The 144179-nt window shown below is 38.7% G+C and overlaps 4 protein-coding genes across 8 annotated transcripts in view; 2 read left to right on the top strand and 2 right to left on the bottom strand.

Annotated features, from left to right (window-relative positions):
* adam10a (ADAM metallopeptidase domain 10a) overlaps positions 1–54209 on the top strand; it is an 82685-nt gene extending 28476 nt beyond the window's left edge. The window contains exons 12-19 of one of the 3 annotated variants that reach the window (XM_057831403.1): positions 1–32; positions 122–233; positions 947–1167; positions 1255–1381; positions 2615–5594; positions 29662–29806; positions 50114–50162; positions 54137–54209. The exon at positions 1–32 is cut by the window's left edge and continues 152 nt beyond it. In XM_057831403.1, coding sequence (XP_057687386.1) covers positions 1–32; positions 122–233; positions 947–1167; positions 1255–1381; positions 2615–2715 — 593 coding nt within the window. In that variant the 3' untranslated portion in view covers positions 2716–5594; positions 29662–29806; positions 50114–50162; positions 54137–54209. Of the gene's footprint in view, positions 33–121; positions 234–946; positions 1168–1254; positions 1382–2614; positions 5595–29661; positions 29807–38684; positions 39006–41679; positions 41792–50113; positions 50163–54136 lie in introns of those variants that run through there. The other 2 variants (XM_057831409.1, XM_057831396.1) reach the window with 2 other exon arrangements.
* On the bottom strand, positions 2750–26291 carry lipca (lipase, hepatic a). Of its 2 annotated transcripts, XM_057831418.1 has the most exons (9): positions 24373–26291; positions 18609–18802; positions 16610–16789; positions 16369–16486; positions 16074–16301; positions 13919–14164; positions 9066–9180; positions 8753–8971; positions 2750–5026 (listed from the first exon to the last, which is right to left on the bottom strand). In XM_057831418.1, the coding sequence occupies exons 1-9, from the start codon at positions 24452–24454 to the stop codon at positions 4906–4908; spliced, it is 1503 nt and encodes a 500-aa protein (XP_057687401.1). In that variant the 5' UTR covers positions 24455–26291; the 3' UTR covers positions 2750–4905. The 2 variants fall into 2 exon arrangements, with proteins under 2 accessions (XP_057687401.1, XP_057687410.1); XM_057831427.1 differs by lacking the exon at positions 24373–26291 and having other exon boundaries at positions 18479–18622.
* aqp9b (aquaporin 9b) lies at positions 26284–55651 on the bottom strand. 2 transcript variants are annotated; one of them, XM_057831442.1, is made up of 10 exons: positions 55430–55651; positions 55250–55332; positions 55017–55090; positions 53781–54184; positions 52751–52877; positions 52146–52272; positions 40557–40694; positions 40279–40397; positions 38660–38877; positions 26284–29265 (listed from the first exon to the last, which is right to left on the bottom strand). In XM_057831442.1, the coding sequence occupies exons 5-10, from the start codon at positions 52850–52852 to the stop codon at positions 29103–29105; spliced, it is 867 nt and encodes a 288-aa protein (XP_057687425.1). In that variant the 5' UTR covers positions 52853–52877; positions 53781–54184; positions 55017–55090; positions 55250–55332; positions 55430–55651; the 3' UTR covers positions 26284–29102. The 2 variants fall into 2 exon arrangements, with proteins under 2 accessions (XP_057687425.1, XP_057687417.1); XM_057831434.1 differs by lacking the exons at positions 53781–54184; positions 55017–55090; positions 55250–55332; positions 55430–55651 and having other exon boundaries at positions 52751–53236.
* Positions 55652–67602: 11951 nt separating this feature from the next.
* aldh1a2 (aldehyde dehydrogenase 1 family, member A2) lies at positions 67603–142885 on the top strand. Its single transcript, XM_057833108.1, has 13 exons — positions 67603–67821; positions 96013–96117; positions 96218–96358; positions 96736–96865; positions 106032–106093; positions 111745–111873; positions 112196–112309; positions 119555–119657; positions 125650–125834; positions 125915–126079; positions 129438–129595; positions 135986–136060; positions 141940–142885. The coding sequence occupies exons 1-13, from the start codon at positions 67705–67707 to the stop codon at positions 142010–142012; spliced, it is 1557 nt and encodes a 518-aa protein (XP_057689091.1). The 5' UTR covers positions 67603–67704; the 3' UTR covers positions 142013–142885.
* Positions 142886–144179: the final 1294 nt, after the last annotated feature.

Genomic DNA, 144179 nt, shown 5'->3' with positions numbered 1-144179 from the left:
GCCACGAGGACACACAAGTCTGTATCAAAGGGGTACGTGACCGTCACTTTTCACTTTTTGTAATTGATGTAAAAAATTCGCTCTTCTGATGAGTTGACTTCTTTCTACTTATTGAGTGCAGGTCTGTTCAGGTTCCATTTGCGAGAAGTACAGTCTAGAAGAATGTACTTGTGCTAGTGAGAACGAAAAAGATGATGTGGCTGAACTCTGTCATGTGTGCTGCATGGAAAAAAGTGAGTTGATTAATTGTTTTTGTATATTTTAGTACCATTGACTGTGACACATGTCCAATCAATTTAGACGGTGATGGGTTGGGGGTTGATGGGTTAGCATTGCCAATCAAAATGTCTTCACCTAAAAAAAAAAAAAAAATGTCTTCACCTAATAAAAGTCCAAATCTTGTAGGGTGCGAGCAGCAGTTCGACACTAATTTCAGCAACCTCCACCACATCTCTCTCATTGTCACTTGAACAAATTTCCTTTGGAGAGTTAGATTTATTGCAAGAAATATCCACTGACTCACAATGCCGCTTTGGAGATTGCTATGGTGTTAAGATCAACTGCTCGGTTTTTTTTTTCACCTCGAGTGACCTCAGATTTCATATTTTTTTCCACCACATCATCATAAAAGTTAACTTTTTTACAGAATGTACTAAAGCCAGTGCATCCAGCTTGATGTACAGTGGGGAGAATAAGTATTTGACATTGGCAGTGTATCAAATACTTGTTCTCCCAACTGTGCTGTTATTCAGATGTATAGCAGTTGATTTGGGTAAAAATAAACAATAAAAACGGTCCGGAGGAACACTTTAAATCACTTACACAATGCACTCAAGTGTAAATATACATATGTGAGCTATTATGTTATGAAGGCAGGTTTTTTAAATGTTTTACACATAAACTCTCGTCTTAGGAACAATTAATTTCAAGGTTTCTGTGCCCTCAGTGAACCCTAGCACCTGCAGCAGCACTGGTTCGGAGAAATGGGCCCAGTACTTCAACGGAAGAGTCATTAATCTGCAGCCAGGCTCACCATGCAATGATTTCAAGGGCTACTGCGACGTGTTCAAGAGGTGTCGTCTGGTGGATGCCGATGGGCCTCTTTCAAGGCTAAAGAAAGCCATATTCAATTCAGAAATCTATGAGACCATAGCTGAGTGGATCGTGGTGAGTGTCAAGGATAGAGGAATATTATGTTTCTATTTTTGACGCCAGGGCGTCAAATGGTTTTGCTGATGTGTGTCTACCGGCCAGGATCACTGGTGGGCAGTGCTTTTGATGGGCCTCGCTCTTATTTTGTTAATGGCTGGTTTCATCAAGATCTGCAGCGTCCACACTCCCAGCAGCAACCCAAAACTGCCTCCTCCAAAGCCGCTGCCAGGTACCGCACACAATCGTGATAATAGTGACACCAAATACGCTTATAGTGATTATTATAAACGCTGGAATGACCCTTCTGTTTTTTTTCCAATGAACAAAAAATTACTTCTGAGTGAGCTGTAAGCATTTGGCAACTAGACTTTTCGCCACTGGATGGCGGCAGTAAACTTCATGACATTTGGTCATCATTAGTTCACGTCATTATCCGTATATACATGTGGGGGAGAATAAGATAAGTTGTGCCAGTGTAAAGTGTCTAAAGAGGATGGCAGTAATGCCTGTATGTCTCTCAAGCCATATGTTTCCCTTCGTTGCACTAGGAATGAAATGACTTTCCCTCCCAAAAATGTGCTATTCTGGATAACTGGTTGCACTACCCAACTTGCCCCACTTTCCCCTACAGATATTTTGTGTTCACATTTTTCAATGCATTTCAGTTATTTAAATTTTTTTTATCATCAGTCCCGTGAAGAAAAAGTAGATTTCCTTTGAATTAGAGCTCAAAATTCTAGAAATAAATGAGCAATGTGTATTTAGTACCTTTGTAATTTATATTATGAAGCAGAGCTGCCACAAATTATTGTTTTAAAAGTCGACTGATCACCAATTAATTTTTGATAAGTGGACTAATCAGCTCATTAATAAATCCTGTTGTGTACTGTCATCCATAGCAACCTCTCAGTGAAGACTGCAGAAATCAGAATATATATTTTTTTTAAATAATTAAAAAAAAAAAATTACTATCACTATTTGAGTTTTTGTCTGAGTATAATAAAAAATATGTAAATAAAAATGTTTTTGAAAAATTGAGAGAAAATTTACTATTAACCCATTGGCTGACATGAACGGCAATAGACGTCAATCCATTTGAACTGGGAGAGCTGACAGTGATCATTCATATTTACCGCTGTCAATGGCAGAGAATGAGCCCAGCTCTCATAAAGGAGTATTTAACATTGTTTCTAAACATTAAACATCTAAACATTGTCTCCAGTATCCGAATAATTTTCGAAGAATGTGATTATCGATTACTTTTCAGTTATTCATTGAATCGTGGCAGCCCAACTAAAAATAAAAAGCCAAGAGAGATTGTCTATGAAAAGGATCCTCTGAAAGTGAAAATTGAGATTTATTCTCTCCCTTATACTGTATATAAATGGAAGTAAGGTTGACTTTGCAGCTACTGGCCAACTCAGAAGGACTCCAGTTGAACTTTTGTGCTGTTACCTTGTAGGCACCTTGAGAAAAAGGCAGCAGCGGTACGCCGCAGCGAACGCGCCGAGGCAATATCGCCACCGCAGAGACGACTACCAAATGGGTGAAATGGGCCTCTGAGATCTTGGCTCTCAGCCCTTTATCTTCCCAAATGTGCCTACAGTGGAAGCACTCGACAAGTCTTGGTGCAACACAAGCCACATCACTGAAGTGATACGAGGCTAAAGGAGTGCTGTTATAACCTGCCTATCGAAATCTTTCTATGGGCACCAGACTTTCACTCACCTGCTCTGTGCTCTTAACATTCATTTTTTTCACCAGAGACCGCAGCAGGATTGCAAGTGAAATTTGACAATTTATTACCAATCAACACTGATACGACTTGTGGCTGCCAAACACTTGGCATACTCTGAGATGACGAACGAAAAGGAACCGTTGATTTAACTTTTTTCTGTTTCATATTATTGCTGTTTTTTTTTACACAGTGAGGCCGATTTCACTGCTTTCGCTGTAAGACCAAAAATTTGGATAGTTATAATAGACTCCTCCAGTGCCATAGACGTGCGTTTACGTCTTTTGCCGGTGCTTTTTTTTTCTTACAGAGGTAGGTGTAGGAATGCTGTGCAAGTCTTGAGGATGATTGTTTTTATTTTTTTTTATTCATATTTTCAGGGTTAAAAATTAACTAATTGGCTCATAACCTATGCAAACATCGGTAATATTGAATTAAATGAAAATGTCAATGACATAGACAGCATTTGACGTCCAATCCATTTTGACTGGAAGGGGTGATTGTTGCCAGCCGCTCCCAGTCAAAATGGATTGGCTGTCAATGGAGTTTGGCTTTAAATGTATCTCATGCTGGAGTTAATGCACTCATGTGGCAAAATTTAGTATTCTACAGTACTTATTTTGAATTAGGATTAAGCGTTGTGTGTGTTTGTTTCTACACTGAAGTTTAAGGTATAAAAATTCAAAATGGTTACAATTGCAGCACTACTAGGCTGATCTTAAAGTAATTTTTTTGTACTGGAATGTAAATGGTCTTAAATGTTTTTTTTTTCTTAGTTATTCCATTTGAACTACTTGAAATGCATTAACGGTCATGGTTCTGTGATGGACATTTGTGTCAACTTTCTTTTTGCTAAACATTTTAGCGGCGGTAATACAAAAGTACGAAAATGTATTAATGTGGGGATTTTTCTTTTAATGGAGCACATGAGAACTGCATTCTCAAAGTTTAATGGATAAAATGTCAAAAGTTTGAGTCAAATGGGTTCGGTTTTAGACCATTGTTGTAAATGTACCATAAGTACTATGTACTAAGATTTGGCCTTCATTTTTGGTCAAGTGGGAAATTTCTATCTAATAAATACATTTTCCAAAAGCCTATTTAACTCAAAATTGCATTTCACCTACCTACCAGTGCAAATTGACCAACGTTAAATTACAGTACAGTAGTGTAATAGGCCCAAAGTGTTCATTATTTAATACAGGTACGTGCCAAAAAAGTAGACTATTAAAGGAAAATCTATTCTGTATTTTGTTTCAAAAAGTTGGACATGGATATTATCATTTCACAAAGAGAATCAAAGCCTTGTTTCCTGATTAATGCAAAAAGACCAAAAAAAAAAAAAAAAGTGAGACATTACCATTTTAAAAAATACTTAAAAATGTTTAATTAATAAAAAGAAAATATATTGTACTAATTGGCTGCCATTGACAACGCTAGGTGTCCATCCATTTTCACTGGAAAACTGTCACTGCGAGATTGTCCCAGTCAAAATGATTTGGCCGTCTAGCACTGTCAATGGCAGGCGATGAGTTAAAATACGTTTGTAAAGTCGGACAGAATGTTAAAAAAGTTGGAAGAATTTGTTTCCTAACAAGTGAAAAGAAACTCATTAAATATTAAATGTGAATCTTTTGTAGCCTTGATGCAATCAATGTAGTGGATTAATGGGTTGCCTAATTCTATTTTACCACTAGAGGGAGCCGCGTACCCAATTTTTCGAACCACTAGTTTAGAGCATAGTCAAAAATAGTTTTAAAAAAAAGAGAAAAAAATCACTGCAATTGTTTGCAAAATACAACCGAACATCCGACCGGTTTTCTGCTAATATTTGAGACATTTGCAAGTGTTTACCAGTTTCACATCCCCAAAATGCTGAAATCATGGCCCAGGTTTAAAATACTATCTGCCCCAAAATAGCAAAATAATGTGTCCTGTTTCTGAGATAAGACCGTCCAGGCTGATTCGCTCGACTTCCGATGTGGAGCGGAGCCCAAGAAAATGTAAAGCTGCGAAGGTTAGGTGTGCTTTCTCCTCCTGTGCTGCTGCTTTCTTGGGTCTTGTTGACAGCGTACAAACACTTTTACTTTTGACATTTCCCAATGCTGGTGGTCATTTGTCATGGCGCAAAAATATGTCCTGGGAGGGGAAAAAACACATTGATATTGCATCAAAAAGAAATGTAAAATCCAATTGGGGTTCAAATCTAAACTCCGGTTTTATGCTAAAATATGGATGGATGACGTTAGATGAGGCGGACCAACCTGCCGCTCGATGGCGGTAAAATCCTACAAGAATCATGTGTAGTGTTTGTTTACCAAGTACAGTATTAATTTATTGGCGGTTTATCAAATCATTGGCTGCCTTTGACAGCAACAGACGCAGAAAATTCATAAGTGATTGATAATGTTTAAAATGTATTCGACCAGGGAGGGGTTGGCATTCCTCTCTAAGATAAAATCATGACTACCTTGTGGCGATTTTAAATTAAAATTTTACCCTTTAATTTATTGGCTTCTATTGACAGTGATGGACGATATTCTGCCTTTTGATAAATTTCACAGTTCTTTGCGCTGTCGTACAGCGCCCTCTCTTGGTCGCTTTGCGACATCGTGTGTTCTCGCAAATTCAATATGGCTGCACGTCTTGAGGCTCACACCTTAGTTGTGATGTGTTTCCAAACATTAATGATCCCTCGGCAAGATTTGTAAGTATAGTTGTTTGAAATAATCTACATAATCTGTTATTACAAGAAATGTTTTATTTTTTTTACATGAGACGTTTGTTTGTTTGTGTGTGGTTAGCGAACTTGGCGAGCTAACATTGTTGCCAATGCTACGTTCTTAAGAGGACGATGGCTTGAGGTCATTCTTGGAATAAATCCGAACAAAAAGGACAAAGTCTTGTTTATTAAAGCTTCGTTCACTTAGCTGTCTTATCTTGGAAGAAAAGTGGACGCTTCGAAGTGAGACAGCCTATCCACACTAAAAAATAAAACCTATAATTAAAACCTTCCTATAAGTCTTGTTAATTTAAGATTTTAAGAAGACCTAACATTCTTCCGTTTTCTTAAGTAATAAGCTGTTTGGATTTTTTTGGGAAAATCAATTTGAAATGTTGATTGAACTTGTCCTCTTCACCAATGCCCTCAAACATTGTGTTGGCAAGACTGTTTTGCTCAGTTGTCTGCAGTGTTGTTAATCTTACTTGAAGAAAGTAACTACAGTTACAAATTACTTCTCCCAAAAAGTATTTGAGTTAGTAACTCAGTTACCGGAATAAAAGAGTAATTAGTTACTTGGCAAAGTAACTGGTGTTACTTTTCAGGTTTTTTCGTTCCAAAAAAAAAACAAAAAAAAAAAAAAACACATCACACTAGGCCTGTCGCGATAAGAAATTTTAGTAGGCGATAATTTATCTCAAATTATTGCGATATGGGATATTACTGCACCCCCCCAAAAAAATTTTTTTAAACCAAATTACAATAACACAGAATACAGTATATATTAATAGATAAGTACACCCATTTCAACGCAATAAATATTACAGAAAAAAATAAAATTGCACTTAATTACGTAAGCATTTAGGCAAATGAAAACTTTTCTCCTCATAGCTTTTGCTATGGCGTTCCATGTATAATATTCTGATTGGATGTTTTCCAAGGCACCCTGAAGCGCACGCAACTGTGATATTGTTTTGTTCATGTGATGCGGCAGTGACACAGACACAGCGTGCCGAGAACCACAGGTTGAGAAAGTGTTGTAAAGCGCCGTGTGTTAATAAAAAACTTAAATTAAAGTTGTCAGCACGAAGATGCATTTTCGTTCCGGGTCCGGCACGGCTCTGTGTTGACTGGGTGCCCCCCAGTACGTCAAAAATAGGCAAAGTATACCGGCTGCGCACGGCTGCGGGGCTAAGTCCGTCCTGTCATAATGTGGCATTCAATACAAAGACAAACACATGAAGTCTGTACTCATCAGAGAAAGAGAGGCGGACTTGATTTGACTCAACATTTTTTCCCCGATTTTTTTTTTTTTTTTTTGCTATGACCATGAGTTCGCAACACTATTTAATCAGTTTTAAATTACATAACTTGAATAAAAACTCCCCGTCCCTCCTCATAGCTTCTGCTATGGCATTCCATGTGTAATATTCTGATTGGATGTTTTTCGAGGCACACTGAAGTGCATGCTACGGTGATGTTGTTTTGTTCATGTGATGTGGGAGTGAGAAAGAGACAGTCTACCGAGAGCCACAGATTGAGGAAGTGTTGTTAGCGCCGTGTGTCAATAAAAACAAAGTTGTCAGCACGTCGTGTGTGATATAATTGCCAGAAAAACACACATAATGAGATAACGTTGCCGCTTCCTTTTGAATGCTGTCATTATAATAATGATCTGCGGCATCATAAATCACTGTGACTTTCCGCCTTGCGCCCGTTGTATTTGAGCCCTGAGTCCTCATCGCAGCATATTGCATAGTTGGTAACAAGGAAGCCGAACTTTTGACAGCACTTCTGCTGCACGTCCGCCGCATGCGTGCGCGCAAGCACGAGCAGCGGAAAAATTACCGCCTTCATTTTTATTTACCGTGCGATAAATGGAATTATTGCATATCGCGACAGGCTTAGGTCACACTACGTGAAGTTCAAAGGGTTTTTGGCACAATAGGCTCTAGCCCAATTCTTTATCCTAAACTTAACTAGACACAGGGGTACTGCGGATATTGCGATAACTAGATAGTAACCTTTGCTATGTTTAAAGTCATTTAATGTTGTGGATCAACCGTTAAAGTTGTTAAAATTGCTCCCATTATTGCATTAGTTCCCTTCTGTCTACTTTCAACATGTGAAAGTTTTAAAACAGTTTCATAATTTAAAGATAGATTCAAGTCAAGATTTTGCTGATTTATGCGTATTTTAGGTAAAGAGTTACTTAGCTTCGCTAGGGAGGTTCTCTACAACAGAGCCTTCTTGAGAAGTGTACTGCTTTAAGATGGCGGCTGTTTATTAACGCCGGCGAGTATCATTTCGCATCTAGTTCTCTACACCTGTGATATCTATCTTAGCATCATGTGGGCTTAGTTTGTAGGCTATCTGCTAGAGTAAGGTATTATTGGAGCCACCTAGCATTGCGTTTTCTCCGGCGTCGCAACCTCCTTTCCTCCTCTCCGTGTCTCTCACTTTTTCTCACGTCATTCAACCAATGTAACGCACGCCTTTACATCCTCAGTAACAGTAACAACGTTGCTAAGATGAGAAAAGTAATTAGATTACCCTACTGAAAAAAATAACGTCGTTAGTAAAGCTGTTATAACACCATTATTAACAACACTGGTTGTCTGTGTGTTGTGTTTCGCTGTCATTGAATGAACCTAGGTTCATATCCCACTTTGTTTAATTTATTATACTTAACTGAAGCTCTGTTCATTCACAATTTTGAGTTTAGAGGACTAATTAACGGAAGACCAATCTATTGAAAATGTTTCGTTGATAGCGATAACTTTTAGGTTTTCCATCAGAACATTAAAATTGAAGTGAAATAGGTGGACTTGATATATCAACTTATGCCATCAATGGCCACCAATAAATTACTGTTGTATTGGAGTTGACTCATCTATGAGGAACATATTGAGTCAACCTTTTAAATCAAGGTCAAGTAATCCTCAATCCTGAATCCTATTAACTTTCAGAGACTCGTCAGGTACCATATTTAACTCATCTGCTGCCCACAGACATCCAAATCTATTGTGACTAGGATTATTTGCTGCCATTCCCTAACCAGCACAATAGATTGGACATCTATCAGCGTCAATAGCAGCCAATAAATTAATTTGAGCACTTTCACAAAAACAATTGGCCTATACCTTTGTTGCGTGTAGCCATCCTTGACGCTGATCCTGCCCACGGTCAGTCGTGGTTTGGTGTGCTGCCTGCCCCAAGGCATGATGGTCTGCACTCGCTTCCACATGCTTTTTAACAGATCCCATCCCTCCCAGTGGAACTTGAGCAGCATCAGATCCCCCAAATGTTTTTCCAGTGTGATCAGGAAGGTGTACGTCTTATTCCCCAAAACCTCCTCCGTGCTTGCATGGTTTGAAAATGAAACAATATGATGCCATGACATATTGAAAGGAACATTCACACATTAATGTTTTCTTCCCCTTGAATGGTACTTACAAAGCAATGGGAAGTGCCGCGCTCTCCTCATCTGTACCAGTGAGGGAGATGCTGAGCGGTGGCTTGGTGTTCTCAATGGACTGAACAAACTGGATTCTTAACTGGTAATGGTAAACTGCAGAGAAGGTAGATGGAAGCCTTTTTGAAACACCCTAAAATCAGCGTTTTTGCGGGGGAAAGTGGAATTCACAAATTTCATGACAATATGATACTGATACTTTCAATAACAATACAACATTTGCCAATATTAAAAAGTCTGCCCTGATTTGTTTCAAGTGCCTCCGATCGATTTAATACAATATGTCGACATTTAACATAAATTTCGCCTAACGCAATAGAAATACAAAATTTGATTGGATCTTTTGCCTAATCCCGACCCACCTCATCATTCTGTGTGACATGCAAAAAGCAAATCATGTGCGTCATGTTTCATGCTCAATTGCAGAGGTGGGTAATACCATGTTAGATTTACTCTGTCACATTTACTTGAGTATCTTTGAGAAAAATGTACTCTTAAGAGTTGTTTTACTAAGCTACAGTATACATTTTAACTTTACTTGAGTAGATTTGTGAAGAAACGTTACTCTTATTGTGCTACTTTGAGCTACACTAGTCAAATTTTTTTCTCTTTATTCTACATATTAGATTTTACTTTTTTTTTTTTTTTTTTATTGCCAGAAATGCCAATAGTGGGTCTACCAGTTTCGCCAGAGATGCCAACAGTGGGTTTACCAGTTTCGCCAATGAGATGTCGCAACAATAATGACATGACTCCATTATAAAAATAAAACTCAAGCTCGCCGTTCTATGATCACGCCGCTCTGTTCAATCACGTGGCGTCTTTAAAGAACCGTTAAAAGTTAAATAGTATTTGACATAGTGTTGCCATCAGCATGAAACGAAAGCGCAAATTTTAACTTCGTTCCCAGTTTTTATTTGGCCCCGATTGACGACGGAAAACTGGAGACATGATCCTTTTAATTTCATAATAGGAAATATGTTTTCTCTACTAGAGGGCACTCATGCTCTTTGGATGAATTATGCTTCATTTCTGTAGATTTTTTTCCCTTTGCAGGAATTCAATGATTTTTTAAAAATGTGTCTTTATGTGGTTATGTAATAGGTTTTATATATAGTACAGTATAATACCAGTTCATATAGATCAGGGGTGTCCAAATTTTTGCAAAGGGGGCCAGATTTGGTGTGGTAAAAATGTGGGGGGCCGACCTTGGTCTGACGTGCTTTACGTAGAATAATATATTTAAGCAAATTTTAGCAAGCCATTCTGTGTGTCACATTTGCTTTATTTTCTTTAATTAATAATTTCAACAATCTCGCAATTAGCCTTTGTGGCGTTCTCTTTCGGCTCTCGGGCTCTTGTGAAATACTGCTGCTGTGACATTAAACTAGCTTCAAGTTGCTTCAATTTCTCGCTGAGTATCTTTTCTGTAATCTTGTCGTGCATGTCAGCGTGTCTTGTTTGGTAATATCGCCTCACATTGAACTCTTTAAAAATCGCGACTGTCTCTTTGCAAATGAGGCAGACGCAGTTGTTGCGTATTTTAGTGAATAAATAGCCCAATTTCCACCTATCCTTGAAGCGTTGGCCGTCGCAGTCAACTTTCTTTTTTATGTTGATTGTCGCCATTTTAGAAAATTGGAAGTAAAGGGTTACACGGGGTAATTTTGCTTAGAGTGCTGCTGCCTTTTGGTGGGTAAATGAGGAGCAGCATTTAGTGTGTAAGCTACTTCATATGTTGGTAGCAGTACTGCTGACTGATTTATTAAGTCTGTGTGCGGGCCAGACGTTATTAATTTTATGACAGGGGCTGGGGGCCGGATGAAATTTGACCACGGGCCGCATTTGGCCCCCGGGCCGCATTTTGGACATGTCTGATATAGATAATTGTGGAGGGAAAAAAATACCATTGTTTGAAAAACGTTTTTTACTTGTACTTGAGTACATTTTTTGGATGACTACTTTTATGTTACATTAGTATTATTATTTTGAAGTAACGCTACTCTTACTTGATTAAAACCTTTGGCTATTGTACCCACCTCTATTCAATATCCAAAACTAGGGTTCCTCCAGCATTAATCCGGTGAAATTTAAGGCCACTTAGGACTGATATTAATGGCAAACTTGGGACTTTTTTATGGGATAACTTCACAAAAAAATAGGTAACTCTTAAGACTTTCTGGCAATGCAGCGCAATATAAAATTCAAGGACCGGAGATATACTAGATAAAATCCAATGTCTTTTTATATCTTTATATCAATATCTTTTATAAAGATTACTAATTTTTTGACCTGTTAGAATGGCAAAGTGTCACAATTAATAATTGTAATTCGATTTCAACACCAAGTATTATTCAATGCCCAAAAATCAATGGGAAGTAACCTGATCTCAGCAGGAAAAAAAACCAGAAAGGCCTCAAAATCAACAAGATGCGACCCTGAAATGTCTCAAAATCAACGGCAGGTAATCTGGGAATGCTGCAGAATCAAGTGACCCTGAAATGCCCTAAAATCTATGGGAAGTCACACGGAAATTCTCCAGTATTTCAGGCTATTATCCTTCCATCAATTCCAACGGGTACGTCAGACAATTCCAATGACTGATGTATCCATAAATTCCGATGGCAATTGGGAAAAAGTAACTGACCAGCAGAGCAAAGTGAATTTCTCCAGAAATTTTAGTGTGTAATTTGTTGTGTATGTAATAATTTGACGCAACCATACATGACGGCCCACAGAGGTACAGCAAATCATGAGTACAAAGTGGTCTGTAACAAAAAAAATGTTTGACACTCCTGGCTTAAGTGATCGATTGACTGATCCAAATATTATTATGATATGATACAATATGGATTCTTCACATTACGATAAGATGTATGCCATCCAAATGGTCTGTTGATTGATTTGTCGATCCAGATCAACATCATTACAACTAGGGGTGCAACGGTTCAGTTAGCCCACGGTTCGGTTTGAACCTCGGTTTTGGGATCATGGTTTCGGTTCGTTTTTTTTATTTTTATTTTTTTAAACTGCCTTTATTTTGCTTTTAAAAAAATTAAATAAACAGTTAAAATGTAAACATTTTAGACAGTTAAAATGCCTCTTAGCTCTTTGGCAAGTGTAGTGACTGACTACTGAAATACACACACAGTAGTAAAAAAGTTACTTGACAAAGTAACTGGTGATACCTTTCATGTTTTTTTTTCATAAAAAAAAAAACAACAAAAAAACATAGTAACCTTTGCTATGTTTGGAGGTCATTTAATGTTGTGAATCAACCGATGAAGTTGATGAAATTGCTCCCGTTTTTGCCTTAGTTCCCTTCCGTCTACTTTCGACATGTGAAAATTTTATAACTGTTTCATCCTTTAAAGATAGACTCAAGTCAAGATTTTGCCGATTTAGGAGTATTTTGGATAAAAAGTTGCTTAGGTTCGCTCGGAAGGTTTACTACAACAGAGCCTTTCTGAGAAGTATACTGCTCTATAATGGCGGCTGTTTACTAATGCTACCGAGTGTCATTTCGCTTGTAGTTCTATATGCATGAGATATCTAGGCGTAGATTGTATGATGTCGGCCACGGTCAGGAAATTGGAGCCACCTAGCCTAGCATCGCGTTTGCTACAGCGTCTCAACAAACACTCTTCCCTCTCCGTGTCTGACTTTTCTCGTGTCATTCAAGTATTAACGAACATTGGCTCCTTGAAGAAACGGTGACCAAATCCGAACGGATGAAAAAAAAACAAAAACGCAATGCACGAAAAACGTGCAGATTTTGAACGTAACGGACGGCGTACACATTTAAAAACCAGTGCTCACGTGTACAAATTACGACGAGACCGTACAACTTGACAGGTATGAATTATAGTGGACCGTCACAGTTAGGTAGTAGCACTCTGTAGCACGGGACGTCCAACTATCAGCAGTCAGGGCGAAACTATGTGCTTTCGTGAAATCATCTTCAATGGCTTTGCGTGCCATTTCTTAAATGTCGGGGATTATGTTGTGGGCGAAATATGTCCGCGAGGGAACAATATAACGCGGGTCAAGCGTTGCAATTAAATTAACGAAGCCCGCATCTTCAACCACGGAATATGGTTGCATGTCTTTTGCAATGCAAATCCCCACTGCGTGGGTTATTTTCTTGTGTTTTTCTGACCTGATATTGTAAGGCTTTTGGAACGCCTCTTCTATAGACCCATGTGTTTTCACTGGTGTCATCTTCGGGGTTGTCCTGCTCTGAGAAAACGATGTCTGTAGGTGATGCCGGCTGAAGTGCTGACTGCTGAGTCATGTTAGAAGTCTTGCCGTTAGCATAGGGAACAAGCGCTGAGCAATGCTTGCAAATTGTTTTTTGTTTTTTTTTCAATATTTTCTCTCCGTCTGCATTGTAGTCCACGGGGAAACCGAAATGTTGCCACACCGCAGATTTGAAAGAAGCCGGTGCTTCCTCAAAATTCGGTCTGTCGACTCCTCCGCTCGCCATAACTTTTTTTGTTTTCTTGTTTCACTTTCACCTCGCTCGTAAGCGAGAGAGGGCGTTACTCGGCTCCTATTACACAGGTGCTTGACAGCGATTGGACATTTACTCGTGGGGCGGGAATTTCTCCACAGCTGCGCTTCACGTCACACACAGGCACACAGAGTTTGACCAATTCATTCCACAAGCGTTCGGAATAAATTACTGTAATTGCAAAACCAAAAAGGCGCGGTTCATAAAGGCGTATTGAACCGAACAGGGCGAACCGTTCGGTTCGGTTTTGAACCGTGAACCGTTGCACTGCTAGTTACAACCCTAGTAACCTCAAAATGACATGCGGTTAGGCAGACGTACGCTTGTAGGGCGGCGCAGAGCGCGTTTTCAGGTACAGCCTGTTGTCACGTCGTCCCGTGCGCACCTTCTTGATGTCATAGCCGAGCGTGTTGCAGCGGTGCCCACGACAGTCCACACAGACACCTCTGTCAAAGGCCTGCTTGTCATTGCACCTGTAGGCCTGCATCGGCCGGTCCTTATTCAGCATAGAGTCGATGAACAGATGCACGGAGCGCTCATGGGCACATTTCACTGTTTGCCCAAAGCCTGCAATGAAAAAATTAACAGTGTCATAGTCATTAAAGTCACTTCAGAACTACGTAAGATGACACATTTTTACAGTGCTGCTTTGTGATGAGAGTCTGAATCCTCTATGATTAAATATGACTCTAAAGCATTTGTTTTAACATTAATAATTTTACCCCACTAAAATGGATTAGATATGTTGTTTTCCTGTTCCAATCTCCCAAAACAAAGCCATCAAAATGTTTGGTGTGTTCTTCAGGAATATATAGCACCCTACAATCTGGTACTATAAAATGAAATACATTAATGGCATTATTACAAAGAATTTAAGTTTAACAAATGAAATGTGTTTGCCAATATTTATGTTGTTTCTTCAATTCAATAGGCATTGTGCTGCTTGTTCTATTGTGCACACCTAAACAACCTGGGGGCAGTATAATACAGCCATATAAACCCCCCGACATATCTAAAAGATGACGATATTGTTAAAAACAATCAATGTATCAATCTAGATCGGTGTATATCACCAATTTTATGATGATATGATATGATATATTCTTTGGACTATACGATATGTTCCAGTATTACAAAGTCTGCCAGGATTCAATGAACTATACGATATGTTCCAGTATTACAAAGTCTGCCACGATTCAATGGACTATACGATATGTTCCAGTATTACAAAGTCTACCACGATTCAATTCCATACAAGGGCCTTCGATCAATGTGTCGAACCTAATGTACTTAATTATTCTATGCACACATGAATTAAAAACAAAACTAAATGTACATTAATTAATAAACAACAACAAAAATAAATATAATGAAAATTGACCAGCGGAAATCCAACATTGAAGAGTTACACTGTCCCTCCTGTGATACACGAAGGAGGCAATGCTAGTTGGTAGTAGCTAACAGTGACCACAGCTGGTCTATCCACCAATAAGCTGTGATAGGCTTTCATCACAACATCAAGACATTCGTAGATTGACGTGGTTATTATGTGAAGCTGACATGTCTCCCTGCACGTTGACGCTGTCACATCCCCTTTCAAAGTCCTCCCATTTCCTCTGTGAAGCCTTGCTTCTCAGACTGCGTAGCCTGGAGGCAGCTCGCCTCCCGCGGCCGGACCGAGCAGGAAGGAATGGAGCATGTTGCTAATTAACTCCCGAGATTGAAAAGACGCTTTAATGTGGCGCGGGCTGTCATTTAGTGCGGCTGCCGTCTTTGCTCGGAGAGGCACCAAAACACCAGGAATCCGCGAGCCACTCGCACTCAGCTGGATGGAATTAAATTCATCTGCTCCGACGCACATGAGGAGAAACTGTCAACGCTGGCAAAGATGAACGAGCTCAGCGCATCCAGGCTCAGCATCTCTGTTTTGAGGTGGCGGCACCAATTAAGAAAAAACAATGTTATGACAGAGCGGAGGAGGAGGATGCCACAAAGCGCTTCCGCTCTGACTGACATGTTTGCGTTTTCACAGAGCGTGAACATCTCTAATTGAAAACAAGAAAAGCCTTTAATGATAATAAATTAGTTTTATACTGTTTGTCATAGACTGTGCAGTTAATATAAAAGTCAGGACTGTGCACACCCATGTTCAATTGCCATTTTTGTGATATTAAAAAATGAGATAATTTCTACACTTCTACCATTTACTAATTGGATTGGATTGGCAGTGATCATTGGTTTTCGTAGTTGAAATGGCTTGGACATTTATCACTGTCAATGATTTAAAATGTGGCACTTACCCTGACTTGTCATACCCTAGTCTTCCCTGTCCTCACTTTTGGATGTCTATTGCCATCAATAGCAGTGAATTAGTTAAAATTTAACACTCTGCCCTGCCATGCCCTAGTCTTTCTTGTCCTCCCTCTTGGATGTCTATCCCCATCTACGTCATCCAATTAATTGAAATGTCCCTCACCAAGAAGGCCGTACTGTGAGATATGCTCATAGATGTTGTCGCATCCAGGTTGGAAGTCGCCGCCATTGGGGTAAAAGTCATAATGAGCCACGGCTCGCTTGATACCAACGCTGAGGCCCAGTCGCTCATGGGTGAACGTGTGAACAGCGTCCACAAACTCTGCGTCGTCGGGAGACAGTCTGTCGGCACGTGACGTGCCTTCAAACAACGGCCCGGCAGGATCCAGACCTGAGTCCACGGAAAACCTCATCAAAAACTGATATGTAGTGTTAACATATTTGCCATTTAAACCCACCAGTAATTCTTCCAATTTGTTCTGGCTCTCTAAGATAGCTTCCGGCAAAGCCAGAGATGTGAGCTCCCAGGCTATAACCGATCAAATGAACTTTCCGAAAGGAATATTCATACTGCTCCTGTGACAATGGACATACTATTACTATTGTCATTCTTGAGAAACTTATTACTATCCCCTTTTTCCATTAAAATGTCCTACTAATGTGCATGAATATGCCGTTTTGGACAAACAGATTTGGTACCTTGAGTGACATCAGCAGATGTGCGATGTCTTTTCCAACTGTACGTGTGCTGCGTGCCGCTTTGGGGTAGTTCTGGTGAGCCAGAGACAACCAATCGGTTATCACCACATTGACGTCTTTAAGATGAGCCTTGAGGATGGAGGCCAACCTGGTCACCCAATTTTCCATCGTGCCGTCCACCTGAACAAACGTATGAGACAAATTCATATTTATTCACATTCATTGATATTTATATTGTCACCAGAGTCAATTATTTCATTTTACAAAAGCATTTTAGACCGGCCAGATGGAAGGACAAAGGTCTTACTCGCTTTGTTCCTCTATTTGGTGAAAACACTTAAATTGCTTCTCCTGTTATTTGTGGACGGATCAGAAAAAAATTTAGTAAGTACATTCTAGTGGTGTATTGATCCTCATAGCCCAATTTTATTATTTTTTTGTCTTTGAGCTGATTAATTTGCTCCTCAGGTGTGCTTATCATGTCTCTGGACTGATAAAATGTTTAGGGAGCGAGCCGGATGGCCATAGTTCATTTGAACTTGTTATTCTTGGCTATTTATGACCTTTTGTTTTCATTTAAGATATATATCTACAGTGATACAACGATAGTTATTTTTGTGTGGCCCTAAGCTTCTTCGTCTTATTTTCTTAAAAATAGCATTATTGTGTTCTAAAACCTTTGAAAACATATTTGAGACGAACGGCTTTTCGCATTGAAAGAAAACAAACTGTATGTCTCTTTGATGAAAGAGAGATCAATTTTATTTTTTGAAATCTTACTTAAAGAAACAGTAATTTTTCTGTTTTGGTCAATTTTAGCTATGCTGGTGAACAAAAGTGGTAGTGTTTTGCCTTAATGAAGACTGCATTTCCCATGTCTAGCGCTTTGTTTCCCATGAGGACATTTCTGTTTCCAGCGGCTGTGTGAAGGATGAATAGTAACGGTAAATGGAGAGTACTTATATAAGAAGGTAATAAATCCAGTTGTGGTTAAACAATAGCATATGGCGGATAGCAACTGTGTGGCTTAGTTGGCTGTTGTGTGGCTTAGCTAAAATGTTTTGTCTCTTTTTGTTGTGCTGCCATCTTTGCAGTAGTCGCGCGTCTTTATAATGAATTGGGAAAGGGGGAAGTGACGTATGCTGGAAAGAAGTCAGCACATTTGTAGTTTTTTTTTTGTAGCAGTGTCGGTGAAAGCGATACATTCCCCTCAAGGTATAAAAGATGTCATTCAACTAGTTGTCAGTCGACATGATATCACAAATGTTATGAAAATATTTTATAAAGCTTGAAAAGTTACCTAGTGTTACTTTAAATATGGCTGCTTTGAAAATTATTACATTATATATATTATGTGGCCCAGTAAATTTTCCTACTTTCCTTTTCAATAATAATAAAAAAAAAAACAAAACAAGTTTGTTCTCCAAATATTACTAAATGAACTTTTAACTCAATGGTTGCCATTGACAGCGATGGATATCAAATCAATTTTAACTTGGGTGGTTGCTATTAAATTTTTATATTTCAGTGGTTTTGACGATGATAGATGTCCATTCCAATTTGACTTCAAGCCCTCCCAGTCAAAACGGATTGGACGTCAATTGCCGTCACTGGCAGCCAATTAGTTCATTTATGAAATAACTTGAAAGCCGTTAGAACAGTAGGGATGGAGTTTCAGTGTTGTAATTATCACATTGTAATAATAGTTAAGTTTCAGAGCAACTCTGGTTCATTTATCACTGTCAATGGCAGCGAATTAGTTAACGAAAATAAGACTTAAAAAAAAAATCAAAACAATACCAACTTCTGAGTATGAACGACAAAGACAATAACGACGTTGCCTGTTAAATGACTAATCCTGTGACTGACCGTGTCAGGCAAATGAATCACTGGAGCAGCTCGACGCTCATTAAGTAGCGCAGGTGTAGCCACGGCGGCGGTGCTGTGAGTACTTTCCCGTCATGCTCGAGAGCGAGCCCAGGCGGCGGAGTGACCTTACCGACCACCCGTGAGTGATGATGATGAGGGGATTAGTGGCGTTGAAACTGCACGACGAGAGGCCGTGCAGCTGCCTGGGCTTCAGGACGCAGGTGTCCTCCCCCGCCGTCGTCAAAAACAGCCGGAAGACCGTGCTGCTGACGTCCACGGGCAATGCTTTTTTTCCGGGAGGCCCCCACTGCTCTTCAGGGAGGGCTATGTCTCAGGAACAAAACATACACATGTATACGTGCTTATCTGTAAGTAACACCACAAACTGACGCACTCTTATGTTTGCTCTCTGGTAAATAGTTACATATTTGGTACCCTAGTGTACATATTTTGATGGAGTTGTATGTGCAACAATTGCATTTGGAAAGCTGAGTATTTATGGGCCTACTCGCTTGCAGCGTTGCCAGATCGGAAAGACCGTCTCCAGCCCAAATGGACCCTTCTCCAATCACACCGTAAAACCCACCCAGCTCAATAAAAACGAGCCCAAATAAGATATTTCTCTTAAAAACTCAGTCTATAGTTTGATTGGGTGACACATTGTGTAGGAATCATTTCTGTTATGCTGATAACCATCATTGAAGATGTAGTTCTTCATTAGTAAAGGTCAAAACTATTATTTACATTTCAATAAACACAGTCATTGACGGTATATTTATTCATTACTAAATGTCAAAACACATGTTTGTCAATAGAAATCACTGTCAGAGTACAACTTTGACAATATTTTCCAGAGCCGATTCCGAAGTGCATTTTGGTTATGTTTATATTGAACTTGGTGTCAAGAGCAGAAGCAAATCCACCTGTTACGAGGAATAGATTACAAACAAACCAGAATATGCTAAAAAAAAAAAAAAAATCCCTCAACCCCCCCCAGTGTATCTAATGCATGTTATTGTGTCAATTTTAGAATTATTTTAATCAGAAATTACATCTAGTTCATAGCTCCACAGTGGCCGAGACAGGTGGAGCCTCTCAGGGCAGCCGTTTCGTGAGTCTTGCTCTGCTGGAAGTGGCGACGATTTCGACAGGTGAGAAAGTAAGAAAAGTGAAACTGAACTGTGACTTAGGGTACCACGTGGTTCGCTTTTGTTGTTTAATTTTCCTCTACGCATTTTTTATATATTCTAGTTCCCTCGGAATTGAGTTGGGAGGGGCCACTCCTGCTACTGGTTGAGCGGAGACTTAACGTGCGAGACAAGCTCTGCACTAACGCCCATCTCCGCGCAATCCGTGACGGGATGACCACCAATAGGCACTGAATTGAAGCATATTATTGCGACGTACGTTAGGTGGTCCAAGAAAAATGTGTGAATGCACCATCAGCTCATCACAGCTCGTTCATGTCAAGTGAGCCGGTCTGTTTCACATTTAAAATTACGGGTTTGCGGAGAGCCAGATGTGCTCATCAAAAGAGCCAGATATGGCTCGCGAGACATAGGTTCCCAACCACTGAATTAGAGCAGAGAAGATGCTGCTCTAAGAAAGCAATGTAGCTGCATGAACTTCAAGGTGTAGACACACAAGTTAAACTGTTAAAACTAATCAAAACTCACTAATTCAAAATAATTCCTTCCAAAACTGCCAAATTTTGCCAAAAGTAGCCCAGATTTTATCAACCCCTCCAATGCATTTTTCTCCAACCCCGAGTCTTTGGGCAGGTTCCTGCTATTTTCAATCTGGCAACACTGCTAACTCGTCATTGACATCCAGCTAGCTTGAAGTGGCTCACGATAACAATTATCTCACAATATAGCCATAAAACAATTATCGATAAATGGGTCAGGAATTCAATATATTGGAAATAAATTGTAAAATAAATAAGGTTTATTACTTTTTAATTTTGTGTAAATAAAGAATACACTTTAAATTATTGCAACATTCTTGCAAACAAATGAGTTTCTTAACTCGACGCCTGCCATGGACAATGATAGACGTCCAATTTATTTAAACTGGGAGGACTGGCATTGAGTGCTGATGTATGAGTGCCACTGATTGCGCTAGACATCCAATTCATTTTGACTGAAAAATGAATTGGACGTTTAGCGCTGTCATTGGCAGCCAATAAGTTAACATAGACACTATTCTAGCAGATAATTTTGGTCTATTAGAAAATTTTGGTAGCTACCTGTTGGTTCCGGTCTTAAACAATGACATATTTTTGAAACTGTCGAGTCTTGGCAGGAGCGTATTGATTACGTATTAAGATACAAAGTATCCAGATATATCATTATAGTAATATTATTACACCCGTAATTGACAGCGATAGACATCAAATCAATTTCAGCCACTTCCTGGAAATACTGGCTTTTATTTTCATTTTCCCACACCGATACATATCAGAAAAATCTAATTCTGTTATTTCTATTCATCTAACAGATCCTTTCTGCTGGGATGCACATGATAAAAGTGTTTTTCCCTTTAAAATGTGTGACAGTGTGTTATTTTCTGTATAAAAAAGGGTTCACTTGTTTTTGCGATCATTTGCCATTACATTGACTCAAATAGCACAAGAATATAATTTATCATATCCAAACAATCACATATGTTGCATTATGTATACTTTGTGATTATAAGGCATCCTGTTATATGCAATTACTAATTTCGCGATGAAATGTGACACATCTTTCAAAGATGGCAGCCTCCGGTCTACGTAACTATGCATGTTCCTTGTTTACTGACTAAGGGGCCGTGTACATGGTGACACTCCGACAAAAACAACAAACACGACCCATTTCATGTTTGCATTTACATGATTCCGTCTCTGTTCGAACAATGTCGCATTTCTGTGTGAAGATGATATAGTATTCATGCCATTCATTCTAGGTAGCTGTGCAGTTTTACAAGGTGACAGCCAATGATGCAATTCCTTGACAGCAACCTCCTCAGATTGGAAGGCAACATACCCGCCCACAAGAAGAAATGGCATCCACGTGTTTTTTTAATTTTGCTCCAAAAGGCACAAAAATGCGAAAATAAAATATATCTAGATAAAAATATTATAAAAACAGTAAATTAAAGCCGACGTTTCACCACGTTTGCTTTTTTAAATAATGTTTAGTAGCAGCAACTGCACATAACCAAAGTGACGTGTACGAGTGCTGACGTCATCAGCGTGAGAATATGGTCATATCGGTTGCGGAGAAATCTGATCCCGCAATCGAATCAATCCACTTTGGAGGCAAGGATCAAAAGTTTTCGTCTTTGCCTTCTATTTTCGACGTCACCGGGTAAAGCTGTCGCGGCGTCAGCATGTAAACACCCCTAAAATGTCTCTTAATGACCTACTACCTTATTTTAATGGCCGATAACTGCAATAGGTGATAATTCAGCCTAAAGATAAAATAAATGTTCATTGTAGTGTCGTCGTCATTTTTGCGGACTGAAATTGCAAATTTAAAGACGAGGCTTGAAGACTAGAATTGAATAGCCTTCGCGTCGTAGGATGGAAAAGGCTGCCCCCCCCCCCCCCCCAAAAAAAAAATATATATCAGAAATAAACACAACCATGTAGATGAATGGTCTATATAAGTACTGTCCATTTACCATTCTATAAAGGGGATTTTCTAGCACACAAGGAGTGGCAAAAAATAGTTGCTGCAGTTCACGTGGATGTCCATTTACCTAGCTGTTGTATTTAAACACTAAATACAACTTAATAAATGTGCTGTACTCTGAAACGAAAATCGGCAGCTGGAGTGGAAAGAACTTTACTGATCAGTTATTCTACTAGTGCATCATAATTAAAAGTTAAATGAATGGCTTTCAAGTCACAGATATGTTCTTTGGCTTTTCTTAAAGTAATTTTTCAGTCACAAGTATTACAGATCCATGTCCAATAAAATGTTTTATCTGTTTGTGGTTGAGCCACATTTGCCTCTTTTATTTTGTTTTGAGTTGAACATTTTGAATGATGTTGATGCCAAAATGGTGCCGCACCCTCCCTGAATATTAATTCACTTTGTCCCACGTGGCCTTTAACTGGTTTGCTGCATTTGTTGCGAATAGACCGCTAATTCATTCAAACTGGTTAAAGTTTGCATAAGTTGGAGTTAAATATTCACCTCAATAAAACAGCAGTTTTCAAGCTCACTAAAAGACTATAATTCAAACAGGCTGCATTCGTTTAACAGGAACATGGTGATCAAATCCAAACAACATAAACAAATCAAGTGACTTATTGCTTGGAGCTGATCACAGCATTCATTTAATTTTCAAAACAGACATCGTAATGTGTGTTATATTAGTGGCTTGATTCACATTCAAATGCAAAATCAAAACAGAAACTAGCAGGATCCTGCTAATAAAACATTTCTGCAAACATGCAGGAGACATCAAGACTTGAATTTTTCAAATTCAATGGTAATACTTGAATGCTTTATATGAGTACAATTAGAGCCGGGCGGTTTACTGAAAATTTACCGTTATCGAGATGGTTCACGATGACCAATGTAATTCTGACCATGTCGGTAAATTCGTTTTTTTACGAACAAAATTTTCAGCCCACTTTGACTATCTTGCTCATTTCCTTTTAAGAAAGCAGCCAGTGTGCTTACATGTGAAGTCACGTGACTATCAGAAAAATCAAACAGAAGTCCGGTAAGCTAACACTAGTGGCTAACGCTACAAGTGAACGTGATAGGAGTTCGATAATAGGCATTTCAAGGGTAGCATTAATCAACGTCCATAGTGTGGTGTTGGTGCCAAGAAAGAACTCGATGTCGGATGTCTGGAAAATTTTTGGATTCGAGAAGAACGAAGTTGCCATTACAGTTGCCATCAGTTGCCATGTGACAGCGGCTCTAACCTTGTCGAAGCGGCTGAACTTAATGAGTGGATTGGGCACGGACTGCATCTAGCAATCAGTATGTTGTATTATTTTTGTATCTCTGTGTGTGTGTGATTTCTCTGATAACTTTTATGATGATACAGAATTCAGCATAAAGTATAATCCAGCATTGTAGCCTTTAAAATGACCGTTTAATGGCCACAACTATTTTTCTGTATGTGCTTGCTTTGTTCTGTGTCATTACTGGCATCATAAAATCTTAAATGTTTCATTGCCATAAGAGTTGGAACAGTATAGCTTAATGTGTTTGGGGGGGAGGGGGGTGCATGTGTGCATGCTTGCATTTCAGAAAATGCTCTGGGGAAAAAAAAAAAAAACCTGAAACCTTGAAGTAAACACTTGTGTTGAGTAATCAGGTCACAGCAGCCATTAACAATAAGTTGTCTGATACTCGGTCCTCTGTTTGAAGCGCACTGTTCAAGCCCCTCTTGCTGTAAGTCATTTGTGTTATGTTGACATTTGTGGACAGTGGCCATATTGATACTTGTAATGTACATTGTTCAAGTCATACAAGCTGTTATAAATGTTCATACTTGAATGCTTATTGTTTAAAAGATATTTTTTTATATACTTTTACACGTGTATAATTGTTAAACATGTTAAATTGAAAGCTGGTACATAAATCAACGAGAAACTGTTCATTTGTATTTCATGTATTGGTTCAGATTTTCAAAATATATAACAGTCCGCTTGGGCGAATTTATCGCCATTTATCGTTATCGAGGTAAATCTGCTCAATTTAACGTGATAAGTATTTAAGGCCATATCGCACCAACCCTAACGACAATACATTGAGAAAGATTACATTAGAAATGTCTTCTGAAAACATGGTGAATCATGAAAATTCTTTTGACTTGCAAACAAGGAGACACATTATAACTAGATTCATTGTTGTGTTTCCATACAAAGTCCTTGTTTCCCTCACCTGCTACGTTTGACTTTGACATCCTTCCGTCTGTGGCGTAACATATTAGCAGCAGACAGCGCAGGACTTTGAGTGCAGACATGGCGTTGCGCTCGCTCAATAATCTCTTCAGGTGGCACACTCGTCTGCCGATCAGATCTTTTCTCTTCTTTGTGTCATGGTCATGTCAAGCATGAGAGTGAGCGGTACAGAAGAGCGAGGCCAGCAGCTGGCTTCAGATGGATAAGGGGCATTGCGCCGACGCTGATTGGCCGGGCTCGGAGCGTGAGGATTGAAAATGTTGCGAAATGGCCGCAATATGAAGGCCGGGGTGGACGCCTGATGCAACGTGATCCATGAGCCAACTAGCAGTACTTGTGTACTTAGTATCAACAACTCAAATAGAAATGAAGATTCAAAGGCTTACTGGGACTGGTAAAATATTATAAATTCAATACAGTTATGCATTATTGAATGGACACAGAAATATTGCATTAGCAATTCAATGGACACTATCTGCCAAAAAATATTAGTATCTGTCTGGAACTCCATAAAAGCTATTTATATGTAAATTTCAAACGTACACACATACAAATGTACATACAAACAGTACTTACTACTTTCTCTGGCCAGCACGCAGTTATCATGCCCCGCAATGGTTTTCTCGCTTGGTTTTCAATTTCAGCCAAGAATGTGCATTTCTTGAATCTCTACAAAATACTGTATTTTTAAATTTTTTTTGAATAGCACAAATCTGTTAGTATATGAGGCTCACCTAAAAAGGCAATGTTAAGGATACTGGTAAAGGTTACCCTTTTGACTAAATGAAGTTCCTCACTTCACTTGGCATAAGCTATAATTATTAAAATTATCAAATTGATTTGTATGTTAGTTTCGCTTGTTGAATTCATTTACTAAGATCAATTCTATACTGCACCTGTATAAAGGCCACTTTAACAGTGTTTGATGTACTTTTCCCATTTATTTACTCTTCCACCTCTTTGCATTTGTCCTAAAATAGAGCACACAAAACACGTGAGCTCACATCGGCACATTTGTTCAAACATATATTTTTCTGTGCTTATCACTGTTGATTGCCTCAAATGATGCTTCAGTAACTCTACAGGGAAAGATTTATGTACTATAAAAATAGGAATGGTGGACGAAAAGCTCATACATACTTTAATAGCTGTTATAGTGTCAAGTTGTTGCTATTACATGAGCACTTTTGGGACTACTGAACCATATGTCAGTAGCAGAGGTGGGCAGAGTAGCCAGAATATTCACTCAAGTAAGAGTTGCGTTACTTCAAAATAATAGTAGTCAAGTAAAAGTAAAAGTAGTTGTCAAAAAAATGTACTCAAGTACAAGTAAAAAAGTATCCAGTGAAAAGAATACTCAAGTAATGAGTAAAATTATGAGTAACTGCTTAAGATTTCTTTATATCTTTCTTTTTTTTTGTAACAATGGTATTTTTTTTTTAGCACAAAGTTATCTAAATGGACTATTATTATAATGATACTGTACAATAACCCATTACATAACTCAATTAAGCCAAAGAAATGAAACAAAAAAAAAATTACTGAAGTCCGACGAGAGAATTTTTTTTTAGATGAAGCATTATTTGTCCAAACAGCATGACTGCCCTCTGGTGGAGAAAATAGTTCCAAGTTTGAATAGTGACGAGTTTCTTCATAATTACTATTTTGAAATTAAAGGGATCATATCTCCGGTTTTCCGTGGTCAGTTAGTGCCAAATAAAAACTGTGAGAGAGGTTAAAATCCGTGCTTTCGAGAAATGTTGAGGGCAGTGCTCTATATCAAATACTTAATTTTTAGTTAGCTTAGTAAAACTACTCTTAGGAGTACATTTTTCTCAAAAAGCTACTCAAGTAAATGTAACTGAGTACATGTAAAGCGTTACTACCCACTTCTGGTCAATAGTAGTATACAGCGGGGAGAACAAGTATTTGATACACTGCATATGGGTTTTCCCATTGGCAGTGTGTCAAATACTTGTTTTCCCCAATGTATAAGCCTTATGAACATTAAACTATCAGTACACTTGTTTGTTAACACATTGGCGCCAAAGTCAGTCAAGGCTTTTGTGACTCATTACAAATCATCTGTTAATATAGTCCTACTTCCTACTCAAGGGAGTTCCTCAGGGTTACTTCTCAGAGCCACTAACTGTTTAATGCATTGATTAATTCACCTGTGTAATGTAATTTGTCACGCAATACATGGGCAAATCTTAAAGAAACACATACTGGGTTAAGATTAGAGTAGGCCAATATTATCGGGAATGTGGTGACCCTTCATTATATGTTCATATTTCAAAAGTGGAACTAATGTGGGGTATGTTGTGTTCTCGTGGGAACTCTTTGTCGCATGCGTTTCTGGCAGAGACACAAGAGAGTTATAAGAGACACGAGCGGCCGAACACGGCAACGAACAACAACAAACTCAACTCACAAGCTACGAGACGCACTAACTTCATCCGCTACAGGTAGCCGATAAAAGCATTTCAGAATGATATCGGATGATATCGGTTTTTCATTGTTGGTTTGGGCTAATATGCATGTTGCTTTCAAAGTGAATGTAGAAGCCTTCTGCCTTTGTACAAGGGCTGGTCACAGCTTAGCACAGCAGTTATTGACCATTAGTGTCTCCATACTAAGAGTCCTGCTTCTGAAGATCAGGGCAGATTGATATTGAGTTTACAATAAAGTTATTGTACTTATTTTATTTGAAAAGTTATTGCCAGTTGGTTTTCATATGACAACCTTTGACCTCTTTCACTGTACTGAAGCTGTGTGCTTTTGTTGTTATTTTGAGCCAGGAGCACTGTGTGAGCCATACATGATATGGCAGTCCCTTATTGGCACTTTGCACTTGCATTTGGTTTCAAAACAAAACAAAACAAAAAAAAGGATGTTTGCACGATTTTGATCTGAACAGTAAGTACAGTGGTGCAATATAGGCACTTTTCCCATAACGTCAGTAGAAGTTGTTCTCTCATTTTTCACAGAATGTATATTTGGTAAACCTTGAAGTTGTTACATTAATCATTATTAAAACATCCAGTGGGCCATCACAATACAATAAGCCATAGTATGTTAAGTCCACGACTCCATTTATCAGTATCAGTTTGATATCGGTATCGGATATTTTGAGTTGGACAATATCGGGATATCGGTTAAACAGTCATTATCGGACAACTTTAGTTAAGATGTTTACTGCATATTAGATTTGACAAAGGAAATATTATTAAAGAATAAAGTTATTTTCTCTTAAAAAAAAGATATTAAGAATAAAGCAGATTTTTGAGATGCTATTATTATTTTTGTCGCTTTATGGTCGCCATCTGCATGTTGTACATGTAGCTTCAGAAGGTAAGAGACAGTGACGTATGTCAAATATTGAAAGTAGCGTTGGTAATTTTTTAAAATCGATTTGAAGAATTTTTTCCTCAAATTAGCTATAGGATATAGCTTTTTATTTATTATTTTATTATTTTAATATTGTTATTTTTGGATTTATTAATTCACTTGTAGCTGCATTTTTTAAATTTAATATTATATATTTAGCAATTTTTACTAATACTAATTATATGTACTCTTTTATTCCTCCAATGCATTATGTATATATTTAAATGTAAATTCAGGCATTAAGGGGTTGAAAAATTACCCTTTTTTGTTTAGGAAAAAAAATTATGGAAAAGCTAATTGGTGAGTGGTTGAAGCTGTTGCACTTAATATTGATTGAATGGTTACTAATGGTGCCAAAGAAGAGTGACTTTTCTTTAAAAAAAAAATCTCATAGCTTGAAAATCACTCAACATCAATTAACTCGATTAGGACATTATGACATTATCGACATAATATTTATTTTATTAATATTATATGACAGTGTATCTAGTGTGACAATCATTACATAATGGATTTGAAACTTGATTCTTTATTAAAATGTCCATTAAGTGCATATAGTTATAAATAACGCTGCCCTTCCACCATTGCTCCACATCACTTGTATTGTTCCAATCCATAATAGATTATTTTCTTTCTTTATTATTAGCCTCCATGAGTATTAACGCTAAATTGGTCTATATATATTTTTGATCATGCTTCCGTACCTGCGAATGAATGATTGAACACACAAAATGACCATACATATTAGATACATGCCAACCTGCTTCATAAAGTAGGAATAAATCACTTTGGGAATGCATCACAATCCATATACATGTGTTAAACTCATTTGCTGCCATGGATGGCGACCAATGTCCAATCCATTTTGACAAGGAGGCATGGCAGCCAATGAGTTTAAATTTCTCACTCACCCTTCCCTGTTATACCCTAGTCTTTCCGATTCTCCCTCTTGGACGTCGATTGGCTTCCATGGCACTGAATGAGTTAATATTGATTCGTGACACTACCATTTTCTACATGTAAACAAGTGTTACAAGCTTTTTAATAACACAGCAACAATATATCACAACATTTTGGTGCAAGTTTGACTCCTTAGCTTGAGAGTACAAATTAAATGACATGCATTTAATCATTTAAGGCGGAGTTTCAAAAAATAAATAAATAAATAAAAGTCATTCTATTTCCTGAAACAGCTTTTAAAACATACACGAAATAAAGTTAAGCAGGGAACAGATTGTGAGGCAGGTCTGCTGTTGCTTTTAGCAATATTATCTGTTGTAGTTTAACATCCTTATTTTCGTTATTGTGCAGCACAGTATTCTAAGTCAGAGTTACAATTTCATACTTTTGCTGGCCATTGTTTTCTTCCTGCTGTTTGGGTTCGGCATGGTGCAGCTCGATAAAGAGAAAGTAAATGGCAGCGCCCACTGCACCGCCAACCATGGGTCCAAAAACAGGGATCCACCACCAGCACCCTCCGGCTCTGCAAGAAGAACACAGAGTATAGAAACTCAACATTTTAAACTGCTAAACTCAACAATTTAATTAAACTGCACTTTAGTTTAATTATAGGCCACTCATGTAACTCATTGGATAAACTTCCAATCCTTTTTAACTGGGAGAGGCCGACAGCGAATGATCACTCTCAGGCCTCCGAGTAAAAATGGATTGACTGGGAGAGGCCTGCAGCAAATGATCACTCTCAAGCCTCTGACAAAAATGGATTGGACGTCTAGCGTTGTCAATGGCACAAAAACATGAACATTCACAGCCAGTCCCCCCAGTTTAAATGGATTGGATGTCTGTCATTGTCACTAACAGATAATGAGTTGAATACTCCATCAAGTCATCCATTTTCAACACAGCTTATCCTTGTCAGGGTCGCTAGAGCCCATCCCAGCTGTCTTCTGGCAGACTATACCCTAACCTGGCGCCACTCACAGACGGACAGACAACCATTCCTCTCTCGCCATCGCACCACCACTGAATGGGAATTGATCACGTGCTACCTGCGCTGAAGTCAGGTGAATATACCACTGCGGCATACAGTAAACAATAAACTACTACTACTACTACAAAAAAAATGTGTTAACCCAAACCTATAACAAGAGTTCATGTTTTTTTCGTTCATTTTAATTTCATTAATATTATTTTTTAAAAACATTTACTTAGTTATGATTGTATTGTAAATGATTGATTATATGAAAATAATGTGAAAAATACAATAATGATTAATAATATTATAATTCAGACTCGTAAGTAACTTATTATTTTGAGTGTTCCTAACTCATCAAGTTACAATCAGCAAGTGTGTTTAGCTCAGTTGTCTACCCTCTCTCCTACAGCTGTGGTGGCTGGGGTTCAATTCCAGCTATGTATACTTAACCCTTTGTAGGCTGAGTGACTATCTTTGTTAATTAACCCTTTGATGAGCACGCTGTTGGATGAATCACGTGATATCTGTGTAAAAAAAATTAACTATTTCACATAGATTGCTCCCTCCAACATTTTTCTAAAGTGTGGATTTTAAACTCTCCCCCATTTTTTTTTTTTTTTTGGGTGGTGATAGACACGGGAAAACAAAAATTTGATCTTTTTAATTTGATGGTAGAAAATATGTTTATCCATGCATCCATCCATTAGTGGGCCCACTTGCTCTTGGAATGGGATGGCTGATGCTTCATTGCTGTATAATTTTCCAGTAAGAAATTTTATGATTTTAGTCTATTCCTTGGCCTAATATTGTAGTGTAATAGGCTATAGAGGAACTTCTCAAATAGTGGGGCGCGCCCCCTGCAGAGAGATGCCGGGTGTTGCATATGTGATCTCGTGGAACATAGTTTTTTGTTGTACTAGAATAAAGTGTAATTGCACATCCACTAAGTTCGTGGCAGTGGCGCTCTCGGTTTCAGAGTGTGCAGTATAACCAAATAAGAGCACACAGCAAAGAGCATTGGAGATTTGAAGAGCTAAGACAAGGAAATATGATGTAGCGTTTGGCTTTTGGCTTGGACTTTCAGTACATTGGGATACAAGGAAAGATCAGTCTGTTTACTGTGTCTAAAAATGTTTGCAGCGGACAGCAGGAAGCCAAATCAATTAGGACGTCACTTAAAGACATTAGACCCCAATCACATCGATAAGCCGCTTAATTGTTTTTCAACGAAAACGTGCCAAATGGTGCCAACAATCGTACCGCTTTGTCAGTGTTACATCAGTAAACCAGCGAGCACTGTCAGCATGCTGAGTACCAGTGTTGTCTTTGTCAACGATGATAATGATAACGAAAATATTTTGTCAACGAACAATTTTTTTTCATGACGTCACGTATACATGCTAAAAACGTGTTTTCGGAGACTAAAACATAGCGAGATGGATGCCAGTTGTCGTCTGACGAGAGTGAAACAAAAATTCATTATTGTTTCCGTCATAAGGTCACAATGTGTGATACTTTATGTGTAGTTAGCACGCATTTTAGCAGTGTTTGGTCGTGTCACTTATGTTGCGTGCTGCGCCTCTCCAAATTGTTTGGCATATTCTCCTCATGAGTTAATGTTGCTAATCAATTTGAATTTATTATTATTTATTGATTCAGTTACATTTTATTTTTCAGTATCAAATGGTCAAAAAATGTACCTTGACTGTATTTTTACAGTTCGGATGCGACTTTTTTTTCCTTTTTTTAATTTGGGCAAATTGATGTGCTTTAAGTCTTTTTTGTTACAAACAAAACAATGTTAATAAAGTTATACTTTATTATAAGTTAATCTATATTACTTTTTTCCTTAAATATAAAAAAGGACACATGCAGAGGTGTACTGATAATAATAATACATTTATAGAAAAATGATACTATTTACAGTGGCGGCACAGAGTTGGGGTGGGGAGGGCATGAAACGTTAACATCTTTCTGGGGGGACGGGGGCGTACCAGAAAATAATTGAGGAACACTGGGTTATAGTGTGATAATAACAGTTCATATAGATGATGTGCTGAGAAAAAATATACCAAGCAAGATACTCAGAGCATGTTAAACATTTTTACGAAACAAAAAAGGTCTTTATGGGGTTAAGTTTTAGTTTGAATTACGTCTACTTAAAATCTTTAGTTAACACGACTAATAGGACGTTTTATTTTTTACACTGCATAAACAATTTCACATTGACTTTTGAAGATATGTATTTGGGTTCTCAAAACCCGACTAAATGAAGCTCTTTCCCCTATTTTCAATAGTTCCTTTGCAACAGGATGCCACGAGATGGCACCCGAACAATACTTTTCAGGCAAATCGCTTAAATTCTGACCTCGCTCAAGTCAATGTTCCTTATATATAACTTGAATGTTGATGTCAGTGTTGACTGGGGCAGGTAATCGCCCTGGCCTTATCCCTGATTAAAGTCAGGTCTTATAATAAGCAGCTCTGTGTGTCTGCTGCATGTGTCCTCATTGTCACTCTGGCTGACTCCTTAAGTGAGCGATTAGCCTCCCACTTTGTGGCACAGTAGGTGAAAGTGGGCACAGGTTTATTAAATAAAAAATTAAAAAAAAAAACTAAGGGGGGCAGGCTTGTCCCCCCTGGTGGCTCCCAGGGAGGAAATCCAACTCTGCAGGCAGGCGGCATGCCACTGGATTATCCACTTATGTGACGCCTCACTTAAGGTGATCTCACTTTGTCCCAGTGAGCACACAACCCACTAACATGGGATGAAGAAATCCTTTGTCCTGATCAGTTTAAATATACAGGGTGTCCGCAGTCTCTTTACAAGTGAAAAGATGTATTTAAAAATGCAGAGAGGTGGGCAGACTAGCCAAACATTGTACTCTAGTAAGACAAGCGTTACTTCAAAATTATATTACTAAAGTAAAGTAGTTATCCAAAAAATGTACTCAAGTACAAGTAAAGAAGTATTTAGTGAAAAGAATACATAAAGTAATGAGTAACATTGTGAGTAACTGCTTATGATGTTTGATTTTTTCACGGAGGACGGCAGCCATGTGGGCATTAGCGCCCAGCTTGAACTCTGCTTTTAAGCATAAAGCGGGCTTGACCACAGTCATAAAAAAATTAGTGCTGTCAAACGATTAAAATTTTTAATCGAGTTAATTACAGCTTAAAAATTAATTAATCGTAATTAATCACAATTAATCACAATTCAAACCATCTATAAAATATGCCATATTTTTCTGTAAATTATTGTTGGAATGGAAAGATAAGACACAAGACGGATATATACAGTCAACATACGGTACATAAGGACTGTATTTGTTTATTATAACAATAAATCAACAAGATGGCATTAACATTATTAACATTCTGTTAAAGCGATCCATGGATAGAGGGACTTGTAGTTCTTAAAAGAAAAATGTTAGTACAAGTTATATAAATTTTTTTAATTAAAATCCCTCTTAATGTTTTCGTTTTAATAAAATTTGTAAAATTTTCAATCAAAAAATAAACTCGTAGCCCGTCATTATTGATGTCAATAATTACTTACACAATGCTCATGGGTGCTGAAGCCTATAAAATCAGTCGCACCCGAGCGCCAGCAGAGGGCGGCAAAACTCCATAAAACACAACAAGAGAGCGTTTCACTGTACTGTCATTTAAATCTGTCTGAGCGGGGCATCTGCGTTAATTGCGTCAAATATTTTAACGTGATTAATTTTAAAAAATTAATCAACGCCCGTTAACGCGATAATTTTGACAGCCCTAAAAAAAATTAAAATGAAGAAAAGAATAAGCCTTACAATTTTCGGTTTTCATTCTGTGCGCCGAATGAGCAATATTTCATTATTGCACACATGGCCGAGTCGGCGCACACACGTCAAGGCTCCTGTGTGTGCGTGTATGCGCTCTGTCAGTCCATATAATCTTTGAATATAAGACTAAACGGGGATTATTAATGTCTGTTATTTGTGTCCTCTTTTTTGGAAATCAAAATATGATCACTCTGGAACAGAGGTTGCGCTAGACTTTTTCGTTGTCTGTCATTTTGACTGACAGGGTCATAAAAATCCGGTCATAATCTATTTTTACCCGTCACTTAATTTTTTTAAATGATAATAATGACATTGTGGTGACCCTTTGTTTAGCATAATTCACTTTCCGCACTTGTGTGTCCATTTGGCTGAGCGCGTTACCGGCTACGACACAGTCACAAGACAGAGACACTTAAGAGCCGCGCGCGTTCCGGCTTGAATAGAGAGTTCACAGAGAGCAGCAGAGTTACAGCGGCTGGACACAGCAATTCCAGCTAACAAGACTCTTAACATTGCATACCGCTTCGACATATTCAATAGTATTTAGTTTTCATTCATTTTAAATTAATATTCTGTCCGAACAAGCTTAACAGAGAATCCACACCGTGCCATCGCACATCAAGCAGATGAATAACTTTTTCTCCGCAGTGACAAAAACAGCTGACTGTGGCCCCAGTAGGTAGCCACCTTTTGTCCCTAATAGGAAATGAATGGAAATCGTGTACGAAGGAGATGTTTACAGAGCTAAACCTACCAATTCTCTCCGAAAATGATGTGCCTGGTGCCAAATTCACCGGCAAAGATGTGGAAGAACATAAAAATGTTCAGTTAAAGAGATGGCTTTAGTGTCGAAGGCTGAACAAGACGAAAAAAACGAGCCGACCTAAGCATAGCTTTAGCTTTTTTATCGACGCGACTGACAATGACATTCTCCTGTTTCAACAAGCTATCTTTTACCATCAGCCCTGTCTTTCTTATATATCCTCTGGTTGTCCTACGTCTCTTACCGTTCTTGGGGGTAATTTAGTTAGCTTTGTGTAGCGATCGCAAATGCTACTCAGTGACAGCCAACGAACACTTTTAATTTTTTCATTGATAACACATCTTAATCCTATAATTTATTTACACTTCCCCCTTATTAAAGTTGTTTTTTATATATATATATATATATATATATATATATATATATATATATAACAGAAACGGTAACAGCGGCAGTCAGATACCATTGTAATTATTTTCAGGTCATTCATTGTCAGACGGAAGCGGCACTGCACGTCACGCTAAAAAATAAGTTAAAAATATAAAAATGGCTTACCTCTTTGTCCTCTGAAAGACCATGCCAACCCAACATAATGTTTACTGCATATGAAACGTGAATGGATTCGCCGAGCTGGTGTTAAAGTCCGCGCAAGTTGATTCGGTCTTCACATTTATTCCTCTCGAGTTTTTGGTTTCCGGAAACGTATGAAGAAAACATCCTTCATGTGTCGTAATGTCTAGAGTCGTTTCTACAAGTTCCAAAAAAGCAATGTGTTATCGGCATGTTCATTACCGGAGAAAAGTAGCACTTTTTACGTTGGGTCTATGTGAGAGCGGGTCTATAATGTCCCACTTCGGCTTTACTTCCGCTTTACGATGCGACGTCATGGTCTAAAAATAGCCTGCGTGCGGTACGCCATTGCGTGCCCGCTTGTGCAGTCCCTCTTTTTTCACCTCTTTTATCAACACCATCGTCGTTTTGGGGCTTTTTGAAGAAACTTCGGCACTTAGTTGCCTTGACATTTTTCCGAGTAAGGCCAACGACGTCATGCATCAAGAGAGACAATAGCTAATTAATATGCTCACTCGCTACCCTGTGGTCTGGGGTGTGAATTGCAACCTGTCAAAATGACAGATGGACTTCAGTTTTATCCGTCACCGTTTTAAAAAATCGGTCAACGACGGAAAATATTCGGTTAACGCGACCCCTGCTCTGGAATGACATACAGCTAGCATGTGTAATTTGTTTTGATGCTTTTGCACATGCGGGTCTCTTTGCTTAGCGCAACTCGGGCTACGAAATAGTGCGCATGCGTGATAGTTGAACGGTCTCAATGGACAAAGGCAGTCTGAACGGGCACGCCAAAAAAACAGATATGCCAAAAAATCGGATTTGTGCATTAAGACCTGTAGTATGAACCTAGTCTAAATGTAATGCATCCAACCCACTTCAAAATATGACTCATGTAAAAGTAAGAGATACATTCAAATCAAACCTTAAGTTAGTCAGTGTAAAAATATAAACGTAAAAAAGCCAAGTACTGAGTGTGAAACGTATTTATTTTTAAATAAATAAATATAAATACTAGTATACTAAGCCGCTGACCCTGTGACCCAACCCGAATAAAAAGAAGAAAATGGATGGATTATAAATAGGATTAAATGTGTTGATGCTCAACAGGAACTAGAAGTAAAAGCTGATATGTGCATGTGTCAGTGTGTGCAGAATTTTGAAGCCCTGTAAGCCATATGGTGATTAACATAGAACGAGAGAGAGAGAAGTACACCCTGCGTCATGGATTCCAAAGTATCTGTCAATACTGTTTCAAAGTGTAATCCTGCTAAAGTCCCATGTGATTCAGGGACAATTTTCTGAAAACAATCCGTCGTGCACGTAGTATGCTGTAATTGTCTGAAAGTAGTTGCTGTAGTTTGCATTCAGATACGACTACCAGGTCAAGACGCTTTGGTATTAAAACATTGAATATTTCATATCACTTTGGAGGCAAATGTCCTTTTCGATACCACAGTACGGTTTCAAAGTGCACAAAATACACAAGTGCTCTTTGAAATATTCATAACAGAGAGAATCTGAACGCAAGAGAGGGATTCTTCTCTCCATGCGGGGATGTGCAATAATGCATTGTGAGAGTGTCACTGAGCAGTGATCCGCAGTTAAAACATTGCAGCACACACGTAACATTTTTAAACCCAAAATTTTAATATAATATTTTTAATATTTATATAAAAAAAAAATAGATTGGACGTCTATCGCCATCAATGTCAGCCAATGAGTTAATTGAAATTCAATTGTTTTAAATCAGAAAACGAGTTATGACACAAAATAAATCAACTTTAGAGCATTATTGGGGTATGTTTCTCACGCAAATGCTCTATAATCCACAGAAAGAAAACCAAAATAAACAGAAAGTGACACAAAAATGCCCCAAAATCAACAGGAATTGATCAGGAAATGAGCAGGAAGTGAATAATAAATGATAGTAAAAATAAATGTAAAGGCTATAATAATAATTAATCATATTAAACTGATGTTAAGGATATGCAATAATTAATCATGTTAAACTGAATTTAAAGGGGAAGTTCAGAATTTTTTACATTAGGCTTAATCTTTGAATTAGGAGGGGTTTAATTAGTCGGTGGAGTTGACTTCAACAAATTCTGTGCAGTTAGTCATTTATCAGTTTCAGGGCTCCGGAGTGGCTAAGCTAGCATGAGTCAATGAGGCTTTCCTAGCATGCCAATAAAAAAACAACATATGCACGCATGAAAATCACAGATTACCCATGCAATTAATAGTATTGGCTATGTAATCCGGTAGCTCTGTAGGTAACAGACTGCAGAGCGAAGTGATATTTTTTCCACCGGTGTCTTTATGTCGTAGCCAGCAGCAAGTATCTACAGTTTGTATTGCTCGTTGTTCTTCATGCTGCTGCTCAGCAGTGGGACTGGCCCTTCCTGACTCAATGCCGAGTGAACAGGAGTATATAAAAAAATGCATAGGGGAAAATGAAACCACAAAAGTGAACTGCATGGCACCCCAAATCACGTCGGTTTCGTTAAGTCAGTTTGACTTCTTCGCGTGTCAAATTGTCGCCACTTCCAAGAGAGCAAGACTCACGATCGGCTGCCCTGAGAGCCTTAACCTGTCTCAGCCACTGTTATGCACGTCTCCCTGGTTGTGGTTTCCACTTTCAGGAAATAACGCAATGCCACACCATGTTTCTATTTGTTATTTTCCAAGTGGTGAGTGTGCAATTGAGCAACGATTGTAACATCCCAGATAACGATGTTAAGCTTTCGTTGTTGTTCTCTCAATGTTTATTTAAATCACAACTGCTCTGCAACTGCTCGTAAAAGCTGAGCATGACCTCACTCTCGCTCCCACGTGAGGCGTTCAAATGCGTTCACAAAAAAAAAACAAAAAACAGCGCTTACAAAACAGACATATGCACACGTATGGCTCTCATGGAATCCCATTTTAAAATATGTTGGGTGTTGACCCTTGCTCTAAATGTACATTTCACTATGTTGCCATTCTTCAGTCAAGACTCCATAGACTGATGCTGCATTTGAGGAAGGTGGGAAATCAGAATTTTACAACCTCCGACAGGATTAATATCATTAGAACGCCACTCGAGCTGGGGGACCCTGGTTGCAAGGTCAGAAAAAAAGTACCCCGACTTTACGAGTTGCTTCAATCAGACGTCACTCGACAAAATGTGCTGCCCGTCAAAAAGCAGACTGTCAATAGTAAAACTAAAGAAGGCAGTTTACATTGTGGCCTATTTACCTTAGCCTTTGTTCTTCCTTCAACTATTTGATCGCTTTCGAGAAGTCATGTTTGCTGGAGGTCAACATGTCTTTTGATGGCCAAAATAAAAAAACGCTTGGAACGCTTTGAGGTCGCAACTGGTACCATCCGAGTGGGATAAGTCTGAGTTCCCACCTTCCTCGAATGCAGCATGAGCACGAGTGGCTAAAGCACTCCTCTCTATTGTGGTCGCATTACACATCTAAAAAAAATAGTCCCGCAGAATTAAATTAATTACGGTAGTTTGGTGTGACATTGTTTTGGCCGCATGGGAATTTTGAACAATAATCTGCATTTTGAATTCATTTGACTATGTTAAATCTGGTAATATCGTTTTTATTGGCAGGGTAGGGAGGGACCATTGACTCGCACTAGCTTAGCCACTCTGGAGCTCTGAAATTAACTGTACAAACTATACGTAATTTGTTGAAATCAACTCCAGCGACTAATTTAACCCCTGCTAACTCGAAGATTAAGCCAAATGTAAAACATTTTGAACTCCCGCCTTAAGGTATCTAATTACCTGAAGACATCCCCTCCCCATCCAGCAACGGCAGTGAAGAGTCGCGGGCTGAGGTCTCGCGCAGGATTGATGGGATAGCCACAGTTCAACCCCATGGACACGCCAATAGCGAGGATGATCACGCCGATGCACAAAGGCTCCATGCCTTTTGGGGCGCCAATATTCTGCGAGTCAGTTATGGCCAGGATGCACAGGATCAACGCAGCACTTCCTGCCACCTGACAAAACGGACAAATATGAAGTAATTAATGAAAAAACTCTCAACACAGCCTTACTAGTGAGAGGCTGCTCAGTACTGAAGCTCTTGTTTTCAATGAGCGGAGGAACAGTTTTTAGTGTGATGAAGCAGAGAAGCTACTTTATTTAAAAAAAAAAAAAAAAAAAGCCTTCAACATTGTCATGTTAAACATTTAAGTTCATATTTATCTTATTTTATGTTCTACGTTGTTGTCAGTACTAAATAAATATCATCCAATAAATATTTTTGTAACTCAAGTTTTAAGAATTAATTTTTTTTTAATATTCGGAATCATAATTTGCTAAATTGTGAGGGTTTTGTAAAAAATGATATGAATAAAGGGTTATAGCTTTCAGCCCCTTTTCACATATTTTTGGTGCCTCCCTTAAAAAATAACCCCCCCCCCCCAAAAAAAAAAAACAAAACAAAAAAACCCCAGCCTATATGCTCTTAAATGTTGCAATGCACACAAGCTTATCGCGGACACGTGATATCTATTTTCAGCATTGCAAGGAATTATTCACTCATCAGCAAACAAGTCACATTAACGTGAACATTTATGCCCATGAGGGCACAGAACGTACTGTGTGCTCGCGAGCATCTTGCATGCTCTAGTAGCTTCTATATACAGGACAGTGTGTTGCATAACATTGTATGCACTCTTTATCCTCAATAATTCCATATAAAACAAGAGTACTCGGAAACCATGGACCAAATTGGAAAAATGTATTTTGAGTAACACTGACTATATAGGTATATACTGTAGGTAACCCAAGTGACTTTGGCAGAGGTAAAATCAATAACAAGATGTAATTAACTTTATAGGGCAACTGACTATTTTTGGTAATTAAATTGTTATCATTATTATTTTAACCCCATCAAGACCTGGTCTCCACGTTCGTAGACATAGCATATTGGGTCATGCTGTCCACAATAATTGCATTTGGTGTACTATGTGACCCAAAATGTCTACATTGGTGGATGCCAGGTTTCAATTATAATTGCATACCTGTATACCTTTTAAAAACGATTACTCATTAGTTTTATACAAGTTTTATACAGTACATTTTCTTATGAATAAATAAAATGATAAATGAAAAAAACGTTAATATAAGCAAAATTATTGACATGAAAAGAATAAAAACAAAAACTTACTCTGGTTATGGGACCCAATAACACAAAAGTTTTTTTAAATTTCATTTTTTAACTTCACTGCTGTCCAATTCATTTAAACTGGGAGGGCTCGCTGTGAATTCTCATGCTTCAGTGTGATCATTCGCTGCTAGCCTTTCTCAGTCAAAATGTACCAGACGTCTAGTGTCATCAGTGGCAGACAATCAGTTAGATCAGTGCGAACAACAATTTGAAATTAAATTATTACCTGGTCGAGAAATCCATTGAGCGTGGAGAGGTGCTTTGCTGGATAAGAGGCAAATATGCCAGCTGTGGCATTTTCGCCGGTAACGATAAATTCTCCGTTGCTAAATTCCATTAAAGCGTCTGCGAGGACAAAGGCAGTAAAAACTGTTTACAACAATAAAATGAAATGCAAAAAGGAGTCTCTCGGTGAAAGTGAACATTTACTGTTTCCTGACATGTCGTAAAATCGTAGATTTGGAAAGGTCCCACTTGTGTTGCTAATAGGACATTTCCACTCACCATAATTCACCATATAGACACAGCAGGCCCCAGCAAAAGCCCCCAAAAACTGCGCGGCCACATACACGGGAAATTTCTTCCAGGATGTCTTGCCCAGCATCACCATTGCCAAGGTGACTGCAGGATTCACGTGGGCTCCTGAAGCAACATAACAACAAAAGACAAAAATCATTGCTTTACTCGTACCTGCTCGTGACTTTGAAAACTAGATGCGTGGGTATTTTTCTCTTTGACAAGTGTTTGGGCAAATGTAACCATTTAAATGAAGTCCTTTCGAATAAAAATGTGAATTATATTGTGACCAGCAAACAACTAAGCTGTTGGCTGAAATGGGGACATAACCCTAACCCTAAACCCTAACTCATTGCAAAATTGGAGGACATTTTATGTTCTAGCCTTCAAATGTTAAATAACCCACATACATAATACTAAAACGTAATTTTTTTGCAATATCAGCTAGCTAAATGGCTAACTAATACTCTTAAAATAAGCTAACATTAGTACATATTTGCAACCCTGTTATTGTGATTAGTTTTTGTTACCGATACGGCATTAAAATTGCGTCATCGGTATCGGGAAGTACTAAGAAATAACGTACTGATGCGGTGCAATATGTACTTTTCCAGATCTATTTTCCATCCACTGGTTGCCCTACTCAAGATGGCCGCCGCTGTAAAAAATTTGTGAATTTAGACATCTAGCGCTATAAATGGCAGACAATGAGTAAAGCAGTATCCGACCAAAACGTGATAGCAATTGCTTTACATTCAAGTGAGAATGCAGTAATTTAGTATTTAAAAAAACAAAAATTTGTTTTGTTTTTTTTTAAAAATGGTATCGGGATAGCATCGACCGATACCACAAAGTCTTGGAATTGGTAGCGGGAGCCAAAAAATGGTATTGTAAATATCTAATAAATAATGTATTAAAAATGATAATCAAAAGAAAGATAATCAGAAATGTGTCAAAGATAATCACGCCTCTGATGAATGAATGAATGAATGAATGAATGAATGAATGAATGAATGAATGAATGAATGAATGAATGGAATTTTATTGTCATCATCATCAGTATCATTGACAATCACTGACAATTACAAAATGTGATATGATTTGCCCGAAGGAACCGAAGAAGACGACAAAGGCGGACAAGATGAAGCATAGGCTTATCAGTTTCCCGTCCCCCATACAACTAAAGACGCACATTCAAGCATGGAACATACATCAAAACTGTAAGCGTCCAGTCAAGCAGCTCGATTAATTTCAGGGCGTACAAGGTTATGACTTTGTCATGTCCCTGACATTTTTGCATCTGTTTGCTGTGGAACATTTTGTTGTGGCTATGTGTGTGACATGTTATCACAGCTGGTGTGAGTAGCGACTCAAAATGCTTTTATTATAAGTCTCTTAAAAGGATACATTGCTGAGGTGTACATGGTGGCAACAATTGGCGCACACAAGATCACTGTAACAGTTTCATCAGACATGAATGTATGAGAAAACCAAACAACATGCTGTACATATTTTATCTCAAGATTAATGTCTCCACAACGAAAACATGCTTATTATTCGTTTTATACAGTATCTTTTTCATATACTCAGTAAACTAGACATTCGAATCAGGATCGTTTATTACTTATGCAGAATATTTCTCAGAAAATCAGTATAATTTTTCCTGAATCAAGAAACCAAAATGTCTCCCAATTCTGAAATGACACTTTTATCCCCCACCCAAAAAAAACAAAACTGCAGAGCGAACAACATTCCGTCCAAATGCTGTGGGCCAGCGCTGACAGTGTGGGCTCATTTATTTAACACTCTGGGATCTCCGTTTTGACCTCTCTGCGGCAACACCGCTGGGGGGTATCAAGCATGCGGTCATTGTTCGTCTCGCCGTCCTGTTCACAAACACCGGGCGCGACAAAGCGGCCCGAAGCGGCGGGCCCAATTGCATGTGACATAATCTGGTCCAAGCGGCTTAAGGCACACGTAGAGCGCGGGTCATTAGAGTGACCGGGATGTGTCACACTTGCGCTCTGCGGTCGTCCCGAACGGGGGACTACAAAGAGGAGACGATTGTGTTTTCTCGAGCGATGGGGGCCTCCCCGCTAGGGACTTCTTGAAAGGCGGGCTCGTCACACCTGACCCCCCCCCCCCACCCCTCCTACCTTCTTCTCTGGAGACCCCTGCCCCAGTAAAGCTCATTAGTCCAATACCTACGATCATCTTCAGACATGTCGTCCCACAGAAGCTTCACACTGTGCTGTGGACCCCGGGGTCCAATGGCCCAGTCATGCAGCAGAATCTCTCCATATATTAACCTCCGTGTCCTCTCAAGCCTTACCACTCTTACTCTCATTAACCACGGAGGGAGCAACTAAACTGCGCAAGAATCTTCCAGTTAAGTCAACGAAAGGCATTGGCTGCAGGGACCGCTTATGCTATCAGAATCCGAATTGGGATCTTAACTGGCCAAGTGCATCCAAACAAACAAGAAACTTGTTTCCCGTAGTTGGAGTTACTCTGTATTAAAAGTAGCAGGTATTTTTCATAGTTTGGCGAGACATGCATCTTATACTCAGTCGCAACTTTTTTATTGTTTTTGTTTTCACACTGGCGGCTGCGCAGTGTTGTTAATCTTTAAAAAAGTAATTAATTAAAGTTACAAATTACTTCTCCCAAAAAGTAATTGCGTTATTAACTCAGTTGGCAAAGTAACTGGTGATAATTTCCTTTTTTTTTTTTTTCCCTTAAAAAAAATAATACATAGGTCACACTCTGTGAAGTTCAAAAGGTTTTTGGAACAATTGGCCATAGCCCAATTTTTTACCCTAATTTACCCTTGACCCTGAGTCAACTGTTAAAAGTTGTTAAAATTGCTCCCATTATTGCATTAGTTCCGTTCTGTCTACTTTTGACATTCGGAAGTTTAAAACTGTTTCACCATTTAAAGTTAGATTCAAGTCAAGATTTTTGCCGATTTAGCAGTATTTTAGATAAAGAGTTACTTAGGTTCGCTGGGAAGGTTCTCTACAACAGAGCCTTCCTAAGAAGTCTACTGCTTTAAGATGGCGGCTGTTTACTAACGCATCTAGTTCCTATACTGTACATGTTGCTAACGCTGCCGTGTCTGTCATTTCGTATCTAGTTCTAAATATAAAATATGTTAAATATGTTGTGTCGTTTAAGCTATAGTTATCTGAATAACTTTTATAGGTCATGTACAGTGGGGCAAATAAGTATTTAGTCAACCTCTAATTGTGCAAGTTCTCCCACTTGAAAATATTAGAGAGGCCTGTAATTGTCAACATGGGTAAACCTCAACTGTGAGAGACAGAATGTCAAAAAAAAAAAAAACAACAGAAAATCACATTGTTTGATTTTTAAAGAATTTATTTGCAAATCATGTTGGAAAATAAGTATTTGGTCAATACCAAAAGTTCATCTCAATACTTTGTTATGTAGCCTTTGTTGGCAATAACGGAGGCCAAACGTTTTCTGTAACTCTTCACAAGCTTTTCACACACCGTTGCTGGTATTTTGGGCCATTCCTCCATGCAGATCTCCTCTAGAGCAGTGATGTTTTGGGGCTGTCGTTGGGCAACACGGACTTTCAACTCCCTCCACAGATTTTCTCTGGGGTTGAGATCTGGAGACTGGCTAGGCCACTCCAGGACCTTGAAATGCTACTTACGAAGCCACTCCTTTGTTGCCCTGGCTGTGTGTTTGGGATCATTGTCATGCTGAAAGACCCAGCCATGTCTCATCCTCAATGTCCTTGCTGATGGAAGGAGATTTTCACTCAAAATCTATCGATATATGGTCCCATTCATTCTTTCCTTTACACAGATCAGTCGTCCTGGTTCCTTTGCAGAAAAACAGCCCCAAAGCATGATGTTTCCACCCCCATGCTTCACAGTGGGTATGGTGTTCTTCGGATGCAATTCAGTATTCTTTCTCCTCCAAACACGAGAACCTGTGTTTCTACCGAAAAGTCGTATTTTGGTTTCATCTGACCATAACACATTCTCCCAGGCCTCTTCTGGATCATCCAAATGCTCTCTAGCGAATCGCAGAAGGGCCTGGATGTGTAATGGCTTCAGCAGAAGGACACGTCTGACAGTGCAGGATTTGAGTCCCTGGCAACGCATTGTGTTACTGATAGTAGCCTTTGTTACTGTGGTCCCAGCTCTCTGTAGGTCATTCACTAGGTCCCCCCGTGTGGTTCTGGGATTTTTGCTCACCGTTCTTGTATTCATTTTGATGCCACAGGGTGAGATCTTGCATGGAGCCCCAGATCGAGGGAGATTATCAGTGGTCTTGTATGTCTTCCACTTTCTAATAATTGCTCCCACAGTTGATTTCTTTACACCAAGCGTTTTACCTATTGCAGATTCAGTCTTCCCAGCCTGGTGCAGGTCTACAATTTTGTCTCTGGTGTCCTTCGACAGCTCTTTGGTCTTGGCCATTGTGGAGTTTGGAGTGTGACTGCCTGAGGTTGTGGACAGGTGTCTTTTATACCGATAATGAGTTAAAACAGGTGCCATTAATACAGGTAACGAGTGGAGCCTCGTTAGACCTCGTAAGAAGTTAAGGCCCAAGTACACCGCATGCGTGATCGTTGCGTTTCCGGTCCGACTCCGGTAAAAAATAGCGCCGGAGTCGATCCGTTCCCATTATATCCTATTGTTCAACGTATACCGGCCGCGTCAGTGCTCCGGCTTGACTGCGAACCACCTCCGGCGTGCCGCATGCCCGCCGGATGGTATAGGCTATTTTCTATTTTTGCCGGACACGCATCCGGCAAAATGGGCGGAGCTGGGCCTGGACGTAACAACCCAGGTGCCTAATCACGCTTTAAACACGAGCGAAGATGGATGATGAGTGCTTCATCATGGAGGTGGAAACCCACAAAATCATTTATGATGCAGCAGATCGTTACTATAAGGACACCATTAAAAGCGAAACTGCAAAGTGTCCTATTATGTGTGTTTTTCTGGCAATGATATCAAACACGACGTGCTAAGCAAAAAAAAAAAAAAAAAAAAAAAAAAAAAGAGCGTATCTGGAAGCGGTTCCACTGCAGAAATTCTCGTGCCCCTCGCACAAACAATCTCGGTTTGTATACAGAGTCGAGGGGGAAAAGTACGAAAGAGAAAAAAGAGACGAAAGAGAAAAATGAGACACCCACAAGTTTCGACCTGGTGGTCTATTCAAGACATTTCTCTTTCTTTCCTACATTTCACTTGACTCTTCATAGAAAAAACAACAGTTTGCGCTGGCCACATGAATCTGCAGTGTTGAGACACCAATTTCAAGTACGCTGTTTTTTAGTTCGTGTCGAATATAATTCGCTATCCATTTTATAAATATGACAGATTTTTTATCAGTTGTTTATAACAGCTCTATGAGATGTTATGTGCCATAAATTTTAAATGTGCACAAAGATATAAACGCACCGACACAACCAAGGGCATAATAGCCCCCCTTTCCTCCACACACGGAGCCCTGATCTCAACATGATGCAGTCAATCTGGAATTAAGAGACAGACACAACTAAAATTTTGTAGCGTCGCCGGGGCTGTCATCGGTGGGTTAATTTATTTACCAACGCGGGGCTGTCATTGGTGTGCTGGTGCACCAGCGCGACGCTCCGATTGGTGGACTAGATAGCGTCAGTGTACATACAGTGGGGAGAACAAGTATTTGATACACTGACAATGGGAAAACCCATTGGCAGTGTATCAAATACTTGTTCTCCCCACTGTAGTTGTTGTTTTTGCATTGGTGAGGTGGCGGGAAGTTAATAAAGAAAAAGAGGAAAAAGGCGTTGAAGCTCGTGTGTTGTTTTCGCGGCCAAACTTCCGCTTAGCAAACGTTACATTATCAATATGCAAGGAAAAAAATGTGCTCTCTCTCTGCTTCTCTGATGAGTACATACTACAGACTCCGTGTGTTTTTCGTTGATTTAAATGGCACATTATCGCGCGCGATCACGCGAGAGCTCACGAGGGGACGGAGTTGGCGGACCGCAGCCGTGCAGCAGCCGGTATGATTTGCCTGTTTTTGACGGACTGCGTGACACGCAGGCAACACTGAACCGGACCGGAACTGCAACGATCACGCATGCAGTGTACTTGGGCCTTTAGACCTCTTTGACAGCCAGAAATCTTGCCTGTTTGTAGGTGACCAAATACTTATTTTCCACTCTAATTTGGAAATAAATTCTTTAAAAATCAAACAATGGGATTTTCTGATTTTTTTCCCACATTCTGTCTCTCATGGTAGAGGTTTACCCATGTTGACAATTACAGGCCTCTCTAATCTTTTCAAGTAGGAGAACTTGCACAATTGGTGGTTGACTAAATACTTATTTGCCCCACTGTAACTATTTTTGGTACTAATAAAAAAAAAAAATCCAACTTCATAAAGACCTGGCATCCATATACATGGATCACATTTTGGGTCATGGAGGCCACATTATTAACATTTGGTATCACAAAATGTGACAGGTGTGACAAAATATCGAAATGGTGATATATCGTGATTCTTTGTATCCCAAAAAGTTATCGACATGCTCCTGCCAAGAATCGAGATATCGTTTTAAAAAGGTGTCAATGTCTAAAAAAATAAATAAACATGAACCAACAAGTTGCTACCAAAATCTTCCACCATTATAGTGTCTCAGTTAACTCTACGACTGCATTGACGGTGCTAAACGCCCAATCCATTTAGACTGGGAACGTTCGTTCATTCGAAACCAGAGCATTCACAGTCACTCTGTCCGATTTTCAGGGCATTTACAGGCCACTTGCTGTTTATTTTAGGGCATTTACAGGTGATTTTCTGTTGAGTTTGAGTCACTGCCTATTCATTTGGGTAATTCCCAGGTCACTTCTTGTTCTGTAACTCAAAATAAACAGGAAAAGACCCATAAAATACCCCAAAATCAACAGGAAATAACTGAAAATCAACAGGTAAATGACCTTAAATGGCCCAAAATTACCTCATTGCCTGGCATTGGCTGCCACTACCGGCCATAGATGTTCAATCCGTTTGAAGTGGGAGGGATGGCAGCGAATTAACGCATGTTCATTCGCTGCCACCCTCCCAGTTCAAATGGATTGGATGTCTGCAAGTGATAAACTCATTCCAATTTACAGCAGAAGCTTGTTTTTCTGTTTATTAGTTGTTTTAGAATATCCTATAATGATTTCCTGACCAATATATCGATAATCGTTGTATCGCCATACCGTCAGATCATCATCATGAGCCTTGCATCGCAAATCGTATCGTATCGTGAGGTACCATGAGGTTCCCACTCCTATTTCGTATACTACATTACCCAAAATATAATATCCACATACTAGTATCTCAATAATAGTGACATTTCAAAATAGGTTAGCAATATGAAGTGACAAATCGTGAGATAATAATGACTGTCTCCTCCTTACTTCAGGATCAGCTTTATTGCCTCTGCGGGAGGAAATGATGGGCATTCATCAAACCATCACTATAAAACCTTTTGCACTCACTTTGATTACAGTTTCAAATTTCATGACGTTCGTTATCGATCATTTGCGGAAAGGCCACAAAGAGCTCTGTTGTGTGTTTTGAAATCATAATGTTGTTTCCCTTTCAAGATCAAAATCCCAAAATGTTCATATCGTTTTATTGTCTAATAACATTATCAGTCCCCACACAAATGAGCTCCAATTTTAAGTAGACGTATAGAAACAAGATTTAACATAATAACGAGTATACCCTATTACTTGACCGCCCAGAGGGAGGTCTTAAAATCTCACTTTTCCTTATTCTTCTTGGAAGTTATTGTTATAAAAAATGTCGTAAAAAATACATACATATCCTATAGATTTGTTATTGTACAATGTAATTCTATGTGGAAATAAAACACTTGCTTATCTTGGTCCTCCTAAAATGCAAACAAAGTTATGATGACCAGGCCAAAAGGCCTTGATGCGAGTGGTGGCCGCCATTGCTGGGGTGTTAACACACCTCAGTAGCAGCCTAGCGTCAGTCAATGTAAACTGTAACGTTGCTGCTGCTAGGGTTGACAACTCCCTGAAAATCAAAATCAGGGACACCTCATTGGTAGAGCAGGCCGGCCTGATAATCGTCACCTTTTGAGTATATATATATATGTTTTTTTTTGTATTTCAAAACTGATTTCTTTTCCTTTTAATTACTAATACAGTAATTGTAATATAATAATTTTACTCAAAACTGAATTAGGTGCAATATTTATTGCCAATAATTATTGTTTTTCGATGTGCTTATATAACTCAATGTATTTTTAATAGTTTTTTAAAAGTGCAAACAAAAACCGAGGTGCGTTCAGTCCCTTCTGCAATAACAGTGTCAAAATAAAAACAAAATTGACAGAACACAAAAATATAATACAATTATTTGAAATAAAGTACACAGAGAAGAACAAAAAAACAAATTATCATCATTTTGAACATGCTTTTTACTCAAGCTTCACTCAAACTTTTTATCTCCCACACTCCATGTTGTCTTCCGGTATCATAAGACAACCCAAAGTACCTCGACCAATGAGATGAGCGGGATTGTCTTTGTTCTGTCAGCTCATTGGTCAGAAAACAGGAGCGGTGTGGGAATGCGTTCCTCAACATATTCTTGACAAGCACCATACAAGTATTTGTTCGTTCCACAAATAAAACACTATTTTCAATTTTCATGACGATACAAGACAGAGCCTGCTCCTTGTAAGCCTAATACGGGACGCGTACCTTTGTTTCTGAATACAGGACGATCTGGTTTTCAATGGATGGTTGGCAACTCTAGCATCTACTAGCTGTGTGTGCTGCAGGCGGTCATACTTCTGGTCGTTTTGCTCTGATTAGTCTATAGAGAAAATAGTGAGACGATTGCAAACCCCCTTTTCCATGGGACGATTCGGTGGACAGACCAAGGTCAGCTATCTCAGTAACATGTGGCGAAATGAAAGAGGGGCGCTTCTGTTTCTCTTGCTTGCCCCATAGGCCCTGAGTCTCCGAGCGGGTATCTTTGTGTGTGTTTTAATTGGTGAAACCTTACCAGAGAATAACAAACACTCATAGGTGAGTTTGGCACAATATTAATTTGGGTCACAGATGACAAATTTCAAAGAGTATAATCTAGGGATGCGTATGCATTGATCCTCGGAGCTCGTTTTTTTTATTTTTTTGGCTCGGAGCTAATTCTTTACCGTATGTTTGAAGTATAAGGAGCACCTGATTATAAAGGACATTAGTGCATCAATGTACTGCATTTGTTATCTATTCTCTATCTTTTAACATCGTAACTAATTATTGTCTCATTAATTTAGGTTTTGTTATATCATTTTATTTTTGGTTTTAACTGAATGTAAATCTTGATCACTTTACTAGAGCAGTATAACACAGTTATTCTCCAACCAATAGGTTTGAGGTCATTAACCTTAACCAGACCGGACTGCACTGTCAATTTTGGTGTAAAACAAAGGATTTTGAGTGTTTGTTATGGTCTGAAAAATATGGTATTTTATATAATTGCAGAATGAAATCTGCTACTCTGGTATTCGTGGACGGATCGGAATGAAATTTGGTAGGTATATTCTAGGTATGCATACGCATCAATCATCGGAGTGTATTTCTAAATTTTTTGACGCACGGCTGATTAATTACATTAATTAGTTGCAGAATAATTGTTGCTTGTAGGTTCTGAGGTAGCCAGTAGGTGAAGCTGGACGGTCTTAATTAATTTTAAACTTATTTTGTACGATAAATATAATTAAAAGAGTATAATTCACAGGCCCAGCCTGAAAGTGGACAGTCAATTGGATGGAATACTGTATAGGTTGCACTTCTGGAGGGAAGTGTATTTTATCAAACCGGAAAAAAATAAATCATATACATTTTAGTGATAATAATAAAAAGGAGATCAACAAGCCAACACAAAGCTAACTTGTTGACAAAACTCTCGCTCTCACTACAAATCATTATCAAATCCGTTAAAGTTTTCATCTTCAGTTTTACTTTTGAACAACTTTGCCAACTAATGGAAGTAGAGGGCCCGCCTAGAGTGCCGTTCTTACTCAGTGTGGGAAAAAAAAAACAGAGTACAGGTTATTGGCCAAGCCAAACTACAAAAAGAAAGTGTGTCTTAATGTCCGGAAAATATATTAAACATTTATACCTTGTTTGGAATTTAGTCAACTGTATCATTTTAGAGTTTGCTGAAGACAGCATTTGTATCACAGCACACCACCAAACTAAAATGTATGGGTGTTCCCAAAAAGTACATTACACTTCCTTTTCTTCAACTACAGACATAGTTGACATTGGCAACAATACTGTTAGTCGGCATCGTTCCTTGACAGCTTCAGCTTTTCAGTTTTTGTAAGCATATTGCAAATTTGCCACCAGTTTTTCCGTCTCCTGCGGTAGTTGAGTGGCAGTTTGCTGTAACAATGCTCTAGCGCAGAGTACAATGTACCCTATACATAGCAACTTTCTGTAAACTGTTCTCGACAAACCACGCAATTGAAACTGGATACTAACACCATTACTGATGGAAACAAAAACTTAGTTTTAAAGATTGGATTATTTATAGTAAAATAGCTTTTTAATTATTAAAATCATGCCAATTAACTCATTGGCTTCCATTGACAGCGATGGATGTCCAGTCCATTTGAACTGGGAGGGGCTGGGAGTGATCATCTAATAGTAATGGCAATAATTTAAAAATACAATAAAATAAAATAAATAATTTTATGTTAATTTTGACAATGTTTATTCATTAAAAAAGATAAATTTGAAAAAAAAAAAAAAACAAGGTACTCTTGTTGTTTATTTATATATTTTTAATTGATTTTAAAACAATATATATTACACATTTGTCTTTCTTTTGTACTTTCTAAATTTCAAAAAAAAATTTTAATTCCAAAAACAAAAAATATAAAGTGAATATGATGTTTTTGAATATTTAAAAAAAAAAAATGTAACTAAAATATTTTAAATAAAATAAAAATAAATATTTTATTATTCTTAATATTCCAACATTAAAAAAAATTAAACTGTTAAATATTTTATTTGCCTTTTAATAAAAAAAAAAACAAGTTTAAAAAAATCTTATATATGTACATATACTGTATATAATACATATTATTATTTAAATACAAAATTTGTTGTGGTTATATTTACATATTTTCAAATTTCAAATTAAGTTTTAAAAGCATTTTTTTAAAATTCTTTTTTTAATTTAATAAAAACATCTTGAATAAATTATGTATTCTCTCAATTTTTAATTTTTTTTTTTTTTTTTTTTTAAAAGCAAAAAACAAATGCAATACTGTTATCTGTAATTTGAACAGTAAATTGTTATTTATATATGAATTGATGAGTTGACTAATCGCAAAAATAGTTGCTGATTATTCTACTATCAAAATAATTGTTTGTGGCGGCCCTAAAGTGGGATACTCGTATCTCGAGGCAACTTTATCACCGTCAATAACAGTGAATGAGTTAATATCAGCCATATGAGTCTCTGAATAGCAAACTTTGTTTCCAGTTTTTTATTTATTTTTACCTGAAACCCCTCCTGCAATGTAGGCAGCCATCATAAGTCCCAGAGTGAAGCCAAGGTGGATGGTCAGGGGCTCCCCCAGGGTCCCCTTGCTTAGGACAGCCTGGGCCACTGAACCGCAACCAAAGAACTGCGAGAAACACAGGGACAAGAAGCTGCTCATTGTTTTGTTTTTTTCTTCCCTCTTCACCATTCCAATTATAGGCAGCCTTAACACTAGCCCCTTGTCTAACAACAGCCTCCAACTGCCAGTCGCAATTTGTCCCAGCAAAATAAAGAATCCCCCCACTTAGTTTGGACAAAACAAAGAGAGAGCAGTCATCCACACATAAAAAGGCAGCACTAATGGGTCACATTCATTGAACTTAGGTGGTGACAGGTGGAGGTGAAAAGAAGTGGGGAGGAAAATACAGAATGGAAGGACAGGCAAACTGTGATGCTGAAGATCTTACTCAACATCAAAGTGTGCTATGTGTCCTAATAGAGACATGGATGTGACAGACAGACAGACAGTAGAGTCCCAGGAGAAGCAGTCCGACACCTAATTAGCAGCCTTAAAGCGGCGCTTTAAGCTGAATGACAGGCAGGCAGACAGGACAGCTACTCACTATCAGGACAAATATCCCCAGAAACTCCGCCAGGAACTCCTTCAAGATGTCTCGCCTGAGGGCAAACCTCGCCTTCCACTTCCTTCGGCACTCACTCTCCATTTTCCCCTCACTCCTTTATGGGCTCCTTTCTCACAATAAACACATAACGAGAAGGAGAGACGAGGAGCGACGATGCTCGCTGCAGGTTGCCGCCTCCCACTCCATGCTGGAGCCCAACTGTCTTGCAGCTCCTTTTGCCGCCACTAGTAGGCTACTTCTTTGCCACTTCCAGCACTCAGCACTCCAAGTGGTGATATTGTGACCAATATTAAAACAGTAGCATGAGGGCCTTAGCCTTCATCCAATGCAAAGCTTTGTTTTGAATATAATATATATATAATACATCATCTAACATTATGCCAGACTGTGTGCTTAAATACATGAAATTTTTTTAAAAAATGTGTGTAAGCACATAAAATTGAATAAATACTTAATAAAAAATAAAAAATAAACAAGAAAATTCATGGATCTTATACAGTATTTTCATTCATCTCAAGGGGCTGCCATTTTGTGTAACACCGCCCTCTGCTGTCAACGGAAATAAAAGTCACGACGGCTTTAACGCGGAGAGCTGTATGTGAAGTGACCAAACCCGAAAACCGATTTTACTTTGTATCTGTGAGACTGCGACAAATAGCATAACTACATTGTAAAACAAAAAGTTGGCTGATCTCGAAATTTCAGCTCAACTAATTTCACTTGAATTTTTAAGAAATCTAAAAAAAAAGTTTCAGTTAAAATGACATTGAAAGTAAACTGCACTTCAGTTTAAGTCATTATACAATCATTTGCACCAGTTGGTGACTGAAACCAGGCCGCCTTGATGGCGGCACAGCGCGTAGACCAGGGGTCCCAATCCTTTTTCCAGACTGGTGTGATTTGGGTCTTTTTTTCACGGACCGGCAATGTGTGGCAGAAAAATACAGCAAATATAAAATACCACGACGGGGCTAAAACAAATGTTAAGTGCAGGGAAAATATAACTCACCCGCTGAATCAGTGGGAGGCCTGAGCTTGTTTCATTGAGACGAGATGGTCCCATCTAGGTGTGATGGGAGACAGTGAGACAGTGTTCTTTATGTCCAGTCTGCTCCGTAACATTGTCTTAGTTGCCGTAATTGCAGAGAAGCCCGCTTCACAAAAATACGATGTTGGAAACTGTAGCAAGGTTTTCAGTGCTCTCGTAGCGATGTCAGGATATTCCGGAATGACATCAATCCAGAACCTCGGTAGAGTTGTTGTCTCAAATGTACATTTAAGGTCACCGTCATTTGCGATCTCTACAAGCTGATCCTCCTGTTGCACAGACATGCTCGAATCATTCGGTTTATCACTCCTTCGCAGTTCATGGGCCACATATTATGCAGAGCGGACTTGGCCCCAGACAGTCACCTGTTGCGACAAACCCATATTTTAGGTAGGATTCTTGGTATTGTCTGTTAAAAGATTTTGTTTTCTTTGAGGTTGTAGGCTCATCTTCTGGCTTGTCAGGTGCCCTTTTCGCCATTAAAAAAATCTGTCTAAAGACGTGTGTTTTTCAGTTATTTTCGCTAGTGTGGGAGCTAATTATTTCCGGGAACAAATGTGATACGCCCGCCCTATGGCCTACGTCAGGGGTGCCCAATCCCGGTCCTCGAGAGCCCCTATCCAGCTTGTTTTCCGTGTCTCCCTCCTTTAACACACCTGAATCAACTAATCAGGATCGTTATCCAGCTGCTGCAGAGCTTGCTGATGAGCTGATCATTTGATTCAGGTGTGTTAAAGGAGGGAGACATGGAAAACAAGCTGGATAGGGGCTCTCGAGGACCGGGATTGGGCACCCCTGGCCTACGTCATATGTTATTATCGAGAACAAGTGCACATAGATACAAAAAACAAGATTTCTATGACGACGTTCTATCCAGTTGTCGTATTATATGTAGAGTAGACAGGGATATTGGTGTGTTAAGGCGCACAGGCCAAAGGTAATTTGACTAGAATGCAGTCGTTAATTAAATTATTTATTATTTCTGTGCGGCCCTGTAGCAAATGCGGCGGTTGGGGACACCTGGCGTAGTGCACGCTGACAAGGTGCTTAGCTTAGTTGTCTAAGCTAAGCACCCTGCCAGCGTGCCCTTTTAAAAGCACTGCAAGTGAGAGCTAAGACTTAGCTATGTTCTGTTTACGCAATAATTTACTTGTTAATACTGCATAATAATATGGCAAGTTAATTCAACTCATTTACCTTAGCAACCAGTGACGTGCCATGCTGCCAGCTGCTACCTGATGACGTCAATTCCTGAAGACCTCGCCACCACTCTAATATGAAAGTATAACACCACGCTATCCTCGCCATATATTGCAAACATTTTCTGGGTTTAACTCACGAGATTCGTCATATTTTGCTATTACTAATAATATCACAGAATGACTGGGGAAAGCAAGGTTCCGAGAGAAATCACGACGCTCGATGCCTACCACTCTTCCTTTCGTGAAGTGTCGAGCTGCCAACCGGCGTCATCACTAACGTCTGCTGTGCCGAGTAAATCGTCATCTGACGCCTCAGGTTCAAACATGTACGGATTAATTGGAGACAATGTTTCCTGGGAGCCTTTGCCATCGTTGGAGTCACAAGAGCAATTCTGAATGGTTACTTACAGTATTTCACTGATATCGTTGCTGTTGCTATGCCCTCTGTGGATAGTCTTCTGTGTGTTCAGGAATTTACGTCACGCTTCTTAAATATTTAATATAACTTAAATATCTGAGTTCAGTCTACCTAAAATCTTAAAAAGCTACAAAGTCGTTTTCTAATAGTTTGAGCTGCTTCATGCATGAGATACAGTAATGTGTTATCTGTGTAATTTTTTTTATTTGATTGCAATCGCGTTTACAAGTGTATTTGGTAGGCTTTGAAATTGGTCATGGTGTGATGTCACACTTTGCCTTATGATGCAAGTACCCGCCTCATCATTCTTCCTTCTAATATCAGGAGCGCTGAGCACCGAGAAGAGCCGTCTTGAGGTTGCCACTTACTGGTTCTAAAATGTGCTGCATTAAGCACACAGCATAACAGGGGTCTCCAAACCGGTCCTCAAGGGGTGCTGTGGGTCCTGGTTTTGGTTCTAACTGATCCAGCACAGACAGTTGAACCAATGAGGTGTTTGCGATAACAGCAGCTCCTAACCGCGATGAACTGATTACACTTGTAAAACACCAGATTGGTGAGAAGGTGCTGCCTTGTTTGGTTGAAATGAACTTCTGCACCCACTTCCTACGTGGAATAGTTTGGAGACCGCTGCCGTATACACATTAAATAAATCATTGTTTGAATTGATAAACTAGTACAGTGGGGCACATAAGTATTTAGTCAACCACTAATTGTGCAAGTTCTCCCACTTGAAAATATTAGAGAGGCCTGTAATTGTCAACATGGGTAAACCTCAACCATGAGAGACAGAATGTGGAAGAAACCCCAGAAAATCACATTGTTTGATTTTTAAAGAATTTTTTTGCAAATCATGATGGAAAATAAGTATTTGGTCAAAACCAAAAGTTCATCTCAATACTTTGTTATGTACCCTTTGTTGGCAATAACGGAGGCCAACATTTTCTTTAACTCTTCACAAGCTTTTCACACACCGTTGCTGGCATTTTGGCCCATTCCTCCATGCAGATCTCCTCTAGAGCAGTGATGTTTGGGGGTGTCGTTGGGCAACACGGACTTTCAACTCCCTCCACAGATTTTCTATGGGGTTGAGATCTGGAGACTGGCTAGGCCACTCCAGAACCTTGAAATGCTTCTCACGAAGCCACTCCTTTGTTACCCTGGCTGTGTGTTTGGGATCATTGTCATGCTGAAAGACCCAGCCACGTCTCATCTTCAATGCCCTTGCTGATGGAAGGAGATTTTCACTCAAAATCTCTCGATACATGGCCCCATTCATTCTTTCCTTTACACAGATCAGTTGTCCTGGTCCCTTTGCAGAAAAACAGCCCCAAAGCATGATTTTTCCACCCCCATGCTTCACAATCGGTATGGTGTTCTTCGAATGCAATTCAGTATTCTTTCTTCTCCAAACACGAGAACCTGTGTTTCTACCAAAAAGTTCTATTTTGGTTTCATCTGACCATAACACATTCTCCCAGTCCTCTTCTGGATCATCCAAATGCTCTCTAGCCAATCGCATACGGGCCTGGACATGTACTGGCTTCAGCAGGGGGACACGTCTGGCAGTGCAGGATTTGAGTCTCTGGCGGTGCATGTGTTACTGATCGTAGCCTTTGTTACTGTGGTCCCAGCTCTCTGTAGGTCATTTACTAGGTCCCCCCGTGAGGTTCTGGGATTTTTGCTCACCGTTCTTGTTATCATTTTGACGCCACGGGGTGAGATCTTGCATGGAGCCCCAGATCGAGGGACATTATCAGTGGTCTTGTATGTCTTCCATTTTCTAATAATTGTTCCCACAGTTGATTTCTTTACACCAAGCGCTTTACCTATTGCAGATTCAGTCTTCCCAGCCTGGTGCAGGTCTACAATTTTGTCTCTGGTGTCCTTCGACAGCTCTTTGGTCTTGGCCATAGTGGAGTTTGGAGTGTGACTGACTGAGGTTTTGAACAGGTGTCTTTTATACCGATAATGAGCTAAAACAGGTGCCATTAATACAGGTAACGAGTGGAGCCTCGTTAGACCTCGTTAAAAGAAGTTAGACCTCTTTGACAGCCAAAAATCTTGCTTGTTTGTAGTTGACCAAATACCTATTTTTCACTATAATTTGGAAATAAATTCTTAAAAAAATCAAACAATGTGATTTTCTGTTTGTTTTTTCCACATTCTGTCTCTAATGGTTGAGGTTTACCCATGTTGACAATTACAGGCCTCTCTAATCTTTTCAAGTAGGAGAACTTGCACAATTGGTGGTTGACTAAATACTCATTTGCCCCACTGTATGTGCATGTGCTGTTGTTTAGTACAATACGTTTGTCGCACCATTTACTGTCTTTGTCACTTTTTTTTTTCTTCGACCTCCAAAGCCTCGCTGTCCAGTCGGCTAAGAGGCACTTTTCTCAGTTTTCTCCCCAGCCTCACCCAGACTCACCGCTGTCTGGCGACCGTTCGGTGGATCAAATTCCCAGGGCAGAGCAAGCGACAGCAAACAGACAGCAGAGTGGACCAATCAGCGACGGGTGGACGTGACGTTGGTAAAGCGACAAGAAACTAGCGTGAGTGGAGAAGGGAGAAGTTTATTCAACATGGCTAGCGTGAGACACACTGTTGTCAGTGACTTGTGTCGATGTGTTTTTGGTAGGGGTGTAACGGTTCGGTACGTACCTCGCTTTTGAGGTCACAATTCGGTTCATTTTCGGTACAGGAAAAAAACAAAATGCAAAATATGAATGTGCTAGTTGTTTATTACACACTTTTGTGCTTTCAACAATAGGAACATTAGCCTATACAAAGCTAGAATTCTGCTCAAAAAGTAGTGGGTATTTAAAGATAATCCAACAACAATTTGCCTTTCAGACCCAGCGTATTGGTCAGCTTTCTTTCTGAAAGAAAGAAGAAGTCGTGCTAAAGAGAAAAGCAATCCCAATGACAAAGATTTTAACATGTATTTTACAAATGAAATGCCTCAATGAAACATTTTTTTCTTCTTATTAACAGTTTTCAAAAGCTTTATTGGTGGATTTTCTCAAGTTAAAGCGCCACACAGAAATTAATAAATTTAATTGTGTAAGCAGGATGTGTGTATTATTCTTATTATTTAATTACAGGTGCTTTATTCATTTCAATTTATTTTATTTAAATGGGCTATTATTTATTTTATTATGTGTTTATGTTTTACAAATGTGATGTATTCATTTATATTGTATATTTTATGTTGTATAACTTTAGTTCCTATGTGAATATTAGTTCCTACTTGTTTTGTTGTGGTAGGAGGGTTTTGTATAGAACACAGGGCCGTGTTGGTTGTTATTATAGCAGAGAAGACGGCAGTTAATCAACAAAGACAAGTCAACTGTGCCCCGAACTACCACTCAAGAGATCTGATGTACTCAAAAAGTAGGTTACGATTGCATATTAGTTTGAAAATCGACCGGATCCACCGTATTATTACACGAGTGACTTCCGGCCCGATCCTAGCTAGTAGTATTGACGCAGGAGGGCCGCGTCTCGCGTCAAATAATAAACTCTGCCGTTCTTTTCGCGTGCATCGTGTTGAGCCGCTTCTGGGACGCATCTAACACGCGGTCGCATTGCGACTGGTGTGCATTGGCTGATTGACTCTTAACGCCCGCGTTTCTCTGCGTTCTCGCGGCGGCCACGTTGACGCGCTGTTGACGTGTCTGGACTGTCCTACCGTGTTGGTCCTCATTATAGTAGAGAGGACGGAGTAAATATAATCTACACAAAGAAACTGTTACCCGATCGACTCACAGCCTCGAAAAGTAAGGGTTATATTACGTCAGAAACTCGTTCGGTACGCGTCCGTTCCGAACCGACTACCACGTACCGAAACGGTTCAATACTATTACATGTACCGTTACACCCTTAGTTTTTGGTAATTTAAAACTGATTTTACTGCGGATTGGAACATATTCTCAGCTCTCCCGTTCGCCATCTGTGTTGTATAGACGACTTCCGATGCGCAAGAGTGACGATGCTCGTTAAGAACACGTCACGCAAATATTCGAATCTGATTGGACGGATGATTTCATTTGCCTCGAGAGGCCATTAAGGGGCATGGTCCCAGACTATTCCCACACTGTTTGAAAAATACAGGGTGAACAGTCTGGCCATGCCAGGCAACCAGCCTCCTCGCCCTAGTTCTTGTTTGACACTCCCACCCCCTTGCTATTGCATGTGTGTTGCCTCCGGACACTGGCAATATAACACCTAAGCATGAAGTGTGAGTGTTGGCGTTGGGTGAAGGTCTTATTTAAGTAGCAATAAGCAATATGTATTTTGGAGCCAGGACGCCATAGCAAAAGCTTGCTTCCTGATGGAAATACTCTTCTGTCAAGCGTCAAGTGAGTAATGTTTTATTTTTGTAGTTGTGAAATAGCAAAACTTTGTGTCATTGAAGAATGATTGTAGTCCGGGTCTCCACTAGGGATATACGCGACTAGTCTTTTAATCGTTTAACCGCCTACTCATAATAAAGCGTTTCGTATTTTACTAGTTGGTTAAACACAACATCATGAGCCCCTTTTAGACATACGCTGAACTCTGGTAACCCTTATGTTTGAAAGCAATTTCCCGGGTCGACTGACACCAAGATAACACGGACATTAACCGGGTGCCGCCCTAGTATAATGTCCGGGACTTCACCGGGCCAAGCAGCCGGTAAATTCCCCGGTCACAACGTGAAGGCTGATGACGTAAATATCATGGTCATTTCTTCGCAATTAGACGGAAAGTGATTAACAAAAATCGCAATTATCAACATGGCAAACTGAAAACATAGTAAAATTAAACTACAAACTTCACAAAATTAATTTGCTACTGAGTCTTAGAACCAAGGAAGAGACAGCAATTGTCCATCTTTGGATATGTGTGGTTTATTTTGTTGCCGATGCCGACCAAAAATGACGTCATGTCTGGGTTATAAAACCCCATCCCTCGGCCTCCACGCACTGAGAGTACCGAGTCGCCAACACAGGATGAGTCTGAAAGAAATCCCCATACACACATACACATAGGAGGGGGCAGTGACACAAATCTGGGGAAGTTTTGGCAAACGTATCAGCAATCAGGAATGATCCCTAGTCTCCACGATAGGTCAAAGTCTAACACACACAAGCTTCCCTCCAATACTCCCTACTCCACCGAAAACCAATCAGAGCAAAGAATTGAAATTGAAATATTGAAGGTTCAAATTGCATCCAGTCAACTGCATATTAATAAGAATTAAACATTTGCAGAAATTCAAGCCAAATGGGCTTGAAAGATGACATTTTTGGCACTTTCAATTTATTTTGCAAACATGGTAAAATGGCACTGAAGGTTATGAAAAATAATGTTAAAAAAAAAAAAAAAACAGTAACACAATAGTGTCACTTTAACTTAGCGTGACTAATAGGTTTTTTTTTTTTTTTTTTTTTTACAGTAGGGGGTTCATAGCATGACGGTTTGAACAAAATTAGCCTGTTTTGTTTTCCAACCATCACGTCATCAACCAGTAGTTACCAAATCCTCGACAACCGTGTGAATTCGTTTCCGAGGTTGGTTACCTGACGTTGGCACGCATGCATGGGAACTGTGATGGCAATCATTTCACTGGACAACCGGGGCACACTTGGACAAAATGGCGGCCCCCTGTGATGGGAGAAAAGTGAAGTGTTTACCCTCTCATGCAGTGCATCAGTTTTCCAGGTTGGTTACCTGACATTGGCACACATACATGCAGACTTTAATGGTTTTCATTTCAGTCGACAGCACAGGACGCATTTGGAAAAAATTATGGCCCCCTACTTATCCAGGATAGATGAGATTTTTTGAAAAAAAAAAAAAGAATTGTGCGTTAACTATTTAGTGATTTGTCGACCATTCTCAGAATTTTGAAATCGATTCAATAGCTGACCGGGACTCAGTATAAAGAAGATGTAATTGAAGTAAATTTGGGTTCATACGTTTACCAATTTGTAAAAAAAAAAAAAAAAAAATTAGTTTGCCACTTGGAGACGTCCAAACCATTTGAATTGGGGAAGTGGCTGCGAATGAACATGCAACTGGATAGGACATCTTTCGCCGTCAATGGCAGCTGTCCAATCCATGTTAGACGTGCATTCACTGTCAGACCTCCCACTTCAAATGGATAGGACATCTATCGCCGTCAATGGGGAGTAGAGCATTCAGCCGCTCTGCTCCCCGGCTTTGGAATTCCCTTCCACCCGATCTCAGTGTCAGTGCCCACCCATGGACACGCTCTGCCCACCCAAATAAAACCGGATGTAGTACTAACGGCAGTCTGGGCATCACGTATGGTATCCCATTCATATAGTACTGATGTGTTCTAAGTTTTAACCTTTGCGTTGTTACCTCCTCTTTCATCTTAAAAAAAAAAATTACATTAAATTAAAAAAAATGAAATGTTGTTTTTGTTCCTGGGGGCGCTACACACATTTATGCATATTTAAAAAAAATTTTTGTTTTTACATTTTATCAGTTTTCACCAGTGTTCACCGGGCTGTTGAGTTTGGTGAGTTGAAGCATTCTGAGGGGGTCAAAGTAGGGATGACTGCTACGGGGGCGCTACATAGTGTATTTGGAATTTGTCTTTACACGGTATCAAAGATACCGTGTATTGACCTGTCTTGACCTAGCCTGGTACTCCAAACTCACCGCTGTTCCAGCTATTGAGTCTGGCCACCATTAAGCGGATAAAATTTCCTGGGCGGAGCAAGCCACAGCAAACAGACAACGGAGTGGACCAATCAGCGACGGGCGGGACGTGGGACTTGCGCGCGGAAGTAAACATAAGAGGAGAGCGGAGTTTATTCAACATGGCTAGCGCGAGACAGACTGTTGTCAATGACTTGTGTCGATGTGTTTTTGGTCATTTAAAATTGATTTTACCGTGGATTGGAACATATTCTCGGCTCTCCTGTTCGCCATCTGTGTTGTTGTGGAGACGACTTCCGACGCGGAAGAGTGACATTGCTCGTTAAGAACACGTCACGCAAATAAACGAATCTGATTTGTCGCTGATTTGTCGATTGATTTTGTACTTGCTCAAGAGGCCGTTAATGGGCTGGGTCCCAGACTATTCTCACAGTGTTTGAAAAACACAGGGAGAACAGTCTGGCCGTGCCAGGCAAGTCTTGACCTGCCTGCCGATTTTGGTGCATTTTGAAGCATTCTGAGGGGGTCAAATTGAGCTCAAAGGGGCTGCGGAACAAAGAATAACTATAATAATAATAATAATAAAACCGAGGAACCACAATAGGTTACCTAAAAAAACATTGTCACCTGCATGTCCACACTGTTCAGTTATGGATGTGTTCTAAGTCAAATAAAATCAAATTAACTTTTATTTGTTTAGACCAAATCACAACAACAGTTATCTCAAGGAAAAATCAAAACATGTTTTAAGATGCAGTAGCCCTACGCTGGATTTCGACCTACTTGAGCATTGTAGCTTGTTTTTTTTTTTTTTTTTTTTTTTTTTTTTTTGTTTGAACTGGAAGACTGGCTGCTGACCCTCCCACTTCAAATGGATTGAACATCCACTGTCATGAGTGGCAGCCAATTAGTTAATTTTATGGTTTTTTTTTTTAAATAATTTAAATCATTTCACATGTATTCTTGTCAAAATTGTTTTGAAGGTGTTAGCAACCATTGGCATCCCCTTGGTAGTCCTTGTGGGGATTAAAAATAAATAAAAAAGGGTGCTGTCCTATGGTCGGGGTCCGTATGCATCCAACAGAGGGAGCTCCATGAATACGTTTAAGTCGTGGCCGGCTGAGTGGTGGTCCGCCTGCCCGCCGTCTTATCTTCTGTTCACTCGGCCTTGTGAAGCGCTTTGGCGACAAGCTGGTGGATGCTCGTGTTTGCTATGCATTCATCATTGTCACGCATTGGATGCGTACTCCTTTTGAAGTGCGCGCACACACAAACACACACCTGAGTGGTGTGAAAAAGAAGGGGGAAAAAAGGTTCGAATGTGCTGATGGACAGCAAGCATCCTTTGGGACATTTCCTCATAATCAGACTTGAGTCATTAGTTAAAAGTCCTTAAAGATATTTTAGGTTGTACTGGTAGAATAGTGGTAGCAGCATTGGTGTTTGCAGTAAAATCACTGACCAAAATTCTTCTACATCGGTAGTCGTAGTTTCAGGAGTAGTACAAATACAGCAGAATTAGTCAAAGTGTCAATAGTGGTAATTGTACAAGAAATAGTCATACTTCTTGGAAAATATTACTAGTAATATAAGTGTAGTATTTGACGAATCAATGATGCTACAATTAGAAATGGTGGTAGACACATCAGTAGTATTGACAAAAGTGCTGGTGGTAATAGTTCTATCACTAATAGGTTATTAATAGTTCTAGTATTAGCGATGGTAAACGCAGTAGTGTAGTATTGTGCAGTACTGAAAAGTTAGTTGTTGTATCAGTAGTGGTACACTAGTAGTAGCAGCTGCAGTAGGAGTACTAATGGTAGTGGAAGTACAGTATCAGTGATAATATACTGTATTTTATATAAGAGCACATGTTAATAACAGTTCTAAAAGTAGTAGTTATAATCCACAAAACAAATTTGTAGTAAAGGTGATAATAGTCTTAATTTTACAAGTGCTACTATTAGGAGCATTTCGAAGTTATTTCTAGTAGTAAATATGGTCGTATGATATGAAAGTACGAATTGCACAAGTACATCAGCGGCTGTACAAGCATTAGTACTAGTATTAATGGTAGTAAAGTATATATTAGTTCTAGTACAAGTGGTTTAGACATTGCAATGGAATTATTAGAAGTACCGCACATATTAACAGGGGTGGGTAGTTATATACTACCGTTTTGCCTGTAAGGTTGGCTTCAGTTGAATCATTTTCCCATGTCAGGGTATTTTATGTACAATCAACTTTTGAATATATTTTAAAGACCTTACTTGTTGGATTCCATTGACGGCGAGAGACGTCCAATCCTTTCCGACTGGGATAAATGTTCGTTCATTTGCCCCTCCCAGTCAAAATGGATTGGACGTCTAGCACTGTCAATGGCATTGAAAGATGAGCCTTCATGTACAGTCCTCCTAGTTTAAATGAATCGGATGCCTATTGTTGTCAATGGAAGGCAATGAGTTAAATACTGCATTATGAAAAAAAACCCTCTAAAATGTTACTAGAGCCAATAACCAGAGTGTGTATTTCAGTTTTAATGGATTATTTTTCTGTATTTATTTATTTTACTATTGCACAAATTTATAAATGGATGTTCAGTGGTACCTCTACATACGAAGTTAATTCGTTCGAGGACTTTGTTTTTAAGTCGAAATGGTCGTACGTCGAGCAGGATTTCCCCGAAACAATACATTTTAATTCTATTAATTCGTTCCACACCCCGAAAACCTACACTAAATCCTTAATAAGTAATGCTGTTACTATTGCAAATAGTAATTACAAAGAGCAAAACATACATTATGAATAAAAATCTGAATAATAATATAATAATACCTGTAATAATGTAACAAATCGGGTTCTAATGTGGCGGATGTTTTTTGCGTGATGTACCTGAACGCACAGTGGGGCTGACGGAAGAGTGAGAGAGAGTACAGTTAAGATATTACTTTCTTTTTATACGCCCTGTTGTTGCTGGCAGTTGGCGTGTTGTATTGCATAAGTTCTGAAATAAATGATTTAAAACCTGAAGAAGCTGGCGATCTCTTTGGCGATGGTATCACAATAATAATTGTCACCTTAACTTATAAAGACTGGCAAACGGAGGTCGGAGGAGTATTGTCAAGCAGTTCACGGACGCGCACCCACGCTCATATTCAACATTCCATCTTCATTTCATTGGTAAGTCTCACCTTTCTTTTTCACCACCTGCTTTAACATTCTTGAAGCCCATGTTGATTTCTCTCACAAGAAAATCCACTGTGCGCCCGTCTTGCCGGAAAACGATGAAATTGCGACGCTGTCATGAATCGTCATATTTCGAGCATTTCGTCAAATGTAGAAACAAAGGGCGAGTCAAATTTTACGTTGGTTGTCAAAAAGATTGTGTGTCGAAGCAATCGAATGTCGAGGTACCAATGTATTCTTAAAAGATAAAGAATGATTATTAATAATGAAAATAATATAATCATGATTCAGACCTTCTTTGCGCGACACCTTATCAGAGGGGGCCGAGCTTCATTTAGTAATAGCCGAAGACGGCACACACTCATGTCGGATTTAAACTTGGATTTTCTTACGATGGGATTTAATTACGACAGCTGTACCGCATGCAAACAGGAAGGCTTGTCTCAGGAGTGATTTGTTCGAGAATGCAAGGTAATTTATTCACAAGAAATTTTCTTCTTTGTTTACACATAGAGGCGGCTAATTTTCGTAACTGACTAGCCTGATAGTTTTCTTTTAACCAAGAATCGAGAATGTTTTACATCCATATCTATAAAGAATTAAGGGATTTAAGCATTTATTCACAAGAATTTTCGCTACAAAAGCTCTTTACGCCAGGCGGCCGCTAGCCTCATTCGCTAACATAGTAGCATTGTATTTCGCAATATACGTAAAATAAACGCTACCTGCACGGTTTCTTTGCTTTTAACCAAGAATCTACACTGTTTTACGCCCATATCTAAGAAGAATTGGGGATTTAATCATTTATTCACAAGAATTTTTGTCAGAACAGCTCCTGTTTCGCCAGGCGGCCAATAGCTTCATTCACTAACATAGTAGCATTGTACTTCATCAATATATGTAAAATAAACGCTAACTGCACGGTTTCTTTGCTTTTAACCAAGAATCGAGACTGTTTTATGTCCATATCCATGAAGAATTCGGGGATTTAAGCATTTATTCACAAGAATTTTTGCCAGAAAAGCTCCTGTTACGCCAGGCGGCCGCTAGCCTCATTCGCTAACAGTATATAGTGTATAATGATAATAAAGGGCTATTCTATTTTATTTTATAATAAGTTGTTATTGTATATACAATTTATTAATAATAATATATTTATATATTATTTATAATTGATTCTGCATGTTTTCCTCAAGTATTAAGTTTCTGATGTTAAATTGAGTGATTTATTAGCTGTTGAAAACTTGCAGTAGATAGAAAAAAAAAGTTGCTATTTTGGTCAAAAACTTATATGTTAAATATTGCTACTGATCCTGAAAATATAGGTATTGTCTCTGCATTTGGTGATTTTTGTGCATCTAGTGTATAATCTGAGACTTTTATAGCCATTTTAAGTTGTGTTATACTAATATTAAAAACAATTAATCGGGATTTAATAAGAGAATGACTTAGAATTTTTTAAATGCTGCTGCTCATGGATACTCATATATGGCTAAGGTAGGTGCCTGTTTTGGTTTAAGGTCGGTAGCCGCTTTGGTTTTGTAAAATAGGCCCCCTCCGAATCGGCCCCGTTTCCTGTGTCATGTCAATAGGTTATGAAGTCTATGCTTGATATTTCCTAATCGAGATTCCCCCCCCCCCCCCCCCCTTTTTTTTGTGCCAAATACGTCCTCTTACTCACCTCTTACTGTAGTAGTCAAAATATTATTTCCTGTAAAGTACCCTGAAGAGTAATGGGGGTGTTGGTGGTAAAATCTGTGTTTTTTTTGTGGGGGAGGTAAGGGAAGCATTTTGCTACATTTGTGGATGTTTATTGTTAGGTTGGATGGAGGCGCTGCGTGTGGAGGATTATCACCTGCAGGAGTGAGTACTAGTGTCGAGTTGTAGTAGTAAGTGTAGTGCTCATTTACATGACACGCCGATGGTCGTTTGGCACCCCCGTGTCACTGAGGAAATAGTGGCACACAATGAAGGTGTCAAAGAAGTGCTCGTGGAAGCGGGAGATTAAAAATGCACGCACGGGGGTGAAAAAGAAGAAGAAAAACTCACTTTGCAAGTTGCAAGCAAACGGTGCGGAAAGCAAAGCGGTGATGAGGAGTGAATCACCCACGAGTGGGTGTGGCGCGTGTTCCTCCTTAACTTTATGGAAATGCGTGGAGTGTGGAGTGGAGAGTTAGCTTGCAAAAAAGAAAAGGAGAAAAAAAAAAAACAGAAAAAAAAGGCCGGCCCTTGGGTTCTTTGGCCCAATGAAAGCGAGCCTTGGCTGACACCTGGCTATAAACCCAGAAAAGGAAAAGCCCAAAGTCCACAGCGGCAGCAGCAGCAGAAGCGTTGACTTACTTTCTCATTCGTGGGGGGACGCAAAGGAAAGGCGAGAAGTGACGACGACGCCGCCGCCACGATGACTTCCAGTGAGATTCACATGCCCGGCGAGGTGAAGAGCGACCCGGCCGCCCTCATGGCATCCCTGCAGCTCATGCCCGCGCCGGTGCCCAACCCGGAGATCAAGTACACCAAGGTCAGTCGCGCCACCTTGCATCGCCCGCTCAATTACTCGCTCTAGTATGGCAAGAACGGCTCGAGCACTTCCAAAAATACTAAAAAAACATAACTAACTTTAAAAAAAACTTCGGATGAGTCCAAACTTTACGGGGTAAAAGCAAATTGGGGACTGAAAAGTTGATTTATTGTCAAATAAAAAAGAAACGGTGGCACAACCACATAATAAAAACAATGCACTCTATTTATAGAAATACAACAAATAGAATCGTTTAAAAGAACCCAATCCGATATTTTTTTACAACAATCTACAAAAATGTTTTAATATGAAACAAGGTGCAGTCTTATTTCACTCACTATATAATTTATTATACTTCCACCATCAAAAAAAAAAAAAAAACATTTTCAAAAATTTAAAATAATAAATACAGAACAATACATTGGACAAACTTTTTTTTTTTCATTTTCTGTTGCATTATTAAATTTTTTTTTTTTTTTTTTTTTTTTTTTTTTTTTTTTTTTTTTTTTTTACCGATTCTATAAAATTCTCATTTTTTCCCCTGTACGTTTTCCTACTTTTGGCATTTTTGATATTCTTATATTACTTACTTTTTTTCCGAATTGTTATCAACATTATCATAGTTTGTCATAACTTGTCATTGTTTGATTTTCACATATTGGAGCACTTTTTTTTTTTTTTGCAGTGTAGTACAGCACATGTCACATTGTCCTTGTTGTTGGGCTGCTGTGTCTACAGTGGTCTAAAAAATGGTATAAGTAGTATTTTTGTGCTACATATGGGTACTTTTTGTCATTTTTAAGGGTCAGTTGTATACCATCCTTGTTAAAATTATCGCTTTACAATAATTTTGCATTCCACAAAGAATTTACAGTAAATCTTGATTTGAACACCCAGAAAAAAAAACCTAGAGCTTACAGAAAAAACATTAAGATCAGATTTAGATTCAGCACTACAAAACTATACAAGAACAAGTGTTTGCATCAATTCAACAATTTTGGTGTTGACCAATAATGACTAATATGTTTTAAACTCAACAGTTTGTATTGTATTTTAGGTCTGCCTGTAATATTTTGCCACATAATATTAGAAACATGTCAGTTTTATTCCGTTGTTCAAGGTTCTTCAGAAAGTTGCTGCTAAAATAATACATAAAATGTCGTGCAGAGCATTTTAAAATGATGAACACTAAACATTTCTGAATTGTCTTTATTAAAGCGAAACCTTCATAATTTATGTCCAATTTCTGAATGATGTGCTTGTAAATTATATTTCTTCTAAAACAAACAAAAACCTTTGCAAGTCTCAGAGAGAAGCAACCATTAAAGTGTCATTAAATTACCAGCCACAAAAGTCCACCATGATTACAAAGCACCATTGCAGTAGAAGTGTGTATGTTTATACTGATCACTGGCTCGAAACGTTCATTTCACATTACCAAAATTGCTGTCAATCATTTAGAGCATCGGCAGGGATAGCTGGAAGTGAAGTTTTAATATGTGTGGTCCCTCACTCCTAAGAAAATCCAATAGTGAAACGCCAATGGAAGGGGAGACAAAAGTTGAGCTGTAGCGAAGGGTGATATCGCAAATGTTTCTGGACGTGGGAGGAGAACAGAGATGCAGAAACAGCTGGAGTTAGGAATCACGCAAAGACATTCGTTGGACTTGTGGAACAACTCTGGCCGCCAAAAGAACCCGAAAACAATGTTTGCGTTGACAGAATTGCATATTTGTGCTGAGTGATTCAATATTTCAGTGTCAACGCAACACTACCAGTTCTTTTTTAACAGTTTTGTCAGCCTTAAAGCATAACTAGTCACATTTTTAACACTTTATAGGACACTCATTGAACTCATTGGTTGCCATTGACGGCTCTAAATGTCCAATCCATTTTGACTGGAAAGGTTGACAGCGATCACTCGCCATTGGACGATAGGCATTCCCAGTTTAAATGAATAGGATGTCAATTGTTGTCAGTGGCGCCAATGAGTTAAATATTAAGGGGAAAAAAATCAACTTTAAAGTGTTTATTGGATGTTCATTTAACTGTATAATTTTTAAAATGAACATTTCATTAATTTATACATTTATGTATCCATATATATACAATTGAGACGTGGCGTCCTCATATGTGGACCATTTTGGATGATATAGGCCACACTAAATGTTAATTTAAAATGTGATTTCTATGTATGTGAATGCCATGTCTTTACGTGGCAATGTTTTTTTTGTTTGTTTGTTTTTTTTAACCCTTTATACCTATTGTACCAAATTAGTCACATTCCAGAGCAAAACAGCCTATATGGTTTTTTTATTTTATTTTATTTTTTTTATTTTTTATTTTTTACAATAGATACCTATTGTCGCGAATTTGCATCATACCTGAATTTTTTTAGAATTCTTTTTTAATTGGATTATTTATTTATTATGTATTTGAATTAACTTTCAAAACTGATTTAGCATCTATCTTGAAAGCAAAAACAGATGTAAAACATACTTATTATTATTCTTATTATTTAATTTTGGCGTCAAGGGGTTGTATTACCAAAAACAGTCACTTGCCTTATCAAGGGTTAATCATTTTAGACATTGATTAAAAAAATATAAACAAAACAAACAAGAACATTACCGTTGCAACCTTTGTATATTCCAGACAGAACGCGGCTACTGAACAAAACTTTAGACACACTAGACACACCATACGTTTTCCTGGATTAAAAAGAGATTTTTTGAAGAATTTAAACTTATTTTGCTCCCGCAGTGGACTGTACTTATCATAAATTATTTTTTAATGTTGTATCTTCAACTACAGAGGTGGAAAAAAGTCAATATTTTGAAAAGCCGAGGAGTAGAAAGTAAACTTAATTCAATAAAACCCCTGAAAAATCCACTTCAGTACCGTAATGAAGTAGCCGTACTTGGTTACTCCCCAGTACTGTTGGGAACAAGTGTTTTTTTATGACAGTGAGATTAAAGGGCAGCGTTGGATGATAGTGTGGTGCAAGTCCATTCACTTCCATAATTGCTCTCTTAACACATACCTCGGTGCCACAAGTGCAAAGGTCACGCCGTCGGCACCTCTTCCATTCCCTCGTACGGGAGGAAATGTTTGGGAGCGACTTGGTGAATTAACCCCAAGGAATTTGGATCATCCGGTCCCGGATGGTTTGGTGGACACAGGGGGCACAAGGGTCCTGATTTATGGGCACCCCTGGCGTGGGCTCTCCTGTTCTCCATCCCGATGACTGGAAGAGAAACAGCAGAGCATTGTGGCTCACCGGCCCACGATGGAGCCAAATGCTTTATTATTATTTTGTTAAAATAATACACTCTCACATATACGGGTTAGAAATGGAGGATGGCAAAATTTGGGAAAAACAGCAGTTTTTAGAATCACCGTTTCGATTTCTTTCAGCTAAAATGCAACAGAACACATTTTTATAGATAGATAGATTTTAGGTAAACTGGACTTGTTATAAGTAGTTACAACTCAATAGTTTGAGTTTGCAATACTAACTTTGTCAAATGAGTTAGGTCAGAGTAACAAGTCACTTTTAATGATGAACAAAAAGTTATCGGTTAATAGTCAATATTTTAAGTAAACTGGACTTGCGTTGAGTAGTTAAAACTAAAAAAATTTTAAGTTTACAATATTAACATGATAAAATGAGTGAGGTATGCTCAAAATAAAACATTCGGAGAATTTAAGAATTTAAGTCAAGTCTACTTAAGTTAGCATGACTTATTGGAAATTTGTTTATTTATTTTACAATGTACAGACACTCGGTCACACAGAATAAATTTAACCATGATAGAGCTAGTGACTATTATTTGGTAATTGAAAAAAAAAAAACAAGAACAACAAAATCAAGACTTGACAACCACATACATATCTGAACATCACATTTTGGGTCATGTCATCACAAAATTACCATTTGGTACACAAGCCTGGCCTACACGAGGATACATGTTGACGCCAGGTCTCAATTATAATTACGTATATTTTCCATTCATTATTAAGCATAATTTTTATATAATTTTTATTAACAAACAAAATTATCAATGAATAAGTTGTTAATAAAAATTAAAATGAATAAAAGCAGAAATGCACTGTGAGTATGCCTCTCAATAGCAGTCTTAAAGTTGATTTATTTATTTATTTGTTTATTTATATATATATATTTCTTAACTCATTATAACTGATTTCATGCCATTGACAATGATAAACACTCAATTCATTTAAACTGTGAGGACTGGCTGTGACTGCTCCAATTTCAGTGACATTGATGTCGCTAGACGTCTAATCCATTTTGACTGGGAGGGGTGAATAAACGTTTGTTCACTGGTAGCCAATGGTAGCCAACGTGTTTGATGAGAATATACAATTGTAATTATTGAAAAAATAACAACCCGATGACAGACTGTATTTTCCAGAATATAAGTCACACTTTTTTCATAGTTTGGCTGTGTCTGCGACTTATACTCAAGTGCGACTTATATATCTTTTTTCTCCTTTTCATTCTGCATTCTTTGGCTGGCGCAACTTATACTCAGGTGCGATTTACAATCCAAAAAATAAGGTACTTATCTCGCGTCAACACAAGGTTAACACAATTAGCTTAATGATATAATTTCTGCTGAGTCATGAAGTTGACTTTTCCATCCTCTTCCTCTAAATGGCTATAATGGTTTCAGTAACAAGGTTGCTGTTTAAACTCTGAAAACAAATTACAAACTGTTAATTCTGGAATGAGCATGAGGGTGATACGTTGAGTGTCACGGTCATTGACTCACTGGGCCGTTGCACAAACTACAGTACGCAGCGCAACGCAACAGTGACATCTGAGTGACCCTGGAAACATCTTCCGTCGAGCTGATATAGTATTATCATTGATGATAAAAAGCGGCTTATGGCCATTGAGATTTGCTTCTTATCCTTCTCACCCAGTCGCGACCTGTGCTATCGGTCGCGTTCTCGTAACACTTGATTGAAATCTTTATGAAACAAAATATTTGAGGATTTTCTTGGAGTCTTTCTTTGTCTGTCACTGCCCCCACATTTCCATAGCATGAAGGCTCCAACAGCTGGCTTACAAGACGCAAACAGTTTAAAGGTTGTCGGGACCACGACGGAAGCCATAAATAAAGTGAGCCATGATAGATGATACCGATGCTGTTTGCTGGCAAGAGAAGGGAGGAGACGCTTGTTACAGGAATAATTAAGAAAGAGGAAGGAAAAGCTTGTTGGCTTTCAGTGATGATATTTTGGGGGGTGCAGTTGTCAGTGGAAGACAGTTTACAGATATAGACGCAGAAACCTGCTGTTTTTAATGAAGTGTGTGCATGGCAAAAGAATTGCTGAATTAAGTACAAAGCATTGCAAAATCACAATTAAAATAAAACTGAGGTCTATCGTTGTCAATGGTAGCAAATGAGTTAAAATATGATTACGAGTCTTCAGAAAGCATGCGTTTTTTTCCTGAAAACTACAGTATATCTATTATTGTAAGGCATTGTCACATTATACACAGTAAGAGCTTCACGCTGCACAAAAATAAAGGAAAATATAACAACAACTATAAAATACTTTGCTTAATATACGGGATTGTTTTATGAAAATGTTTAAATGTTGACTAAAAATCATAAAGTAGATGAAAGAAACAGGCCTGACAACAATGTTTATTTAGCACTACAATATGTTTTTACAATGGCTATGGCTAGGTGTGTGCATGTGCTCAACTTAGTAAAGAAGTAAAATACAAAGACAAAAACCCCAGTGAAAAAAGAAAGCACAGTAGTTTATTTTAGTGATTTTAGTGTCATACATAGTTGTATTTAGTGCATATTGTATTTAATTCAGTGAAACTTTTCATACACCACTAGAGGGAGCCTGCATACAACCAAGTAGTTGTTAAGATAACAACATTTTAACTCATTCACTGCCATTGACAGCGATAGATTATTTTATTTTAGATCATTTTAACTGGGTTGGATGGTATTAAATGATAGTGTTTCAGAGCCAATGATGGCGATAGACGCCAAATCTATTTGGATCGGGGGGGGGGGGATGCGGGGGTGGCAATAGATTATTCCAGTCCAAAACGATTGGACTACTATCGCCAACAATATCAACCAATGACTTAATTTTTTAAAGACATTTAAGTCATTAGATCAGTAGGAAGGTTGTTTCATTAGTGTTAGTGTTATAAGTGGTAATATGCCTACGTTACTGTTTGGTCATTGTAAAAACTCTTAATTTTTAGAGCATGTCCAAAATTTGCACCCATTTACAAAATACATTCCTGGTTTGGACTGAAACTTTAATAGGACATATTCGCCTTTATAAACATACATATTGTATACACCATATTTTTTTCAGAATATAGCTATAACTACATAAAGTAATTTCTTCAATATATGTCATTCAGCACCTACTCCCCCCCCCCCAGTTCGGTTGAACTAACAGTTTTTACTTCAAAGACCGGTTGTAAGAACAGAAATTATGTACCCAAAACAGGTCAATTGGACTTACAACATCCCAAAGTGGTGCATTTACCATATTTTTTTGGGCTATAAGTCACACTAGCCAAAAAATGCAGAATAAAGAGGAGGGAATAAAACACATATAAGTTGATATATATATAAGTATGAGAAAACATATTAACCCTTCATAGGGCACTCATTGAGCTACCATTGATGGAACTAGATGCCTAGTCCAAAATACAAGTTTCTTTAAAAAAGTGACAGTTTTTTTCCAACCATCAGTATTCAATCAAAATTGGGACATTCCTTTGTTGATAATAATTTCACCTCTGCTAATACTGCAGGTCTTATTGCACAATTACAATTTTTGTTGTTGTTATATCTGTTTTTTGGCGCGCCTGTTCAGACAGCCTTTCTCCATTGAGCCCGTTCAAGTATTAGCAATGCGCACTAATTCGGAGTCCGACACACGCTAAGCAAACTGACCAGCATGCGCAGAAATATCAAAACAAATGACTACACATGCTGGCTCTACTTCATTCCATGGTGATCATAATTTGATTTCCAAAAAGAGGACACAAATAACACATAAATAATCCCCGTTCATTCTCATATTCAAAGTTCATATGGATTGATAGAACACATGCATGCACTGTGCGTGCGTGACGCACAGCCTTACATGTGTGCGTCAGTTTGCCCTGACTCAGCCATGTAAGCAATACCGAAATATTACTTATTTGGCGCACAGAAAGAAAACTAAGCATTATCAGGCGTATCCTTTTCTTCATTTTACAGTATACATTTTTTTATGACTGTGGACAAGCCCGCCTCCTGCGTAAAAGCCGAGTTCAAGCTACAGTTAGCTAACGCTAATGCACAGCTATCGCTGCCTTCTTGCCTGCCGCTCTCGCACTTTGCTGACGTACGCAATTGGCAGACTTGACAGTTCAGACTGCCGCCACGTTCTGGAAAAAGGTGGTCCAGATCGGATTTAAACCACATACGAATGTGACCCAGGTCAGATTTGAAATGGTCCACTTCTATGCGACTTGTCCCATTCAAACCAACAACTTAATGCCTAACTCAACTCGGAAAAACAGAAAAATTGGATTCTTGCATTACGACCTGCGGTCTGAACCAGCCTAATTGTTATGCAATTAATCAGTGTATCTCAACTGGTAGGTTGTGACCTAAAAGCGGTTTATGCGGCCTCGGTGGGTTACCTAACTTACCTCTCTCTTTCCTCCTTGCTACGAGCAAAATTTCTAATATCCGTTTGCAAGAGCACTGCTGTGTGCGTCAAATAGAAATAAAAATAAAACATCTTGTTACAGATTACAGGGAGTGCAGTAACAAATGAAATGCTTGTAAAACAGCTGGAGATTATGACGAGCACACATTCAAAATTGTTAGAGGTTATATCCCAAAGATAGGCAATTAATTCATGGATTGATTCTATTCATGTTGGTCATATAAACAAATAGCAATAAATATCAAATACCACATATCATTTTAACACAATATTAGACAAAGCTGTTGAGTGATAACCTCTCAATCAAATCGCATTTGTCATTGTATTCATAGCCAGCTAGCTAAAAGACGGCAGCTAATGTGATACTTGAATTTGCAACCAGAGTAGTTTACCGCAGTTAATTGCCTGATACGTAAAGAGTAAAGTTGAACCATTTTAAATTCACGGGAATAGGTGAAAAACCAAACATCAACATAAATGTAAAAACGAACAACAACAATATGCAGTTTATATGGCACTAACTGGTAAAGCAGGTGGAAAGATGTACCGTATTGGCCCGGATATAAGACGGTGTTTTTTGCATTGAAATAATACTGAAAAAGAGGGCGTCGTCCTATATTCGCGGTCTACACATTATACCCATTCACGACGCTAGATGGCGCCAGATATCATTGAAGCGATGTTCTGTCACGACAGATCTCAGCTACTCTCCCCATTCACGACGCTAGATGGCGCCAGATATCATTGAAGTGATGTTCTGTCATGACAGATCTCGGCTACTCTCAAGTTTAACCAGTTTGCATTATTGCAGTGTTTTTCCTTATTCAGATTTGTTTCAAGACTACAGTTACAGTTAGACTTCACTTTGATGGTCAATGCAGTTATTGCAATTTTGTTGTTTTAACACAATAGATTGGTTTATTTACATTTCAAAAACCTGAACCCATTCATTTACGAATGTGATTGCACTTTAGTTTACATATTTAAATGTTCAGATATTAAGATTTGAATGAGGCAAAATAACATGCTTCTTCTCTCAAACAAATTGTTTTAATCATTTGTTTGTATGTGATTATGTACTGTGATTATTTTCTGTATAAAAATTAATTTGGTGTTCAAAAAGTCTTTTTTCAAACTTGAGTCTTGAAAAAGAGGGGGTTGTCTTATAATCAGGGCCATCTTATATTCGGGCCAATACGGTACCGTCGACTGTTTGATTGGCACACGCACCATAATTCACGTGTTGTTGGAGTAATAGAAAAAAATGATTCTCCTTTACATGGCACCTATAAAAGGTGCCAAACAGTCACTCAACTTGTGATGTATCATTGATTACTCTTCTTTGTAGCAAGTTAGCAACCATGTTTTTATCCCACATTACGACCTTACAACACATCAGAACGGTTTTCCAACTTGGGAACCTAGATCTCCCGACACACCTGAACGCAGCATATCTCCCCATGGTGCTTCATGGAAGTATCAACTCACATATACTAGTACCTATCACAGCCAAAGTTACATGCATAAATTACCATATTAAGGAGCCATGTGCAGATTGTGTACATGAAGTGAATAGAGTAATATGGCCATATTAAATTGGCACATTTTGTAGATTATGCTATGTAGATTTAAACTCCAAAGTATTTTTTTTTATTGTTAATCTTTTAATCTTTTTACAGGGGCACGTGCCACAGTGAAATATTTGTGGCGATGCCCATGATTAACAGCCAGTCCTACCAGTTTAAATGAATTGGATGTCTATCGTTGTTAGTGACAGGCAATGAGTTAAATACTGTGAGAAAAAAAATCAACTTGAACGACATGGGGTCTCATAAGCAGAATGTGTTTGTGTTTTATTCATTTTAATTGTATTATTTTTATTCTGATTAATATTTTATCATAATTTAATTTATTCATATGTAAAAATAATGTATGATAAAGAGATAATAACACAATTGTGACTTAGCGCACATATGTGGACATGACATGGATCATGTATATGGAACCCCAAGAGGGTCAACATTTAATAAATAAAAACAACATTTTGAAATAAATACCATTTTGATAAATAACAAATTGTGTAATATGGCACTTAAATTGTAAAATAAGGTAATATTATTGTGAAAAAGATTTTACCAGATAAAAGTGTTTTTCACAAAGTATTTTCTTTTAATTTAATAATGCATTTTTCCACAATAGCCCTTTTACTTCATAATGTCGTTTTTCAGCACGATGAAGTTTTACAAAATAAAAAGCATTTTTCACATCGTATTTTTTTTTCATATTGTGTTTTCCACAATGGCCTTTTTATTTCATAATGTCGTTTCTCAGCACAATGAATTGCCTTTAGTCAATCAAATACAGTACATAAGACGGAGTCAGTTAAGTGATTGGCTGAATCGTGCAGTCTGGTTAGCCGCATTAGCATTTTTAGTGTCACTTTTAGAGTTACTCAGAGAAGTTCTGAATCAGTGTGATATAGTAATGAAAGGCCTTTACCTTCGCCTGAGCGAGCATTTAAGCAACAGTGTGGTTTTGATAAGATGCTTTCTGGAAGTTTACTTAACAGTACATCGACGCTACCAAATGCTAACACGGCTAACCAGACTCCATGTTGAAATTAGCTCTCAACTCGCTTTCTCTGGTATGAAGTTACTCATATTCCGTAGACACTTTTTGCTGTCCCCTGTAGTCTGGGAGAACATAGGTTTCACCACGAGGACAAGCAGCACAGAGTTTACAATGTGAAAAATGCGTGCCGGGTGAACATTAGGCATTTGCCAGTATGATATTCTGATGGCATGATAATCTTAAACCAAAATATCATGGTTTTAAGGTATCATGGTATTGCAATTACAGCTCTGAAATGTGTTACTTTGGGTTATCTGGGTTAAAAAAAAATTCCATTGAACAGGATTTTTATTTTTCCAAGATATTAGCAAATTGGAACATAGTTATAAAGTTAAATTAAATTAAAAAAATATATATATATATATATTTTCTAGATTGAATTGAAATAAAAGGAAGTGACCAAGATGGACGCTTAGAAGAGAGGCTCCGTCACAACCTCCAACATTACTAACAAAAACCCATTTTTAACTCCCATCATTTTGGGGACTTACACGAGCAAAGGTTATGTCGCAAAAAACATAGCGATAGCATGGCTAAAGCTAACGCAGCCATGCCGGACGCTATCAGCAACACAGAGATATCATGTTTACATTATACACACACGCTCTTTCTCAACCCAGACAGTTGCCAGAGAGGAAAAAACACATGTTTTACCACCGCTAGACACACTAAATACGCTGGATTAAGTCGCATAGCTGGTGGGAAACGTTCATGACAGTGTTTACTAACCCTAATTTTGTATTAATGTGAAATCATATTGGAGGTATTGCCTCCTCGGCAGCCACCCTCCACAAACATGTTTTACATGTCGGTTGGCCCTCCACCTCTAAGCTGCGGCCATCTGTAACTTCTGTAGCAAAGTATTCCCATACCAGCGATTTCATTTTCTTCGATGAGGGAAAAAGTTCAGGAATTTCACCTCCTCCAGCTATCATGTAGCACAGCTGACTCATTGACACTGAGCAACAACCGGTGGGGGAGGGTTGAGCTTTGCAGCTGTAAGTGACGGATTTCTCCATGCATTTTTGGGACATAAAAAATAGCTACTACCGTAGGGACGGTATGACGGAAAACTTCTGCGGTTTTGAAACATTGACATTGTCATACCATGGTATAGACGTTTTCATACCACGGTACACCTTGAAACTGGTAATCGGCACATGTCTAGTGAACACCATGCGTCTCGTTTCTTTGCGGAATGTTCAACATTTCAGGTATAAATCAGGCTTTATTCGGACAACAGTAACCTAAACAAGTCAATATAACTCATTTACCAAACTCCCAATCTCAAATCGCAATCCAAATTCAATCCAGTCTTCGTGTCCAGTATCATTTTTAGCAACTCCACAAACTCTGGAAATAGAGGCCAATGTGAGAAAAACAAAACAAACAATACTAGTATAAGGTACTACTGGGATGTTGACGTAACAAGCACAAGAGGAGCCGTATACACTGCCAACTGGTGACAAATAGGCAATTGAATGCGTACTTTAATGTGGTTGTAATGCGGGTTAAAGAATTGTGTTCCATTATCCTCCAAACCTGTTCATGTGTTTAACAGTGATGAATAGAATAGTTAGTGCACTTTCACCATAGGAACCTGCACCACACAACCTGGCTTCCCATGCAGAGTGTGTGTTTGTACACAGACACGCACTCACTTTGGATGAAGAAGGGGCTCCATCAATCTGTCACTGATTGAGATAGTACAGAAGGGGAGGAGGAGGACGATGCTCGACGCTGTCCGCCGGGGTGTAAATTATGAGGCGGCTTCACCGTGTGGGTGCGTGGCCCTGCTTCGCCAGAGCCTGACCTGCAGTTCTGGACTTTTTCACTTCAAAACCACCATCTTACTGCCATCAAGATCAAACACAGAGCAAGTTAGGGGATACTGTGCAACTCAATGATTTATCACAAGCAGCACAGCGAGAACCCCCCCAAACCAGTCCCCCCACCTCCTCTCCGCTTACACAATTTCACACACACACACGGCCACATTTTAAGTCTAAAGCACGCCTCCTGGATTGTGACGGTTTAAGTGCTCGTCGTCATTTAGATGTCTGTTGGTGTGAAATGCCCACTTGGTGTAAATTTGGGTGGCGGCGGGTGCACACGTCAACACGACGTCCCCCGTCTCTTAATCACAACGGAGGGGAAGGCCGGTGACAGGGAGTCCGCTCCATTCCGTTGGCTTCCTAGAAGACCCGGCGTCGGCGGGCTTCCTGACAGCCGACGTGTAAATCTTGGAGGTGTGCTTAGGAAAAACACTGGGCTTCATAAATCTGCTGGAATCGGTTCCTTCCCCCCGGCGAGCACGAGACACAAGCACTTTTCAAGATGTTTATTTGTCTGTTGAAAAGCATCACATGTCTTCAAGATGAAATGATTGCTTGCACACCAGCCCCTCGTCACCCGCCCGCCGCCCACTGATCCCATGTGTAAGACAACATCTTTAAATATTTCTTTGACGCAAGCTTTCAAGAATGATGTATAGCCATCAAAACTCACAAACACCAACATTGAGCAAGTTGTGCTTGGTCACGACTATGGACACCGCGATTAATTGACCCCAAAAATTCGAAACATTGTTGACCTAAAAATGGTCCGAAAACTGATTTTTTTGCCTCCTAACTTGTTGTCTGCCATAATGAATAGACTTCCAATCCATTGCCATCAGCAGTTAATAGTACTAAATATTCTCCTATCAGTTTTCTCTTTTTAATTCGTCAATGTCCTTTAAAAACGAAAAAAAAAAACATGATTTTTATTGAATTCAATTTTCTAAAATGATTTAAAATGAATTATTATTTTATTATTATTAATTTTTTGTCGTTTCTTTTAACACCTGTCCTGTTCAGCTGTTTGACACGAAGAAGGGCAATCTGAGTGTCTGATTGGTCTGAACAGTTTTAATGTATCACATGGGAGTAGCGGTGGGAATCTTGGAGCACCTAACGATTACGATTCAGAGGCTACGATTCGATTATAAATCGATTATTTATGCAGTCCCCTCCCTGCTTTTAATGTTTCATACATTAGTTACAAAATTGTTCAAAAATCCTCTCAGGCTAAACCAAACAACTATTTCAGTATCAAGTTAACGGTTCAAAATTCTGTATCAGCAGCTTTAAACTACATTCAGTTAAGTTGGGAATCAACCGTTAAAGTTGCTAAAATTGCTCCCGTTATTCCATAATTTCCCATCTGTCTACTTTCGACATGTGAAAGTTTTAAAACTGTTTCATCATTTAAAGATAGATTCAAGTCAAGATTTTGCCGATTTAGGGGTATTTTAGATAAAAAGTTAATTAGGTTCGCCACAGCAGAGCCTTCCAGAGAAGTCTACTGCTTTAAGATGACGGCTGTTTACTAATGCCGGCAAGTCTGTCATGTCGCATCTAGTTCTCTATACATGTTCTAACGCCGCCGTCATCTGTCATTTCACATCAGTTCTATATATATATATGTGACATCTACTGTAGCATTATATGGCCGTATGTATATAGCAACTAGCAACTGGGCGTTGTTTGTAGTGGCTGTCGGCCGCAGTCAGGTATTGCTGTTTTTTTTTTTATCTAGCGGCATGAGTTGAACATGATATTTACTCTCGGTCCGTTCCTCGCGCTGTGTTTTAGTTCCGCTTTACCTGGTATAATTAAATAATTGGAATTTGGATGTTTGTGAATCATACTCGAATCGTCCACGGCCGAATCGCAAATAATCTAAGAATCAGAAATTTCGCACGCCTCTACATGGGAGTATGACATACTCCCATTTTGATCATTCAACGTGCCTCGTTTATTAGGAGAAAGCAGCGAACAGGAAGGGGTTATGGGGGGGACAGAAGAAAAGAGCGAAGGAGAGAGAGACAGAAGAAGCACAAACAACAACAAGAAATACATATAACGCCTACACTAACTATGAATATGTTGCTGCTATCGTCAGCTAGTTGTATTTCCGTTTGACACCATTTGGGGGGCCTGATGACAAGGCGAAAGAGGAGGGGTTGGGGAGGCAGAAAGATAAGTGATTGGGAGGGGTTAGTGTACACAAATCAGCCATGTGAAGTGTAGAACCCAATATTTGTAGGAATCCCTTGTGAGTGTGGATATGTTGGCATCCTATTCTATGCTGCTTGATCGCTAATCCTGACACCGAGTTTTTCCTACTTGAGTTTGTCTAATTGGACCTAGTCATGCGTGAATCCCATCAGACGTGATAGTCCTGCAGACTAGTGGAAAAGCCGCACGGGAGCAATGATTTTATTTTTCAAATAAAAACAAAAAAATGGGAAACACAGTAAATGTTTTAATGTATTTTTTAAATTTAATTGACAAAAATATTTTTTAAATAAAAAAAAAAAACACTAAAGGAAAGAGCAGTAAGTACTGTATTCTCTTTTTATTTTTTTTTAACGTTTATTTTAGAATGTTTTTAAGTTTTTAATAAAAAGGGGAAAAACAGTAAATAACGTATTTTTCAGACAATAAGTCACAGTTTTTTTCGTAGTTTGGCTGGGTTTGCGACTCATACTCTGGAGCGCCTTATGTGTGAAATTATTAACACATTATTATATAATTTCACATGCGAAGTTACGTTTACGTACCGGCCACGTTCGCATTTCGTTGTTCAAGCATCATGTAACATTATCATTTATTTAGCATGGTGTTCTCTATTGTATTTTTATTTTAAATTGCCTTTCAAGATGACATATCTGTTCTATGTGTTGGATTTTATCAAGTAAATTTCCCCCCAAAATGCGACTTATACTCCGGTGCGATTTATATGTTTTTTTTTTTTCCTCTTCATTGAGCATTTTTGGGCTGGTGCGATTTATACTCAGGTGCAATTTATAATCCGAAAAATACGGTATGACGTTTTTCTGGCCTATTATTACAATTTAATTTAAAAATAATAAAAAACACAAAAAAGGGAAAAAAAACTGTTAAAGTTCTAATTATTGATTTAATAAAAAAGGAAATGAATGAATACAGTAAATATTCCTTGATTTCTGTAATTCGTATGAGTATGTTTGTGATTTATATATATGAACTAATCGCAAAACCAATCGGTGATTAATTGACTATCAAAATAACCATTTATGGCATTTCTATTCACAAAAAAAAAAAAAAAACCTTAACTTTTTTCCATAACTTAACTTGTAACCTAACTTGTAAACTGCCACTTGACACATTTTTTTGGGGTCTTGATTTGGATTCTGTAGGAGCGCTGTTAGGTAACAAGCAGTGATTGAACAGTCCTTCAAAAAAAAAAAAAAAAAGAAAAAAAAAAGACTTCAAGCTGTTTGTTTTTGAGCCCCGTTTCCAGTTTAGGGATATTTTACTTTTCCTCCCAAGCTCAAACAAAACACAAACCCACCCAGAAAGACACACCACACAGTTTCTCAACAAAGACATCTAGTCGGTAACTCGTTCTTTGCCAGCGCCGGGTGGCAGAACAAGCTCACTTGTATCTGCAGTAATTACAAGCGATGTATCTACTAAGCAGAGACAAAATGGTGTTCACGTGATCGAGGAGGATATGAAACTTCCTGCACAGACGAGTCTCGCAGGTGCTTTCGTACAGAACTGAGGAATCTTGGCGTGTTGTGTATAAACACACACATTTGCACGCTTTACCTCCTCTTACACCCTGGCTTAAAAAAAAAAAAAGAAAGAAAAGATAGGTTACTGTGTGTTGTTGTTTCCTAATTCACTTGAATTTGTCAACTTGTAGAGTACTAATTATTACAGAAAATATTTGTATAAGACTTTAAGAAATACTGATGAGAAATATTTCTGTTGATGCATCCTGTTGATATCAGGTCATTGATATCAGGTCACTTCCCGTTGATTTCGTCCCCTTGGTTTAATCACTTACTGAAAGGTCGACAGTTAATACAATGCTGCACAAACTAGTTTGTCTCTTTATGCAAATAATAAACCTGAATTAGAGTTATTTTTTGTTGTAATTTTTGACAATTAAAAGGATATTTTCAAGGAAGAAATGAACTCATTGGGTGCCATTAGCGGCGATAGATGAGCCTGAGTTGTTTTAAATATTAGCTTTTTTATATTGACCTCACAGTAACCTTGCCAAGTTGCTACTTAAAACACTGAAACTTAGGAAATAAATCAACAACCTTCCAACTCTTCTAAGGGCTTCAATGTTTTTCATAAATGAACTCATTGACTGCCATTGACAGTGTAAGTCATCCAAATGAATTGGATGTCAGTTTTTAATCAAATAAAATGCTGGGCCTACAGTGAACGAGTTAACATTTGGCTTGAAGAATCGCCACTAGCGAGTTAAGAAAACAAAAGCAAGTGGTCGTATGCAAGATTTTCAAAGGTTTTAGTGCTAATATGTGAAGGTGAAGCGAGTGTGAGAATTGCTTTTCCCCAACACGAAGGCATCATGTGAATGCATGGCGGCGACCCGGCAGGGGATGGGAAAGAAAACACAATTTGTCATTTGAAAATGTGCGCCCCGGCTCTTGTTTTTTCACTCTTGCGCTCTTTGCCCTTCTCCCAAAGCATCCTAAAAGCAATTTTCGTAAACCTCCGGAGTTGATTTACTCGGCGGCCCTGTCATCTCAATCAAGGCCTTCAATGGAAGCGGACAAAAGTCTCAACGCCGGACCGAGGCCGAAGAAGGGCCGAGCCAAACGTGGCCTTTTCTTAACGTGATTTAGGTGGCGGCCCGCTCCGCTCCTCTCGCGCTTCTCCTTTTAGCAGCGCCTTGTGAGAGGGGTTATGCCGCGCACAAAGCTACCCACCGTCTGCATTCTTGCCGAGACTGTTCAGGCTGTCAGGGGGGCTCGGCTGATTTAGGGCTCCCCACTTCAGCGAAGCCTATAAATTCAAAAACTAATTCAGCGCTCTACGGGACTTTGTGTTTTTGTAGCTGGCCCCGCTGCTACTTATCGTTCCTGACAATTTTATGAAGTGCGCTTAATGAGCGGCAGATTAAAGGTGGCCTCTGATGGAAGGCGCCTGAGAATACTTGACTGTTTGAGACAAGCTTCGCTGGCCTGTGCGCTAGGGTCACTGGAACAAAGCCGCCCAAGAGGAACGGTCCGCTAATTTTTGTGAGGCGCTACACACTGATACGTGACGCTCGTGCCTTGCAAGGGGAAGGCGGTGCTCAGACCCACCCACCGTTGTCGAATACTATTTTAACATTTTCTTATTGTTTTTCCCTTAAATCACCTTTCAATTTGTTATAGCACAACCTTTAGTGCAGTGATTCTCAAAGTGTGGAACGAATACCACAGGTACGCCGGCTCCCTCTGGTGGTACGTGATGAATTTCCTATATTCACATTTAACTCAATGATTGCACTAGCTGTCCAATCCATTTTGACTCAGAGTGTTGTAATAACTCAACCCTTAAACGCATGACCGTTTCATTTACATATTCTAAAATACTAATGCAGCGTTAATGTGCATACTGTGGCTTATAAAAAATACAGTAACTACTAAGGGTGTAACGGTACATGTATTTGTATTGAACCGTTTCGGTACGTGGTGCTCAGTTTGGAACGGAGGCGTACCGAACGAGTTTCTGAAATAATGTAACCCTTACTTTTCGAGGCTGTGAGTCGTTCGGGTTACAGTTTCTCTGTGTAGATTATATTTACTCCGGCTTCTCTACTATAATGAGGACCAACACGGTAGGACAGTATAACCCAGAAACGTCAACGGCGCGACAACGTGGCCGCTGCGAGAACGCAGTGAAACGCGGGCGTTAAAGTCAATCAGCCAATGCACACCAGTCTCAGTGCGGCCGCATGTTAGACACGTCCCAGAAGCGGCTCAACACGACGCACGCGAAAAGAACGGCAGAGTGTAGTATTTGACGCGAGATGCGACCCTCCTGCGTCAATACTACTACCGGTAGCTAGGATCGGGCAGACCGGAAGTCACTCGTATAAAAATACAGTGGATCCGGTCGATTTTCAAACTAATATGCAAACGTAACCCACTTTTTGAGTCCATCAGATCTCTTGAGTGGTAGATCTGGGCACAGCTGACTTGTCTTTGTTGATTTACTGCTGTCTTCTCTGCTATAATAATAACCAACACGGCCCCGTGTTCAATACAAAACTCTCCTACCACAACAAAACAAGTAGGATCTAATATTCACATAGGAACTAAAGTTATACAACATAAAATATACAATATAAATGAATACTACATCACATTTGTAAAATATAAACACATAATAAAATAAGTAATAGCCCATTTAAATATAATAAATTGAAATGAGCTAAAACACCTGTAATAAAATAATAATAATACACAGATCCTGCTTACACAATTAAATTTATTAATTTCTGTGTGGCGCTTTAACTTGACAAAATTCACCAATAACGCATTTGAAAACCGTTCATAAGAAAAAAAAAAAGATTCATTGAGGCATTTCATTTGTAAAGTACATGTTAAAATCTTTGTCATTGGGATTGCTTTTCGCTTTAGCACAGGACTTCTTTTTTCTTCTTTCTTTCAGAAAGAAAGCTGACCAATACGCGGGGTCTGAAAGGCAAATTGTTGTTGGATTATTTTGAAATACCCGCTGCTTTTGAGCAGAATTCTAGCTTTGTATAGGCTAATGTTCCTATTGTTGAATGCACAAAAGTGTGGAATATACAACTAGCATATTTATATTTTGCATTTTGTTTTCTTACTGTACCGAATATGAACCGAACCGTGACCTCAAAACCGAGGTACGTACCGAACCGAGATTTTTGTGTACCGTTACACCCCTGGTAACTACAGCTTCTGTTTTTCTAGAATATTTTGGCCAGGAACACTAACGTATTTTAATTGTTGCCCCTGATGTTGGTAGTTGGTGAGTAAGAGTAAGTAATTGAATCAATTCAATACTTCTAAGGAAGTATTTCAGAACATCTACTGTAGGACCGAGTGTCTAGCTTGTATTTTTCTGCTGGTCATTATAGTGGTACTTGGATAGTAAAAAGCATTTTTTTGGAAGTCGTACTTGACAATCACTGCATTAGTGCTTGTCGTCACTCTTTTGGTGGCTCTCCACAGTTCTCCAAATAGGACAGTGGTGGATGAAGTACTCACTTTTTTTTTTTTTTACTTTAGTAACAGTACAGATAGCAAAAAAAATACTTAAGTAAATGTACAAGTATCTAAGAAAAAATATTCAAGTACAAAAGTACTTTAAAATTGACTTTACTAGTAAAAAGTAAAAGTATTTTCTGCTGATGCAAAAATGTGATTATATGTATGTATGTAAGCATATATAGAGAGAGAGACACAGAGATCTAAGGCAATAGTCAAAGAAATAACCAGAAAATGTCAGGGCACGAAAATGAGGCAGACTCATCTGCGGAGTTAAAACCAAAACTTTATTTACAAAAAACTAAGGTTCTTCCGCTTACATGCGGGAATGGAAAAAGTACAACAGAAAGCACTCCGAATGGAGGAAAAAAGCCAAGGTGACTGTGAAAACCAGGAAACAAGACCGACGTGAGCAACATGGGTGGGAAAAAACTTTCGCACAAGACAAGGGAGACACAGATTATTTATACACAAGAGGTAATGGGGAACAAGTGTAAACAATAGGCGATTAGCTGACAAGAGGAAGGGCAAGTGCACAGTCATGAGGTGGATGAATCCTTCAAAATAAAACAGGAAATGACACGACACACCCCACCATGACGTGACAGAAAATTCACTGGCTGTTCAGTTTTATTTGCAGAAAGGAAAAAACAAGCAATAAAATTGACTGCATTGTAAACAGAAGTCTAACACGCTCAAAAGACTCCTTAATTTAACTTAATGGCGGATTGCAAGCAACTATAAGGTGCATATCCCCACCTGTTGTACAAGAGTGTGCAGCACCCATCTGAAAGCCTGCTGCTCTCATTGTTGGTTTTTATTGGTCAATATCTTGTTCACCTGCCTAATTTTGCTTGTATTCGTGTTGCTGCCTCTCGTGCTCAATTACGGTATTGTCGCATAGGGCTTATCGATTGTGCCGGAGGTATAGAAATGAAACTATCAATTCACGGTGACGAAAAAGCAAACATACAAACAAACTAAGTAACGTGTAACACAGGTAACCATTTTAAAAGTATTGGAGTAAGAAGTACAGGCACGTGCTGTAAAATGTAGTAAAGTAAAACAAAAAAATACCACTTCATATTTGTACTCAAGTACAGTACAGATACACAAAAAATGTACTTAAGTGCGGGAACGATGTACTTTTACTTCGGGACATTCCACCACTGAAATAGGAGACCTTTCTATCTGGTTGTTTCTCCTAGTTTAGGTTTACTGTAAAATTGACACATTAAACAAGAAAATAACACAACAGAAAGGTAAATCACTTGAAATAGTCAACTAAACCATGTGATTTATTTTGTAATGAAAGGTCAGTGATTCAATACTAATATTAAACAGTAAATTAGACTGAAGAAAATGGGCTAACAGGAGTTACAAACATTTTAGCATTTTACTCTCCACAAGATTATGATAAATGCACAGCGGCTTAAAAAGACAGCCCAATTGGTTGCGTGAAAACTGATTGATAACTAGGGGTGTGCCATCTTATGCACCCCACGATTCCATTCGATTCGATTACAATTCAGGGTGCTACGATTCGATTATTGAACGATGATCACGGTATTGACGATGATCACGGTTATCACGATTATCGATGCATCGTACATTACTAATTAATAAAGTAGCCAAACAAATTTATGTCCATTATTTTATTTAAAATATCCTATTGATTCAACACGAACGATGGAAACATGCCCATACAACAAAAAAGCTGCCCTTAAGCTGCTTTATTTATTCTTTTTTTTTTTTTTTTTTTTTTTTTTTTTTTTACAAGAAAGTGCAAAACCATTAACCATTTTAAAGACAGTACTTATTTCTCTCAACAATACAATAAAATTTACACAGGTGGAATGAATTTCACATTTTCTGGAAACAAACTGTCTTTAGAAATAAGACTTCTTTTAACCAATATACTTTGTTTTCACAGATTTCTGGACTATTTGGCAGTACTTACTCATGGTTTTACATGTTTTACATATGAAATATACGTTAGCGAATTAGCTAATTAGCTTAGCGCTCGGCGCTAACTGTTAACATCTCAAAAACAACAACAATAAAGGCTAAACAGTTCAAGACTATTCGTGTACTCACCTCTTATAGATGCACACTCAGGACATTTTTCATTTGACATGACTTGAAATTACTGCTGGACATCTGAAAGACAAGGAGCAACGCACTCTCTCTCTTCCCCTCTCGCTCTAAAAAATAACTTGTGCACAGAAGCACGACTGCCAGGTGCCTGCCTGTCTCATACACAAATTTAAAGGGGCTGTAATAAAGGTATAGGGAAAATCATCGTTTTTGAACGTTTATGAATCAAAATTGAATCGTCACATGCCGAATCGCAATGCATCTAATAATCGATTTTTCGGAACTCCCTTACTGATAACAAGAGGAAATTGGTGAGTTTAATGCAATTGTTGTTTGTGTTACAATGCTATTGGTTAGCCACTTACCACGTTGAATTTGTCGATGCTGGACTCTTTTGTCTTTTTAAAAGATAATGTAAATAGCGTAAAATATTTCTCTCCACAATATTTTTCCTATTATGTCACAAAATCGTGATATGGTTTATCATTTCTAAATTTTCTTGTGATAAACAACGTATCTTAGACTCAAAAAATTGTGTTGTTGTGGAGGAATAGGCGTGATTGGGATGTTGCGATTTTTCTTCGCTCACGAAATGCCCCAAAGCGTCCTTCTTTATGGTGATGTAAAAATGGCCATCCTATGAACAGGTGAAGCATATGCGTCACTTAACTGTCACTCATCAAACATAATGATGCTAGCTGCAAGCATTGAGGCCTGTTTTAGTATGCTGAGGTCTTGTGTTTCGTCACAATTTGGAGGTTAAATCACGGAGGGATGCAGGTGTGTTTCAGTATATTTTTTTCTGGGGAATTACGACACTGGTTTTTAGTGGTTCCACTACACTCTAGTTTGACATTTCTGGTGGTTAACGTGGCCAAATCAGATGCTTAAGTGGTGTTATCAGGTTTGTCTTGAGTCCATTTGAGAGTGTATACACAAAATGACTGGAACCAGCAGATGTTCTTCTTGCACTCCATCTATCAGAGACTGACATCCATTAAAAAAGTCTTCCTAATGGATCTAAATATGAGTTTTTGGAAGTATTACGCATTACAGATGACACCTGTCATGCTTGCCTTTTACCATCAAGGTTCCAAGCATGGAATAGAGATTCTATTCACGGGATTCATTTGTGGGAGGTGTCCAGAAAGGTTGCATATCATATACTACGTACTGTATGGAATCCCTGGCGATTCTTCAACACAAGGTTTGCTCTAACACATCGCAGAGACCAAGTGCGGCACGTGTTTTATGATCTCGTAAACGAGCAGTGATGTTGTGAAACGTGTGCTTAAGGGGGATGGATGGTGGATGGGTGTCTGGTGTCTGATAGGGATTTATCTGTGCCCCTTCAAGCCCCCATTCTCCACACTCCCACCCCCTTTGTCTGGATGGTGGAGTACTCCCAAGAGAGCCATGGTGGACAGGCTGGAATCCTCAGGCAACATTTCCAGAGATTCTCCCACATCTTTTACGCAAGAGCCTCAGAATAATGCCACATCCTTTGCCAACATGCTGCCATAAATCCTTGACTTGTAATGTGTAACACTCGCACATTACGATGACAACTAAGACTAGTGGTTCCAGTCTTACATGTCCGAAAGAAGTTTTTATGTTTCTCTTGGTGAATTTCAGTCATCATCTGTTTCCTTACATGGAGTGCCGCAAGGTTCTATGCTGTGGTCTATAATTTTTCTTTTTACCTGCTCTCCCTCAGCACTGTTACTAAAAGGCATGGCATCGTTTTCTCTCCAAAAAACGCATGAGAGTTGCAAATTTTGCGGGTGGGGGGGGGAGTGGGGTTTAATTCTCGCGACTAACTTTGATCAATCGTATTGTCGAACACAGACAGATGATATGGCCTACAAAGCCCAGATTTTTCACCCAAAATTTGCTTCACTTTTTTAAGGAGACAGTAAGAACAAATGACAGAGAAAGCTCAAAGCAAGTTTAACTTACTTTGAATTGAGCACACATTGAATTCATCGATGGCGTTCGATGTCCAATCCATTTTGACTGGGAGGCATAAAAGTGATTGATTAAAGCGTCATCAATGGCACTAAAACATGACCATTGAATGCCAGCCATGCCAGTGGATTTTATGTCAAATACTGTTAATGGCTTCTCTAGCTGGGGGTTGGAGCGCCAAGGCCCCCGCCTTTGGCTGCCGCCCCACTCCCTACGCACCCGACCCCTTTGGCCCATGGAAAAGGTTACCTTTTTGGGCTGTGCCCATGAGTACAGGCCCGGCCACCAGACCTACAGCCCTGGCTCCAGAGGGGGGCCCCGGTAACCAGCGTCCGGACAAGGGAAAGAAAAAGGGTGCCGTGCCCTCTCAGGGTCGGGGAATAGATCCTGCCCCAAGTGGAGGAGTTTAAGTATCTTGGGGTCTTGTTTACGAGTGAGGGTGGGAGGGAGCGGGAGATCAACAGGCGGATCGGTGCAGCGTCTGCAGTGATGCATACTCTGCACCGGTCCGTGGTGGTGAAGAAAGAGCTGAGCCAAAAGGCGAAGCTCTCGATTTATCAGTCGATCTATGTTCCTACCCTCACATATGGTCACAAGCTGTGGTTCATGACCGAAAGAGAAGATTGCGGATACAAGCAGCCGAAATGAGTTCAACACACAGGGACGGGACGCCCTGACCCTCACTGGATCACTATTGAATGAATGAATAAATGGCATCATGAGCATGAATGAATGCTAGTGACAAATCCAGCAAATGATGTTACTTTTGAATGGATGTAAAAGATGCGGACTGGATATAAATGGAAATTTGTTGGTGACAATTAATGACTTCTGTCGTAAGTATTCATTAATGCTCATGACAGTGTCATGTCAGAATTATGACGGTCTTATGACGCCACTGTCAAATAAATTATTCCCTATTTTTTTTCTTCTGAACTGCTTGATTACTCAAGGCGCTATTCAATTTGTATCCAAAGTTGGCTGGGAAAAAGTAGCAGAATCGCCGGTAGCCATGGTTGTTGTTGTTCTTGTTGTTTAAGACTCTCTTGTTGTTTAAGACGCAGTCGTGGGCGGAAGCAGAAATGTAAACTACGGTGACTTAAACTAAAATGTATGTACGAACGTAACGATTTGAACGTTTTTAACATCGTTTTAACCCGAAAAGTCGGTTTTGGTTCAAAATCGATTAATCAAACAGCCTTATGCGACATGCTGTTTTCAACTGAATCTGTTCTGAATAAAGACAAAAGCCTTAACTTATTCTTTAGTGGCTGATGTTAATGCACGATTAAAACAATGAACTGTAATTAAATTGATAGTTAACTTGGCCAGCTTTAGTTTTATTGTTTCTATCCTGGCGGCTTAGTGGATGACTGGTTAGTATATCCTCCTTACAGTCCTGAGACTGTGGGTTCAGATGGACCACTACTGGGTCAGTAGGATACACAATCATGGAGAAGACTGCTGAATTTATAATACAGTTTCTAACAACACACAAAGGGGGTAAACTACAAACGGTCTTTACTAAAGAAGCTGCTTGTTCCCAGAGTGTTGTATCCAAGAATGTCAATGAGAAAAGTGTGGTATGAAATGTCGCACTAGCAACAGGGTTAGCCACAGCGTTGAGAGGATTGCCAGGCTTCACAGGGAGTAGTCTGAAGTTGGAGGCGGTGCATCGAGAGCCACCACTCACAGACGAATTCTAGACATTGGCTACCAATGTCGCATTCCTCATCTCAAGCCACTCGTGAACTTGAGACAATGTTAGAAGTGTCTTACCTGGGCTAAGGAGAAAAAGATCTGGACTGTTGCTCAATGCTACAAAGTTCGGTTGTCCGACCCAAATGACTTGAGGTGACATACTTGTGTTGCTCTGCTGGGTTTTCTCAAGTCTACATTCAGTGAGGCTATCTAAAAGGAAATTGTAGAACGCTTCATGGTTCTGGTTGCTCACTAACTACAGGTATATGGAGATGCAGATTTTATTTTCCCAGCAGGACCTAACATTTCAGCACTTGCCTCCTGCACTGCCAAAGTACCAGTGTCATTTTTGGCAGCTATTTTAATTTTCGTCTTAGTCTTAGTCTTTTGGATGAAAATACTTACCATATTGGCTCGAATATAAGACGGCCCTGATCATAAGACGACTCCCTCTTTTTCAAGACTCAAGTTTGAAAAAAGACTTTTTGAACACCAAATTAATTTTTGTATAGAAAATAATTACATCTGAAACAAATGATTATAACAATATATTTGAGAGAAAAAGCACGTTATTTTGCCCCATTCAAATCTTAATATCTGAACATTTAAATATGTAAACTAAAGTGCAATCACATTCGTAAATGAATGGCTTCTGGTTTTTGAAATGTAAATAAACCGATCTATTGTGATAAAACAACAAAATTGCAATAACTGCATTAACCATCAAAGTGAGGTCTAACTGTAACTGTAGTCTTGAAACAAATCTGAATAAGGAAAAACATTGCAATAAAATAATGCAAACTGGTTAAACTTGAGAGTAGCTGAGATCTGTCATGACAGAACATTACTCCTCAAGTTCAGCATTCGTTTCAATGATATCTGGCGCCATCTAGCGTCATAAATGGGTATAATGTTTAGACCGCGAATATAAGACGACTCCCACTTTTTCAGTCTTATTTCAATACAAAAAACACCGCCTTATATTCGGGCCAATACAGTATTATTCTTAGTCATATTTTAGTCATTTCACAATGTGTTCGTCTTTGTCTAGTTTTAGTCGACAATTCTCAAAATGTGTTCGTCCATAAACTTCTGAAGTTTTATTACATGAATAAATAAAATAAATAATAAAAGGTAACTATTTCGAATGAACATGACAGACGAGCAAATAACTGTAGAGTCAACAAGGATATCACAATTTTCATGATGATAATACACACTCAGTAGAAAAACAGCACATTATCTACAATTAATTAAACTCATCTGGACGCCGCGAACTGTATGTAAAACGTTTTCCAAGAGTTTAAGACACAGAGTCACCATCCAAAATTTTAATGCTAACGCGAACGCTATGCTAACGCTACAAGTTAGTTTAGTGTGTGATGATCACTCACCACAGACGTTTAATTCATTCACTTCCAGCCATTTTCACCGGAGCAAGGCCCTTCGCTATCGGCTGTTTTACTGGGTTTTGACTGATTTTGCAAGCCCACAGAAAATTCTGTTCTATTGCTATATAAACATGGCACCCACCAAAAGAAAGATTAGACTCTTCTTTCAGCAGAAAAAACGTTAGTTCATATCTTTTTCCATTCTTTAGAAATCAGCATTAGAAAATAGCTTAATTTGAGCAATTTTCCAGTTTTTAATGAAAAAACGGAGAAATTTAGCCTTTTGTGAAAGCATACATTTCAAACAAAACTTTGACTTATACACAGCTATTTTTTGCTTTAGTTACATCCCAAACATTTGAATAATGTTTTCCTTTTACAAAATAATATCAACAACAAGACAAATAGAACTTTTGATAGCAAAGTAAGAATTTATTTACACATAACTAACTGAAAGATGACGTAGTTCTGGCTGCGACAGCCGGTTAAACTTTTCCCTTATCGCCGTCTGTCTCATAAAGATGATTTTTTTTTGAGTCTCTGCGGGCTCTGCTCGCGAGCAGCACGGACTCAAAGGCATCGTCCGCTGCACTAGTGGTCCCGGTTGTTCTGCTCGGTCGTCCGCTGTCTGGCATCCATTCGGTCGTCTTCCGCCGGCGCCCGACCATGCGGCTTGTCCGTTCGTTGCCGTTAAATCGGGTTTTGGGTCTTACCAAATGCGCTACTGCCCTCCAGGGGCCAGTTTTATTGCTTTAAAATGGATTTTCAGCTTTGTGCTTTGGAGCTAAATTGAATCACGAGCCAGAGATGTTTTTTTTAAAAAAAAAAAAAAACGTAAAAGACGTATAAATACGTCTTTTGGACACTGAAACAATTAAAAATAGAATGTATTTATACGTTTTTGGGAGCAAATGAGTTAAAAGGCTAAAGCAACATGGCATATCTAGCCAAGATAAGAAAGCAAAACTTACTAAGCAGCACCTGACACGTTTCACAAAAGGAGCCTGGAATGGGCACAGGCTTACTCACAGGTGAGTAAGCGTGTGTGAGAGGGGCAGTTTAGTTGTGTCACATGAGTGACACGACTAAACACTACTAAATGTGTGCTAACTACACATACAATAAGAAAATATCACACATTGTGAATCTATGACGGAAAATTTTCATCTCGTTCTCGTGTCGTCAGACGACAGCTGGCTTTCATCTCGTTATGTTTTGGTCTCCCAAGATACGTTTTCAGCGCGTCATCGTGACATCATCTTCATGAAAAAATTGTTCGATCACGAAATATTTTCTTTGTCGTCATCGTTGAAGAAAACAACATTGCAAAGTACAAAAAGCTTCAAATGATCATGGTTTGTTTTGCTTGATTGGTCCGCAAACTCCCCCTACCATAACTCCATAGAAAATCATTGATCTGTCTTCATCACCTGGAAACCATAATCATCCAAATGACAAGAAATAAAAGCATGGAAAATATTACTTGATACAATATTTTTCAATATTCACATTTTTAGGTCTACCTGCTTGCTTTGTTTTGTCTTCTTTTTTTTTAATCTATTTTTTTCCTTTTAGATTTTTATCAATAATGAGTGGCAAGACTCTGTCAGTGGGAAGGTCTTTCCAGCTATAAACCCTGCGACTGGAGAGCAGATCTGTGACGTCCAGGAAGCAGATAAGGTTATTCTTGACTTTTTCTGCTCGAAGCAGCAATATCGGAAGAACATTTTCCATTCATTGAGGTGAAATAGTTAGTTTGTTTCCTCTATATCAATCGCAGGCCGATGTTGATAAAGCAGTGCAGGCAGCTCGTTTGGCCTTTTCGTTGGGCTCCGTGTGGCGAAGGATGGACGCGTCCGAGCGGGGACGACTACTCTCCAAACTGGCTGATCTGGTGGAGAGAGACAGCATCTATCTGGCTGTAAGAAAACATTTCATTTGCCAATTTAGTCGTAATAATTTGTGGTTTTCATAAGCAATGAAACTAGAGATTTTCCATTATTTTTGGCACCCTCTCAGTTTATCTTTATGATGTTTATCTTGTGATTTGATACTCTTTCATGCCTTCTAAAAAGAATTTTGACTTACCTCTGTGTCAAGCAAAACAAATAAAACGTCTTCGCCCAGTAGGGAAACATATGACTGTATCATAAATGGAGTATTATTTTAGAGTCACATTTCAGTCAGAGGTGAGTACAAAAACTGGAGCAGTAGGAAGTTATACTCTGTGAGGAGCACAAGGTTATAAAACATACAGTATTTCTCAAACGGCTCCCTCCTTGCTCCATCTCTCCTCAGACTATTGAGTCACTGAACAGTGGGAAGCCTTTTCTGCCCACTCTGTTTGTGGACCTTCAAGGGACCATCAAGACATTGAGATACTTTGCTGGCTACGCAGACAAGATCCATGGCACTTCGATTCCAATGGGTAAGGAAGAAAGTAGATCTATGTCGAATGTTTAATGTGTTATGGCGCATTAAACTGCAAAGCCACTATTAAACTAATACATTAGCATGTCCAAAACATGTGGATTGTAATGGGAACAGGATTTTGGTCTTGTTCTATGTGAACTCTTGGCATTACACAACAAGAGGGTAGTAGGGGAAAAAATATAACAGCAATCAGAAATTGACAGTAGCGTACCGCACGTAACACGTCACCTTTGTTCATTCATATATTCTTGACGTTAGCAACTATTGCTAGGGTGCTCAACCTCATGCTAGATGCATGTAAATAGTGCACGAACGAGATTTTCACTGAGCTGAACGTACCAATTCTGTCCGAAAATGATGTCCCTGGTGCCAAATTCACTGGTAAAGATGTGGGAGAGCATAGAAATGTTCAGTTAAAGAGATGGCTTTCTTTCTCCTGTTTTAACAAGCTATCCTTTACCACCATATGCCCTGTCTTTCTTATGTTATATCCTATGGTTGTCTTACGTCACTGACCGTTCTTGGGGGAATTTATATTGCTATTTTTGTGTAGCGATCGCAAATGCTACTCAGTGACAGCCAACGAACTCTTTTAATTTTTTCATTAATCACAAATCTTAATTCTATTACCGTATTTTTTGGATTATAAATCGCACCGGAGTATAAATCGCATTTTTGGGGGAAATTTACTTGATAAAATCCAACACATAGAACAGATATGTCATCTTGAAAGGCAATTTAATATAAAAATACAATAGAGAAGAACATGCTGAATAAGTGTACAGTATGATGTTACATGATGCTTGGACAACGAAATGCGAATATACTGTCCTCACCAGGACGCTACGGCTACGTCGTGGCTATACAGCGAGCTAAACTCCCAAATGACGATGCTGGACGTCCGTATAATTTGACGAATCAATTTCGTCCTCGATACCAAACAGCTTCGCATCAACGTAAGTAAATGATAATTAGGTGCTATTACAGCAACGACACATGCATTCGCTAGCATTAGCACATCATACAAACAACCACACAAGTGGCTCTAAGTGTCCGATTGCGGTGGAAAACACAACAACAACAGAAAAGATGATACACACACGCTTTGCCTCTGTAGAGATATTTTACAAGCATAAACAATGAACGTAGGTTCGCAGCCGAGTTTCTCTCTCTCTCGTCCACTCGCTCAGAGACACTACGTAGCTGTCCGTCTTCTTCTAACGTGTGAGCGCTCTTCTTCGCGTAAACAAGTGCGAGTGCACCCCCACTTGGACGTGAAAGCGCCACAAACTAAAAGCATGCAGTATAAAAAAGTCAATAATACAACTGAACACACATTGCCAAAGGCAGAACGTGAACGTGGCCATAGCTATTAGGAGTTATTCAGATAACTATAGCACAAAGAACATGCTAACAAGTTTACCAAACCATCAGTGTCACTCCAAAACACCAAAATAACATATGACATGATATCATAATGTGTTAATAATTTTAACACATAAGTCGCACCCCCAGCCAAAGGTAACAGCAATGGCAGTCAGATACTGTAGAATTTTAATTTTTTTCAGGTCATTCATTGTCAGACAGAAGCAGCACGGCAAAACGCCACGCTAAAAAAATGGGTAAATATTTGTGCTATCAAATTTATCCTGTTAAAATCAGAAGTGATCTCATGTCATGTGATGTTGAAATGTTATGGTTACAGGTTCATTTACCCCACCTAAAACCTATACTGCTGGGGTGCTGCTATAGGCCGCCAAGCTCTAATTGTCAGTATCTTGACAACTTGTGTGATATGTTTGAAAGGGCATGTGATGAAAACCGTGAAATCTATGTACTGGGAGACCTGAACATTAATTTTATGATGTTAAGCTGTCCTTTGAAAAAAAGAATTGTTAATACCATTAATGTCTGCAATCTTGTTCAAGTCATTAATCAACCAACCAGAGTAATCACCAATAAGAATGGGAGTACATCATCCTCATGCATCGATCACATTTACACCAACGCTGTGGAGCTCTGTTCAAAAGCCATATCTGTTTCTATTGGTTTTAGCGACCATAACTTAGTTGCCATTTCCAGGAAGGCAATAGTGCCAAAAGCGAGGCCAAAAATTGTTTATAAAAGATCATACAGGGATTTCTGTCATGACTCATATGTTAATGATATCAGTAATATTTGTTGGACGAATGTCAGTAAGCAGAGTGACCCAGATATTGCATTGAATGCTTTCACAGATTTGTTAATTCCAATAATGGATAAACATGCACCTGTTAAAAGGTTGACGGTCAGAGCCACTAGATGTCCTTGGATTGATGATGAATTAAGAAAATGTATGGCGGAGAGAAACGAGGCAAAAGTAAAAGCAAATCGGTCAGGCTGCATGTCTGACTGGCAAGTGTACTGTAAATTAAGGAACTACACCACTAAGCTGAATAGGAATAAGAAGAAGTTGCATTATAAATCAAGAATAAATTATGTAAAACATGATAGTAAAAAGCTATGGAGTACCTTAAATGACATCATGGGCAGGAATACAAGTTTGATTCCATCCTTCATTGAAGTAGACGGCTCTTTTATAACCAAGCCTACTGACATTGCAAATTATTTGAATGAATATTTTATCAATAAGGTATGCAAACTCAGACAGGTAATGCCCTCATCAAAAAATGAATCACTGTATTCATATATACAAAACAAAATAATGAAGGACAGGAAATGTAGTTTTGAATTCTGTAAAGTAACGGTTGAAGATGTGAAAAAACTATTGTTATCTATAAATAATGAGAAACCACCAGGCATTGATAACTTAGATGGAAATTTATTGAGGATTATTGCAGATCATATTTCCACTCCTGTTTCTCACATTTTTAATCTAAGCCTTGACAGCAACAAATTCCCACAAATTTGGAAAATGGCTAAAGTAATTCCTTTACCCAAAAATGCTCGTGCAGCCTTTACTGGCTCAAACAGCCGGCCGATCAGCCTGTTACCCGCTTTAAGCAAACTGCTGGAGAAAATTGTGTTCAGTCAGATACAATCCTATTTTTCATTGAACAATTTAATGAATAATTGCCAACATGCCTATAGAGTAGGATACTCGACTTCTACGGCACTCACACAAATGACAGAGGACTGGCTAACTGATATGGACCAACAGAACGTAGTAGGAGCAGTTCTATTAGATCTAAGTGCTGCTTTCGATGTCATCGACCATAATATATTACTTAATAAACTTAGGTGCTATGGCTTTATGCCATCTGCTGTAGCTTGGATGGAAAGTTATCTGACCAGTAGAACTCAGAAAGTTATGTTCAATGGGTGCTTTTCAAATGCACAACAAATACATTACGGAATTCCGCAAGGTTCTTCACTGGGGCCGCTGCTCTTCTCTATTTTTACAAACGACCTCCAACTTGTTTGTAAAAATGCGAGCGTGTGTATGTTTGCTGATGACTCAACACTCTATAAATCTGCCAAAACAGTGGAGGAAATCACCTCAGCCCTTAACCAAGAGCTACAGTTGGTGTTTACTTGGATCACGGACAACAAAATGGTTCTGAACATATCAAAAACTAAGAGTATTATTTTTGGAACGAAACATTCATTAAGATCCAAACCTCAGTTAAACCTTGTACTAAACAATGTGGTTGTAGAGCAGGTACAAGAAACCAAGCTCCTAGGGATAACTTTAGACAGCAATTTATCATGGTCAACACACATTGATTTGTTAGTGCAAAAGATGGGTAGGAATATATCAGTAGTAAAAAAAATGTTCACCCTTTTTAACACCTCAGTTGACAAAACAGGTCTTGCAGACCCTTGTATTGTCACACCTGGACTACTGTTCGGTGGTCTGGTCAGGTACAACAAAGACGAACCTACAGAGGCTCCAACGAGTACAAAACAGAGCAGCCAGGCTTGCGCTTAAAAGCAGCCAAAGAGCCAACACAGACAATATGCATGACAAACTGTCTTGGCTTAAAGTTGATTCAAGGCTGCGAGTATCTGTTCTTGTTTTTCTGAAAAACACCATGACATTGAGCAAACCAGGCAGTTTGTTTAATGATTACACTCTGAGCTCAACTCTGCACTCATACCCAACCAGACATGCTATTAGCGGTAACTATACCATACCTATCATAAAAACTAACTTAAAACAACGTACAATACTATGTAGAGCTATGATTGAATGGAATGCCCTCCCCGACCAAATTTTAAAAACTCAAAATAAAGCTAATTTCAAGAAACAAATAAAGCAGTACTTTAGGGTCAACTGCATTTGATCACTGATGTAATTTGTAATGTACTGGACTGTCTCAGAAAATTAGAATACACAATATTCTAATTTTTTGAGACAGTCCTGTATGTTTGTTGCGAAGGAGTTGTCGAAGCTTATGCCAATAAACGGTGCGGTCCAATGTGTCCACACGCCTCTCTCTGCCTCTTAGCTCTCAATGTGCAAAAAACGGCATCATTGTAATCTGTTTGAGGCAATGCATGAGCGGGTCATTCCGTGCATGCGTTAAATGCGTCAAATATTTTAATGTGATTCATTTAAAAAATTATTATTATTTTTTTTTGTATTTGTATTTTTATTAGGATCCCCATTAGCTGATGAAAACATCAGCTACTCTTCCTGGGGTCCACACAAAACATAAAACAGACAAAATATCAACATACTAATCTATGGAGGACCCTTTCTGGGGTCCACACAAAACATAAAACAGACAAAACATTAACATACCAATCAACATAGGCTATACTGTATATAAAAGAAGAATTGTTATCTTGAAAAATTTACACACTAAAACAAACATAATTCAACATACTAACATAAAAACAGAAGAAAGTAAGGAGGTAAATAGGCAATATAAGCGGTAAAATATAAGTCAACAACAACAAAGAGGCATACTGGACTGTCTCAGAAAATTAGAATACACAATATTCTAATTTTTTGAGACAGTCCTGTAAGTATCATTTAGTGAAAGCACAACAAAAATAATATTCCTACCTCTCAAAAACATAATGTTCACAAAAAGAAAAGCGCTTCAATCATTTAGCTCAACAAATACACTGGATGGCAATATTTAGTCACAATATACAAACTATCAAATGTCTTGTACGTTGCGAAGCCAGCACTCAAATGACCATGAAGTACAATGGAAACAGGGAACTACGGCGTCAGTTGAGGGACAAAACACACTCATTAGCTTGATTTCTAAGTAATTTAAAAATCACCACTGACACCTTGTGGTGTATTTCAATCACTACCTTACATAGTTAAAGACACTGTGGAAGAACGGCAGGGAGCCCATGTGACGTCATTGCTCGGCGACGTCAACAATAGTGAGCTATTAGTTTATTTTTTGTTTTAAAATTTTACAAATTTTATTCAAATGAAAACAGAGTGGTTTTAATATAAAATTACTATAAATTGTACTAACATTTATCTTTTAAGAACTACAAGTCTTTCTATCCATGGATTTCTTTAACTGAAAGAATGTTAAAAATGTTAATGCCATCTTGTGGATTTATTGTTATAATAAACAAATACAGTCCTTATGTACAGTATGTTGAATGTATATATCCGTCCTGTGTCTTATCTTTCTATTCCAACAATAATTTACGGAAAAATATGGCATATTTTAGAGATGGTTTGAATTGCAATTATTCATTCATTCATTTTCCATGCCGCTTTTCCTCACGAGGGTCGCGGAGGTGCTGGAGCCTATCCCAGCTAACTCGGGGCAGTAGGCAGGGGACACCCTGAACTGGTGGCCAGCCAATTGCAGGGCACAAGGAGACATACAACCATTCACGCGCACACTCATACCTACGGACAATTTAGAGTGTTCAATCAGCCTACCATGCATGTTTTTGGGATGTGGGAGGAAACCGGAGTTCCCGGAGGAAACCCACGTAGGCACGGGGAGAACATGCAAACTCCACACAGGAAGGCCGAAGCCCGGGATTGAACCCTTGATCTTAGAACTGTGAGGCAGACGTGCTAACCACTCAGCCACCGTGCCCTTATGTCATATTTATTCAACCATATTCATATGTAGATCTCTTAAAAAGAGTCCACTGTTTATGGTTTTTAGGTGGTTTATTACACTCCAGTTGGGGTAAACTGTAAAGTTAAACAAATAAAGAAAATTACACATATTGTACGCTAATGTACTGTGCAAAATAGAATTTGTTTTTCCAACGCCTGGGAGCTTAATAATTATATACAGTGGAAGATCCCATTCACTCAGGCAAATTATCATCGTTTTGCAATGGATATTCACACACAAATAGTTTTGGTATTTTTCATAAACAAGTACAAGTACAACAAACAAACAACAAAACTCATCGGCACTGCCAAAAACAAGTTAGTTATATAAACATAAGCCACCAAAACCAAATAATATCAACAAAGCCATAGACTATGCCATCAGTAGACAAGACAACTCCCACAAACATTGCACCATGCCTTCCTGTTGGGGGCCGACCTAGGCAGAGCTGAGTTGGCTTTTACTGTGAGAAACTCAAACACATGCTGCGTTCAAATGCCGGATTTAGGTGGAAACAGGACGAATGCGTACAAGTAGGCAGGATTGCTTCAAGAGTGATTTGGTCGAGGATTCAAGGTCATTAGTATATAAAAGAGCCCCATCCATGCACTTTTAACTTAAATAGCTTTTTGTTTTGTGATGGCCGCCATGTTGTAGCCATACACAGTAGCGTAACTTTACATTCAAATGATCAGGTAATTTTCGGCCAACTGCCTATTTTTTGAAAAAAAAAGTAGTAATTTTGACATTTCTGCATCCAAACAAAAAAAAAAATTCACCTTTTACGTGTTTTATTTCATAAAACATTTCAATCTTAAAACGACGAGGGCCAGATTGCCAGCAAGACGTGCCTCCATGCTGAGGCAATAGTAACATCGGAATTCAGCCTAAATAAGTTGTGATTGTAGATAGAAAAATTTAAATTTTGCTTTTGTTCATTAATATTAAGATGATTCTGCATGCTTTCCTCAAGTATTAAGTTTCTGATGTGATAATTGAGTGATTTATTAGCTGTTGAAAAGTTGCACCAAAAAAAAAAAAAAAACTGATATGTTATGTTATATGATATGTTAAATATTGCTATTGATCCTGAAAATATAGGTAATTATCTATGCATCTGGTGATTTTTGTGCATCTAGCATAAAATTTGAGAATTTTATAGCCATTTTAAGTTTTGTTATACCTGTATAAAAATAGTTAATCACGATTTTAATGAGGGAACCACTTTGAATTTTATGATGTCGCTGCTCATGGAGACTCATATATGCTAAAGGGAGGTGCCTGTTTTGGTTTTAGGTCTGTAGTGGCTTTGGTTTTGAAGATATTCGAATTTGAAGTTTTTGAAATAGGCCCCCTACGGATCGGCCCTGAGCCCCGTGTCCCGTCAACTGATAGTGAAGTCTATGACAAAGCATAGTTTGCAGAGTATTCAGTCATTCAGTGGTGCTAATTTTACTTCTTATATGAATAAAATTTTTAACTGCCCTGTATTTTTTTGTTTTTTTTGTTGCATATACTATAAAATGAGCAGTTAAAAAAAAAAAATGAAAAAAACTTTTTAAACAAATAACTGTGAAAAGAATCGAGATTGGCCAGTATGAAAAACAGAATTGTGATGTTTTTTGGGCTTGATCACTCAGCCCCAACTCGTAGTCACATAGTCTTTATCCTCTGCGAAGATCCACTAATATTAAAGCCGTATAGACAAGTTGAGTTTTATGTTTAATTTTTTTTCATATATCTGTTGGGACTATGGTACTAAGACTCTAAGGTAGAGCATGCATACTTGGGCAAGTGACTATTTTCAGTTAAAACAGAACAAACTTAAACCCCATAAAGACTTGGCGTCCACATATGCAGACAACACCTATATTTGCTGTACAAATCTGGCCTACGTGCCCAAAATGTGATGTCCACATACTGTGTGTGGACATCTACGTCAATGGCACTAATGAGTTAAATGAGTGCAATACTAGTTTAAAATTTTATGAGTATTTTGTAGCAAATTTGTTTCTGCAAAACAATGTGATCCTGTCATCTCGCGGTTTCTTTTGGCAGAAGACAAAGCTAATCTTATGTTTAGTGAAGTGAGCTATCAAAGAAGAAATCAACGCAAAGGCAAACATTTATTGTCCCGAGGAGGCTGCCGCCAGTGTCGTCCCTCACATGCCGGTGAATGGGATGAGTCCGGGGGGGTGTAGAAGGGGAAAGTTGGCTGTCTGTTTCAACAGGCTGCACAAAAAGGGGAAAAAAGAATAAGAAAGGACATGGGAAACCTCCTGTTACCGCTCTATTGTCCCTCTCAAAGCTTCTCTTGTACTCGGCTGCCAAACCAACCACAGTGAGCGCTTTCCCAGGGCTTTAGTTTAATCTTTATTCCTCTCGTAGACTTCCAGAGAAAACAAGCAAGGGTATTCCTAAGGCCTAAATGATCTAAGCGCCGGTATTTGGACATCTGTCTGCATGAGGAGCCGGACGCAACCGTCAACAACGAGCATTTGGGCTTTTAATAATATTATGTTGATCAACACGGACGGTGTGAAACGAATGGGCGTCATCCTTATATTCAGCACATTTGTCCGTACGGTTTACAGTCTAATCTATCAAAATGAAGTCAAGCAAGCAGCACGCGTCCAATTGCTTATTCCCCAAATAATAGCAGCATGTTTTGATTTCTCTTCTCCTGTTATTTTCCCATGATTTAAGCCATTGTTCGCTATTGATCATCTCTGTCCAAATGTATATTGAGGCAAGGTGTCAGCTGAGGGCTGTTTTAGAAAATTTATACACGTTTCCCAAAACCAATTGTTTGCCGAGAGTGGCACACCCTCAAGTCATGCGAGAGGAATGAGAGAGCCTTTCCAGCATGACACCATGTCCGTGACCTTAAAACAGTTACACACATGCCGTGTGTTGTTCACAACGTAATCTCTCACAGGGGTAACGGAAAGCGGGAGTATCGTGGGCGGATTCGCTCGCAAACGAGCATGGAGGGGGCAACGCGGCGTCTGACCATTTTCATATGTTTCACCTCTTAAACCAAAGCCAGAGTACAGTACATCAACTTGTGTTCTCTTTGTGTGCACACGTGTTCCTTTACAGATGGAGAGTATCTGACGTTTACCAGATATGAGCCCATTGGAGTTTGTGGACAAATTATCCCAGTGAGTATAACAATCTCTGCAAGTGACAGGCATAATAATACAAATGTACTCTTAAAGGGAAAGACAACACCTTGTATAAATGACCTTTATGTGAATGAGTTGCCAAAAATATTTAAGTATTCAGACAGAGAATTTCTTCGACCTACAGTGGGGCAAATAAGTATTTAGTGAACCACTAATTGTGCAAGTTCTCCCACTTGAAAATATTAGAGAAAAACCCCAGAAATTCACATTGTTTGATTTTTAAAGAATTTATTTGCAAATCATGGTGGAAAATAAGTATTTGGTCAATACTAAAAGTTCATCTCAATACTTTGTTATATACCCTTTGTTGGCAATAACGGAGGCCAAACGTTTTCTGTAACTCCTCACAAGCTTTTCACACATTGTTGCTGGTATTTTGGCCCATTCCTCCATGCAGATCTCCTCTAGAGTAGTGATGTTTTGGGGCTGTCGTTGGGCAACACGGACTTTCAACTCCCTCTACAGATTTAATATGGGGTTGAGATCTGGAGACTGGCTAGGCCACCCCAGGACCTTGAAATGCTTCTTACAAAGCCACCCCTTTTTTGCCCTGGCTGTGTGTTTGGGATCATTGTCATGCTGAAAGACCCAGCCACGTCTCATCTTCAATGTCCTTGCTGATGGAAGGAGATTTTGACTCAAAATCTCTTGATACATGGCCCCATTAATTCTTTCCTTTACACACACCAGTCATCCTGGTCCCTTTGCAGAAAAACAGCCCCAAGCATGATGTTTCCACCCCCATGCTTCACAGTGGGTATGGTGTTCTTCGGATGCAATTCAGTATTCTTTCTCCTCCAAAGACGAGAACCTGTGTTTCTACCAAAAAGTTCTATTTTGGTTTCATCTGACCATAACACATTCTCCCAGTCCTCTTCTGGATCATCCAAATGCTCTCTAGCGAACCGCAGACGGGCCTGGTCGTGTACTTTCTTCAGCAGGGGGACACGTCTGGCAGTGCAGGATTTGAGTCCCTGGCGGCGCATTGTGTTACTGATAGTAGCCTTTGTTACTGTGGTCCCAGCTCTCTGTAGGTCATTCACTATGTCCCCCCGTGTGGTTCTGGGATTTTTTTCTCACCGTTCTTGTTATCATTTTGACGCCATGGGGTGAGATCTTGCATGGAGCCCCTGATCGATGGATATTATCAGTGATCTTGTATGTCTTCCATTTTCTAAAAATTGCTCCCACAGTTGATTTCTTTACACCAAGCATTTTACCTATTTCAGATTCAGTCTTCCCAGCCTGGTGCAGGTCTACAATTTTGTCTCTGGTGTCCTTCGACAGCTCTTTGGTCTTGGCCAAAATGGAGTTAGAAGTGTGACTGACTGAGGTTGTGGACAGGTGTCTTTTATACCGATAATGAGTTAAAACAGGTGCCATTAATACAGGTAACGAGTGGAGCCTCGTTAGACCTCGTTAGACCTCTTTAGAAGAAGTTAGACCTCTTTGACAGCCAGAAATCTTGCTTGTTTGTAGGTGACCTAATACCTATTTTCCACTCTAATTTGGAAATAAATTCTTTAAAAATCAAACAATGTGATTTTCTGTCTTTTTTCTTCCACATTCTGTCTCACATGGTTGAGGTTTACCCATGTTGACAATTACAGGCCTCTGTAATCTTTTCAAGTAGGAGAACTTGCACAATTGGTGGTTGACTAAATACTTATTTGCCCCACTGTATAATACTGGAGAGAATAATATTTAAACACACACAAAAGAAGACACCACTTAGAAGTGCAGCTATTTGGTTTTGTCTATTATATACAGGCAGTGGCGGTTCTAGGATTTTTCTGAAACAGGGGCCAAGAAGAGGCCACATGTAACCCTCAGGGGCCAAGTGTCGCTGCCATCTTTGTTCATTGTTTCTTTTGGTCAACAAGGCATATTATCCTGCATGTGGCAGTAAAAACATCTTTGCTTGACACTGTCAAGCAGAGATGGTCCAGTAAAGTTTGTAACGATTCATATTTAATCATACTGTGTGCAGGTAAGGATACAATACATAGAAAAATAATTTAAATCACTTTTTTTGAAAAGCCATTTTAAACACGAAAAACAGTATTAATACATAGACTTCACCATTAGTTGACAAGACAGCTCCGAGAAAAATGCAGCGCATTTGGAATTCACTGTGATAAACTCAAACACACGTGCATTCAAACGCTGGATTTAGGTGGGAAAAGGAAGAAAGTTTTACTGTATACAAGCAAGCAGGAGTATCTCGAGTGATTTGGTCGAGGATTCAAGGTAATTATTACTTAAAATAGCCCCATGCATGCACTTTGAAATGTTGTGAAAAAAAAACGCATAGAAAAAATTAGCGTAGCTTTAGCTCGAAATATTGATGTAAAATGAATGATAACTGCCTGTTTTTTTGCTTTCAACCAAGAATCTAGACTGTTCTATGTTAATATCTATAGAAATTCAGGGATTTATTTACAAGAATTTTCAAGTTAAAAAGCTCTTTGTTTTGTGATGGCTGCCGTGTTGCATCCATACACAATTGCCGGTTATTTGGCAAAAAAGTAGTATTTTAGACATTTCTACATCCATACAAAAAAAACATTTACGTGTTTTATTTTATGTAACATTTCAATCTAAAAACAACGAGGGCCAGATAACCGGCAAGACGGGCCTCCGTGCTATTTATTAGCTGTTAAAAATTTTAAGCTGCTATTTTAGGCAAAAACTTATATGGTATGTTAAATAATGAAATAAAATGAACATATAGGTCATTATCTCTTTATTTGGTGATTTTTGTGCATCTAGCATAAAATTTGAGAATTTTATAGCCATTTTAAGTTTTGTTATACTTGTATAAAAAATAATTAATCGGGATTTTATTTGACTATTATTACTTTGAATTTTTTATGTCGCTGCTCATGAAGATTTATATATGCGAGTGAGGTGCCTGTTTTGGTTTTAGGTCGCTAGCAGCTTTGGTTATAAAATATTTTAAATTTAGGTTTTTGAAAATAGGCCCCCTACAGATCGGCCCCGAGCCCTGTGGTCCGTCAACTGATAGTGAAGTCAATTATTAATATTTAACATACACTAGAATAGGCCTGAACAATATTTGAAAAAAACTATCATTCAAATTTTGGGGGGTTTGCAATACATTGCGATTTGAATTTGACTTTGACACTTGCACTTTGACCCCACCAAGCTCCTCAACCCGGAAAAAAATATGCCCGCCCACTCGAATCAATGGCATTTTTCTTCTGTTCAAAAAGGCACAAAAATGGAAACATATTTAATTTGAAAATATTATTAAAACAGCAAATTAAAGTCGACATTCCGCCATATTTGCTTTTTTTAAATGTTTAGTAGCACCGCTGCGCACGTCCAATGTGACGTGTACGAGTGTTGACTTATCGGCGCGGTCTCGCACCGCGGGAGCCTTTGATATGCATGCGGAGCAAGCCCCCCCTCAATCCCCTGTAATCAAATTTTTCCACTTTGGAGGCAGGATTCAGAATTTTTCGTCTTCGCCGACACCATATGCACGGGAGGCCATTCCGCTACTCAGTCATTGCGTCTTTCTGTCGCAGAGTCGCCATGTAAACTGTCCCTACGAAAAACAGTTTGGTGTCACTGTTGAGCAGGAGGGAGGGTTAGAGGCTGAGGCGCTGTACGAGCATAAAGCTGAAAAACAAGTTTGCCTCATTGCAATGCGAGTATTGTACATCCACACAACACGATGATGATGTTCAAACGATTAATCATTCTGGCCTACTCTAAAAACAACATTCTCTCATTCTCTCTCACTTCAGAAAAGAATGATTCACCGATTGCCATGCTTTGTGCTAAAATGGGAACAGGGGTACTTCAGTGGTCATGCAAATTAGAGGTGGGGCCAGTGCTCCTGTATACAAGCGCATACGATCATGAGTATTATTGACGCCACGAGGAAGAGCGTGCAATTTGGGACACGCACATTTGCTTGGCTAAAATTGTACCAGCCTTGATAAAATGGGTGGCCACTTCCTGGAAATACTGGCTTATATTGACTTTTTTTCTCCACTATTATACATCAGAAAAATGAAATTCTATTTTATCACTTTATTAAACGAGATGCACAGATGCAGGTGATAAAGGTGTTGTTTTTCAATTTAAGCAAGATAGAATGCATGGAGATAAGTTATTCCACTTTAGCGCTGCCACAAACAATTATATTGAAAGTCAACTGATCATCAACTATTTTCGCGATTAGTTGACTAAGCAGTTCATACATAAATCCCAATATATACTGTTTATATTAAATAATTCGGAATATTCATTCTGCTGTCATTTTTTCCTTTTCCCATATGATAAAGATACAAATTTTAAAAATGTATTTTGAAAACAATATACTTTTTGTTTTATTTCATGTGAGATGTTTTTTAAATGAAATTTTCAACTCTATTATTTAAATCAAAAATTATAAATTTAAAATAGATTTAAAAAACATTTTTGTATTCTATTCAAAGATACATAAATATTTTTTTAAATTCTAGTTTTATTTTTAAATAAAAAAAAAATATATATATTTGAAAATTTAAATGGCATAAAAAGGAGTGTTTCATTTTTTTTTTTTTTTTTTTAAATTAGGGCTGTCAAACGATTAAAATTTTTAATCGAGTTAATTACAGCTTAAAAATTAAATAATCGTAATTAATCGCAATTCAAACCATCTATAAAATATGCCATATTTTTCTGTAAATTATTGTTGGAATGGAAAGATAAGACACAAGACAGATATATACATTCAACATACGGTACATAAGTACTGTATTTGTTTATTATAACAATAAATCAACAAGATGGCATTAACATTAACATTCTGTTAAAGTAATCCATGGATAGAAAGACTTGTAGTTCTTAAAAGATAAATGTTAGTACAAGTTATAGAAATTTTATATCAAATCCCCTCTTTATGTTTTCGTTTTAATAAAATTTGTAAAATTTTCAATAAAAAAATAAAGTAGTAGCTCGCCATTGTTGCTTAAACCCATGCGCCAGCAGAGGGCGACAAAATTGTCATTTTAATCCGTTTGAGCGGGGCGTGTGCGTTAATTGCGTCAAATATTTTAACGTGATTAATTTTTAAAAATTAATTACCGCCCGTTAACGCGATGATTTTGATTTTGAAAAATAATTTTTTAAATATATTTAACTATTATTATTATAAATGTATTTTTTATTTTTAGTGTTTTAAATTAATAAACAATGTAAATATAAATTTATTAGAAAATATTTAATGATTGCTGCCTACCCCTTGCAGTTCAAATGGTTTTGACGTCTGTCGGTGTCGATTTCAGCCGATCAGTTCAATGGTATGATTTTCAAAAATATTATTATTATCCATAATATCCTCTTTAAAAGGTCTGTTCTAGGAGTTAAAAGTTTAGAGGGGCAAAAAAAAATAGAACTTGGACAATTCCGAGATTAACAAGGGTCTCTAAATGGGTATTCGACTCTCAAAATAGTTGTTGACTAATTTGATAAGTGATTAATTGTCAATTCTCTAATTCATTATTATATCATATTGTGACCTTGAACAAACAACAATTTACACCAAAGAGAATTGGACTTGTATTTAGGGAAATTGTGCTTTTTTTCCCACGTTTGTGTGTCACACATAGTGGAACTTCCCACTTATGATGACGGCATGGAAGCTGGGTCCGGCGCTGGCATGCGGAAATACTGTCGTCCTCAAACCTGCCGAGCAGACGCCGCTCACCTGCCTCTACATCGCGGCGCTCGTCAAGGAGGTAACGCACGACTCAACAGAAAAAAATGGAAAAATCCTCAGTTTGACACCCAGAGGACCAGTTGAAAAGCTCAGAACAGAATCAAGCACACTGAGAAAAGAAAGTAGTACATGTAATCCTTGATGAGATTAGAACAATATTATCCTGCTCTATCTCATCCTGCAAATCTGGAGACTATCCGTCTGCATCCTTCCTCTCTTTTGACGTTTTCTGCTGGTAGGGAGGTTGGGTTGGGTCCGGATTCTCCCGCGCTGCCTGTGGTTTTACTTGGCTCTGCTGTCATCTCCGCTAAAGCTTGTTTCCTCTCATATTGTTTTGACAGGCCGGCTTTCCGCCGGGAGTCGTCAATATTTTGCCGGGATACGGGCCAACGGCGGGAGCGGCCATCGCTTCGCACATGGGCATCGACAAAGTGGCCTTCACGGGTTCCACGGAGGTACGTCGGGGTGAACTACGTGCAACGTGTGGAGCACGTTTGGATATTTATTGGAGGCTAAATGACAAACAAATGGAGTCTTATATAAAATGGCGAGCCCTGTTATTATTCCTTTTGGCAAGCATCTCTGATTTTATCTTGCACATGTGCGCATATTTGCTCTGTCAAGAGTATACAAACACATCTGTCTAAAACACTCGCCCGCCTCTGTTAACCCTCCACAGGATATCCACGCACGATTGTAGCTTACGTGCCGGGGAAACGGTTCACGGCGAGCTAAATCATCAAGTACAGAGCACGTTAGTCAGTGGATCCAACTGCATTCTTTGGCAACTCAGCAGATTCCCCTCCTGCAGACCATTAATATCTATCTGATTTTTCCGACTGCATGGTAACCCCTATGATAAAAGCTTTTACAGTAAACCAGAAAGCAGAGTCAACGCTTTAATGTTACCAGCCTGTATTTCACAAGCCTCTTTTTGTCAAATGAGCCGTGTCCTGTTTGGATTATACAGTCTATACAGTCTGTTTTGACTCTTGGGGTATGCGCAGGTATGTGTTGTTAGCAGCCCTTTGATAAGCCCTCACATAAAGATCACAAGGATCCAAAAGGCAGCAGTTACAAAAGCAGAGACAGACCTTAAGCTTTATGAAGAGCAGATACTGTACACATGGTAGGCCTTCATTCTTAACTCTGAGAGTGCCATTGACAGTGCTAGATGCCCAGTACATTTTGACTGGGATGAATCTCCCGGTCGAAATGGATTTGACGTTTAGCACCGTCGATGGCACCCAATGAGTTGTAATGTCGCATTCACACTGCCCTGTTACACCAGGGTCTTTCCTCTCCTCCTTCTTGAATGTCTATTGCTCGCGAAGGCACTGAACGAGTTCAAATGAAACAGTTAAGATCAGCTAGGGTTTTAAAGATATTCGTAATTTGGTCATGCGTTGTCAAAATCTGAGATATCCCATAGACTACCCGGGACCATAGGGGGTCTTTCTCTGTCAAAGCTGACCAAGTGGAAACAAAAGACAAAGAGCTTTTTCCGTTGAAAATTCTTTATGAATAAATGCTTAAATCCCTCAATTCTTTATAGATATGGATGTAAAACAGTCTCAATTCTTGGTTAAATGCCAAAAAAAAGGGGCAGTTAGTATTTATTTTACGTAAATATGTCGAATATGCTGCCAGTTAAGTCACTGTGGCGGCCCCCTTACTACAACAAATAGCTTTTTCCGTTGAAAATTCTTGTGAAAAAATGCTTAAATCCCTGAATTCTTTATAGATATGGACGTAAAACAGTCTCAATTCTTGGTTAAAAGCAAAAAAAAAAAAAAAACAATGGGCAGTTACTATTTATTTTACGTAAATATGTCGAATGTGCTGCTAGTTAAGTAACTGCGGCGGCCCCCTTAGTACAACAAAGAGCTTTTTCCTCTAAAAATTCTTGTGAATAAATGCTTACATCCTTGAATTCTTTATAGATATGGACGTAAAACAGTCTCGTTTCTTGGTTAAAAGCAAAAAAAAAAAAAAAAAAAAAAGTAACTTTGAAATGCTGTGAGAAAAAAAACAACACCTTTTTGTTTTTCCTGTTGTACTGATCCCCCTGTCGAGGTACACACTGAACCGTGACTTGTGTGTACCGTCACAACCGTAATATATCTACTGTAGATATATTTTTTCAATATGCAGGTCAGGCTCTTAATCTCTTCCTTCTCCTATCTTTGTTCTTGTTGTTTTTATTTTAAAAAAAAAATAAAAATCATACAAGGTTTATGGAGACGTCATTCAAGAAAAGTTTAGGTCAAGTTACTATTTTTTGGTAGTAAAAAAACTACTGTTATATTTGTAGCATCTACAAGGACAAGATGAGGTGATAATAATGTATACTTAACAGGAAAACAGTCAATGACTTTCAATTAATTGTACCCACCTGAACGCCACGAACTGGATGTAAAAAAAAAAAAAAGTTGCCCGAGAGTTTAATATGACGCTCGCCACGCGAAATGCTAATGCTAGCGTAAACGGGAATGCTGTACTAACGCTCTTAGCCACCTAGCATTGTGTTTGCAAAGGCGTCACAACCCCCTTTTCTCCTCCTCCCTCCAGCTCTGCTCTCTCCGTGTCGCTCAGACCTCTCGCGTGTCATTCAACCAAATTGTAGTACCCCGCGCATTCACATCCTCAGTAACAGTAATGGCGTTGAAAAGAAAATTAGATAACTGGATTACTCACCAATGACAAAAATAACGCTGTTACTAACGCCGTTATACTCTAACTCCTTTACTAACAACGCATATTACACCAAAATAAAGATTAGGCTGTTACTGCAGATACTTACAATTCCATTGCTGGTTGCTGAATACTGTGATCCCTTGCTACTTTGCGCTTCAAACTTCGAGCCCTCAGTCCATCGCTGATTTTTTCAATTAAAAAGTAAATAAATGCAGTATTTAAAAATATCAAGATGCATGTATACATGTACAAATCATTGTTTTCTTTTATCTTCTTTTATATATATCTCACATCATAATTATTACATTTTGCTTTTGTTTTGTTTGTTTTTATTATACTAAAAAGGAAAAAAAATCTTTTATGTATCTCTTTCCAATGCTGTTAAATCTAAATAAACACATTGAACACACCCCAAAAAACAAAGGGGCTGGGGGTTTCCATTGTAAATAAGCTTCACCTCTACCTTGCAGATTTTCGATTTTCGCATCGGTCCCCATTAACCGCGAAAAATGAGGGATCACTGTACTACATACCCTTAATGAGAAACTTATATATCCAGTTTAAATGAATTGGACACCTATTGCTGTCAATAGCAGTGAATGAGTTACCGTAATATCAAATAGGCCTGTCACAAAGAATTGTTTTGCCAGTCAACTACCAACTATTTTTGCGATTAATCGACAAATCAGGGACTATTTACGGGAGCGGGAAGTCTAGGCTTCCTTGCTAAAACTGCTGCACCTGCAGAAATGGATGGATTCTATTTTTATTTTTTTTACTATTACCACATTCACTGCCACTGACTGTGATAGACATCGAATCCATTTGGACTAGGGATGGGAACCTCTTGGTACTGTTAGAGTTAGGAAAATTGCGCCATATATAACTGCATTTATTCGCATGCATTCTTATAACGTTAAATTTTAAAAGTACCTTAAATGCCCTTTCCTGGTAATGTTAAAGGTATATTTTAAACCTAACAGTACCTAATGATACGATACGATTTGCGATACAAACCTCACGATAATGATGATCTCACGATATGGCGATATAACGATTATCGATACATTGGTCAGGAAATCATTCTAAGATATTCTACAAAACAACTAACAAACAGGAAAAACAAGCTATCTTTCTGCTAAATTTATCACTAGTAGATGTCCAATCCATTTGAACTGGGAGGGTGGCAGCGAATGAACTCCTCCCATTTCAGATGGGTCCCTCCTACTTCTGGCCGTCAGTGGACGCCAGGCAACGAGGTCATTTTGGGCCGTTTCAGGTCATTTACCTGTTGATTTTCAGCCACTTCCTGTTGATTTGGGGACATTTTATGGGTCATTTCCTGTTGGTTTTGCATTACAGAACAGGAAGTGACCTGGGAATGAATAGGCAGTAAATCAGACTCAACAGGAAGTGACCTGTAAATGCCTAGAAAATCGGAAAGAGTGTGAATGCTCTGGTTTCGAACGAACGTACATTCGCCTTTCCTGGCCTTAATGCATTGGGTGTCGAGCACCGTCAATGGCAGCCATAAATTTCACTGAGACACAATTATGGTGAAAGATTTTGATTGAAACTTGTTGGTTCCTTATTTATTTACTTACATTGAGATCTTCATAAAACGATATCTTGATTCTTGGCATGAGTGTATCGATAACCTTTTGGGATGCAAAGTATCACGATATATCACCATTTCGATATTTTGTCACACTCTTAATTTGGACTGTGAGGACTGCCTGAGAATGCTCATCTTTTAATACCATTGACGGCACTGGACGGCCAATCCAGTTTGACCGGGACAGGCTGGCAGCGAATGTCTATCACAGTCAATGGCAGCCAATTAATTCAACGAATGTCCTATACTGTCAGCTCACCACAACCCCAATGAAGGCAAGTGATATCGAAAATGTAAAAAAATAAGGACCAAATCCATGTCCAAATGTTGTACCGAAATAAATTTTTAGATGTATAACCTGTTTTTCCTCTCACGCAATCTTGCATCAAGGCACCTCAGTAAGACAAACACATTTTTGGTTTTTAATCATACCGTCTTGATTGAACATTTCCCTAGTGAGTGGCCGGCGTGTGTTTTTTCTCCTCGTTTTCCTGTTGTTCCGAGTGATCTGGAGTCAATTAGTGTGGAAAAGAGCCAGTGCTGTCAGAAGCTGCCCATGCCCAGACGGTGAGTCACCGCTAAAGTAGTAGCGGGGTATCGCGGGGAGAGGAGCATCTCCTGGCCCGTTGCGGCTTGGTGCAGGTGGATTCGAGTGGGACTACCCGTGGCTGTGACGAGTCGGCCAGCTCAGCATGCTGTGTTTACCTCTCGTCGAGGAAACGCTAGCCTCCCCTCTTAGTTAACCGCTCCGCTGATCAAAGACACATGAGTCTAAGGCAAATGTTGTGTTCCCTGATTAAACTTGCGGTGTGGTTCCAACGCTGCACACCTGACTGTTGTGGGACCGCAGTGTGAGAATTAGTTTTGTGTATAGAAGTCGTTTTCTGGGATAAGATAAGTTTACTTGCAGTTGTAAATACACACTGGTAAGACCTGATGACGGCAAATCAGCCTTTGCAAACAATGAATAAACTCTCACCTTGGAAACATTCACTTCAAGGTGTGTATCCTAAAGTTGTATTTGAGCTTGCTTTTATAAGCAGACCCATCATCAATGTTGAGACTGTCTCATGTTTTATGGTATTGAATTCCCTCAAACTGGCAAGCACAAAAAATGAAAGTGGTTCTGATGCAATGAATCATATGTCTGATTGATAAAACATACTATTCGCTTTTTTTTTTTTTTTTTTTTTCCAAAGAGCATGGTGGCTCTCAACTTGACATTTTTGTGGCACAAGTAAACAATTTAGGGGCTCAAACTGGAAATCAATTTGCATTTCTCCTTTTTTTGACCGTGTTACTGATACCTAATGAATTTCAGGAAAACATTTAAAATGTCGTGGAGCAAGTTGAGGTATTGGCGGCATGACTATTTTGAAAATATTTTCAGCATTGTCATTCAAAAAATGTTACATCTCCGTCCGGGATACATATACAGCGAGGTAAATAAGTATTTGAACATCCTGTGATTTAGCAAGTTCTCCCACTTGGAAATGATGTGAGCGACAATCTAAAAAAAATCCAGAAATCACAGTGTATGATTTTTTTAAACAATTTATTTGTATTACACTGCTGCAAATAAGCATTTGAACACCTGAGAAAATCCATGTCAATATTTGGTACAGTAGTCTTTTTTACAATTACAGAGGTCAAACGTTTCCTGAAACTTTTCATCAGGTTTGTACAGACTGCAGCAGAACTTTTGCACCACTGCTCCAAACAGATCTTCTCTTGATCAATAGGGTTACCGGGCTGTCACTGAGAAACACAGATTTTGAGCTTCCTCCAAAGATTTTCTATTGGGTTTAGGTCTGGCGACTGGCTAGGCCCCTCCAGAACCTTGATATGCTTTTTACAAACCCACTCCCTGGTTATTCTGGCTGTCTGCTTAGGGCCACTGCCATGTTGGAAGACCCAGTCACGACCCATTTTCAATGCTTTAACTGGGGAAAGGAGGACATTCCCCAAAATCTCACAATCACCCTGGTCATCCTCTCATTAATACAGTGCAGTCATCAATTCCCATATGCAGAAAAACACCCCCAAAGCATGATGCTACCACCACCCCCATGCTTCACAGTAGGGATGGTGTTCTTGGGATGGTACTCATCATTCTTCTTCCTCCAAACACTATGAGTGGAATTAAGTTCCATTTTGATCTCATATGACTTTCTCCAATTACTTCTTTGGATCATCCAAGTGGTCATTGGCAAACTTAAAACACCAGGACATGTGCTGGTTTAAGCAGGGGAACCTTCTGTGCCATGCGTGATTTTAAACCATGATGTCTTAGGGTTCCAGGTGTAACCTTGGAAATGGTGGTCCCAGCTCCTTTCAGGTCATTGACCAGCTCCTCCTGTGTAGTTGTTGGCTGATTCCTCACAATTCTTAGGATCATTGAGACTCTACAAGGTAACACTTGCATGGATCCCCAGTCTGAGGGAGATTGACAATCATGTTTAGCTTCTTCCATTTCTAATAATTACCCCACCGGTGGATCTTATATCACCAAGCTGCTTGGCAATTGCCTCGTAACTCTTTCCAGCCTTTTGAGGTCTACAATTCTGCCTATAGTTTATTATAATAGTCGATTATCAACTAGTTTGTTCGAATAATCGAGTAATCGGATAAGGATGCATTGCAGAATACATTTTAGGAGATGTAAAACAAAGGCTTGCTAAGATTGCACTTTGAAAACAGCATTAAATGCAAATACAAAATAAAATTCCTGAGTGTTTCTTCAAACTGAGCAGAATTGCACTTTCATTTAAAAATAAAAATACCTGAGCTTAGTCTCAAACGGTATAAAATTAAATGGGGATCTAAGAACAACAAAAGAAAAACTGGCTAACTTGCATAGCGAAAGTTCGCTAGCTTAAATGCTATAAACTTTTTTCTTTTTACAACATTATTAACAAATCATTCAAACACATCCTCCCACAAAAAACGGCTAAATATACATTTAAACTAAATTACAAAAGCATAAAATAAACATATTGGCTCAAACATAAAAATACCTTTTGTTGGTCTTAACAGGGAGCAGCTGGATTCAACCACGTCAAATGAGTTATGTCATATTCACTGTTGCCACTACAGGGCAGAGCATCCACCCAAATCAATAAAACTAAATGCAAACACTTTCCAAACAAACCATGACAACGCCACTCTAATTAAACGAATACTCGAATCAGCAAAATTTGATTCGAAGCTTTTTTCTAATCGAATTACACGAGTTAATCAATGAATTGTTGCAGCACTACTTGCTACGTCTGAAACGTTCTCAACATGGTAGTGCAAAGCTGAACTTGTGAAAGAACTCCACTAAATTTAGTGAGGAGGCGTCAGGCATGCGTCACTTTGTGTAAACTTTGATTTTATTTCCCTTTAGGTTGGAAAACTGATCCAGGAAGCAGCCGGCAAGACTAACCTGAAGAGGGTGACGCTGGAGCTGGGAGGCAAGAATCCAAACATCATTTTTGCAGATGCCGATTGTAAGTTTACCGCTGATGTTTTCCTAATTTGTAATTCTTAGCTGTGCCTTATAATCTTTTTATGCAAGATTCGCTTTCATGACCAATATTGAAATACACGAGTGTTTATCAAAATCAAAACAAAGGATTTATTCCAAAAGTTGTAATGTTACAGGAAAATAAAACGTTTCATTTAACAAGAATAGAGTCAAACTTTCCTATGGAAAAACCGGTGTGCAATAATAGTTATAATACTAGGGAAGGGAAATTTTTAAAAAATGTGATGGATTGATAACTATTTTGATTTTGATTTGATGAATATCATCTAGTCATTGTTACCCGCAAAATTGATTTATTTTCATTTTTAAAAAAGAAAAAAAAAAACAGTAGATGTGAACATAGTGCTAATGTAGTCGGTACAGCTCATTTACTTTCCTGTCGAAGAATCGTTTAGAAAAATTGTTGCTCTCACATGTCCAAATGGCTAATATTCTTATATTATTCATTTTTTTAGTTCACCGAACATTTGTTTGTTTAAAAAGAACCAGGGAAAACTCCAAAACTCTTTTAGTTGCTTTGTAATTTTGTTTTTCAATTTAAAAAAAGGAATAAATATTCTAATTTTAAAAACATGTTGCGTTAGGTTATACTTTTGTATTTATTTTAAAAAAAAACAAACAAAAAAAACGGGGAAATCAGCAAATATTCTTTTTTGATTCATTCTCATTTAGTCTTTTTCTACAGGCATAAAGTCTAAATATAATGAGAGAAAAACGGGTCTTCGACTTAAAGTACAATGAGAAATATCTAAAAATTTAATGACAAGAGCCCCCTGCCTGGGCAAAGCTTTCCTGTCTTCCCTTTACCGCCCTCTGGAAGTCTCCCCCGACTCGGTTGTCGTCGCAACAATTTAGAAGTCAAAGAGATGACTACGGTAATTATGGCTAATGATTTTCAACATAGACCTGTTAGGCAGCGCGAGTAAGCGGGTATCCCAGAGTGGACAAACAGGGGTTGTGATGAGCAGTTATTTATTAATGACCACAAGGAAAAACATGACCATTCTAAATCGCTCTGCTTGGGGTAGCTGAGCCAACATGAGATGAAAAAGCTAGGAAGGAGGCAGGCGTGGAATCCGATGAGGGGCGTGCATAAAACAGGTTTTTGCTCTTGCTCCAGGACAAGTCATGAGCCAGTGATCAGAGGGAATTATCAAATTAATGCGAGAAACAACTGCCGGAGGAACCAGAGAAGTTAGGTGAAGGGGTGATGGCGTCCACTGGCTTTTAAAGATGGCTGATTGTCATTGCCAACACCTGTGGCCGCTCCACCCGTCTGACGTCCAACGTGCAATCAGATTAAAAACACGCCCAATTTGGCCTAGGTCTCAGGAGGAAGGGGGAGAGGCCCGAACAAGACCGTCATTATGACGATATTACAGTATATGACTCAGCCTTGGCTTATATAGGCAGTGTTGCTGTTGCAGCCTACACAACACGTATTAAAAGATTTTCAGATAAAAGTGATTAAATTTCTTGGAAAAACAACTAAAATGCTGGCCGCCACAGCTATTAAACTAAATGGATGAGGGCATTGTGCGCGAAAAAGCCCGCCTTTAATTACATCTCTTCGGTTATTGACGATGGCTTTATGGGCAACAGTGAAATGAAATTAAAGGGAACCTCGGACTTAAAGACTTGCCGGCTCCAATAAGCCACAATTGTTCGCTTTTACTAAAATATGTTATTATAAACACATAAAATATTGCCATTTATTTAAAAAATCTATAATATTTAGTACATGTTTTGACCTACTGAGGGCGCCATGTTTAATGGACGCTCGGGGTGATGACGTAGATTGTCACTGTCACTTGACGAATACTACCGGGTTACTGCAATGCCTTCTACGCGGCGGGACGTCTAACACATGGGCTCATCGAGTAAGAGCAGCAAGTACTTACCATTTGTGTTTTTATTGAGTCTTTTATTACCTTTTCATTGCCACAAAATACTTTTTGCATGTTTCCCTCTCATACTTTTTAGGCATAGTGTTTTCTTGTGGTAGCTTTAAAGCAGATTGTTGATCTGTTGACCATATGATCACATAGCATATTTAAACCACCCTTATTTGATATTACTATGTTTAAGTATTTTCTTAAGGCATCTTAATTATGTTCTGTCTGCATGCGTCTAAACAAAACAAGGTGAAAGTGCGCGGTAGTACTTTGGGTGTCAAATTCGCCCCATGTAGATGTTTCGCTGGTGTAGCATATTTTGGCAGAACACTGTTTTTTTTTTTTTTTTCCCTTACTCTCGTCTCATCCTGTTTTTCCTATTCATTTTGCTTTTGCTGCTCGTTATGTGAAATATTGACAGTGCTGTCATGCTCATTAATACTCCTTCTGGGTTCAAATTGAAAGGATTGAACAGATGACATGTTTATGTCACTAGAGTCATACTCTGGAAGCCTGGCAGCGTAAAGGATGTGACGTCACCGCCCTGCAATGACAACAACAATGGCGACCTACTAGTTAAACTAATTTTACAAATTCTATAAAAATGCAACATCAAGAGTGATTTCAATATCAAATTATTTTAACTCATAATAACGTTTATCTTTTAAGAACTACAAGCCTTTTTATCCGTGGATCCCTTTAAAACTGTGTTTTGTGATTTTTTTTTATTTTTTTTTTAATCCTTTTACAAACAAAAGGACTACTGGTTGTTGCTCAGTGAAGTCCAATCTTTCAAATTCAGTGAAGTCCCGCCTGACATGACAGTGGTACTGTAAGTCAAAATATGCGAGAGGGGAAAAAAAAGTTGCTTTACTGTATATCAAGAAAATAAATGTTGGCAAAAGTATTTCGGAATTTAAAACATGTAGCAATGAAAGTATTGATTCAAATAAATCTGTAATTTGTATGAAAACACACCTCTTCTAGAATAAACGCAAACCTTTTGAAAATAACAAGTAACAAATTATCTGTGCAAATCCAGCTTTGAAATGCGGATAATGTGCATACAGTATCCCAATATCGGACAGTTTTGAATGGATGAGTTTCAAAAAGATTTGAAGTGGCTCACTAAACTGAGCGAGCCGAAGCGTTCAAATGCTTTCAACAGCCGTGAGAGGATCTCCCTGAGGTCTGTAAATCAGGAAAATGGACCTGACTCTGTCGGGTGCTTTGGCCGAGACCCATAAATCACAGGGGTCCGGTAACCCTTTGTGAGGAACAGCAGGCTCTTGTCTCTCAGGTGTCACGTTTGCACGGGATGGTAACTATACTAGGACAAAAATGTTACCTTCATTGTCCCGTCTTTGTGCGCATTATTGCCCCAAGAATGTTCATCAACCATTTAACCCCTTAAAGGGCGCTCATTTAACTCGTTGGCTGCCATTGACGTCACTAGATGTCCAATCCATAAATGGATTAGCCATCTAGTGACATCAGTGGCACTGAAATATAATCATTCAATGCAGACATCCAAGCTTAAATGAATTGGACTTCTATGACACCATGTTACAGAAAAAAAAAATACAATTTTGTTCCTGGCTTGTAGTCATTTTATTTTTTTACTTGGGTCCAAACTAAATGAAAAAGTGCCTCTAAATAGGTAAAAGTTTGGTTTTGCTAAAATTACAGGCTTTATTCAAAATTTCCGATTTTACGTCAGTGTTATGCAGAAAATATTAGTTTTAATGTCATTGCTTTATGTTACGATTCAAACGAAGTCTATAAAATAGGGAGGGAAATGTACACATACAGTATATTAAAAAGCATTAGAAACAGTAAAGAAAAGTGGAAAATAGAATTTCAAAGTCGTGACCACAAACCCAAACTTTTGGGGGAGAAAATTGTTTTTATATGTCAATGTGACGAAACAAACTAGGAAATACCACCTAGAACCTGGGGACAAAATATATGTTACTTAATGGCAGGTAGTAAATTGAATGCTATGAAAAGAAAAAAGGGGAAAAAAAAAAAAAAAACGAGTGTTATTGGGTGCCATAAACAGAGTGTATTTTAAATTTTTTTTTAATCATTTTAATTTCTTTAATTTCAATTTTGTTAACATTTCAATAATTAGAAATTTTATATATTTATATATTTTAAATAATATGAACTCATTCATTACAGGTTACGTAATTCCGAAAGTCTTAACAACTCTAAATATTTACGCATTTTATTCACAGTTTATGTTCCAAACACAGAAGATCTGTGATAGCACAATTTTCTGGTACATCAACTAAATTCATGTAGCTGATGGCTATTGAAATTGAGAAATCCAAATAAGGACATTAAATCTGTACTGTATACATATATTCACTGGTAGAATAATTTTTAAAAAGTGGGATTGTGGAAATATATATACTATATAGTCTAGTCTTGTCTTTAAATAACTCAACCACATAATTTTTTTACTAAGGTCACTGAAAGTTTTAAGCCACTTAAACAACCATTTATTTTTGTGGTTCTTCTACTAGAAGAACAATGTTGTGCATTTTTATCTTCTTTAGACCATTTTAATATTGGACTGATCTGAAAAATGAAATAAATGTAAAACTTTAACTTCCGATCGTTCAGGTTTTTGCCCAGATAACACCCCCCCCCCCCCATTTTGAATTGAAATGCAATTAATTATATTCTTCCAGAGTATAATATATGATTCATTTAACCACTGAAATCTTTTCAATTAAAACAAAAAAATGTAACAGTGGTTCTTAACCTCGCTAAAGGTAGTGAACCCCATGAGTTTCAAACCTGCATTAACTGAACCCTTAGGAATTTGATTCCCCCCGCCCCCAAATTCAAAATCAGTATATTTAAGCTAGCAAGGTAAAACCCAAATGAATTTTCATTCAAATTTCTTCTCATTTAGACAGCATGTTTTTCAATCATAAGACCACTAAACCAAGACTGGCCCAATGCGCATATCTTAGAATTTTTCATTCAAATTTGGAGCAATATATCTTATATTGTTCAACATTAAACCTGCTTGGTTGTATTAACCTTGACCGTGCAGTTTCTGTCATGTTTACATCGCAAATGATGTCAAATTTAATTAAAAGCTCTGCAAAAAATGATCACCAAATTTGTACACAGTAATTTTGTTTAAAAAAAGAAAACATGAATCCTCTCACAAATTTAACAAACTGTGAATTTACAACAAATAATGTCGCCTTTTGATTTGCCTTTCACATTAGAAAATGAAATTAAAATCGATTCATTTCACACTGTTTCTACGTTTGTTTTCATGTCGACATTCTCATTCTATCACATCCTTACCTTACATACTATTTTCATGGCGTAAAATGTGACGCAAATGTCGTTGTTTTTTTATGTAAATGCAGTGCACGTTACCCGTAGGTCTGTTGTACTTCCTCATACGAAGTGAAAGTCAACCTTCCACTGAGCAAATCAGTTTCTTCTCCCATCAGATAGAGGACTAGCAGTTGAAAGAATTGGAATAAAGCCTGTAAACCTGGTCTAAACCGCAACTTTACCTAGATTTCAGCATCCAAAAATAGGGCCCTGTGTGTCTTATCCTTCACCGAACCCCTTCGACTGTCTCACCGAACCCCTGGGGTTCGATCGACCCCGGTTAAGAACCACTGTACTATAAGCTGCACCCACAAAAATTCACAAGAATACGCCATTTGCTCACATACCGTATAAGGCGCGCTGACCTATAGTCACACCAAGAGAAGTGCAGCTGATTAGCCTGTAAACGTCAATATATAAGCCGCACGTGACAAAAAGTTCAAAGTGGGGCTAAAAAGTAGCGGCCTGTAGTCCAAAAATGACAGTAATTATGAAGCATGTAATTAATTAGATGAACAATTTTACTCGAGTTTTATTATGACGTATATGATCTAAAATGGGATATCCATGTTTGTGGATGCCAAGTCTTTATGATTTTATTATTTTTTCAGAATAATTCTAAAAATAGTGACTTGGCCAATCAAGGGTTTAAGGAACTTTTCATTAACGACCTATTCTTTCTTTTCTCAGTGGATCTGGCTGTTGAACAGGCCCACCAAGGCGTTTTCTTCAACGCGGGCCAGTGTTGCACGGCCGGCTCGCGTGTCTTTGTGGAGGAGCCCATCTATGAGGACTTTGTCCGCCGTAGCGTGGAGCGGGCCAAGAGGAGGACGGTCGGCAGCCCGTTTGATCCCACCGCCGAGCAGGGCCCGCAGGTAAGAGTGGAAATCCTATTTCAATAGGGGCTCATCTCCTACTTCCCCCGTCTTTTATTCCGCATTTCTTCTGTTAACAGATCAGTCGGGAGCAACAGAATCGCGTGCTGGAGTTCATCCAGAGTGGCATCAGCGAAGGTGCCAAGCTGGAGTGCGGAGGCAAAGCTCTGGGCGTCAAAGGCTTCTTCATTGAGCCCACTGTGTTCTCCAATGTGAGAGACGACATGCGCATTGCCAGAGAAGAGGTACATTCAAGGCTCTCATACGCAAACTTTTTTTTTTTTTTTTTTTTTAACAATGAGAGGGCACTCTTTTAACGCATGGGATGCAATTGAGGTTGATAGACGTCCAATCTGTTCATTCGCCCAGCCCAATCAAAACGAATGTGATAGCTAGTGCAGTCAATGGCACTAAAAGACAAGCATTCACAGCCAGTCCTCGCAGCTTAAATGAAATGGACGTCTAGCATCGTTGATAGCATTCAATGAGGTTAAGTTTATGGAAAAAAATCAACTTTAGACTTGGGCTGCAGCTATCAAATATTTTAGTAATCGAGTATTCTACTGAAAATTCCATCGATTGATCAAGTAATCGGATTAAACTTTTTTTTTTTTAACGTAAAGAGCAATTATAATACAGTGGTACCTCGACATACGATCACTTCAACACACGATTTTTTCGACATCTGACGTAAAATTTGACTCGCCATTTGTTTCTACATCCGATGACATGCTCGAAATATGTCGATTTATGACAGCGCCGCGGTTACTTTGTTTTCCCGCAAGATGGACGCACAGCAAGAGAGAGAAATCAACATGGGTTCCAACAATGTTAGTGCAGGTGGTGAATAAAGGTAAAATATGAGGCTTACCATTGAAATGAAGATGCAAACGATGGAAAAATATGAGCATGGGGTGCGCATCCGTGAACTGGCTCAAAAATACATCTCCACGGTCCTCCTCTGACCACCGTTCACCAGTCTTTATAAGTTAAGTCGACAATTATTATTGCGGTAACATCAGCAAAGAAATCGCCAGCTTCGTCAGGTTTATATCACATATTTCAGAACTTATTCAACAAAAAACGCCTATTATCCGCCGCAGTTGACGGTGTTCTCAAGAAGCGTTGAAAGCGAAAGTAAACTCTCGACCGCACCGCTCGCTCTCTCTGTCACGTCAGTCACGCGGTGCGTTCAGGTACAGAAAAAAAAAATGTCCGCCACATTAGAACCCAATTCGTTACATTATTACAGGAATTATTATTTCATTATTGTTATATTTTTATTCCGATTTTTATTTATAATTTATTTGTTTTGCTATGTGTAATTGCCATTTGTAATAGTACCAGCAGTATTTATTAAGGATTTAGTGTAGGTTTTTGGGCTGTGGAACGAATTAAATGGAATTATAATGTAGTCTTATGGGAAAATCCTGTATTACGACCATTTCGACTTACAAACAAGGTCCTGGAACGAGTTAACTTCGTATGTAGAGATACCACTGTATACATGAGAAAACAAGACGTTTCACCTAATCTTGAACCATTTTTAGACTATCAATGTCTTTATTTTAGATGTACATTGTTGAAAACAGCTAACAATTGCATCTCAGACGTGACTAGAAGAAAAACAACAAATTCGCTGCTTTCACCAAAAAAAAAAAAATCTTATTTAGAAGTAATAAAATGCAATAATAAATAAAACAATAAAATAGAATCCTAAAAATGCCATTATTCTTGATAACACACATCACTTAAACGTTAGGTGTTGTTTCTAAGTGTTACCAAAGTCTAAATTGGAAGTCCTGATAGGATTTTGTGTTTTTGCAGTGTTCAAAATAAATGTATGATAGGGTTTATTGAATTGTATTGTATTGGAGCGCATTAGGCACAATTGTTACTTGGTGTTTTATCCATCAATGACTGCCGAGCTCAAATTGACTGTTAGCTTTATTATGTGTTTATTTTACACCCTCATCACACTACAGCGCTGTGTTTTTACAGATTAAATAAAGCCTGTATGAAAGACACGTTAGCCATGCATCGACTGTAGTGATAATTAATAGAAACCTAGCCCTCCGCAGGGTTAACGTTACGTTAGCAAGGTACAGTAACATTGATCTTATTTTTAAGCGCTACGTTAACTTAATTTTCCCGTGTCCCGAGTATCGGTCCGCCGCTCTCGGAGTAAACTGGGCGCCTTCGGTGTAGCGGGAACTACATAGGTGGGTGGCACTCAGCCCGGGTTTCGGGGGCGGTCATTGGTCGCGGGGTCCAGCCAGAGTGAGGAAGCATCAGCGGGGCCGCAGGTAGCCGGGGCCGGGTGGGAGTAGTGTTAAGCAGGCGCTGTTTTAAAGTGAATACATGAAACAGTGTTCACCTTAGTCTCCAGCTTGAAATGCTCCCACACTTTTGACATTTTCTGCTTTTTCGTGGTGCCTTTCTCTTCGCTTTCGTCAGCGTCTTCATCTTCTATATTCATGCGTGGTTGAAATCAAATATATCCGCCACCTCTCTCTTCTTCCACTCCCGTGATGTCAGTGCGTTTTGCCGCATTAAAAGTAGTCGGGGCAAAACATCATGCGTAGAGCTGGCAAAATTAAACGATTCCTCAAGGCGGAGAAAATTCCTCGATCAATTTTTTAAATCAAGTTACTCGAATTATTCGAGTAATCGTTTAAGCTCTACTTTAGAGCTTTACTTATGGCTTTAACGCAGTGTGTTACTGCTTTTATTCATTTTAATCCGATTAGTTTAGCTTTTGTTGACACTATATTCATTCATAAATGTGTTTACCTTTATATAAACATACAAATTAAATACTGATTCATAATCTAAAAAAAATAATATAATAGCTAATATTGAGTTTTTTTTAAATGGTTGAAGTAGTTACTTGCTCTGAAAGGGTTAAGATAGAAATTTCAAATTTTAAAAAATTCAATCAACACAGCAATCAACTCATTGGGTGACATTTTCCATGATAATAAATGATTACCGTATTTTTGGGACTATAAGTAGCACCTGAGTATAAGTAACACCAACCAAAAAATGTGCAATGAAGAGGAAAAAAACATTTAAGTCGCACTGGCGTATAAATCGCATTTTTGGGAATTTTTTGGGATAAAATCCAACACCAAGAACAGACGTGTCATCTTGAAAGGCCATTTAAAATAAAAATAGAATAGGGAACAAAAGGCTGAATAAGTGTACGGTACGCTAACGTTACATGACGCATAAACAACGAACTGAACCGGTGCCCGGTATGCTAACGTAACATAGCTATTAAGATTTAATCAGATAAGTATAGCATGAAGAACAACTTTATATAGTCGGAAAAATAAGGTAATCTCAGCTCTCCCAGTTTAAACAGATTGTCAGTGGCAGCGTTGACTGAATTTATGAAATGGCAGTAAAGCCATTGGAATTGTAGGAAGATTGCTGATGTGTTTCTCTAGTTTGAGTGATTAAGCTTTATTATGCCAAAGTTACTCTGTGGTCTGTGCTAATACAGCTCATTTTTACAGCAATTCTGGTTCGTCGATCACCGTCAGTGGCAGCCAATCAGGCTGTGAGTGAACCATGTGTATGTTGTGAAATGCTTTGCAGATTTTTGGACCGGTGCAGCAAATCATGAAGTTCAAAACAATCGAGGAAGTGATCGAGCGGGCCAACAACACGGATTACGGTTTGGTGGCCGCAGTCTTCACTAGCGACATCAACAAAGCCATGACCGTGTCCACGGCCATGCAGGCTGGCACTGTCTGGTAAGTGGTCATTTTGGCTCCTTTCCCGCAGGAAGTATCTGCCCTTTGCATACTTGGCCCTTACTAACTGTATACTGGCCGTGTGCCATTTCCTATCATTACAAAAAACATCTTTCCTGTTGTTTCTTCTTTTCTACCTCCAAGTGTAGCTGTAAAACACGGCAGCAGAGTACTATAACACAATTGTGTATGTAAATTGGCACCTTAATTCATTGGTGTGTAATGAAATGACTATAAAATGTTATTTCTTAACTTCACCTCCTAATCTTTGAAGGTTTTTTTGGGCAGAATTATGAACAGATGACTACAGCCCTTGGTAGTTTTTTGTTAATTTCAGCATGAGCCAAACATTTTTCACCACTTTTCATTGTTGACTACAGTCCTGCCTCAAACTACGTTTACTCCATTCAAAAATGAAAAGGATGGACGAATGTGGCCTGTCGTAAGTCGGCCGAAATCTTACTACTCTACTGATTACTTAAAAAAAAAAAAAAAAAAAAAAAAAATGGCATCCAGATGCGAAAACATCACATTTTGGGACATGTAGGCTACAATAGTAACATTTTGGTATACAAGTACATGTCAGTAAATAGACGGCAGGTTTCAATTGTAATTCTTAAAATTTTTATTATTGATCATTATAGGTAGTACACGACTTACGTGATTTCAACATTAAGACGCCAGAGTCTTGTCCGCCATTTTCTCTCCAGTTGTATTTTTATTTTTTTTTTGTCGCGTAAAAGTGCGTAATTTTACCTCACAGTAGGCATGTGCCGGTTTTGACAGTATGTTAACCTTAAGCGAAAATACAGCGTTTCCACGGTATAGCGGTATTGCAATTATAGCTCTAAAATGTGTGTTTTTTTTTTTTTTTCTCAAAACATATTGGCAAATTGGAACATCAACATGAATATAATGTTAGAATAAATAAAATAACAAAAAATAACAAAAATAACTGAAATATTTTAAATGAAATTGAAATAAATCAAACTTAAACAGCCACATCTCAAGTTGCTCAGCATTAGAACAAGAACCCTTGGTAATATAGAACTGGACTTAAACAATATATGATCAAGTTGATTTTATGTAAAAAAACATACCACTAATACTATTAATTAGGTGAATATTAATGGAGAGCGAGAGTAAAGGCCGAGTTATACTTCCACGTCAGACCTGCGCCGTCAAGGAAGACCCGAGTTACGACCCTGCGCCGTAGCCTGACTCGCTCCTCTCGAATTTTCTAACCTTTGCGTCGCATAGACGCGTATGACTTGGCAGAAACGGACTGTGATTGGTCCACTCAGATTGTTGTTTCCGGTTCAGCGCGAGATCACCGCCATTGTAGAATAGAATCAAACATTATTTTCTACACACAAAAATGGACCAAGCCGACGAGAGTATCATCGAAGAGCAAGTCTCGTCAAGACATTATTGTGATTGCCAAATGGCAAGGTCGGCGATTGAAAAAATTTTTTTTTTAAATGGAAGAACCACCGAGACGTGTGTGTTCGGAATCGAGTGGCCACACGAAGCGGTGACCCAGTCGGCCAAAAACTGCCAACTTTTGATCACTTTGTCGTATTTTTGGTTGGTGCACTTCATCATTTATTGTGTACATATGTTTGCTGCGAGTCTGTGACTTATTTACGTGTCACACTTCAAGTATATGAAGAATAAAGCACAGATTTGGTGTCAAAAGAGTTGTTTTGATCTTTAATTTTCAATAACAGACAGTTCACACACGATACATCATCACTGATTGAGAGTGACTCAGTGCTTTTTATGATAACGTTAAAATCAAGGCTCCCAACGCAGTTTGGGAAGTTCCATAGAAGCCAGAAATCTGCTATGGCTTCCCACTGGCTGGTTGTGGGACACGGTAAACAAATCGGGCTGGAGGGCTTTGCAGACCTTGAATGCAGTGCTCGACGCCAGTTTGAAGCTAGCCGCCACAGCTAGCTCGCTCCACCCGAGTCTAAAACTCTGTGCGGCATCAAAACTCGGGCAGACCGCCTCGAAACTGTCTTCTGCGTCGCCTGCCCCTCAACATTTGTATGTTCAATATTTATTCAATGTTGATGAGCAGAATATTTACTTTCAAGAGTTCCATCTTGCATTGTTTATTTTTTCTCCCTTAAACTAGACTAGCGGAAGCCAACGAGCATGCCCCAAAACCGTACAAACATAACGTCACACCCTTCTAGTGGTTTGGCGGTGAATTACAGAGCAACGCGTTCCCTCACCGCAGAACTATCGAATGTCGAATGAGCCGTAGTCGCTGCGCCTTCACCGCAACGCGGGAGTATAACTCAGGCTTAAGAGACAGCGCACGTGTGTATGACTCGTGTCATTATTTACACATTATACACACACACACACACACCATCTCTGAACAGAGAAAGTCACCAGAGAGAAAAACACTACAGGCTGTATTATGAAAATGTAGTTTTGAACAGATGTTTACAATGGCGGAAGACTTTACAAAAGTAGGCTAATGGTAGAGAGGATACTAGTTAGTTGTCTTGCTAACTAGCCATGTTATCTGCCTTGTTAACAATCTTACTTTATCGTATTTGTTTTACCATCGCTAGACTCACTAAACACGCTGGAGTGAACTCTCATAGCTGGTGGGAAATGTTCTTGACAGTTACTTACCTTATATTTTGTGTAAAGTGACAGATGATGGTCACGTAAATGTGAAATCATGTTGGACGTGTTGCTTCCCCTGCCTAACACCCCCCGCAAGCATGTGTGCTGTCTTTCCTCCTATAAGCCACAGCCGTCTGCTTCTTTTCAGTAGCCGACGTACTCCGATACTAGCGACTTTGTCTTTTATAAGGGGGGAAAAAGCTCAGGTCTAGTGTCACCAACAGACAGGACAGAGCAATAACCGGCGGGGGAGAGGTAAGTGCTACCACTCCAAGCCACAGATTTCTAGCTGCATTTTTGGGACATAAAAAATAACTAATACAGTACTACAGTATGACAGAAATTCATAGTGATTTTGAAACCGGTAACCGGCACATGCCTATGTCACAGTATCTTATTTTTAACTAGTCATGAGATCGGTCAATGGCAGCCAAAGAGTGAAGCTACGTGAGGTCATAAAACAAGAAAAGTAAAATAAAATTCCCCGAGGAACGCAACACACGGGCTTTCTTTTTTTGTTTAAATTTGAGATTTTTAAAACTAAGTGTAATGAAGGAACAGAAAATGTATTGGCTCCAACATAAATATTGGCAAAAGCATAGTAAAGGTGGTGGCTCAGGACATGGCAGGATACAAGACGAACTTGCAAGGGACGAGTTCAGACGTCGACTATTGATACTGGTGTCATAGGTGGAAACAATCATCATGATTAGGAAACATAAGGGCAGGAAGTAAGGCTGAAACAAGGAGGCACATAACTACCAAAATAAAAAAGGGAAGTCTACATGAAAAAAAACAATGAAACCCTAACAAAAATGACAAGACATGACACCGCGGGCCGCACGTTTGTGACCCCTCTCCTACAGTATATAGATGTAATAAAAGCATTTAAAGGGAACCTCGAACTGACTTGTAGGCTCTAATAAGGCACAATTGTTCTATTATTTAAATATGTTATTAAAAAAAAACGGAAAATATTGCCATTGATTTTAAAATCTGAAAATGAATGAATGAATGAATAATATTTAGTACATGTCTTGGCCTACGGAGGGCGCCATGTTTTATGGACGCTCGGGGTGATGACGTAGATTGTCACTGTCACTCAACGAATACTACCAGGTTACTGCAATTTCTTCTATGCGGCGAGGCGTCCAACACATGCCCTCATCGGTTAAGAGTAGCAAGTACTTACTATTTGTGTTTTTATTGAGTCTTTTATTACCTTTTCATTGCCGAAAATACTTTTTGCATGTTTCCATCTCATACTTTTAAGTAGTGTTGCACCGATACCATTTTTTGGCCCCGATACCGATACCTGGCTGTGCAGTATCGGCCGATACCGATACCATACCGATACCACCCCGTTTATATATATATATATATATATATCACCCCCCCCCCCCCAAAGAGCTACATAATTGGATGTGAAATCATTGCTATCAAGTCTTTGTCAGACTGTTGCTTACCTTTGCAAAATAGGAAAAAGACTAGTGCAAAGTATAATACTAGCCCAACAGTAAGAAAGTAAAAATAAGTTCATAATAATAAACTCTGAATGAACTGAGTAAACTTTTTTCAAACCTCTCAAAGGCCAAACAGTGCAACTTTCATTAAATTATTGTCACATTCTGCTGCTGGTTAGATTGTGTTTTGTTGCTGGGCTGTTAGTGGGGGCGTTCCTGACGTCGCACCTGAATTCAATGCGGGCTCATCAACGCAGCATTTAAGCACGGGTGAGCTCAGAGAAGGCTGCCGAGATATTTGCTTTGCTGATCGCCATTTGACATCTCGCACTATAGTCTCGCGGCATTTGCATGTTACGCTCCTGCATTGGGTTTTTTCTGTTAGTGTGCTGCACTCATTTGTAACCTCCACCCTGTGGAGGTATTTGAGTGTTTTTATTTTGGCTTTTTGGCTCGCTGCCTATCGTCTTAGTCAACCTTCGACTTTGTAGTACTGAGCTCCGTCGACCTGCTGTCACGGACTCCTTTTGTTATTTCTACTATCCAGCGATCGCGTGTAATTTTTTGTTTGCAATTAAACCCTTGTACGTATCCCCTGCTTGTTGTCCGCGTCGAGGTCCAACCTTGTTTCCGCATTTGCGAACGCTAACAATTATAAGTAATAATAATTGACCACAGCATCCCGTCTCCTTTTTTTCCCCCTTATTTCTATTTCTGAAAGGTGGCAACCCTACTTTGGAAACAGTTCCCAAATCACTGCAGCATTTCTTTAAGTAAAAGGCAAAGTTGACGTAGTGAACTGACCAGAGATTGTTGCACCGGTCCAGCGCCCGTCCTCTGGATAGTAGTCCTGCTCTTGCAGGCTCAAACTCGTTGTGTTCGTTCACGTTTCGTCTTCAAATGTTTTATCAGGTTCGAGGTATTGAAACTGGCCGATTTAACTCCACATCTCGAAACTTTCAGGCCGCAAATCTTGCATGCAGCCATTGATTTTAATTGACGGGATTTCTATTTTGAAATATTTCCCGACCGCCGCCATGTTGGCGGCGCCGACATAGCGGCCTTGTCATTGGTCAGGAGTGGCTATTGGCCCGTTCTCATTGGTCTGGAGCAGGCCAATAGCGATAGCTGCTTGGTGTTCACGTGTCATCACACAACACAGAGACAAAGTGTAGTGAGCGCCAGGAGAAAAAAAAAAGGCTGCGGTCAAATGTTATAATAATGGATCGGTAAATGGTATCGGCGCCATCTTTGTTGGTACTTGCCGATACCGATACCACCATTTTGGGCCGGATCGGCACCCCCTGCCAATACGAGTATCGGTATCGGTGCATCTTTACTTTTAAGCATAATATTTTCTTGTGATAGCTTTAAAGCAGATTGTTGATCTGTTGACCACATTAGTTACGTAGCGTATTTAAACCACACTTATTTGATATTACTACGTTTAAGTATTTTCTTAAGGCATATTTAGTATGTTCTTTCTGTACGCATCTAAACAAAACAAGCTGAAAGTGCACGGTAGTACTTTAGATGTCAAATTGGCCACTTGCAGGATGTTTTGCCGGTGTGGCACATTTTGGTTTTTTTTCCTGCTCTCAACACGTCTCATCCCGTCTTTCCTGTTCATTTTGCTTTTGCTGCTCGTTTTGTGAAATATTGACAGTGCTGTCATGCTCATAAATGTTCCTCTTGGGTTCAAATTGAAAGGGTTGAACAGATGACATGTTTATATCGCTAGAGTCATACTCGGGAAGCCCGGCAGCGTAACCATATGACGTCACCGCCCTGCGACGTAAACAACAATGGCGACCTACTAGTAACTACTACTACTACTAATTTTACAAATTGTATAAAAACGAAAACATCAAAGGCAAACAATAACAAAGGGTTTTTGACTGTTAACGATCGCTGTCAGCCCTCAGTCAAAAGACGTCTATCACCATCAATGCCAGGAATTGGGTACATTTTGAACCGCGACTATGTCCTCTGAATGAAGTCGACTTGAATAATTCCACGTTGTTTTTCCCAGATGTCTGAAGTTAAGCAACTCCCAAATATCTAACAGACTACTTTCAGCTGTGTTTGCTAAATACTAATGGGATTATGTTATCAAACCCAGAGGGTGGCTAAAATAGCAATGGCGCTGGTGATGAAACACTCGCTCCTACATCCATCTTCATGAACGCTGCTGTGATATTCCGCCCGGGCCCAAAAAATTCCGCGCCGTGAGTCCAATGCACAAGAGTAATAATGAATGTTTTGTGTACTTTTTTAGGATAAACTGCTTCAACGCTCTCAGCACACAGTGTCCATTTGGAGGATATAAAATGTCTGGCAATGGACGTGAATTGTGAGTACGACTTGTCTGCTGAGTGTACACAATGAACCACAACATCACTAATATTGACTCTAGGGCTTTTTGAGAGGATATGACCATATTGCTACACTGAGAGTCTCTCACAGTTAGTCACAAAGCAAAATGTGCTTCTTCTACATGATCTATTATGTATACTGTACGTATGTAAGGAGCGGTTTCTGTTCAAGGGCGCCAACCAACCTGCAACCTGCAACCTGCAACAAAGCAAAATGTGCTTCTTCTACATGATCTATTATGTATACTGTACGTATGTAAGGAGCGGTTTCTGTTCAAGGGCGCCAACCAACCTGCAAGTTTTGACTAGGAAGTCTAGCTGTGAATGTTGATGTTTCAGTGCCATTGACAGTGCAAAACATTGAAGATGTCCCGATCGATCGGCATCGATCGGGTCCGATCACGTCATTTTCAAAGTATCGGAATCGGCAAAAAAATATCGGACATGCCTTTTTTAAAAAATATATATATATATATTTTTTTTTTATTAAATCGTTTTCTGATTTATTTAACATTATAGATAAAATGTCTTACACTCATCCAGAGTCTTTAGTTTTGGCTTAAAGTAGGGCTATCAAATTTATCGCGTTAACGGTGGTAATTTTTTAAAATTAATCACGTTAAAATATTTGACGCAATTAACGCATGCGCTGCACGACCCACTCACGCATGGTTGCTTTCAATCTATAATGGTGCCGTTTTACCAATATATAGAGCTAAAAGGCAGCGTAAAATGAATAGAGTGGATTTTGGCAGTCTTTGGAGCCTTTTTTAATTGGCTAAAGCCTTACAATCCCTCTCTCAACAATTAGAAATATCGTGGGAAGCAATGTGGGGAAGAAAGGTAGTAGTTGATCTTTTTCTTAACACCCTATGTTATTTCCCAACGCAGAGAAGATATATCAATTGGTGCCACTACGCACAGTCATGGTTGCACTTACCATCATGCATTTGGGCAGAACAGTTAAATGGCTACAGTATCATTTACTGAAAGCTCAACAAATACACTAGATGGCAATATTTAGTCACCATATACAAAGTCACATTTATCCTTTAAGAATTACAAGTCTTTCTATCCGTGGATCCCTCTCACAGAAAGAATGTTAATAATGTAAATGCCATCTTGAGGATTTATTGTCATAATAAACAAATACAGTACTTATGTACTGTATGTTGAATGTATATATTCGTCCGAGTTTTATTCATTTTTTTCTTAATGCATTGCCAAAATGTATATGATCGGGAAAAATTATCGGGAATGATTGGAATTGAATCGGGAGCAAAAAAAAAAAAAAAAAAAAAAGCAATCGGATCGGGAAATATCGGGATCGGCAGATACTCAAACTAAAATGATTGGGATCGGATCGGGAGCAAAAAAAAACATGATCGGAACAACCCTACAAAACGTCCAATCCATTTTGACTGGGAGGGACATCTAGCGCCACCAATGGCAACAAATGAGTTCAATGTGTGTGTAAGGGTAAAACAAAAATTTTAAAAATCATAAGTAGTGCATGACGGGGATAACCAATTATGTTGTTTGGTGCACGTCCTGTTTTCCTGACGCATTAAGATCTCAAAGGATACAGTAGTCTGTATCCATCCATCCATCCATCCATCCATCCATCCATCCCACAGACACACCTCATTTATCGTAAGTAAGGTTTGTACAAAATCACAGTAACTTGCAAAATAAATCTTGCGTAAGTGAGTGGGCATGATGAGCTATAGACTTCATAATATATTGACAGGGCGCGGGGCCGACTAATAGGGGGCCTATCTCCGTCAAAGCTGACTGAGTGGAAACACAGACAGAGCTTTTTACGTTGAAAATTCTTGTGAATAAATGCTTAAATCCCTGAATTCTTTATAGATATGGACGTAAAACACTCTCGAATATTGGTTAAAAGCAAAAAAAACGAGCATATTTTACGTAAATATGTCAAATGTGCTGCTAATCTTTAAGCCACTGTGGCGCCGCCTTATCACCACAAAAAGTTTTTTACATAGAAAATTCCTGTGAATAAATGCATAAATCCCTGAATTCTTTACACGTAGATATGTATGGACGTAAAACAGTCTCAATTCTTTGTTAAAAGAGCAAAGAACCGGGCAGTTAGCATTTATTTTACGTAACTATGTTAAATGTGCTGCTAGACTTTAAGCCACTGTGGCGCCGCCTTATCACCACAAAGAGATTTTTACGTTGAAAATTCTTGTGAATAAATGCTTAAATACCTGAATTCTTTATAGAAATGAACATAAAACTGTCTTGATTCTTGGTTCAAAGGGAAAACCGGGCAGTTACCATTTATTTTACATAAATATTGCGAGTTATGATGCCAAAGCCATAGTGGTTAATTTCTCCCATTGATTTTTTTCAAGTTTCAAAATGCATGCATGGTACGAAAAATATAATAATTACCTTGAATCCTCGAAAAAAATCTCTACTGAGACAATTCTTCCTGTTTATATGCTGGACAGCTTTCGTACTTTTTCAACCTAACTCTGGTGTTGGATCGCTGCATGTGTTTGAGAATAACTGCGACCGACTTCAATCGACTGAAGCGGAGTATGGGAAGGCCCCTTACTTGCAGGCGTGGCGCAGTGTCTGGGGAATGTGTCCCGTCAATATCATTATGAAGTCTGTGGATTAGCGATGTTTCAATTCTTGAAGTGTGAATTCAGGCTGATTGACCACTTCAAATTCTTCAAAGGTATGATTGTGTACGTGGTTGGTTGTTTGTCTCCTGGTGCCCTGCAATTGGCTGGCAATCCGTTCAGGGTGTACCCTCCACCTGCCCATGGTTAGGTGGGATGGGTTCCTGCACCCCCGCTAACTGTGTGAGAATAAGTGGAACAGACAATGAATGAAATGTATTTGTTTAATTTCAGATACATTTTTTAGATGCATAAATACATAAAACTTGCATAAAAATAGATATTAATAGAGAAACCCAGTGGTGGCCTATCATGTTTGAAAAAAAAAAAATAATAATAATAATTAATACATTTTAAAAATGATAAGTTGACAGGAAAGAAAAACCTGGTGGCCTGCCAGGCTTATAAAGCGTTGGGGGGAAACCCCGGACATCTGCTAATTACAGCCATCATACCATAATTACCATTAGGAGAGTTACAAAATTAAGAAAAAGAATCATCAAAGAAATAAAGACTTGTTTTTATTTATTTATTTTTTAAATTTGGGACCCATTTCTCTAGAGACCCACTCCAATTACAACACCCAAACTACACTCATGACATTTAAAACCCTCTTAAAATCCCTGTTCAAGAGATGATTAAATTGAGGTATGAGCTCAATTACAAAAGTATTTCCACTTGTCAACAACCCGAATATATGCAACACAGCCAGCATCAAAAGATTTCGAGAAAAGGTTTAAATGTTGACCTGAGCGCACTATTTTTAACTCAGACCAAATATATGTTATAGTATTGATGTTATCTGACAATGACAAATAAACTCTGAATCTGAGAGAGTATATTTTGTTGTAGTTAGTAAGAGAAGAAAGAAGATTAAAACTATGAGGGGCCGTACAAGACATTTTTCATTCTGGCCCTCTCACACACATACATTCTCCTTTCACATACATATATATTCACTCTCACACACATACATTCTCCTCTCACATGCATACATTCTCCTTTCACATCCATACATATTTACTTTCACATTCATACATTTTTACTTTCACATTCATACATTTTCACTCTCACATTCATACATTTTCACTCTCACATTCATACATTTTCACTCTCACATTTATACATTTTTACTTTCACATTTATACATTTTTACTTTCACATTTATACATTTTCACTCTCACATTTATACATTTTTACTTTCACATTCATACATTTTTACTTTTACATTCATACATTTTTACTTTCACATTTATACATTTTTACTTTCACGTTCATACATTTTCTCTGTCACGTTCATACATTTTCACTCTTATATTCATACATTTTTACTTTCACGTTTATACATTTTTACTTTCACATTTATACATTTTCACTCTCACATTCATACATTTTTACTTTCACATTTATACATTTTTACTTTCACGTTTATACATTTTCTCTCTCACATTCATACATTTTCACTCTTATATTCATACGTTTACTCTCACATTCACACATTTTTAGTCTGTGAAATATATGTTTGTATAAATAAAATATATGTGTATAAGAGTGAATATATATGTATGTGAGGAAATATATCAGCCAGATTTTTTTTAATCAACTTTTGAAATCAGGCGAAATGACAGCAAAAATGGGCAATTTTCAAAGTGCTTTTATTTTGAAATGATACATCAGAATTTTATCAGAGTACTTTAGTTCAAGTCTTGGGGTCGTCTAGTATACCTCAGAAGTGGACCCGTCCCGGGATATCAGCCAGATATTTTTAAATTAATATTTGAAATAAGGGTAAATGACAGAAATAACTAGCAATTTTCTAAGTAGTATTACTCGGAATTCTTAAATTATTTTTTATATCATAATACTTTAGTTTGGGTCTCGGGGTGCTCGAGTGCCTCTCTCAAGTGGACCCGTTCTTGGATGGCTTCCCGTTTTTTTATTTATTCATATTTATTTTTTTCAATAAAGGGACTAGCGCTGTGAAGCCACCGGGGGACTTGCGCTGTGAAGCCACCGTGTTCCATTATGAAGCCAGCGCGTTGCATTACCGTAATGCACACAATGCAAACAATGATCCAAATGAGGGGCGGCTAGCTTGACTTCGTTTTTACGAGTGGAGGGTGGCTTGACCGCAGTAGTTTACGAGCGGGTCATATTAGCTCTCGCTTGGACAGTTGAAGAGGTTCGAGAGTTGCTCGGTCTAAAAATGTCTCTCATTTCACTTTCAACTGCGTCATAATTAGCACTGTTGGGTGCAGTTGATTGTGTCCTTTGCCGCCGCTCGAGACAGGAAGCCAAAGAAGTTACAGTTTCTGGGGTCGACAAAATGTTTTGCAAAAGTCCAACTGCTTGCCGAAGTGATTGTGCATCCTCTTCCATGCTGACCCTTAGTTGTTATTTTATGAACAGTAACCCGCGTCAGGTTCTCAGCCAATCAGAGCTTACCAGTCAGAGCTAGCCAATCAGAGCTGGCTTCCGTTTCAACTAGACTCCTTCCGTTTTCACTATACTTTCACTCATACATGCATACATTCTCCTGTCACGTTCATACATACTTTCCACACATACATATATATTCACTCTTATACACATATATTTTATTTATACAAACATACATTTCACAGACTAAAAATGTGTGAATGTGAGAGTAAACATGTATGAATAAGAGTGAAAATGTATGAACGTGAGAGAGAAAATATATAAACGTGAAAGTAAAAATGTATAAATGTGAAAGTAAAAATGTATGAATGTGAGAGTGAAAATGTATAAAGGTGAAAGTAAAAATGTATGAATATAAGAGTGAAAATGTATGAACGTGACAGAGAAAATGTATGAACGTGAAAGTAAAAATGTATAAATGTGAAAGTAAAAATGTATGAATGTGAAAGTAAAAATGTATAAATGTGAAAGTAAAAATGTATAAATGTGAAAGTAAAAATGTATGAATGTGAGAGTGAAAATGTATGAATGTGAAAGTAAATATGTATGGATGTGAAAGGAGAATGTATGCATGTGAGAGGAGAATGTATGTGTGTGAGAGTGAATATATATGTATGTGAAAGGAGAATGTATGTTTGTGAGAGGGCCAGAATGAAAAATGTCTTGTACGGCCCCTCATATAAAACAACCATTAAATAACACATTAGCTGCCATTCATGTCAAGCCATCTGATTCTTGTTTTCTGCTCTGCACTTCAGGGGCGAGAGTGGCCTTCGGGAGTACTCGGAGGTGAAGACCATCACCATGAAGATGGTCGCCAAGAACTCTTAAGGCGTCCTGTCATTTTGGGAGGAGGAGATCGCATCTTCCTCAGTGCTGATGGCTGACAAAGCATCAAACTCTCCATGGTGATTACAGGCTGTGACCCGTTCCCCGCCCGGCCCAGCACGTGGCGACTTGTCGCTGCCCCGAGTGTGTAATTCAGACAACCACTGAAGCACCCCATTGACCACCTCTCCTCCACTAACTCCACTAAAGCACTCACAAAGACAATGGGGTTAACGCAATAACCTCCAGCCGCTCCACCCGCACCTAAGCTTTCCTCCTCAGAGTGTCTACATGCTGCTGCCGGACTCTGTCACTGCACTTGCAATCAAACATTTCCTTCCGTCCGAGCTGGAGGCAGCGCTGTCAAAGCTCACGCGTCGTCACTTTTTACTAGAAATTATGCAAGCAAGCGCCCCCTGATTTCAGGACCTCTGGTGATGTCATCAGCCTCAGTTATGAATGGATGAAACGTTAATTCCAAATTGATTTTTAATTGACTTTTCCTTTTAACTTGACCTAACACTGTATGTCTACCTTTGACGCTGATTTGAACCTCTTTAACTCATTGACTGCGAAAGACGTCCAATCCATTTGGAACAGTCAAAATGGGTTTGATGTCTATCGCCGCCAACGGCACCGAAACATGGTTATTCAATGCCAGCCATCCAAGCTAAAATAGATTTGATGTTTGTCAATGGCATTGAAAGAGTTAAAAAAAAAAAAAAAAGTAAACATTCCCTGCTAAAAGAGGGTTAGATGTGTTTGAAATGCTATGTAACTGATTGTCATTGATGTCCATCCATGTTGTTTATACAACCGTATGATATAAAATTAAAAAAAACGACCATAGTTTGTTTTTTTTTTCTTTTTCATTTTTAGTAAAAACTTTTTTTCCTGTAACTTGTTGGTCTATGTGTCATTAGTATCTCGAATTCTAAATGTGACACGGCACAGCAAACTGAGTCACAGTGACCCATTTTTCAAAAGCGAAGTTTTGGTATATGCAAAAAGAGAATAATTCAATTCAATTCAATTTTATTTGTATAGCCCTAAATCACAACAACAATGTCTCAAAGGGCTTTACAGAAATGAAGCAACAAAAATGAATAGATACAGTTCAAGTCCTGGGTATCCCCTATCCTTAAGACCCTCCATGCCGGCAAGGAAAAACTCCAAAAATAATCTCATCTTTTCAAAGACATATCATTTTCCTTCTGCGTTTCATCTCTAAGAAATCGCCACATGAAGTTGGGTGAAAATGGGAAAATCTCCCTTTTATTCTTAACAGCCCTCCACTTATCCTAAGTAATTAGAATATTAAAGAGGCCGGAAAACCACCAAAATCAGCCCAGAAGCTCAAGACATAGTAAGGGACAATTCATTTTATGCCGAAGCCGTGTGTATTTCTTTTTAATGCGTTTAAAAATCATTCTGACCTGTGTCATTGAACCCCATCAACTACCAAGGGGTCTCGTTTGATAGATTCATGTCAAAACCTGAACAATTACTGTTTTGTCATTCCCATGGATTTGATCATCGCCAGCGTTATGTTCATCAGGTCGCTTTAAACATCCATTACTATCACAGAATTATGTGGAAACCAGTTCAGTTCATTGCCATGCATTTGTTAGCAACTTTGTCTCCTCCCACAGAACCATAATTAGTATTATTATTTTGAGAATTCATGGCAAAGTCCATATTCATTAACATATGATGTTTTCTGAGCATACGCTCATCGTGTAATCTACAATGCACTGTGTGTTGAAAACAAACCAATCAGAGGCCGGCATCTTAAGACAGCAACAACCTATACTAAAATTAATGGAAAGTTAAGGCTAATTTTAACGATGTAAAATAATTGAAATAGGTACGAAACTAGCAAAAAGGAATCTGTATCTTGATCCTGAAAGTTGGGGATTTCCTGTCTGGATATTTAGAAAAACAAGGAAAGCGATTGTTATGTTATACAGTGGTACCTCTACATACAAAGTTAATTCTTTCCAGGACCTTGTTTGTAAGTCGAAATGGTTGTACGTCGAGCAGGATATTCCCCTAAGAATACATTATGATTCCATTAATTCGTTACACATCCCGAAAACCTACACTAAATCCTTAACCCTTTTAGTGCTGCAACGATTAATCGATTAACTCGAGTATTCGATTAGAAACA

Source organism: Corythoichthys intestinalis, chromosome 1 (genome assembly GCF_030265065.1).
Source record: "Corythoichthys intestinalis isolate RoL2023-P3 chromosome 1, ASM3026506v1, whole genome shotgun sequence".
In the NCBI taxonomy this organism is placed as follows: domain Eukaryota; kingdom Metazoa; phylum Chordata; class Actinopteri; order Syngnathiformes; family Syngnathidae; genus Corythoichthys; species Corythoichthys intestinalis.
This window is presented reverse-complemented; position numbering and strand designations above follow the sequence as displayed.

Bases quoted from the DNA above. Each gene is read 5' to 3' on its own strand.
- aqp9b (XM_057831442.1), bottom strand. From the start codon at position 52,852: ATGGAGAGTGAGTGCCGAAGGAAGTGGAAGGCGAGGTTTGCCCTCAGG. The intron at 40,398-40,556 runs GTGAGTGGAAAT...TTGTCCTCGCAG, and splicing joins TGTCTATATGGTGAATTATG to ACGCTTTAATGGAATTTAGC. The intron at 38,878-40,278 runs GTAATAATTTAA...CCGTTTTGTCAG, and splicing joins TCAATGGATTTCTCGACCAG to GTGGCAGGAAGTGCTGCGTT.
- lipca (XM_057831418.1), bottom strand. From the start codon at position 24,454: ATGTCTGCACTCAAAGTCCTGCGCTGTCTGCTGCTAATATGTTACGCC. The intron at 16,487-16,609 runs GTACCAAATCTG...CCATTGTCACAG, and splicing joins ATCTGCTGATGTCACTCAAG to GAGCAGTATGAATATTCCTT. The intron at 14,165-16,073 runs GTGAGGGACATT...TTTTCATTGCAG, and splicing joins CTCACAGTACGGCCTTCTTG to GCTTTGGGCAAACAGTGAAA.
- aldh1a2 (XM_057833108.1), top strand. From the start codon at position 67,705: ATGACTTCCAGTGAGATTCACATGCCCGGCGAGGTGAAGAGCGACCCG. The intron at 96,118-96,217 runs GTTATTCTTGAC...TATCAATCGCAG, and splicing joins ACGTCCAGGAAGCAGATAAG to GCCGATGTTGATAAAGCAGT. The intron at 106,094-111,744 runs GTGAGTATAACA...TGTCACACATAG, and splicing joins TTTGTGGACAAATTATCCCA to TGGAACTTCCCACTTATGAT.